The sequence below is a fragment of the Talpa occidentalis genome, unplaced genomic scaffold (genome assembly GCF_014898055.3).
Source record: "Talpa occidentalis isolate TD23 unplaced genomic scaffold, MPIMG_talOcc4v2.1 talOcc4.9, whole genome shotgun sequence".
Taxonomy (NCBI): domain Eukaryota; kingdom Metazoa; phylum Chordata; class Mammalia; order Eulipotyphla; family Talpidae; genus Talpa; species Talpa occidentalis.
In genome coordinates, this window is record NW_023605305.1 from 102,819,430 (window position 1) to 102,941,119 (window position 121,690).

Sequence of the window (121,690 nt, forward strand, 5' to 3'; positions counted from 1 at the left end):
AAATTTCATCTTAGACTACAAAAGGAGAGGCCAAATCTGAACCTGGGGAGTAAAAGGACAAACAGATAAAGATAGTATGTTTGACTTGAGAGCAATCAAATCACAAAGAAGGCTTCAAGGGCCATTGCTAGAGGCTCTCCCTGTGGCAGGTAATTGTCACAAAGAATCCGGGGTGAGGAGAAAGATGGAAACTCTAGGGTAAAGTAGAAGCATTCTAATGAATTGTTTTAGGAAATACATCAATCATGTAATTATAAATTAATATAAATATTGTCAAGTACCTATGAGGACCTACCTGACTTTGGGCTAAAGAGCATAGTTAGAATTCATTTTATATGTCATTTCCCTAAATAGGTTTCTATCGAATGACCCCAGAATATGTTTAATGATTCTTGCTGTGTATTCTCACTGTGCTCTGAATTTATATAATCATTTTTATTGTTTGTGTAACTTCCTTGTTAGATTGTAACTTTTTGAGGATTCCTTTTTTTTGTTCGTTTGTATATACATATTCAAGATCTGCAACATAATATTACCAAATTACATTTCTTGAAGTCACTCCATCATTTATATTTTCTACCTCTCATTTGTTTTTTGTTTGTGGCCTAAAATGATCTCTTCAACTTGACCATTACAGTACCTCTTCTTTACTGACCCTTTGCAATTATCCTTGAGTACAATTCTGTTCTTGATGGGCATTTCATTCTGCTTTCTTTCCTGCTCCATGTGATTTCAAGTGTCCTCAGGAGCTCAGCCCAGGATAAAGCAACTTGCTTGGTTCTATCTTCTAACAGATGTACACTGGATCTGGCATGAAAGATAAAAAAATAGGCAGGGAGAAAAAATAAATAATCTGAATTAGAGTCAAATAATTTACTCTTAAAAGTGAAAGTTTGGAAGGTGGAATTCAGATATATACAGTTGAACAGCAAGTAGAGAGATGTCAAAAGATAAGTGGTTTTCTATAATATATATATAGATGAAGAACCTAATTATTACTTCTATTAGCATTTATTGGTCAACTACAATAATCCACAGCTTTCCTGAAAAGAAAAAAGTTCAATAAGGAAATCAAATTTCAGATCAAAGTAGAAACTTCAGGTCTAGATCTTGAACGTTTAAAACTAATTTTACAAAATGTGTTCAGTTTAGCATAACACTTATTGACCTTAAAAAATGTTTGCTATTATTTGTATTTTAAAGAATCTATATCTGGTATGGTTTGTGTGTTTATTTATTTTATATTATGAGTACAAGAATGCATGTATACTAGTTCTGCAGTGATCACAGAATCACTCATTTTAATAAGATTTGTCTAGTTCTTTGTTATATGTCAGGAATTCTGTTAAATGATTTAACACTTTTGACTTATTAAATCATATGGCAAGTACTTTCTTTTTCCTGGGAACTTATGTGAGAATCCAAAACAATAGCTCTCTTGGAACTTCCTGTAATAACTTGATTTAAACCAAACATGCTAGGAATAAAATATTTAACTGGTATGAAATGCTACCATTGTAGACATAACGATATCTATCCATATTAGCTGTCTCTTTGAATCTCTTTTTTTGGCATATAAAGGACACACACATAAATAGATTCACCTATTAACTTATTTACCTATGCTTGTATACTGTCATTTATTAAAAAAAAAAACTTTATTCAGTATTTATTTTGTAAAAGCAACACGTTCAGTGATATTTTTAAAATATGAAGGATAACTTCATATTCAATGAGTTTATAATCTGGGAAGGTATGGTTGGGCAAAGATTTCAGATAAGACAAGTAAGCAACTAATGATATATAATTTATAGAAGATTGAAAAAATTAGTCCTACAATAAACGTAAAAACAATGTCCAGGGTAGATTGTGCAACACTGCAGAAAAAGGAGCATTTAATGTGCTGAATATGTGCCATCTTGGTGATGGCAGTGCTTACAATCACACAGCCCAAGAAGGTGTAGAACTGTGGATGGACTTCAGCTGGATCAAGATTTCCCTGGGTTAAAGTGATGTGTTAACAATTGTTAGGGGAAAATCACTTGTTAAACCACCGAGAAAATATAGTCTCTCCAGTAAAGGAAACTGGTTTGCTAGTTTCCAGCAGCTAAATAGTCTACCAGGCCTATATTTTTTATTTGTTTTACTGTTTCTGAACTTTGATTGCTAAAGAACTAGAAATATCTTTCATCTCCAACTGGCAATAAAACTCTACCCCTTTTTCCAAGTTGGATTTCTATAATCTCCCTAATGAGTCTACCATAACTCACTTTCTAGAGCCTCTAACTGGATCAGAAAATAACCCATAGCCAACAGAGTAGCAGGAACAACTTGTTTTCTCTCTCCTGATGCTATACTTTTTTCAATAGCTACTTGCTGATTTCTGTTCTGAGTAAGAGGTGTTTTAAAAGATTAAATTAAAAATGAGCTTTGAAAACACATGAATCTTGTTTTATTCTCTCTCCATTATCATAAATCATACCATAATAAAAATACTAAGAATTCTCACATTGGGGGAGAAGAGTGGAAGTCCCACATTTTGGCCTTAGGTATTCAGAAAACAGCAATTGTATTTTAATAGATAATATTGTGTAGCATCCTTTCAGACAATGGCAATTTTTATTGATCTAAAATATTCAACAGCGATAATGAATTTTTGAATGAGAAAGTAGTAAGTGATTAGCTTACTAATGCTAGTGCTGGAGATTCTAACATCTGCTGCTCTTATAATAATGCTGCTTTTATAACAACATATGAATGACAAGTTTCTTCTATGCTTTCAGGAATGTTGTTAATCTTGCATTCCATACAAGTAGGTCTGGTATTAACAACATTCCAAAATATACTGAAAATGTCATCTAAATAGATGTCTCATGAAAAGCTAGTTAAAATAGATAACTATATCCTCATTTTAAGAAAAACACAAGTGTTTGGATTAAAATGTATTTACCATAATTGAGTGCATATTTTCCATGTAATTTCCACATAATTAATGACAGTAGAGGAAGTGAATTCATAATTCACTGTGCATAGTTGTATTTATTTTTTCCTTATTCATACAAAGTAAACAGCTGTTGTTGTATTACACCATTTGTAGCACTGATGGCAGCTAAATGGGCAGAGAGAGCAGAACCACTAGATATCCCCAACGGGCTTCTAGGTGGTGTAGGTGCCTGTTGTCTTCGGAGACAGAGGTCCGTCATATGATGACGGGACTTTGCCTTCATACTGGAGGGTGGGGTTTATCTTCTTTATCAGGTCATGGTACCAGTTAATCCTGTAATAGGAGTCTTCTGGAAGGAGGCAACCAGCGCTTTTGGCTCTTTAAATGGTCGACCCATACCCACCATTAATTTTTTGGCGGCAGAGAGAACAGACCTGGTAGAAAAGGAAATGAAATGTTTGGACAGGTACAAGGGAAAAACAGGAAAAGAAAAAGACACGACTCATGATAGCGAGGGAACACAACACTTACCGTTTTGTCGCAGACTCAAAGGTCTATAGGGCTACTGGATAGCTGATTGGGATGTCCTATGTCTTCCACCGGCTCAAGGAACAGCCAAGTGCCCCTGGCCCTGATAAGTCCCTTTACCAGGATGTCCCAGTTTGGGCACCAACTCTGGTGGTTGAGGACATGCCAGCACGCTCTGGAGGCACTCTTGAGAGAGAGTCATGGAGCAGGCTTGCAAGGCAAGATTCTGCTACTGAGTGAGCAGAGATCTTGCTGTTTATTTAGTAAAAGTGAACAAGCATGATTGATTATGTGACAATGGTAGCAGAAGCAGGGTCCAGGGGAGACAAAGGGTGATCACCTTTATGGAAGCAGGAAGGGCCATGCTGGCCACATATACAGGGAGAACTTTCACACAGGGGCTTGGTATAATTTCCAAGCTACTCCCAGACCATCTCAAACCCTAACCACACAATCAGTCAACGGCTACGTAGGTGTTCCCGGTCACTTTGTGATATGGGGCCATTGTCTCAGGGCAGTCATGCAGGTGCCTCATCCAAATCTTTCACACACACACAGGTGCACAGAGAGGCCATACACACACAGGTGCAGAGGCCTTATGTAGAAAGGAGGCCACATATAAGCTCACCATGGATATTGGATATGGACATGACATCTTGTCTTGAAATAGTACATTGTGGGGCCTCCCTGGTGGTGCAAGGGAGCACTATGAAGCAATCTGCAGCCTCTGCAGCATGAGCTCGAACCCCAGCCGGCCAGGGAGCAAAGCAGACCTCTCCTGTCTCAACTGCTGCTCCCCTTAGCAGTGTATTTCATATCTGCCTGTTCTGTTCCCCACTCTGTCTCTGGTGAATCCTCTCACCCCTCGCATCTCTGGCCTGTACCCCAGCTCTTGTATGCATAAATAAATAAATCTTTAAAAAAAAGAAAATATCTTTATTAAAAAAAGAAATAGTACATTGTGTGGTTTGTATTATCTCAAGGACTTTCTATGTGTTTTTCTACCACAGAAGACAGGAATTATGTAAAAACTGGGTATTTGTGGTGACTTGAAATAATAAAGAGGTAAGTTATAAAGGGAATGATTTTACATATTATTACTTCTCATACCCAATGTAGAAGAAAAAATGTTCTAATATTCACCTCACCAAAATTATAGACTCTTGCAATCTGATTCTGTAAGCCAAGCCTGGCAAAGCTGAAGTTATTTATTAAAAATAAACACAAAACAAGCAAAAATAAAAACAAAACCCAACTCAGGAAATTCACAGAACTAAGGTAACACTAACAAATTTAACTGACTGAATGGTCAATTGGTAAAAACACCTTTCAGTGGATACATGTTGCAGTTTCAGTTCATACCCTCCACAACTTAATGTTTCAGAGTTACTTATACAGATAAATCATAGTAGCTATAGCCAAAATGGAGAAAAGCTTTTGAGCATTTTAAATCAATATTTAAAACAATTTCTAATTTTTTGTTACGAGGTATGAAAATTTATCTATGCACATAGCTAAAAAATTTCTCCTGGTTGGTTCTATTTTGTTTGGTTTAATTGAAGCATTTCATTTCCTTCAGATTTATTATCAGCGATTACTTGCTGGCCAATCAAATATATAAGATTCATATCAAGTGAAATTTGCAAGGTTTTGTACCTACTAATTGACTGAATGAAATATTAGGTCTCACACACCTATCTACTAAAGAAACAGCGGGCTGAGGAAGAATTTAAAGAGAGAGAGAAAATGGGAGAGAGAGAAAAACAGGAGTGCCAGAATTTCAAGATCTGGATAGACAAGTATTAAATTAATCCAAGTGTTGCCAAAGAGTCTGGTAATGATTTGTCAGGGCCCACATACATGATAAACAGTAAACTAGGGACAGAATTGAGTCTCAGAAGGAATACACATTTATTATCAGATGTTGTATTATTTTGGTAGTGCTTTACAAATGTTAGTGGGATTCAAAGATCACGTCTCTTTAGAAAAGCTGAGCATTCTGGGGCCTTCCTGGTGGCGCAAGGGATTAAGTCTCAGCACTATCAAGCTATTGCCAGCCTCTGCAGCAATGAGTTCCATCCCTGGCCATGGCACTGACCCACATGGCACAGCAGACCTCTCCTGTCTTGCCTGCTGCTCCCCTCAGCAGTGCATTTAGTAGATCTGCCTGTTCTGGTCCCTACTCTGGTGAATCCTCTCATGCCACACACCTCTGCTCTACATCCTAGTTCTTGTATGCATAAATAAATAAAAAATAATCCTTAAAAAAAAAAAAAGAAGAAGAGCTGAGCATTCTGCCTTTCCCAACTAGGCCATAGTCATGTGACTCAACCCCTCACCCAGCTCCACAAACCACTTAGTTTTGGACTACGTCTCTGTCTCTGTCTCTCTGTGTCTGTCTCTCTCTCCCTGCTTCTCTCTCTCTCTCTCTCTCTCTCTCAGCTGTGGTAGCAATTTCTACAAGGCCAACTTCTTGGGCAGAAGGTTTTGTGATTTATTTTTTAGCTGGAAGCTTACATTCCTTGGATCTTTGTGGGAATAGTTTGAGGCCCGGGTAAGGGATGTGTTCCTGAGAGGTTACAACACAGACTGTTTTCACAGGCACAACCTTGGTCATGATACTGTGGGAACTGCTGAGAAATCAGCTTGACTAGTCTGTTAAATAGAGCCTTAAATGGGCTTGTATTTAAAGGGCCATGAGCATGTCCTTTTTGGCATGTATGGTGATCCTTACTAAATATCTAGGATTAAGCTTTTTTAATATTAGTCAGAAGTGGGAATGAAAAATAGTAGGCAAGGGGGAACTATAATTGCCAACATGCACTTTCAGATTTTTCATGGTATTTGATGCCTAACCAAAGCCTATTTTATATCTGTTAAACTTAATAGGACTTTTCTCCTTCAGTGTGACTTTTCAATTGGAATTAAATGTAAATTCTAATTGAAGACATTTGCACATGGATTGCGTATCAGAAATCACAATTTTATGTTTCATCCTCTTTTTAGAAGCACATTTTTGGTACTTAGATATAGGTAAATGAAGACAGTCTGGTCACCAGTGTGCAGCCGATATCATCAATTACCTTGTCAATTTCAATTGTCAGAGGTGCTGCTGAAAATCACATCATCAATTTACTTGAACATTGATGAGCCAGGTTTTATCAGTACTATATTTTTACCACACAGTTTTTCCTCATAGATTTGTAAATTATAGGACAAATCTCTTTTAAGGAAATCTACTCCATCCTGCCTTCCCACATTGCCCGTCGTAGATCTATAGCATGTTGTAATCTCTTGTATCAGTTGGAAAAGTTTCATTAAACTGGGGTGGGGTGAATGTTTCAGTTATATGCAGTGTTTCGACGAATTTAAAATTCCAGTGATTTGGAAATAGGATAATCTGAAAATTTCCTTTCACTCTTTGTTACAGAAAATACACTGCCTGTTGATTATAAGTTTGTGAACATTTATATTCCAGGTGAAATCTTCTCCAACATATAAAAGTGGGTGAAAATGGACTAAAGTTTTTATGCTTCTGAATAGCAAAAGTCTCAGTGGATTGGCAATGTCAGCAGGCATCCAAATATTCAGTAAACATTTTATTATTTAGTGTTTACATTTAGAATTATAACAATATGAAAGCGATTTCAAATGGAGAATTATTTCGTATGCTCATTAATTTGTTCCAGTTGTTTTAAAATAAAAAAGGAACTATAAAGACATTTAGGATTTAGGGAAATAGTGTTTTGTAATTACAAGGTTTTAATCTTTACATCAATGATGTACAGATCTGATCATATTAAAGAGCCACTTAATCACCTGTATAACACTTGACATTGCATATCTGGACCACATTAAGAGCCTTACACATATTATTTTTCTGAGTTTTTAATCAATAAATATAGGTATATAAATTTTTATCTTATATTCAAAAAAATAATCCAAAACTAATCATAGTCGGAATTCAAACCAAGGTTTCTCTTAACCTAAAACTGATTCATATTTCACTTTATTACATCCTGTAGAATGGAGATTAGATTCTAAACCAAGAAGTTAAATTCTGATGTTGAAAGTGGGCCATAAAGCATGAGCTATACAAAATATTTCTTCACTATTGCTATTAACTTATTAATTTATTGGTATTAGTTACTCTGAATATGATATTTCTTTTTTTTTTTTTTTTTGCTATAACACATTCAACCCTCTACCTGACTATTTAAATAAGTAAGGTTATGGTTGAAATTTTCTATCAATGTGATCACTGTAATGTAGTTAGCCAAAAATATGAGACCTGGTCATTGATGGCTCACTACTCTGATGACTGTGCAAACTTTGCCACAAAATTGCAATTGGGGCAATAGAACAGGATATGATGCACAGACAGTGAAATGCTTTCAACCAGACTTTAAAAAAATCCTTGTGAAGTAGTCATAGAAGGAACATCCTAGGGATTTCTTTAAAAGTTTCTGTTGTCATCAAATTAGCCATTGAAAGTGTACCGTATAATTAGAATAATAAGTCTCAGTGACAGATTTCTGCAATTGAATTTACAAAGAAAAATATTTTTGGAAAAATTTTTCCTTGTATTTAATACAAATTAGAAAAATATGTTTCCCTTTCAGAAGGGTAAAATACCAGAAGGAAAAGCATAACTGAAGGCACTTAATGCTTTAAGGTACTTTAAATGACTCCATAAAATAGATAACCAGCATTGATTTGAATAAACTAACTTAAAAGAAAATTCAATCAGTATTATACAATGCATAGAACTGTTTTATCATTCATTAATATATTAGGTATTACATATTTTATTTTTTTCTCTAAACTACCTTAAATATGATTTTCACTCATGTACAATTCAATAAAACCTACTCATGGAAGCAAGATTACTAATACTTTATTTACTCCAAAGTGGAACATTTTTATATCGTACAAAATATATTTGTAATGCAAAATGTTCGCCTTCCTTTTCAAAAACAACGTCCATCATCTACCTACTTAGTTACTTACTAGCATAATTTCCAATTATTCTAAGGCATTACATAAAGCTAGCAGCATTCAAATCTGGACTGTTGAAGTGTGAATGGGTTAAGGTCTTATTGTTCTTTTACTAACTTAGCTTACTGTTTACTCAACTTATTTTCAACATTTTTCTAAATATCAGACAAGCTTCATAAATTATACCTAGTTGCTGAACCAACACAGATCTTGACTATTGATAAAGAGCAGTGTTTGTTCAGTCTGAGTCAACTTTGGATAGTCATGCTAATGTTGTGAAGAGAAAATAGAAATTAGCATAGAAACACCACTTTATTGGAATTGGGAAGTCTCTTAAGACAGGGAGAGCCTGAAGATTCATCCCTGCACTAGGAAAAAAATGTGTATCTGGAAACTCTGAGCAGAATGGTCCAGAAAAGTAAACATAAGAAAAAAAAATATTAAAATGAACAAAAAGAGAATCAGGAAAAAGAATAAATTAATAAAGACTCTGTGTCTAACTAAAATACCCCATAATTTACTGTCAAATTAGTCTCTGTAATAATGGGAATAAAACTTTTTGATGAAAGAAATTATTTTTATGTTATCAAATTTTTTGATTTTTTAAAAATATATATTTGAGAAGAAATGATTATATGATGATTTAATAAAAAATAAATTAACTTAAATGTCATTAAAATATACTAGCATCATTCCCTTTGCATTTTTAATTAATTTTTTTTTTACTGAAATAATGGTTTACAAAATTGCCTATGTTTTAGGGATATAGGTTTGTACTTCTTCAGACCATACTTTTAAATGAGTAACTATAAAAAGTAGCTAGCTTCAAAAAGGAATGAAGTACTTTCTTTTATATACTTTCCTATTATATATTTCAGGCCACCACCAAAACACCACTGACCCTCTACAGTCCATTGGGCCTTTCATGTCTGGGAAAAAAACAAACAAGCGAACAAACAAACAGACAAAATAACAAAAACAAGAATTAAAAACAGGCAATAAACACACACAGTGTGATCTCCAGACTACTCCAGTTAGGCCACAGCACAATCTATTCATTACTACAATCATTACTACTCTGTTCATTACTTCAGTTTTTTCACTACTTCCCCACCAAAGAAAGTGCATACTCTTTAGCACACACTCCCCTGCTCCTCTACTTCTCTTAGCTCAAGGTGACCAGTAACATACCATATATCTATCTATATGGATTTGCCAATTCTGAACATTTCAAATAAATGAAATCCTACAACATTTAGTATTTTGTGACTGGCTTCCTTGGCTTAACATTGTTTTTAGGGTTCATATGTATTATAGCATTTATCATTTTTTTTTCTTTTGAAGCTATCTACTTTTTTTTAAAGATTTATTTATTTATGCAAGCAAGAACTGGGTGCAGGCCAGAGGTGCAGGGGAGGGGTGAGAGGATTCACCAGAGACAGAGTGGGGAACAGAACAGGCAGACTGGCCAAAGTACACTGCTGAGGGGAGCAGCGGGCGAGTCAGGAGAGGTCTGCCACGCCATGTGGGTCAGCTCCCTGGCCTTCGGGGACAAAACTCCTGCTGCAGAGGCTGCGGATAGCTTCATAGTGCTGTGTTTAACCCCTTGTGCCACCAGGGAGGCCCCTAAAGTGACCTATTTTTATAGTTACTCATTTAAAATTATGCCTGTCTCCTGGGCCTCCCTGGTGATGCAAAGGGTTAAGACGCAACCTATGAAACTATCCGCAGCCACTGCAGCAAGAGTTCCATCCCCGGCCAGGGAGCTACCCACATGGCACAAAAGACCTCTCCAGACTCACCTGCTGCTCCCCTCAGCAGTGTATTTCAGTCAATCTGCATGTTCTGTTCCCCTCTGACTCTGGTGAATCCTCTCACTCCCCCCACCTCTGGCCTGTACCCCACCCAGTTCTTGTATGCATAAATAAATAAATAAATCTTAAAAAAAAATTAAACCTCTCCTAGTTTATACCCTTTGGAGATCTCGCCATACTCCACACTATATTCAGTTGTAATTTAGGGTAAGTTTTGAATGAGATGGTTTTATTTTAAAACTAAAAAAAAAAAAAAAAAATTGGAGCATATTCAATCAACACATAGATGAATAGATAGAGAAATGAAAGAAGAAATGGTTTATTGAATCCCTTAGAGCAAGATTAGACTGAAATCTATCCCCTCACACTCCAGGCTTGGTTCTGTATCACAAGGCTTACTTGGCCTGGATTCTGATCGCTTTTCTTTATCAGGATTCTATAATCACTTTAAATGAAAGAAAATAATGTTTGTTTCTTTCAGTTTATAGACAATAAGACTTTCTTATTAGACTAGATTTTCTTTTGTGTCTGTTCTGCAATATGAGGAAAGAAACTATATTAATCAAGCTGAAAAGATTCCCCTTGTTCATTACATAACGACCCGTTTTATAAGTCGTGTAAAAAAATTACCCAGAAAATTGTACAAGCTATAAATTCCATTAACAACTTTTCTAGTTCTCAATTTAATGGGACATCCATTGGATAAGTTTGTTAAAGGACACAGACAGTAAAATAATTCTATCGCCTATACCTAGCTATCCATCTATTTTTCTAAATTGCATGAAATGATTTAGACTATTTTTTATAAAGATTTATTTATTTATGCATACAAGAGCTGGAGTACAGGCAGATCTACTGAAATGCACTGCTGAGGGGAGCAGCAGGTGAGACAGGTGAGGTCTGCTCTGCCATGTGGGTTGCTCCCTGGCCTGCCGGGGATCGAACTCATGCTGCAGAGGCTGCAGACAGCTTCATAGGTTGTGTCTTAACCCTTTGCGCCACGAGGCAGGCCCTAGACTATGTCTTTTAAGAAATCATAAGAAGTAGTGTTTGACAGGGTACAATGTTGATAAACAAGATTAAAGTGTTTCAAACTTTTCAGAATCTACAACTAAACTCAGTTTCCACATAAAATGAATATAGCAGAGAACAAATAATCAGCACTCATAATCTTTTCAAAAGTATTCAACTTCCACGTAGGCCACATTCCAAAGTAAAAGAGCTATCTGAACCACTATATCAAGTTTCTCAGGTGTTTCTGAAGAATTGTCTTCAAATTATTTTGAACTTTACTCTTATCCTGACGTCCTCTTATAGTCCTGATAATATTTTTTAATATTTTACTTCTTATATGACTTATGATGCTGCAGCATTTTACTTTCATTTTATTTCTTCCTGCTGAAACCTCTCTTCTTCTTTACCCAACAAAAACCATTAGCATCCTTCATGTTTTATACGCTGTTCAGATTTTCCTACTTCTGATTACTGTAATATAGCGCAGTATCATGTCTCTCAGGAACACTAGCAGCGACCGGCGTCAAGAGTACTGTATTTCTGTATCAGTAGTATTCATTTTAACTGACTTCCTATTGCCCTCCTGAAGGGAGAACTTGAGTGCACATTCAAAGAGTTAACTGTCTTGGTTGCAGCAATGATGCCCTGTCTCTGTGACCTCCATTTCACTTTTTTCTACTCTATCAGAGGCACAAGTTCCTGCACAACTTCTCAGTCCCAAGGTATAAAGGAGAAGAAACCAAGGGGCCTAAGTCAACTCAGCTTTCTAGTACTGAAAGCTCAAAAGGGATCTGATTCGTGGAAAATGTTCGTTTTCTGACACAAACCTATTCATGTTGACGCCAACGAAAAGCAGCGCAAAACAATAAAGTCTGTTTTGGTTGGCAAACTGGTAATGAATACAGCATTATTTCCTCAAAGGTTAGAATTATCTTTTCTTCTTTTCTAGAAGGTCTCTTCCCTGCTGCCTCCAGGTAAGAAAAGTGATCACTTGGATCACTTTCTCAGTTTAGCAATGTTCTGAGTGTTCTCTATATAGTTCTCAAATCTCAGCCCTGACTCAGCCTTTTTAGAAGTTCCTGTAAAGTCTGTAGGCTCCAGATTCTTGAAACTAGAGGTTTTGTTTTTCTAAATAAACAGATTGAATTTCTATGGTTGCTAAATTTTCTTTTTTTCAATCACAGTCAAATTACATTATTTCATTTACATTTCTTTAAAAGTTTTTTTTTTTTGGTATTACTATTTTAGGCACATTAAATTTTGTGAAAATTTATGGGGGAACATATATGAAGGAACATATGTATAATATATGAAGGAACACATGTATAAGAATATATAGAAATGGGGGGGGCGGAGCAACATGGCGGCGAGGAGACGCTGCCAGTAAGATCTCCCATTAAAAAAAGTGAATAGGGAGGAAAAGCGGCAGGTCCCAGTGAGAACTGGGACACGGAAGATAAACGGGTGACGCCAGCGAACTGCCCGAAGAAGAAAGTGGCCATAAAAGAGGACTAGAAGGGAGGGAAGCGCAGAACCCTGCTCCCCTCCCCCGCCCACAGAGGCGGCACTCTCCGCCCGGCAGAGAGGAGGAAAACAACACACTAAAATGACCAACAAGAACAAATGACGCAGCAAGCGGGACTGGGAGTGGAAAGGAACTATTGCAGCCACCACACCCCGTGAACGGGAGCTGTGGAGAACCCTGCAGGATCCGCCGCAGACGGGTGCCATTAAAGAGAGGCCCCGCCCCCGGGGAGGAGACCAGCACCAGCACACAGCCCCGGGCTGCCCAGTAAGCCTGCTCAGAAAGCGGCGCGCTGGAAAAACAGGCGCGGATCGCGGTCAGGATTGCGCGGAACAGCGGCGCGCTGGAAAACCAAGTGCGGATCGGAATCCGGATCGCGCGCGGAAAAGCAGTGCAGTTGAAAAGCAAACGCGGATCCAGATCGCAGCTGCCCAGGTCCCTGCGCCTGCGACCTAGGCTTGCGGGGAGACGCGCGGAGGCCCTCACTGAGTGAGCAGGCCCAGGAGCCCAGGCACGGGAGCGGGATTCAAAAGGCGCCATTCCCGCGCCACTGAACTGGGCTACAGCCTGAGTCCTGGAACTGAGGGCTTTGGAACTGACACCCGGGGCACGAAACTAGGGGCGTGGGTTCCCCACGATGGTGGGGCACAAGGCAGACACAGCACCCCAAAGCCGTTGAGGTTTACCCTACCATTCCCGCTCTATTCCCTGTCCCACGGGGTGGAAAATCAGCTCCCCAAGGGCTCCAGGAGAGATCTCTGGCGCCACCTAGCGACTTGAAGCCAGCAGAGGCACCTAGAGGAGCCAGTGGCCAGCTGGGGAGTTAGCCCACGCCGGGCCCCTTCCGACCAGTAGTCTGGCCCACAGGGGGAGCGAGCACCCACAACCGGGGCAGACCAGGCGCGCAGAAGAGTGTGCCTGAGACCGGACGCACAGGGAGTGTGTCCCACATCACCATCTTAGAACAGGGACATTTCTTCAGTAAAGACTACCTGCAGAAGGCTTCCTCAGGAGCCAGAGGTGAGCGGGGGAAGTTCGCCCACGTCAGACCCCCTCTGGCCTGCAGTCCAAGCCCAGAGGGGGAGCAGGAACCCACCGCCGGGGCAGACCAGGCGCACAGGGGAGTGTGTCCCCACATCGGCATTTTAGAACAGGGACCTTTCTCCAGTAGAGACTGCTTGAAACTGACAGATGACTCCTGGAGGAAACAGAGGAGAGCAGAGAAGCCCACCCAAGATGCCGGCCAGTCCCAACTACACAGTGTCCCAACGCATACGACAAATTAGAAAACAGACAGTAGGGAGGAGAAGAACCACACGCAACCTAGCAACTCCCCAGGGAAAAAGCACACCACAAAAAGAAAAGCAGCCCCCAGATTGCAACGACAGTAACTTGGAAGAACTTCTGAGCCTTCCAGAAAGAGAATTTAAAATTGCCGTGATTAAAAAACTGACAGAAGTCATAAAGGAAAACAATGATAAGGGAAAAATAATCAACGATCAGAAGAATGCAATTGAGTCCCTAGAGAGGGAAAACAATGGTCAGAAGAATGAAATTGAGTCCCTAAAGAGGGAAGTAAAAGAAATGCAGGAGATCAAAGAATTAATGGAAGAACTAAAGAATTCTGGGAAAAGCAATGAAAGCAGAATAGATGAAATGGAAGAACGAATAAGTAATCTTGAAGACACAGAAATAAAAAGAACCAAAACAGAAAAGGAAAGAAGTACGAAGGAAAAAGAACGAAGAAAGACTTCGGGAACTATCTGACTCCATGAGGAAAGGAAATATAAGAGTTATAGGAATACCAGAAGGAGAGGAGAGAGATGTAGGAACAGAGAAAATATTCAAAGAGATAATTGAAGAGAACTTCCCAAATGTGAAGAAGGAGATGAAAATTGATATACAAGAAGCAAGAAGAACACCAAACTTCCACGACGAAAGGAAAAATACAGCAAGACACATAATAGTAAAGCTCCCAAGAATCCAGGACAAGGAAAAAATAATGAAGCTGGCAAGAGGGAAGAAACAGATAACATTCAAAGGAAAGCCAATCAGGCTGACATCAGACTTCTCCGAAGAAACACTACGGGCAAGGAGAGAATGGAGGGACATAGTCAACAGACTCCAAGAAAACAGATGCCAACCAAGAATTCTCTATCCCGCAAAGCTCTCCTTTCTCTTTGAAGAAAGAATATGGACCTTCCCAGACAAACAGAAACTCCGGAATTTCATTGCAACTAAACCCCCACTCCAAAAAATACTACAAGGAGTCCTAAAGCCAGAACCTCAGAGGGACGAATAACAATGAAAGAAGGCCAAAAAAAAAAAAAAGTTATTAAAAGAATAAATAAATAAAATCAAAGGAAAGACAAACACAATGGCAAATACAGATGCTAACATATCAATATTAACTCTAAATGTAAATGGACTAAACTCTTCAATAAAAAGACACAGAGTTGCAGCCTGGATTAAGAAACAAAACCCAACCTTTTGCTGTCTCCAGGAAACACATTTAGCTACAAAAGATAAAAATAGGCTCAAAGTCAAGGGATGGAAAACAATCCTACAAGCAAATGGACCAAAAAAGAAAGCAGGAACAGCTATACTTATCAGATAAAACAGATTTCAAACCCAAAAAGATAAAAAGAGACCCCAATGGTCACTACATTATGATCAAGGGGACAATACTTCAAGAAGAAATAACACTCATTAACATATACTCACCAAACAAAGGAGCACCAAAATATATCAGACAACTGTTGTCCTCTCTGAAAACAGACATCAGAGAAAACACATACGTAGTGGGAGACTTCAACACACCACTATCAACAATGGATAGATCAACAAGACAAAAAATAAGTAAAGAAACCAAAGCTCTAAATAAGGATCTAGAGCAATTGGGCTTAACAGACATCTATAGAACACTAAACCCCAAAAAAACGGAGTACACATTTTTCTCAAGCGCACACGGATCATTCTCCAGGATCGATCACATACTGGGGCACAAGACAAACATCAACAGATACACCAAGATTGAAATCATATCAACCATCTTTTCTGACCATGAAGGCATCAAACTAGAAATAAACCATAAAAAGAAGGCAAGGAACTTTCCTACCTCATGGAGATTAAAAACCACACTACTGGAAGACCACTGGACTAATGAGGAGATCAAAGAAGAAATTAAAAAATTCTTTGAATTGAACAACAAGGAGGACACCAATATCCTAAATGTATGGGATGCAGCAAAAGCAGTAATAAGAGGAAAATATATAGCAATAGAAGCTCACATCAAGAAACAAGAAAGAACTCAAAGAAACAACCTAATCTCGAAGCTCAAAGATCTAGAAAAAGAACAACAAAAAAACCCCAAAACCAGTAGAAGAAAAGAAATAATAAAAACAAAGCAGAAATAAATGAAATTGAAACTAAAAAAACAATCCAAAAGATCAATGAAACCAAGAGCTGGTTCTTTGAAAAAATCAATAAAATAGACAAACCCCTAGCCAGGCTCACAAAGGAAAAAAGGGAGAAAGCACAAATAAACAGGATCATCAATGAAAGAGGAGAAATCACAACGGACACAGCAGAAATCAAAAGAATAATCAGTAACTACTATGAACAGTTATATGGAAACAAGTTTAACAATCTAGAGGAGATGGACAAATTCCTACAACTCTACAATCACCCAAAGCTAGATAAAGAAGAAATAGAACACCTAAACAGACCAATTACAAGCAGCGAAATTGAAATGGTAATCAAAAACCTCCCCAAAAACAAAAGCCCAGGACCTGATGGATTTACAAATGAATTCTACCAAACATTCAGAGACGAATTAGTGCCTATCCTTCACAAACTCTTCCAAAAAATTGAGAAGGAAGGGACAATACCAAACACGTTCTATGAAGCCAAAATTACACTAATACCAAAACCAAACAAGGACAACACAAAAAAGGAAAACTACAGGCCAATCTCCCTAATGAACACTGATGCAAAAATCCTCAATAAAATTTTAGCTATCAGAATCCAACAATGCATCCATAAGATAATTCACCACGACCAAGTAGGATTCATTCCAGGGACACAAGGATGGTTTAACATCCGAAAATCAATCAACGTTATCCAACACATCAACAAAAAGAAATATAAAAACCATATGATAATATCAATAGATGCTGAGAAAGCTTTCGACAAAGTGCAACACCCATTCATGATAAAAGCCCTTGAAATTCTTGGGATACAAGGAACATACCTCAACATCATAAAGGCCATCTATGACAAGCCAACAGCCAGTATCATTCTCAATGGTGAAAAGCTGAAAGCAATTCCATTAACATCTGGAACAAGACAAGGATGTCCACTCTCACCACTGCTTTTCAATATAATACTGGAAGTCCTAGCCAGAGCAATAAGACAAGAGAAAGACATCCAAGGAATCCAAATAGGAAAAGAAGAAGTCAAACTATCACTATTTGCAGATGATATGATAATATACATAGAGAACCCCAAAAAGTCCACAGAAAAACTAATTCAACTCATCAATCAGTTCAGTAAAGTGGCAGGATACAAAATCAACACGCAAAAGTCAGTAGCCTTCCTATATACAAACAATAAATCTGAAGAAGAAGAAATCAAAAAAACCATCCCTTTTTTTATTGAAACAAAAAAAATCAAATATTTGGGAATAAATCTAACAAAAGAGGTAAAGGACCTATACAAAGAAAACTATAAAACACTGTTAAAAGAAATAGAAGAAGACACAAAGAAATGGAAAGACATCCCCTGCTCATGGATTGGAAGAATAAACATTATTAAAATGGCCATCCTTCCAAAGCAATATACAGATTCAATGCTATTCCAATCAAAATTTCAATGTCATTCTTCAAAGAAATAGAACAATTATTGATGAAATTCATATGGAATCACAAAAAACCCCGAATAGCCAAAGCTCTCCTGAAAAAAAAAGAAGGGAATGGAGGCATCGCACTCCCAGACTTCAAACTCTACTACAAAGCCATAATCATCAAAACTGCATGGTATTGGAACAAGAACAGACATACAGACCAATGGAATCGAATAGAAAATCCAGAAATAAACCCACAGATTTATGGTCAACTAATCTTTGACAAAGGAGCAAAGACTATGCATTGGAGCAAAGAAAGTTTGTTCAATAAATGGTGCTGGGAAAACTGGGTCGCTACATGCAAAAGAATGAAGCTTGACCACTACCTCACACCATACACAAAAATCAACTCAAAATGGATTAAAGAACTAGACATAAGACCTGAAACCATAAAATATATAGAAGGAAATATAGGCGAAACACTACGTGATTTGCACATCAAAGACATCTTTACAGACACATCACCCAAAGCAGTGATAGTGAAGGCGAAGATAAACAGCTGGGACTACATCAAATTAAAGAGCTTCTGCACAGCAAAAGAGACAATAACAAAAACAAAGAGAAACCCCACCAACTGGGAGAACATTTTTGCACCCAACACTAATGATAAAGGACTGATCACAAAAATCTGCAAAGAGCTGATGAGACTTAACAACAACAAAGAAAAGAATCCAGTCAAAAAATGGGCAGAAGAGCTAAAAAGAAACTTCTCTGAAGAGGAAATGCAAATGGCCAACAGGCATATGAAAAAATGTTCAACATCACTTGTCATCAGGGAAATGCAAATCAAAACTACCATGAGATACCATCTTACACCAGTGAGAATGGCACATATTAAAAAAACTAGCAACAACAAATGTTGGCGAGGGTGTGGAGAAAAAGGAACTCTTCTGCACTGTTGGTGGGAGTGCAAACTGGTCCAACCACTGTGGAAAGCTGTGTGGAGATTTCTGGACCTACTAAACATAGAGCTTCCATATGATCCAGCAATTCCACTCCTAGGTATTTACCCAAAGGACACAGAAACATCAATTCCAAAGAACACCTGCACCCCTGTGTTTATAGCAGCACTGTTTACAATAGCTAAGCTTTGGAAACAACCCAAATGCCCAAAAATAGATGACTGGATCAAGAAGATGTGGTACATATATACCATGGAATATTACTCAGCATTCAAAAAAGATAAACACATGCAATTTGCAGCAACATGGATGGCGCTGGAAGGGATCATGCTCAGCGAAATAAGCCAAAAAGAAAAAGAAAAATACCAGATGGTCTCACTCATAGCAGGAATCTAGAAAACTTAAATAAGGGACCAGGAAAACGAATAACTATAAGAAAGTGAAAATCAAAATCAACAAAAAACTACGAACCAGAGACACTTTTAGGGGGCGGGGTGGGAGGGGAAGGATTGGGTCAGAATGGGGGGGCTGCAATTGTATGGGGAATATAAAAATAAAATCTATTATTAAAAAAAAAAAGAATATATAGAAATGGAAAATACAGAGCTAAGAGAGACAATATTGAAACATCAGATTTTAAATTATACAAGGCCGTCTGTGAAGTCTCAAGCGCAAATCACTGACTACATGAACTTACTAGATTTTTGAAAGCAAGTCAGATTATGTAAAATCTGTCTTTTAGGACCTCCCCAGTGGCGCAGCAGTTGAGCGCTGGGTTGCGAAGCTGCCCGCAGCCTCAGCAGCACCGGTTCGATCCCCAGCTGCTCCCCGTCCACGGGAGGAGGGTCCCACATGGCGCGCAGAACTCTCCTGCCGCCCACTGCTCCCCTCAGCAGTGTACTTCGGTCCTTCTGCCTGCTCTGCTCCCCGCTCTGGCTCTGGTGAATTCTCTCACTCTCCCGCGCTTCTGACTGTACCCAGTGCTTGTATAAATAAATAAAAATAAATCTTAAAAAAATATTAAAAAAAATTAAAAAATAATATCTGTCTTTTAAAACATCTAGTGACTGTCCTCTCAGTATAAAATCAAAATATCTTATCATTGCCTATAAAATTCTGTATCAGGAATTGGAAATTGTTTCTGTAAAAAGCCAGATTAAGGATTTTCTGAAGCAACCACCAAATTTTGGCCTTGGATCAAAAAACAAACAAAAAAACCCACAACAGTCATCGATATTATAAAAACCAAAGTGTGACTGTAGTCCAATATAACATTATTTATGGATACTAAGATAGAATTTCACACAATTTTCATGTGTCATAAAATGCTTACTTTTGACATTTCAAATATTTAAAATTACAAAAATCATTTACAGTGATTCGCAAGCCACAGGGAGACAGTTGGCATGTCATATCTGCGCTGCATGCTAGTTTGGTCACTCTGCCCTGTACGTCTACACCTGCCCTCCCAGGGTTCATTTGCTTCTCCACGACACCACTGTTCCTGAACCTCCAGCTATCCTGGGCTCCTTGTTCTTCCTTGAAGACACCAAGCACATTCTTATCTCAGTGTCTTTGCACAAACTGTTCCCTTTACTTAGACTACATAGTCCCCTAATGTTTGAATACCTGGCTCCTTTTAATTTTCAAGACTGGTTACTTGCTTATCAAATCCAATCCAAAACATCCTTTCTACACCATTACTGCCTATTCTCGTGCAATGCTGATTTTTTTCTTTAGCACTTATCATCAGTTGAACTACATTATGTTTCATTTTTTCTTATGAGCACCCCCTTAGTAAATCAAGTGTATTTGGCTCTTCTTTAACAATGTACCTACTTTAGTAAGTCCATGAAGTCATCAACAGTGCCCGCTAAATAGGCCTACTAAAATTAATTCTTAACAAACTTAAAAACACACAAAATTATTGGATATAGAGTGCTTTACATTTAGGGCATAAAATGTGACACCTTAAAACTGCTGGTAACCTTTCACTAGAATGTGGCTTCATCAAGGTAGATTAATTTATCATATAAAATTAATGAAATCTATTGCATTTATCAATATGCCACCTAATTCCCATTATTTGATTTTGCTACTGAAATACACTGCTGAGGGGCGAGAAAGGAGAGGTCTGCAGATAGGCAAACATTACCCATTTGCTGATTCAGTGGATAAGCCTGTTCTACGACCATTTTGTAATTTCACATTCCCTAGTGAGAGTAAATAGATAGTGAGGGAGAGTGAAAGTAAGTTGCTTTTCAAACTTATCCAAATATAAAATAAGAGTAGACCATAGACTACTTTTTTCTTTTTGACTCAGTCATTTTCTGTAAATGTTCTATTATGTAGTTTTATATTATAATTTTATATCATATCATATCATCATATTATGTTATGTCATATTGAATTTTATCTTAGGAAACTTTTTTTTTTTAATTTGCATGTACTCCTACCAACTTCAAATCTTTCTCTTTCACTGTCCTCTGGACACATTACAAAAGAACATAAACATTTTCTGAACTATAATCTAGTGCCAACGTGGCGTGGGTTCTTCTGACCACTACATTGTTATAAACAAAACTCACACCGTAATTTTCTTTCAAATGACATCATAAGATTTTCTATCCAAGGCATGAAATATCTTTGGATGAGGGAGGCAACCAGAAGTGAAAAATAGATGTAGGAAAATTATATATTATACTTTGTAAGGTTTGTATTCAGCAAATTTTGAGCCAACATCTGCCCCTTAGACCTAGTCGCACAATCTCTATGGATCTTTAGGGGTTGGGTCTTCAAACATAAAACACTTTGAGACAATGATTTACAATTAAAATCTTTTGAAATTCCATGAAAATGAGCAAGTATGATTTGAGATGAGAACAAGCAATTATAATTTTACTCTCAAAGTGCAATGAAAATATATCCGAACTACCATTTAGGTGATTTATACTAACTCTGAAAACATTTTTCTCCAAAGTCAGTATGAAAATCTTCTTATAATTAAGGCCACTCATAATTGCCAGATATGGACATTCTTTAGCAGAAAAGAGTCACTCATGAGTATTAACCACGATCTTAAAAATATCAGGAAAATCATGAAGGGGGTTGTCAAGCAAACAGCATGCCTTCCTAGGTTGTCTTCTTGATTACAACTTAAAACATGGTTCTCAAACAAGGAGTATCAGTATTTCCCATTTAACCAGCATTTTTTCACACGTGTATGTGTTTATGATTCTACAGTAATTCAGAAGTTCTGGGATGAGCTAAAATTATGCATTTCTAATAAGCTCCCAAATTATACTCAGACTGATGGCTTCTGAGTCACACTTTGAGGGCCAGAACTTCCAGGAAATCAAGGTAACCACTGTGAATATTGTACATTAACAGCCTATGTACAATGATGTTATTTCATAATGTCCCATCCTCCAATATATATATATATTTGTGTAATTTATAAATAGCAAATATTTATTAAATACACATTATATGAGATACAATTTAAAAGTAAAACTTAAGATAGCAGGGGGAGGAGGGAGCACAAGGTATGATGGTGGAGGCCTAAGGCTGCTTGGGTGGGAGTGCTCCCGTGACTACAGCTGAGAGGGGAAATCCTGTACTTCTGAAAACTAACAAGCCTGTACTTCAATAGAAAAAGAAAGTTAAATACTTGAGATCTGAAACATGAAAATTACCATGAGAAAAAAATCAGAAGAATTTCATCAGACTACTACAGAGGAAATGTATATACTCATTAAAAAATGGTACAGATTATGTTGAGATGAGGTCATGATTTATTCATTTTACTTTTTTGAAAGATTTATTTTTATTTATTTATGCATACAAGAACTGGGGTGTAGGCCAGAGGTGCGGATGTGTGTGTGTGTTCACAAGAGACAGAGACAGAGACAGAGTGGGGAGCAGAACAGGCAGATCTACTAAATTCACTCCTGAGGGGAGCAGCAGTCAAGCCAGGAGAGGTCTGCTGCGCCATGTGGGTTAGCTTCCTGGCTGGGGCTCGTATGCCGCAGTCGCTGGTGATAGCTTGATAGCACTTGAGACTTTAATCCCTGCGCCACCAGTGAGGGCCCTGACGTCATGATTTAATTTAACTTTTTACTTGGTAGCTACATCCTGCTGATGAGGGAAAAAAAAAAAAAAAAGGTATGATTTTGTGGAGAGTTTGCCTGCTCCAAACAGCTATGGTCAGGATTCTGATAGCATGGTTCAGAGCATGGCCACTGCCAATAAAACAATTTGGAAATTTTCCATCAGGAAGGATATGTGGTTAGTGCATTTTCAGTTAGAAGAGACAAGAGAGAGCAGTTACTTAGTGTTATACGGATATAGCAATACTTAATGACATTTAAGCTTATAAAATGAGATTTTTATATATAAAATATAAGTACAAGTATACAGCTCCATTCAAATACACACACCTACACAAACACACAGTAAAACACTTCTGAATAAGCTTTAGACTTTATTCACCCTCTTCATTTGTTTAGATTTCATGATTAGAGAACTATAGGGAATGGTAGCAATTATTGAAGGAAAATAATCTGTGTGTTATTAAATGGAAATTAGCAGCAGATTTTAATAAGAACTAAGCAGTTGCTAACAATGACATACTCTCAGATGAGAGCTAGATATACTGCCAAGATAAAGGATTCTAGTTTGGGCTTGAGGGAAATGTGGTTTTAAATACCACTTTTAACAAAGATGAACAATATGTAGACCAGTTGTAGAGAACGTACTTATTATAGGGAAGTTTTGAAAACTTAATAAAGAATTATGTATAGCACATTTATTCATTATGGGAGCTTCTTTAGAAAGTTTACAAACTAACTTTTAAAGAAAACATTTTTTGTGTGAGCTTAAACAATGCAACAAGAGTGAATAAAAATATATTTTTTATTGATGTGTTACTAGAATTGGTAGAGCTCCTTTACTTGAAACTTCTTCATGAAAACACTGAGAGGAAGGCAAGGCAAAGCAAGGGGTCTCTGTGTGTTTATTTTTAAATCCACTATTCTTGGGGTGGGGGGAAATGAATCCACTACTCTCGACAGCAAGAAAGTGGTATATAAATGTTCGGCAAACTGCTAAGTAAAGGAATCTGGGCAAAGGAGAAAGAAATCAACAAAATTATGAAAGTGGTGAAACCAGAAATGAAGCTTACGTTTTTAAATGTGCTCTTCCTATTCTACCATCTTCTATTTTGAATACAGTAATAATCTATAATTATAATTCTTAATGGGTATTAAGGTGCAACATTAGGATAGTTTAAGTAAATATTCTATCATTGTACTAGAAAATCAGAAATGTCTTACCTGAGTTTATGAATATATTTGAATTTACCTAAATGATGTCTGTGTAAGTAGTAAAATATAATGTGAGAATAAAGTGACAGATGCAGATGCTAGCTTTTTTTTTTTAATGTGCCAAAATCCCATTACATTTTACATGAGCCTCCAAATTTGAAAGAAGTTCTCTGGTGAAAAAAAATGCTGTCATTTTCCAAAAGACCTAAAGGTACAAATAAAATGTGGGTTCTAAAATTAACATTTCTCAAGTAAAAGAAACATTTAAAATACTATTACATAAGATAATATTTCTAAAAATAAAAAAATGTGTTTTCAATACAAATGAAGAAACCATGCTTATATTTTTCACTACTGTATATATTTTAAAAATGATAAATTTTTTTCCATGATAAAAATTGTAAAGGTCTCACGAAAGCCCATAGGTAGTTTAGGTCCAAATCTCAAAGCAATGTTTCTAAAAGTATGGTCCAGAAACTTCTATACTGGAATGAGTGCAAGACTTTGCTCTAATGAATATCTTGGAACTGTCACAAACCTTACGTTTAGAATTTCTGAAGACAGGGCAGAATCTGCATTTTTTAACAAGTGATTTAAGTGCTTCTTATATAGACTCTATAAATTTGAGACCCATTGACCTAAGGGATTACTGCTTTATTTGTCCATGCTGATTTACATACATTTGATGTGTGAGGGCCAGCCACTTGGAAAAGACTAGGGAGAGTTTTGCAATATGACTTGAAAACTATATTTATATGGTACCATTAAAATTGCTACTAATTGTCCTGACCAATGTGTCCTAAGTATTAAAAATAATTCCTTGTTGATACCAGTTGGGACTATCTCAGCATTTAGTAAGATATTTCTGAAGAAACCATCTTTAGAAGAACCAAATTCTTTTTTTTAAGAATATATGAAACAGGGCCTCCCCGGTGGCGCAGCGGTTGAGCGCTGGGTTGAGAAGCTGCCCGCGGCCTCTGTGGCGTCGGTTCGATCCCCGGCTGCTCCCCGGCCACCGGAGGAGGGTCCCACATGGCGTGCAGACCTCTCCTGCCGCCCGCTGCTCCCCTCAGCAGTGTACTTTGGTCCTTCTGCCTGCTCTGCTCCCCGCTCTGGCTCTGGTGAATTCTCTCACCCTCCCGCGCTTCTGACTGTACCCAGTGCATGTATAAACAAAACAAACAAACAAACCAGCAAACAAATAAATAAAGCATGCCTCTATAAAAAAAAAAAAAAAAGAATATATGAAACAGAGTTTGAACATCTCAAAAACATTTTAAAACAGTATATCTCTCTGAAGTGTTCACTACTTGTAAGTCTGTATCAAAAAAAGCAGACATCAGTATTGCTGATTCTAAAACAAAGAAACCGAAGTGCATTATATTATATTATACATTATATGATACAATTACACTATATATTATATTATATATTACACATATTATAAAATAACTGAATACATTCATACAGATATTAAAAAGTAATTTCAAGAACAATGTCTAATTTTCTAAATTGTTTAAAATAAATTAGATGATAGATTTTTAAAAATTGCTATTATTGCTATGTGATGTGGTTAGGGGTAAATATAACTTTAAGCATTATACCTGGATTTACCAAATTTTCCATATAAACAACATTACCTTTGAAATAAAGTAAAATAACATCTTAAAAGATCATTTACATTTGATGTGTATGTATCAGTAATAAAAGTCCATTTCCTTAAGTAATTACATGTTGTGTGTCCATTCAATCAATATAAAGATGTACTGAATTCCAGGATTTATACTTGGTAATTGGATGGGATAGTGAGTTGCACAGCCATATTTAACAGAGTTTACCTCTGGTGGAAGAGTGGACAATGAAACCAAGCAACTACCATTTATTATGAAAGGGAAAAAAGGTTAGTTGTCCAGGAAGATAGTCCAAAACCGCCAAATCCAGACAGAAGGAATTAAAGAATCCTGCAGGAAATGGAGGCCAGCTAACCGAAAGTGTAAAATATTAGGTAAAAATAGCTATGGTGGCATCAGTATGGTGCTTTAGAAACCTAAAAGTGATTTAATATGACTAGTACTTACAATGAATACATATGTCCACGTATATATAAGAGGGACTGACTATATATATATATATATATATATATATGCATAAATATGAAGAGGCATAAATATGTATATGAATAAATAGGAAGAGGCAAGATATGTAATCAGGGTCTAGATAATGAAGGGCATACAATCATGCTTTTATAGTGGAATGCTGTTCTAAGTACAACAGGAATCAATGAATAAGTTTTAATTTCAAAAATGACATGATCAGATTTTTATTTTGAAAGTGTGGTGCAACTCTGTGGTAAAAATTAATTGGAGGAGACAATACAGGAGTTAATGAGATGTTAAGAAATTGTCAGAATATCCAGGCAAGAGGTGATGATAATTGGACTATCATAGTTGCAATGAAAATGAGGAATGAGAATGGCAAGATTTGCTAATTATTTGGATTTGAGAGTGAAAGAAAATGAGCGGTCAAAAGTATCCTTTTATTTCTTTGGAAACTGAATACATGTTAATGTTATTTGCAGAGGGAGAGAACATAGAAGTCATTTGGGTGGGTGGAGGAGTGAGAAGGTGAAAAGTTCAGTTTGGAGCAAGTTAAGCTGAGGTAAGACATTTAAGCAGAAATGGCCAGAGGCATTTGGATATTAGTGTTTGGGTTAGAGCAGGAAAATGGGAGGCACTATGACAAAGAGTGATTGACATCATGTAAAATTATTTCTTCTTCCAGGTAAGTGCAATGAGGAGATTGAGAGGGGACTGAAAATACAACTCTGAGATGCCCTAAAGAAACCCAAAGGAAATGTCACTGAAACTAATACAATAGATAGGTGATAACCATAAACTAGGAGATAAATTAGATAAGCCTGCTGAAGCAGAATAAATTAGTTTAAAAAAGAAATGGCTATATTGGTAAATACTACTATATATAAAGTGAGTAAAAATGGGGAAGAAAAAAAAATCCATTGGTTTTCATAACAACAAAGCCATCATTTACTTTTATGAGAACAATTTTACTCTCATGATAGACACGAAAGCCTGTTGTTTTCAATATACAGCAGAGTGGAAAGTTAGAGTGTAGAAAGGGTGCAAATTGCACTTTTAAGAAGTAGGACTATGAGGAAGAAGCCTATAAGGCAACAAAGGGTGTGTGTGTACTTGAGTGGTTTAAAAAAGAAAAGCAGGGCTTCCCTGGTGGTGCAGGCAGTTGAGTGCAGTGCTGTGAAGCTGTCCGCAGCCTCTGCAGCGCCGGTTCGATCCCCGCCTGCCAGGGAGCAACCCACATGCCACTGCAGACCTCTCCTGTCCCGCCCTGCTGCTCCCCTCAGCAGTGTATCTCGGTCATTCTGACTGTTCTGTTCCTTGCTCTGTCTCTGGTGAATCCTCTCACCCTTCCACACATCTGGCCTGTACCCCGGTTCTTGTATAAAATAAAATAATAATAATAAAAGTATAAATAAAAACACATAAAAAAAATAAAAGCAACTAGGAGTTTCTTCAACTGTTTGAAAGCTTAGGGAATGCATCTAAGCATGAAGGTAGAATTTTAAGAAATGAGAAAGAATAACTAAATTAGATATTATTTGTCTGAAATGTTGAAACAATGATTGAAGTTCTTAGGAAAAGGAATTTTTATTACAGTTTATAACATGAAACTACAGTCAGAGTGGTGATTTTTGTCCCTTTAGATGGGGAAAACTGTCGTTAGAATTACTGTGTATGAAACATTAGTTGTATCTGTCATAGCAACCTTGAAAAGATAGTACCTGCCTAAGGAAAGGAAATCAAGTCCTCCCATACAGAAACTCAAGAAAAAACTTACTCATCCACCTAGAGGGCATACACTTGATTTCCAAACAATGACTAATTTAGAGAAATTGTAAAGATTGTACCATTATTTGCATGAGTTTTCAGAGCCTTTTTCTCCTTTATTTTTGCAGCACATTGTAATTACAACTAATGTTAAAGTAAAATATGTGTCCTTAACTTCATTTCATTTATTTTCTCCAGATAAAACCTCCTTGGCTAGAGTCCCATAGGATTTTTCATATTTCCTTTAGGCTTGTTTATTCTGTGGTTTTGCTAATAAATAGTACATTCAGCAACCTACGACACAGCAACCAATTCAAAATAATTTGTATTACTTCTTGAAAATAAAAAAATATGCATATGGAACTTTTACCATGAGGTGAGTAATAAAAGTACTTGGCAAGCCAGTTAATTCTAAAACTGTGATTGTAAATATGAAAAACAAATGTCAATCAACTGTAACCCCCGGAATTTTTATTTGGTTTATTAATTAGAATGCATACATGAATAATTGTATCTAATGCTAAGGTGTGTTTATATAATTATAAGAAGATAAAAACAGCTAACATTTATTATTGAATGTATAAATAAAAATCAGTGACTAGAATATGACTAATATATATTTTTCTACACTAATCTCAAACTCTGAAATGAGACCTGGAAAAAGGAGGAAAATAAGGAAATCTCACTTTAAACAAACTCTCCCAACACTACAGGAAATAAAAGCGATCAGTCTTTTGGGTTTGGAGCCATATTTTCCAGAAGTAATCTCTTACAAGCAATGGGTACACAAAAAACTACCAAAATAATGCTAAGGAGTCAATTATTTTCATAAATTTTTAAAAATTACATAATTTATTTTGTCTTTTCTCATTGCTTCTTTAATTTTTTAAATAAAATTAGTGAAACCTATGCATATTTTTAAAAGATTTATTTATTTATTTATTTATACAAGAACCGGGTACAGGCCAGATATGTGGGAGGGCGAGGATTCACCAGAGAAAGAGTGGGGAACAGAACAGGCATACTGATGAAATACACTGCTGAGGGGAGCAGCGGGTGAGACAGGAGAGGTCTGCTGTATGCATAAATAAATAAAAGTAAATGTTGAAAAAAATAAAATAGACAAGTTGTCTTTTGGGTCCACTGTTTCATCCCAAATAATTTTTTTTTAAATGAATGAAATAACTTCATTAATCAATCCTCATAAAAAGTTAACCTAACTTTAATCTTATGCACTAAGATATTAAAGGTCATGAACTGAAAAAGACTCAAATTGAATAATTGACCCAGTTGATAGTCAAGTTTAGGTCTTGTGAAACTAACTTGTGACCTTTTACTTTGTAAAATAGACATTTTAGCTACTAAAGTACCATCTACATATTAGCTTATTTAGCTCTAAAAATACTCTGATAATAAAGTATGCTTTATTATTACTATTTTTAAGATGAAAAAATTAATACCCAGAAATGACATAATGATATTTCTTATGTCTCTTGTTCAATTGTGGAAACTGCATTGAACTAAAAGAAGACCCAAAACAGACATTTTGTTGTTCACTGCTGTCAGAATTGTGACACTGGGTTCACAGCTGTTATTTCCTGACCTCCTAAATTTTGGTGTTTTTTCAGCTTTATTTTCTCCCAGGAATATATTTTAAAAAAATGGATAAAGCAGAAAACAGACTTTAAAAGAGAGTGTACTTAAAACGTACTATGAAAATAATGTTTACATTTGAGCAGAAGCCCAAAAATTAGATGCATGCTCCATTGCTCATTCCCTGCCCACAAGGTTCAGTGCTTGCAAGCCAGACTGGAGGAGCGTATGTGGGTGTGGGGGTGGACCTAAAAAATGGCTCATATTCTCCTGTTCCTTTCTCCAAATGAGGGCCCTGGAGGTGGGGATGCCTTTGTTCAGGACAATCACTATAATCTGAACAGAGTTCTTGGCACCATCTTGCCACATTCACTACCTTGATTTTCTCAATGATGGCAGCCTTACAAGAGAGAGAAAAGCATTACCCCCCCACCCCAAAAAAAAGAAAAAGAAAAATACCAAAAAAACTAATAATTAAGCCTACTGAATTTAATGTTGAACTGTCAGGATTAATTAGATCATTAAAGGAAAGATATATTTCAACCTAGAGTTGTTGACATAGAATGCATTTTCCCCTCTTTGATAGAATGGCTTGTAAGTTTGATTGCATTTACCTGCAGAAAATTTTCCCAGGCTTTCAGGTTAAGGCCTGTAAAAAGCTTTGGGAGGTCTTTGTGCCTCTGAAATGTATGCTTTTGGTTTCTGATTTTCAGGGAGATGTGGAATTTTGAGAATGCTTAAGGGTTTTGAGTACTGCCTACTTTCATTCTTCTTCTGATTTAATGTTGACCTTTTAAAAATAGAAGTTGCCGGGTTTTTTTTAAGAAATTATTTGAACTTTTCCTGTAGCCTGTGTCCTGGTAAGCCAATACAGGCAGAAGTAGAAAGCTAATACAGGAAGTCAAAAAAAAAAAAAAAAAAAAAAGCAAAAAAAGCTTCAATAATTCTATTAGTCTAGTATCCTGAAATAGTTTATGTGTATCCATACTAGAAATTACGCACAAACTGTAAGCTCTTAAAAGCCTCCTGATTTAAATCTTATCATTTCAAGACCAAGATGGTAGGCTGAGCATACCTATTATTCCTTCCTCCCCAAAAACCCATTAAAATGCTAAGAAATCTATATTGAGATAACAATTATCAGCAGATTGTTCATCTTACTTATTTCTTAAAGCATTGCCAGTAAATATTAATTAATTATTCATTTTGATATTCATCTTATTTATTTCTCACCAGCAGCTTTGCCTCTGATGGAGGCCCAGGGTAACTCCACAGAGCTACCTGCTCTGGAGGGAGTGTTGTTTAGGGTAATTGGATGAAGGAATGTTTATAAAATGAATAAAAAACCCTTTATCTATCTCATGTGTATTAGCAAACTATTGATAGTTGCAGCATCTGCTTCCAATACAGTCTTTAAAAATGCTTTCTAAATGAAGGAAGAGATTTTCTTGTCTTGGGAGGGAGAAGGGGCAGATTAAAGGAAAATATGGCTCTGAAACAATTCTGGACTATCATAAAAGGAGCAAAAGAAATGGATAGGTGAGCTCTAACAATGCCCTCCTTACTTTTATAATAAATAAGGTCCTGAGTCTGCATGCTCTCCAACCAAGGGCCAAGAACAAAAAAGCCTGCCTCTTTATGAGACCCATCTACTTATGAAGCCCCAAGCTTGGTTTTCTCATTTCAAGTGTGGTAGGAGCATGCATGTATTTTTAATTTATTCAAAAAATTGATATTTTGGGCCTCCCTGGTGGCACAGGGGTTAAAGTCTCAGTGCTATTAAGCTATCACCAGCCACTGCAGCATGAGTTCAATCCCTGGCCAGGGAGCTAACTTACATGGTGCAGCAGACCTCTCCTGTCTTGCCCGCTGCTCCCCTCAGCAGTGTATTTCAGTCATTCCTCCTGTTCTGTTCCCCACTCTGTCTCTGGTGAATCCTCTCACTCCCCACACCTCTGGCCTATACCCCAGTTCTTGTAGGCATAAATAAAATAAACCTTTTGAAAAATTGGTATTTAATGAGTGTCTTATGTGTTGGTGTTCTAAACACTTAGAATTTTGCAGTGAATAATGACATGGTAGGGAGTGTGATCTAGAGGGGTCTCTGGTGAAAGTGCTAGTGAACAAAACCTAAAAGAATCAAAAGGAAGAACTACGCAAAGGAAGAACATCCTAATCAAAGGAAACTTTGAGCGTGAATACTCTGAAATAGTGTGGGATCAGAGTGTAAGAGGTGAGTGACATGCACAACTTCACTGGAAACTGGCACAGCCTTCCTATTCTGATCAACATCATTCCTTACATATAAACATGAAAATCACATGAGGATCAAGAAAAAATGAGAAATAAAATGACCAGGATGAAGGAACATCTAAACCATGATGGAAAAAAGGGTGGCATAAGAACAAGAAGGGAAAATGAAATAAATTCTTAAAAGTTGAAGATGTAAACTGATAGTCATAAGATAGGAATGGGCAGCTATTTAAAAAATAGAGCAAGGTGGAGATCTTAGAAATGAAACCATTAAAATATTGCATTTACCATTTAAATGTGTAACTGTAGTATCTATGAAATTATAAATGTCCTTTTTAATGAAGTAAAACCAGTCAAGCATTTCCAGGAGTTAATCAGAGTTCACTGATCTGATCCAAAAACAAAGGGAATGGGGTTGAAGAAAGATCAAGGCTTCAGGAATTCTTTTTTTCTTGTTTGCTGAGCTGATAGGTTTTCAGGCACACACCACTCACACACTCATTCAATTAGGACCATGATTAGGAATTAGTTTTCCGTATTTAAAAGCCAAGTCAAGTTCTTAACTTTATCCCAATGAATTAAACACTGTATTTGGAAACAAAAGTGACAGTGTTCAAATGTAAGTATTCAGATGCACTTTGAACATTGAACAGATTTAAACCAAGTTACAAGAAACATTCTCCTTTTTATCTGAAGACTAATGACCATTCAAAGCGAGGTTGGATGCAGGCAAGCAAATAGGGCAATTAAAAGATACTGTTTTAAAATCAGTATTTTTATTAACATTATTTTTGAAAACCACCCTTAGATTTGTCTTGTTCATTCATTCTTGGATTCTTTTGCCTTCATTTCCTTTTTCTTTGATTACCTATATTTTGTGCGACCTTCAAAAACTAGAGCAAATTTTGTCTTGTATAAAGTACTCTTAGATTACATGTTTTTTTTTTTTTTTTCCCTCAAATCATGCCAAAGTTTGTGATTGAGGTTATGAGGTTGTCCATTCTGTAATATAACATTAGGTTAGCACTTAGAGATGGGCAGAAACTATTTGTGTTCTACAAATGATTGACCACAAACCTGATTTAAAAAAAAAAATGTGTAGAAGAACTGGGGCACAGGTCAAAGGTGCAGGGGGTGTTGAGAGGATTCACCAGAGACAGAATGGGGAGCAGAACAGGCCAGGCAGATCTACTGAAATACCTGGCAAGGGGAGCAGCAGGTGAGACAGGAGAGGTCTGCTGCGCCATGTGTGAGTTAGCTCCTTGGCCCGGGACAGAAATCAGGCTATGGCAATGATAGCGTTGAGACTTATTCCTGAGGCCACCAGGAAGCCCTGAAATTTTGCCAATAGAAATATATTCCATTGGAATAAACATTATTTACTCTAATCTGTTCAATTAAAATTCAAATGCTACTGGATGATATAATATGTTAAATCAGTTACAAACTCCTGCCATTGTCTAATCAGATTGCGCTCCTAAATATCAGAAAGAACAATCAAGTAACCACACAATTGTAAGGTATTTGTTAGCCTGGGAATAATTAGTGATGAATAGAAAGGAAAAACTTGGGCCAAGTGGATTAAAAAGGGATTTACATATACCTCTGACAGACCGCATCCACAAGTTTTCCGAGTAAGTGCTAATTTTAATTTCTTACAATGGTCAATAAGACTATATATGCAATTTCTCCTCCTAATAAAACTAGGAGTTCAAGGGAAAAACTACTGTGAAACAAATATTGTTTCTTGGATAGCATTTATGCATGTAGGAATTCCGAATTCATGCTGTTTTTAAAAACTTTTTGCTATTTTTTCTACAAAATAACTAATAAAATTCTGTAAACAATAGCATATATATTTATATTCAAAATTGCATGAATCTCATAATAAATTGATATTACTGTGCTACTCAGTCCACTCAGGCTGCCATAAAAGAATATCACATACTGAATACCTTAAAAATGGAATTCACTTCTCAGAGTTGTGGAGGTTAGAAAGTCAAAGATAATGGTGCAGACCAATGCAGTTACTTGGGACAGCTCTTTTCCCAGACCACCTTTTCACTACTTCCTCTCATGGCCTTTCCTCTGTACTTGTGAAACAAGGCAAGTGCATAGCCAAGGGGAGCAAAACCATTTAGTCCATAACATTATGTGTTGGACAAGACTCAATGTTACCCTAATGTTCGCTAAATAATAGGCATTGAACACTGCATCCTGATGTTGCAGAAATAAACTGCTAAAATCAAATGTCTTCTTAAATTATTAAATCTTTAACACATTTTTAAAGTTGCCAAGTCTCACAGTTATGAAAAAAGTTAGTAGCTTATGTGATAAATTTTGAGAATACAATGACTCCTCCTGAAAGAAAGAATCCCAGATGGATGCTAAACTAAATGTAATAATTTATTCAATATTAGTTATATTTTAAATTAATTTTTATCCATTTTGATGATATCAACATATGCTTTGAAAGATTTCTTCTATATGAAAGGTATTAAAAAGTCATCAGTTTTACTGATTCCTTACAGAAATCTCAGTGGGATTTTCAGATTTAAATAAACTCTCCTGTTATGTTGCTGGAGAAAAATATAAGTAAGCTTGTTTTTCATGATTTTTTTTTCAATAATTATCAAGTTACCAGTAATTTGTTACTAACAAGTTTCCTCAAATGATATAGAAATCTAAATGTATCAATTCACTATTAATGCTTTAATGAAGCATTGTCAACTGCTGTGGCATTTTATACATGCCCCACTAGGGGCATTCTGAATAGCTTGGCATTTTTGTGCAAGTATAGATACTTTAGCTATGTTTGTTCTTTATGTTTCAGATTTGCAGAACTTAAAGTCAAGTCAGGAAGATGAGTTTTCAGGAATACTTTGACTAAAGCTTTAGGTCAAATAAAAACCTCTAAAGCTAAGCTATTATAGACACACAAAAGTTTTTGAGAAATTAAAAAAGCATTGTTTGGAATCAAGGTAGGAAAGAATAACCACATTCACATTGCCAAGTATTAAACAGTGTAATTAGTTTCTGTTCAAAGAAGATACTTAATGACACTAAATGGAAATATCTGATCGTATCCAAGAAAACTTAAGAAATTTAGGTAGAAAAAGAAAAAAAAAAGTACAACTTAAGCAGAATACAAAGAGGAGCAATACTAAACTAATAGAATCAACTTCAAAGAGAAAGTTTTTTCCTATTTCAAATATAATGTCAAATAAAGGTTTAGCAAAGATTAAGGGATAGCATGACTTCTACTATTTCAGATTAATAGTTGACTTATCATTGCACATGAGATGTTAGAGTTGAAATGTTCTTTTTAAATACATGAACAAATTGAAGTCTTAATATATCAACAGTATTCAAAACACCAGCTTTAGAATTGTAGATGGAATGTTTCATTCAGTGATCATTTGTTGGAATTTGTTCCAGCAGAAACTATATTCTAACTATGGGAACAGACACTAAATAATTAGGACAGAATAACAAAAGTTTTTAACGAGGTATCTTTTTATCACAAGGATTTTCCAAAGATGTTATTTAGCTGAGTCTTGAAGGATAAAAAAGTACATCTCTGCCTTTAAAAGATACGGAAGGGTAAACATGAGTAAAAAATATAAAAATGTGAAAAATATGGCCTTTCAAGATTCACTGTAGATTATCTGGTTGTCAAAGCCTTTCTGATAACATTGGACAACAAAAATGGAGGTTTTTGATATTGTAAATATAACAGGATACACCAGAATGTTTTTCAATGCACCACTAATATATAGCCAACAGATAAATTCAAATTTTTAGTTTTATTGACTCGTGACAAGAATAAGATAGTCCTATCTCAACATAAGTATCAAATAACCAATTATACAGAAAATGTGTCCTTGTACATACATGGTTCCTCTCAATCTTTGGAGGTGAACTAGCTCACACATGGAGCAAACAACCAAAACCTTCAAGTCTTAAGTAAATCTAGGGCTTACACATATTCCTTAGACTGTATGACCGAATTCTGGTAGTGATTCTCCAAATTTTCTTCTAGGTAGGCAAATGTTCTACTTACCTATCATCCTGTTTAACTGCTAATCTCCTTCCTTATCAGTCTATATCCTTATCAGGATTTGTAGTTCTTTTAAAGGTAGCAGGAAAGGTACTCAGGAAAGAACCAACCTCTCCACTGTACAAAGGCAGCAGGCTTCCAGGTAAATGCACAGAGTATTTCAAAATTTGAAAATTTGAAAAGACTCATTAACAGAGTCCTACATAATTTCTTAAATTTGGGAACAATTTATTTAAATGACACTTTTACTTATGTTATTCTCCTTTACTCATACAAAACCCTAAATTTGCAACATTATATTTAGGTCATTAGTGTAGACATCCTTTAGACAATACTAAGGACAGCAAAGGTCAAAAGTCCAGAGTTAAATGTCTGAAATGGCCATTTGGAATAGGGATGGCCATTTGGAATAGGGAGTGACTTCTTTCATATAGAGTCAACAGATAATTTATTGAACACCTTTCTACTAGGAATTTTTCAAGGTTCTCAAAAGACATTCTTGCCATCATGGTGTTTACATTTTATTAGTAGATGTTAAAATTAGGATAAAGTCCAAAATAAATGGTCCAACAGTATCATAAATGGATTCCAGAGCTTTTGAATACATGCCTAACAGTCCAACCTCGCTTTTCTACAAAGCTCTTTTTGAAGGAATTCCTCAAAATTTTGAATACTGCACATGGTGGATAGATGTCCAAGAATATATTGATCTCTTCCTGACATCACTGAAAAAGTAGGGTTTGTCACCAGAAAAAAACTTGTCCTGTAATGAGTGAAATCTAAGATGTGACGTGAGCCCTGATAAAACTGTTCTACAAAGGTGGCTCTAATGGCACAGGAGTCTCAGCTTCTTGGCATCATTGATGCCTTAGCTCAAAAGATTAGATAAACAAACACTCTGTTAATTTTACAGTCTTCTCCTCTGGGCTGTAATCTTGTGAAGGCAGGTATCATGTCTTAACACCTCTGTGGTTAGCACAAAATAGCTGTGCAGTAAGTTTTTTGTTTACCTAAATTAAGGGCAGTATTATAAATACTCTGCCACTATTATAAAACCCCATCATTATTCATGATAGTGAAATATTTTAATGCTTTTTTATTTATTACATCACTCTTCATATTTGTACAATGTATGATTTTCCTGTGAAATTCCTACCACCAATTCACCCGTGAACCATCACCATAGTCTCTTGTGCTCTTCCCATCCCGTCCTGATCCTTTTCCCTCCTCCTCCCTTACAGAACGTCTTTGATCTATAATTGGCTATTGATTTTGATTTTTACTTTATTATAGTTACTTTGTTTATCCTGATCCCTTGTTTGGTTTCTCTACATTCCTCCTATAACTGAAACCATCCAATATTTTTTTTTTCTTTCTGGCTTATTTCACGGAGCATAATCCCTTTCAGCACCATCTATGTTGCTGTGAATGGCATGAGTTTATCCTTTTTGATTGCTGAGTAATAATCCATTGTGTATATATATCACATCTTCTTGATCCAGTCACGTGATAGTGAAATTAATCTAAATGTTCACTCAACAGTCATCACACAGTCACAAAAAAGAGCTCTCTTTGTGTATCTTTATGTGATTTTTATTAAAATACCCTGATACAGATTATGTAAAACATGTGATTTCAAATATTTAATATTTTAAAGTCTAGTCACAAAGTTAAAAATTGAAAAAAGTCATATTAATAATAGGTTATCTTCGGGTAGTAAGATGATAAAAGCTACTGCTTTATTTATTACATTATCCTCATGCTTGCAATTTGTCTTTCATAGTTGTCATTTTTATAAAAGGAAATGTGAAAGGATTTTAATCTAAAATGTAACTGGAGGTATGAAATCGAGAATCTCACATATGTGGTCTCAGAAGGCTGGAACTTAAGAACTGAGAGACTATTTTCTCAAAAATGCCTGACATACAGAAAGAAGAAACTTATCTCCTGATTCTGGACAATCTGCCAAGAAATCCCTCCATCCTTGAGCCAATTAACTTACTGTTTAGACTTCCCCCTCCTTGAGCTACTTGACCAACATAGCCTGCCTCCAAAGCCCCACAGACTTGGCTATAGCTGGCTATAAAGTATGCTTCCCAAATTACTAATCCACAATAAACTCAGTTTCTCACCATTCACGCTTGCCTCAATTTACCTCTTTATTTAGACTGACGCAAATATAACATACTTTTTTTTTGTTTTAATACTAGCATGTATCATACAAATGTTTTTATTTATTAATTTTCAACCTGGTGTCCTTGACTTATTAATGACAATTTATTTCATATTCTAATTACTTCAGCTAAAAAAAGAAATTCAAGGGGGAAAGGAAGAAAAGAAGTAGTTGCAAAGGCATTTGAGATGTATTAAATACCAGTGCCTCACTTATAACAAAATCAAATATTTTTCAAGTATTTAGCTAATTAGTATATATGAAGTGTTTTCAAATGCAAACAAAAAATGCAATATTTAATTTCTTCTATCATATATTCTGTATTATATTTTATATTACTTCCTTAGACTCAAAATGTTAAAAATGTTCTCACTTTCTCTCATTGCTTTTGTAGATTTGGTATCATGCCAAGAAGAACATCTTTCAGCTGAACAAATAGAATTCTTCTTGGTTCATTGGAACATTGAAAAGTATACTGAAAATAATTTGAAAATAATTTACAGTTTTGGCTTGAATGCCAAATAAGATTTTTTTGAGCATTTCCCAAATTCTCTGTAGCTGCTTTATCACATTTTGAAAGATGTACAACTTAACTAAGGGCTCCCATTGTGTTCAGAATTTTGGGGCCTGTATAGAAAGAATGAAGTTATGGGTGGGATCATTATTTTTCTTGCACTCCCTATCATTCTGGAATGGAAAATCACTTAAATATGAAAATCTCCTCTTTCAACCTTCGGTGTCAAAAATGGTTCTATCCTGTATATATAATCAATCATTCTCACAGTTTAAGAAACAGGGCTAAGTAAAAAATTAAAAGTTTGCCAAAAGTACATCTGGAACCAATGATTAAGGCATTGATTTCTATGTGCAGAATATAGAAGAATTATATTTCTAAATTTAAAAAAAAGCATGCATTCAATATTTTTGTCCATTCAAGAATCAATACTAATTTTTCAATGTTCAGGAACAGATTACTATCTATGGTGACTTTGGAAGGAGGTGAAATGCTGCCATTATATACTCAAAATAATTACATGATGGATGTTGGATTTCATTTCTTGCTATCATCAGTTGAAAAAGAGCTAAATACGGAATGTCAGTTTATGGAAATTATGTACATAACAGAATGAGGTTTCTTGGTATGGTCTTACCGTAGCCAGTTGAAATGCTTCCATTCCTCCCCTGAGTGTAATGAGAAAATGCTTATTTGGGCTTTGAGGCTGCAAACGCAAACTTCTTCAGTCGTATCTTTAAAAACAATGATCAAATATCTCTTTGGTATGCTTCATTTTTTTTTTCTCTTTTACTCAGAATTTGTCCTTTTCTTATATCTTTTATTTAGTTTGGCCTTCAGCCCAATATATCTTTCCTCAGCTGGTACCACTTTGACTTCTGGGTTCTATAGAAAAGAATGTGATTCAATAAGCCAACTGGCCACAAGAAATCTGATTTTGACAATTTACAGACACAATCAGCTGCTGCCTGTCTCATTTCAAACATACAGGATCTCCCCAACCTGGATATTTATATATTGATGATGATCTGTTTTTTTCTAGAGGGCTTTCTTTTCTGAAGAATGAAAGAGAAATCCCTAGTAATCTCAATTAATGATGATCCAAAATATAAAATTCTGTTCTGGCTGCTAAGCAAAATAAAAGCATTAAACAAGGATTTGTGAAGGAAATCTAGTAAAAGCAATGAATTCTACCTACCAGTCAAACCTTATACTAATCTTACCTGCGCCCCTGCTATTAGAGAAAAAAAAATGTATTCTTCCTCCAAAGGTTTTTCCTATTCAATCAACTACACACATTGTAATCTCTTGCCTTAAATTTCTCTCTCACTTGTTTTTTTTTTTTTCCTCTGTAAAGTTAGTATTTATACATTTTAAGTCTCCATTAAAAAACAAACAAACAAACAAAAAACTTTCCTAATGCCACATCTCCATTTAAATAATAGCATCTTGGGCCTCCCTGGTGGTGCAGAGGGTTAAGCACAGCAGTGAGATTGTCCCAAGCCTTTGCAGCAAGGGTTCATTCTAGCTGCCAGGGAAATACTCACATGGCACACAACAGACCTCTCCTGTCTGCCCGCTGTTCCCCTCAGCAGTGTTTTTGGTCGGTCTGCCTGTTCTGCTCCACACTCCATCTCTGGTGAATCCTCTCACCCTCCCGTGCATCTGGCCTATACCCCAGCTCTTGTATAAACACATAACTCTTTAAAAACAAATAACTAGATAGATAGATAGATAGATAGATAGATAGATAGATAGATAGATAGATAGACAGATAGATAGATATAAGAGCATTTCTCCCTTCTTCACAATTCTTTTTTTTTTTTTTTCTAATACTCATTCTCCTGCAAATACTCACTCCACTGAATTCCTTCTGGTTCTACCTCTCAATACTTACTTTGGAATGCTTTCAGATGTAACTAACACAGTTTCTCCACCAAGTGTTTTTATTAACTCATCTTAAATGAATTCTTAACTGGATGGGTCTAGAGTTTGTTAATCCAAGAATTTATAAGATCAGGGCTCTAGGTCCATTTCTTTGTGATTTTCATTGCTTCTCTTTCATGGTCAAAAGAATCTTTGTGCAACTCTAAGTATCAGGTCCCTGTAAATCAATGCTCAGATGGGAAAGAAGGGGCAAGACTTCTCCACAGGAATCCCTTTCCTTTTTGTTTTTAATCCAGAAAGGAAATCCTTCCCTGAAGACTTAAGTACATATACCATTACATTTAAAAGATAAGAACTTCATTACACATTATAATTTAACCAATCACCCATATGGAGAACAAGGTAATTTCAATATCCCCTGCAAAACTAACTACTTACCTGTAATTTTCATTCAAATGAACCAAAGTCCTTCAAATTTGACATATGCAAAAGCTCAAATTACTTTAGACTTTGTTTTCTTTATAGGTTCCCTATTTTGATGAGGGATGTTAATTTCCTGGGATAAAAATTTGTATCTCTCCACCCATATTCAACTAGATGCAAAATTGTGAATCTGTTCTTAACACTTATCTAGTTCTGATTCATCCTTTTTTTCTTTTTTTTGCATCCTAGCACTATTAATTTGGTTTGGACAAGTATCATGTTTTAGAATACAGACCCTTGCTAAATTGATCTATGGCTCTCATCTTGCCTCTTCTCATACATTTGCCACATCTCCAGAGGGAATATTTTCAGAAGTAAAGTAGATCATATCCTGTCCATCTGCATAAAGATTGCATCCTGGCAACTTTTAAAATAAAGTTCAGATCTCAGCATTTAAATGAGGTGATTTATAATTTGGCAACTGCCAATGTCTCCAGTCTTATTTTTCTCTTAATATGACTCCAGTCTTATTAAATAATTTCTGATTCTCTTAGCTAACTCTTTCAAAACTCACTTCAAAAGACATTCTAAGCTCTCTCAACTTTTTCACAATATTGGTTAGGTTTCCAATCTCTGTGTTTTTACCTTCATAACACTTCACATTTTTTACTGTCATTATCTACTTTCTTATAATTTTGACTTACTGACTATAAGCTTCTTGAAGCAAAGACTAAGTATCCTTTGAATCAAGACAGTGCCTAGAACATAATGGCTACTATTTTTTGGTGTATCTGCCAACATTTTAAATGCGAAATTGAAATATTTCTCCAATAAAGGAAATTCTTCTTATGTATATTGATTTTTATAAAAAATCTCACACAAAAAATAAATTGCATTCCATTATATAAAATATTGAAAAATAATAAAATCAGGGGCTTTTAGAAAAGTCTGAAATATGTAAACAACATAGTTATGCTATAATAAATTATATTGGAATTACTTCTACCATAATCCTAACTTTTCCATTCTGAAATTAAATTGGCACACTATTTAATTAATAGTTTTTAGCTTTGTTTCACTTTCACTTTTTATTTCTTTACTATTACTTCTACTTTTGGCTTCTATTCTTCAAATTACTCTCATTTATCGAGTACCTTTACTAAAAATTTGACATTCTGCTTCGCATACTTACTTAGTCCTGGGTCTTATGCTGGGAGTCGATATAAATGATTCTACACACTGAAAAAGTGATACTTGAAGAGTCAGTATACAAGGACCCTAGAAAGACAAACAGATAACAATCATCAGCCTACATCACTGTAAAATTCTACAATCATGATTCAGAGATTAAGAACATCATTTTTACTAAGATAATATTGCATTTTAACATATAAGTTTTAGGGGTTCATCATTGAGAATCAATATGTGTGCAAATATACTTTATTTAGGTAACCACTGAAAATTCAAATCTACCTTTCATGATTACCTTTTCCCTAATTTTTCCATCTTCCATCCCCATTCTTTTTTGGCAATCACTAAGTGGTCTTATAATACAACAGTTATTTTGCTTATTTAGTTCATCTATTTGCTCTCTCTAATACCACATATGAGTGAATTCATATGTGTTTGTCTTTCTCTTTCTGGCTTATTTCACAAAGTATAATACCCTTTGAGAGCATCTATGTTGTTGTAAATGGAAGAATTTCACCTTTTTTATAGCTGAGTAGTATTTCATTACCTATATATACCACATCTTGACAAATGTTTATCCATTTGTCAGCTGATGCACACATAGCTTGTTTATTGTCTATGGTAAACACAGTGCTGAAATTAACATGGGTGTGCACATATCTATTCAAGGTAGTGTTTTCATATTGGGGGGTATATACCAACATGCACAATAACTAGAATGTACAGAATTTTATTTTTAATCTTTAAAACAATCACAACACTGCTTTCTATAATTAGTGCGCTTACTTACATTCCCACCAGAATGCATATAAATGGGTTCTTTTATATTCTTGTATATAAAAACACATAATAAGGACATCTTTCATAGGAAAGCTTATTGAATAATTTAAGTGAGCATTCATATTGAAAAAATATTACTTTAATTGTTTAGATTTATGTTCCAAATATTGTTTTGATGGTTGCAAAAGAAGAGGACTTTGATCAATAATTATTTCAATAATTAATTTCATTAATTCTTTGTCAACTTTTACAAAAATATAATCAACAGACAAATTAGCATTCTATGACAACCCAATAGCATGTTAAGAATTGATAGTGCAAAGATAGTCTAGCTGGGAAACAAATAAATGTAAACAAATATTTTCAATTCAATATAATAGTGACATTCACTCTGGAATCACATGTTACTACAACTACTACAGAACATTTTAGCTTCATTAATAATCCATTATGGGTCTATTATAGTTTGAAATTTACTTACTGTCATTACTATCTCTTAAAATAATAAATTCTACAAGTTTGCTATTCACTATAAATTATTACATATTAAATTATCTTAAAATGTATTTTCTGGAACTTTGAACTATCCACATTAATAACATTTGTTGCATTACCAAGTCTCAACTGTGTGCCCAGCACTATACTAGAGCCTTCATTTTGTGATGGTCTAATTTAACCCTTAAATTCATCCTGAACAAAAGTTATTGCCATTCCTATTTTAGATACAAGGATCTCTGAGACTAAATTTAACAGTTAAGGACACTTCAAATAGCAAATACCAGAAACCCTGACCAAGAATGAATAAAACAAAAAGCCTCCCCAGTTCATCTTCAGTCTCAGACTTCACTGAGCAGCCTGCTGCTGTGTTAGCTCTAGAATTTACATCTTCTCATTCAAGCTCAATGGGTAATTTGAAAGCCTGGGCAGACAAAACTCTATATAATCATCTCTATTCTGGCCACATTTCTGTAGAAACAATTGTCCCTTGTGGTGCAGGAAGTACATAACACGAGATTCTTGATTATTACCTGCCACCTTGCCTCTGATTGTTACTTTGGGGAGCATTTCCATCAGGTAAGCCTCAGATTTCTAAGTCCTCAAAACATCATAAATAGCAAGCCCTAAGAAAAAGTGGCTTTTTAAAGTAAAATATGTTTTCTTTTTTTTCCTGCTTCCAGATAGGTCAGTTTTAACTTAGTTTTTCTGTTTCTCCTATGTCCTTACTAAGTGCAAAATGTAACCAACCTACTTTAGCCCTCTAGATCTTTTCTATCAAATGCCTTTTCCAGCAGTTTTAATAAGCTCCTTGTCTGAATCCATAATCCAAAAGACAACGTTCTAATTAGCTGTTTCACCATCAAGAATTGCCAGTCTCCCAGCCCAGGACCCAGGGCACCTTACCACTGTATAAAGATATTTCTACTCATCCAGCTCAAAAATTTTAGAAACCATTACTTCTAACATTCCCACATTCTGATATCCAAATCTGAGTCAGTGAGAATTATTTAGTGGAAGTTAAACTTGTAAAAGCATAAGTAAAAAGTTCAACCCCAAAGAGCTTAAGCAAAAACAAACATGCAATTTATTGGTTTTTATAGACAAGAGTAAAGACATAGGGCTTAGCTCCGGCACAGGCAAACACAGGCCACAAACAATTTCATCAGGACTCACTCTCACAGCTTCTCTCAACAATATCCCCACTGAGTGAATTTCTGTTTCAGACTATATGTGGCAGTGAGGTGGCTGCTGAAGTCCCTAGCCTGGCATCTCTCAGGTAACACCTGGAGTTGGAACAACACCTCTGCTCTTGCATTTCCGAGATAAGCCTCCCTGCCACTTACAAGCCCTGATCATGCCTCATGTCCAGTCCTGTGCCAAGCATTGGAACCTGAAGCAACGTGATGCACCAGTTAACTTTGAGCAAGTTCATTTATTCCAACTCTGAGTCAAGGATGGGGCCAAATCCAAATAGGTGGGAGGAGGGTGGAGGAGAGACGAAAGACCAAAGTAAAGTTAGGAGCTTTGACAGGAAAAGGGAGGTAAGGTAGAAGTCCAGTTAACAGGGTCATTACACTGAGGCTGAATAGCAAGCATGTGATTGAGAGAGAATTTAAAACTGCACAAGTGTCTAAGTATACATCACTCTGCGTGCCTAAATCAAATAATGAAGGTTTTCTGAACCAAGTCAATTATCTAATTCCCTATATAATTTATATTTTATGTCTGTCCCTTTTAGAAAATTAGTCAAAACCACTTTTTTTTTTAAAGATTTATTTATTTATTTATACAAGCACTGGGTACAGTCAGAAGCGCGGGAGGGTGAGAGAATTCACCAGAGCCAGAGCAGGGAGCAGAACAGACAGACTGACTGATGAAACACACTGCTGAGGGGAGCTGCGGGTGGCAGGAGAGGTCTGCGCACCATGTGGGACCCTCCTCCAGTGGCTGGGGAGCAGCCGGGGATCGAACCAGCGCTGCAGAGGCTGTGGGCAGCTTTGCAACCCAGCGCTCAACTGCTGCACTGCCGGGGAGGCCCCAAAACCACTTTTAAATGCATCATGTTATTTTGCATTGTGTGGTTACTAATAACAAAACAAAGCATGGTTTCAGTTCATCTGTAAGCTTGTTAACTTCCAATAAACAGAATCGTGTTTTCTTTTTTTAATATTTTTTTAAAAATTATTTATTTAAATATATTTTACATTATTGTTCATTTTTAAACAATGTTTGCTTTCTTTTCTCAGGTGTAGGCCTAGAGAATGCTCTTTTCTTAATAGAAAGAAAATGTAAATGAAGTTGTCATGCCCACACAGTTCCAAAGGGGGAGGGGAGGAATTATCAAGTAGAAAAACATCTTGATCCTGGCATAAAGTTCCCCTCAGGGGACCAATGAGATGAGTAATAAAAAGGAAGCAGTGAATGATGGTGATAGTAAGAGGACAGGGTGGAAGTAACACTACCCTTAGCGAGAGAGTGTAAGCACAGATAGAAAAATTGTCCAATGGGATACTAGCATGTGTCCCAGAGAACACAGACAGTTTCTCATAATCTAAAACACTTTTTACATATTTATTATAATAGTTGTGATATTGTCTTACCAAAAGAAAAGGTTGCATAATCAAAGTAAATACTCCTTCAACTAATGAATATCTGCATTGTTTGGTGCATTAAAATTACTTTTCCAATAGATAGTTCAGTACTATTAATTTTACTTTAAACACCCATATTTCATTTTTTGAGTACTGGGTAAAATTCTAAAATTTATGTATCAACTTACACATGTAATTGGGAAATTGGCATGCAGATTAATATTTTCTTATATTTTGCTGCAAGTAATCCAAGAAATGTATGGCAAATAAGGTTGTAATTACTTAAAAGGGTGACAGAAGTTTGGGTGACAGAAATTGTGTTTAACAATTACCCAAACTGTTTTCTTTAATCTTGTACAGTCACTTTAAACCTCAGAACTTCACCTTCTCAGCTACAAGATAAAGAAAATACACTTGCACTCTGTATTAGGTGATTCAACCCTAAGTTAAAAAGTATGTTTGAATATATAACTTTATAAAAGATATCTAAAATTTTATATAAATGATGGGTATTATTTGTGGCTTTTTATGGTTTATATCATTTCAGATTTACTTATTATGTTCAGTTGCTTATTACATTTATATAATACCTTTCCATGGAAAATCAACTAACCTTTCAAAAAATGAAGTGTAAGTAGCAATGATTTTTTTAGTTACCAAAAAGTTTATAAAAAGGAGTAGGTCACATTTTGAAAAGTTACTGTGTCACATTTTTTGTGTTGAACACAGTATGCTCCATAGACAGAAAAAAGAAAAACACACACACACTTTTTTCTGTGTGCTTCCCTCTAAGATATATTACTACTACTCTTAGGGAGGAGACAAGTCCAACATTGAGAAGTCAACATCTTAGAACCCACTGTCCTAACTGGACATTTTCTTCTCCTGGGAGTATTATGGCTGTATGAAAAAGACGAACTATTTAGAACTTTCTGCACATAGGCTGTTTATTCATGCACTCCACAAATATTTGTTGAGCATCTTCTATATGCCCACATTCTAGCCAGGGAATACAAAGATGAATAAGTCATGGTTCCTATCATTAATGAGCTCACAGTCTAACAGAAAAAAAGGTTATGAAACTTTAATTTTTGAGGTGTTTTCTGACGCTGTCTAGCATACTTGATGAGGAGAACACCACTCTAGGGACTGAGAGGACAGAGAGTCAACTCTTTTAGAATAAGGGGTATGGAAATTTGATGAAGAGAACAATAAGAACTAGCAATGCACATGCACACACACGCACACACACAAAGACACACCACCACGAGCCAATATTCACTATGAAAATAAATTTGGGAAACAGGAAATACATGGAGGAGACAAAAGTTTATGTTCATTTTATTTAGAATATCTGAATGGTATAGATCTATAAGATATGTGGTTTTATGGAAATAAATTATACACACATAATTAAAGAGTAATGAACAAGTATTTCTTGGTCTAATGAATTTTGAAAATGTACTGGAAAAATATTTCATTCAGAAATATTTTGAAAGCCAATGGATCACTGAAATACCTAAATAACTGAATCAAATGTTACTTCCCTTAACTCCATTTTGCTGGTTTATATCTTAGAATTCTGTTAACTTATGGCAGTAACTTATGCATATTTTTACACTCTATTTAATTGAATAAGGTGCTAGTGATCAGGTTGGGGAGGTGTTGACTAGTGAATGCAGAAAAGGTTTTTGTCTCTTGTATTTTGTTTTGAGGAGAAGAGATTAAATATTCTCAGAGAGTCAACAAACCAGCTTCTTGGTAATTTTAATCCTGAACTCTTGGAAAGGATCTTAATGTTTTTATAATGGTTTCAGTAAAGATTTCTTCTTCTAAGATTCTGGCCAACAATATTCTTTAGTCAGGTATGCTGGACATCACTGTGAATACTGGGAAATAAACCAAGAAGAATAAATTATAACCTTAAATTGTAAGCCAAAGTACACATAAGTGCAAAATACTGGTCTGTAATGTTTGGCTCACATAAAGATGGTGTACCCTTTTAATTCATTGGAGATATAGCAGAATTACATCTTTAGGTCACTTTCAGATTAATTTCTATTTCCAGGTAAGGAATAAATACAATTATATTGTTTCATCTTAGTACCTCCCTTTTCATGTAAGTCTTTTGTAATTATTACTCCAAAACAATTTTCTTCTACCAGATTTTGCTATCTCTCACCTTGGTTCTTAACCTGATGCCTGTCATTCTTAATGCTTGAATTCCTGTGTTGCAGTGTTTAGCTTAGGACAAGACAGTCCACTGTCTTAGGCTGGGTTCCCTAGAAGTATGCCCTGATAAGATTCCATGTGTATATGCAACAGAGAATGGGAGGTGGGGGTGAGCGGACAAGAAACAAAACAAAACAAAAATCTGCTCCAGGAATGAGAAGGGAAGGTGTCCATGTGAAGGCGCAATATCAAACAGGTCCCATGGACTGCATCTTTGTTTCAGTTCTTCAGGGGATCTTTGGAAACAACAGAGACCATCACAGCTAGAGTCATCCTTAGCAGAAGAGAGAACTTTTTTTGGTAATTAAGGTAACATTGGTACAACATTGTACTTGATTTAGAGGTATAGGACCATTCCTTTCAGGTGTTGTTACCACACCCACCCACCAAAACAGTTGTAGTCCTCTGCCATAGTCCACTGCACCAGCTGCCCACTTTGCTCCTCCCTCCCTCTTCTCCTTAACTATGGAATTGATGCCAACCCTTTTGAGGATGTCCTCAGAGAGTGCTAATTCCCAGGCATTTGTGGTTCTCAAGCAGTACCTTTTGAGCTGGTCCAAACATTCTGAGGACAGAGGCCTCCCTCGTGTTGCAGGCATTAAAGACAGTGTTATCAAGCTATCACCAGCCATGCAGCATGAGTTTGATTCCCCAGCTGGCCAGGGAGCTACCCACATGGCACAGCAGACCTCTCCTGACTCGCCTGCTGCTGCCCTCAGCAGTGTAATTCAGTTGATATGCCTGTTCTGTTCCCCACTCTCTCTCTGGTGAATCCTCTCAACGCCCACACCTCTGGCCTGTGCCCTGGTCCTTTCATGCATAAATAAATACTTAAAAAAAAAACACTAATTCTAAAGGAACCCAAGGACATTTGGGTGGCATATTGATGGTGTTACCTCATAAAAGTAATCTGTTGAGTTTTTAAAAATATACTTCAGCCTATAAAAAAATCTGGATCTACTCAGGTATTTGTACTGATTAAGTTATGCTGTACATTAAATTCATAGTCTCAGTTGTATTAGAACTCTCCTGATTGAAGCCAACAAGACAGAAAACAGAAATGAATCAAACAAACCAAATAAAGGAGAATTTATTGGTTCATACAGCTATATCAGCTAATAGAGTTTTGTCTTCTAAACCAGAAGAATTAGGTTCTGATTTTAATCAGTACTGCCTTTCTCTCTCATCTCTATTTTTTGTATGTGTCCAAATTTATCTCCTTATATCCAGTAGATGGCATTGTCTCTGCCAGTTCTTGACTCCCTTGCTCTCTTATTTCACCCTCTTTTTCTCATGGTTGTAATTTTAAATTGCAAGGAAGAAAGGTCTCTAACTGGCCAGATATGATAAAAGAATTTACTGTTTCTAGAATCACTGTGGCTATAGAGTGAGTTATTTACATTCGTCTACTAGAGACAGATAGCCATCTTAGAGATTGTGACCAGTAAAATAAGGTCATGTAAAATAACAGCACTTTTGATTTGGACAACATGGATAGAGAAGATAAAGAATAATTACCCAGAAGTAAAAAGATAAAGTCCCTGAAAAAATAAAGTAAATTGAACAAAGCAAATAATACATTTTATATCATCTTAACTTTAGTTTATTCAATAATATGCAATTCAAATTATGTGTTAGATTTCTAACAAAATTATTTCAAATATTAAATAGGATAGAATGTTGGCAAAAGTACTTTACAAATTGGGAAGTTTTGTTAGTGACCATGACACGTCAGTCATCTAGAATGCCAAGCCTTCTCATATACCTTCTCCTCGATAATAAGCTTTCAGATAAACAATCAATGCAAGAAGATGAACTAAGAATCAGGCAAGAGTCTAGCGTCTTTTCACCTAGATTTTGTTAAGTAAAACTCAGGTTTGGGGGCCTCCCCTGGTGGTGCAGGTGGTTGAGCACAGTGCTGTGAAGCTGTCCCAGCCTCTGCAGCGCTGGTTTGATCCTGGCCTGCCAGCTGGCGAGAATCCCACATGGCACAGCAGACCATTCCTGTCTCGCCCACTGCTCCCCTCAGCAGGGTATTTCATCATTCTGCCTGTTCTGTTCCCCGCTCTGTCTTTGGTGAATCCTCTCACCCTCCCGTGCACCTGGCCTGTACTCTGGGTCTTGTATAAATAAATAAATAAACAAACAAACAAACAAATAAATAAATAAACCGTTAAAAACAAAACAAAGCAAAAAAACCCCTCAGGTTTGGCTTCCCTGAATAATTGATACCCATAAATCTCTGTAAAATCCAGTGTTCTTTCAAGATAAGTGGTCTGTCAACGTGGGAACAGGAAGGAACAGCTAGTCTCCTCACCATTATTTTTACAAATGCTATTATACATATAATTGCAATGGGGCATTGACTCAACAGATGACATAGTGCTTTCCTTGCAATTAAAAAAAAAAAAAAAACCTTCAGGAAAGAGAGAGAGAAAGAAAAAGGAGAGGAGAGGAGATGATGGGAGGGGAGGGGAGAGGAGCAGAGGGGATGTGAAAAGATATAATTCATATAAGTAATGTGATATGTGTGGCTGAGATACCTTGTCCACAATCTGGTCTGAAGCCTGTCATAACCCTGATCTGGGGCTAAGCTTTTCTTGGAGATTCAGCACTAACACTGCTTATTTTTTCCTGGGTGTGGAGCTTTATTGGTAGAACATGAGACTCTGAATCCCAAGATTGTGGGTTTGAGCCCCATGTTTGTTGGACATTTTATTCCTGGTAGAGGCACACAAGTATACACACACACACACACACACACACCCCAAGGTGATATGAAGACAAAGGCAGAGAATGGAGTGATGTGATTACAAGGCAAGGAATACCAGCAATCACCAGAAACTAAAAGAATCAGGAAATTATTTTTCTCCCCTAAAACCCCTGGAGGAAGTTCCCTGATTATACTTTCACTTTGGCCTAGCCAAAAAGATTTTGCACATCTGACCTCCAGAACTAGGAGTGTAAATTTTTGTGGTTTTAACCACCAAGTCTGTGTTAATTTGTTACATGGCCATAAAAAGTATACAGCAGGTATTAAGTAAACATCAATGAAATGAGTAGAGGAGCTCCATGCAGATATTATGTCCACTTTACCAATATGTAGGTTGAGAGCTTGATGTATGTTGACTGAGAGACCCACGTCTGTCATCAACCTAAACTTTCTTTGCAATAGTCCAGTGGTTTTCACTTCAAATGCATATTAGAACAATTTTAATGGGACAATTTTTGTGGGGACTATGCATTATCATTTTTCAAAAAGTTCTTCAGGTGACTATAATGTACAGCTAGGGTTAAGCTGCACGGAACAGGGTATTCATAGACACCAGCCATTCCTCATGATGGCCTCCAATGTGTGAGTGGCTTCAGTGCAAAAAACAGTTGAGACTTGAACAATATGGGGGAAAAGCATGTTGACTCTCACCCCCAAGGATACTGAAGTCCCTGGGTTCTTAAAGTTAACCTTCTTTCAATTGAAACGTCTGACTCTGGACATGAGGAAGCCACAGAGATGGAGACTCAATTCTATTTATTGAATAAAATCCACTTATAAGTGGATTTGTGAAATTAAAATTGTGTTATTCAAGGGTCAACAATAACCCTATCTAACTATTGACCTCCTACAGTGGGTAGTTACCATCCTCTTTTTCTAGATGAGTAGCAAGGTCTAGAAGAAGTTAGACTTGAGTGATAAGCATTCCAAAACTTGTTTAGTGTTCACTAGCACAGATGTTAATACATGAAAGCTTTCCATTGGCAATAACTAGATGGGCAATACCATTTTGCTTGTAGGAGAATCAGGGCAGTTACTCTTCATTTAATCAACGGAATAAATGGTTGAGCACATACTTCAGTTGCTTTGGTTCTGTGGTTTCTACTGTGTCAAGAATATACCCATCCCCCTTCAAAGTTTAGGTGAACATGCAGCCATAACTTAATATATGTGACCACTGAAGATTAGATGAAGGCACCAGGCATGGAAGCCAAAGGCTCTGCTGTGGGTGTTCCTGGCTAGCTCACTTGGAAGCATATGGGGCCCTAATCCCAGGGTTATGGCTTTGAGTTCTGTTACGTGGACATTTTATTGCCAAAAGAAGACCACGAAGGGGAAGAGAGAAAAGTAATAGTGTTCTGTATTCCTCATTTCCATACTTTTCTTAATTACTCAGATTAAAACCTCTTCCATATACCATCTGTCACAAATTATGTTTAATGCACAGAGAAAGATGAAGACACAGTTCTAATTCATCATAAGAGCTTTAGTTAAACTGAAAGGTAAATGTAATAATATTACTTTCAATCTGCCTTCCACTTTATTTTCATTTCCTACTCCCTTACTCCAGAATTTAGCACATCATGCTTACATTATTGCAATAGCCTTCTAATCAGTATTTTCTGCCCACAATATTTTCCTCAATCTAATAATAACCAGTCAGACAAAAATTTCTTAAATAATTTTTGTACCACATTGTTTTTCTTGAGAAAAATATATTCTATGGCTCCAAAATTTCAATTATGTTGACATGTTCATTTATTGCTAGAATTTTATGTCAAGCTTAAGTAGGGAAGCTTAAAGAGTCTGAATGAAAGAATGTTTTGAATAACTTTTACTCACAAATAAGATTAACAGTAACACAAAAATTGTTAAAAAAAAAATTCCTGGATGTTAGATAGAAATATTGGAGAGGGATCAGTCTTCATGCAGTAGCACCAAGGAACCAAATTAACATTTTGTGCAATTAAAGAAACATACATGAGAAACAAATGAAATACATTTGGTGTATATGAGTAGAAAGTTGGAAAACTGAAAGCTGGAAGATCAATTAGGAGGTTAAAGCAACTATCTAGGCAAGAATAAATAATGGCCAAAATTTCTATGGTGGCAGTAAAAGTGGAAAGAAAACTGCAGATGCAAAAGACATTATGAAAGATAAATTGACAGGACTTGATGATTGAGCCAAGGGAGGGGATATGCAAAAAATATTTTGAGGTTTTGACTCTGGGAGGATGGTAATCCATATTTGAGCAGAAGAAGGGAACCAGAAAGAGGAGTAAATGTGTTGAAGTTACATGAGAAGGAATGACACATTCCATTTCAACACATTAAATGTTCTTGAAACAGCATCTGTTGTTCTGCATTCTTCACAATTTACCTGGTAACATGGTAACAACACATGCCTTTGTGTTAAACAAACCACTGGTTTTTATCCTCAGCTGACTCCTCCCCCAGTTGCAGATGGGCCGCCAGTCTTCCAATGAAAGCAGCGTTGTTTTTTTTTTTTTTTTTTTTTTCCCTGGATTCAGTGATTATTCAAAGGCACACATGACCCAGTTGGAGACATTATGACAAAATGGGATTTTGCATTAACAGTTGGGAGAGAAACAAATGCTTTTTCCACTGGCTTCCTAGCAGTTAGCATGTGTGGCAGGTGAGAATAAAAGCAAGCCAGCAAAATGCAAAGCCAAAAATGGATGAAGGCTGGTTACTGATGAGCTGAATTCTTTTTTTTTAAGATTTATTTATTTATTTTATACAAGAACCGGGGTATAGGCCAGATGCGCAGGAAGGTGAGAGGATTCACCAGAGACAGAGCAGGGAACAGAACAGGCAGACCGACGAAATACACTGCTGAGGAGAGCAGGGGCACAACAGGAGAGGTCTGCCACGCCATGTGGGACCCTCACTGACCAGCCGGGATCGAACCGGCGCTGCAGAGGCTGTGGACAGCTTTCCAGCGCAGCTCTCAACTGCCTGCGCCACCAGGGGAGGACCTGAAGAACTGAATTCTTAATTCAATTCTCTTTCTATATTTTCATATATGAGACAAATTTTTAGGTTTAAACAAGTTGAGTAGAGAGTCACACAACTTTTATATGAAAACAATATACTGAATCAATCTTTTTAAGAACATATCAGGAAAAGAAAAAGGATAAAAAGAAAGAGTATAAAGTTTTCTTGGAAATTTAAAATCTCATCATTTTTTGGAAAGCAAAATACATAATTGTGCTTTTTTTAAAGGTGAACATCTGTTGAGACTTTTTAAAATCTTTTCTTCATCTCTCTTAAGTACATGTCAGAGTTCCGTGGGCATGTGATAAACTGTATCATTACATTTATTTCATATTGTAATCTCCCTCTGAATTCGTAAGCAAGTTCTTCTTTGACATGTGCTTTCATAAACCCACAAATTACTAGTGGAAGGTAATAGTATATTCCCTGTTTGAAGTTTTGCATTTTGAAAGAGTGTCATGTCTTCATTTGTGCCCTGTCTTTTCCATTAGAATTCCAGGGAATGAAACCCCAGAATCAGGAACAGGAAGATGAATGGTTGAGTAACTAGCATCATCAGCACATATGGTATACATCTTTTGATACTTTTTTTAAAAAGCAAAACCGGTCTCACTCATAGCAGGAATTTAGAAAACTTAAATAAGGGACCAGGAAAAAGACTAATTAATACAAAGTAAAAAATCAAAATCAACAAGCAACTATAAACCAGAGACACACAAATGGGGTGGGGGAGGAGAGGAGGGATTAGGGCCAAAATAAGGGGGGTGGGAATTGTATGGGGAATATAACCAAAATGAAAATGCATACATTGTGCAAAAATGAAAAATGATGTAAGAATTATATAAAATAAAATATTAAAAAATAATAAAATAAAAAGCAAAAACAATGTCTGTATTTTTACTAAAATGACTATTTCTTCTATTTTTTGTCCTGTTCTTTCATTTTTATAAAATGATGCAATTCATTTAATTAATTAATTTCCCTGTTTAGTAAATTATTTACTTGCAATCAAATATAGATTACAATTACGTATATATATGTATATATGTATATACATATTTAGCACTATCAGAACAAAAACATTAAGCTTCAACTTTTCAGCATTACAAGAGATTCAGAACAAATAAATCCTAAAGTCTCTTTATTATGCAGTTCAATGGTAGAATTAAGCAGAAATTGCTAAGTTGAAAGAGAGGCACTGGCATATATACAGGCTGAAACAGTCAAGATAAAGATCGGTGACTTTTCTAACCATCCCTACTGGTATCTCAGACTTATCATGTGCAAAAGAGTTTCCTGACCTTTTCTACAATGCCCCCTCTCAAAAAAAATCTGCCTTTATTGCCTTCGCCATGCCTAATAATGACTACTCATCCAAAATTTGTAGAATCTTCATTCAACCCCATTCTTTTTCTCATATACTCAACTAATCTGAAAGGAAATCATGTAGGCACCACCTTCAAATTAGCTCTAGACATTGATCACTTCTCACAATGCCATTGCTCATCCTAATCTGAGTAACTCCATCTTTCATATGTGATACTAAAGTCACCTCTTCAGTGGTGAGTGGTTATTTTTCTTCTGCTCTCATTCCCTTCTGGACTTTGGACTTTTCTCAATGCACTAGGCTGTTACCCTTTCAAAACACATCAGAAAATTTCACTTCTCTACATGCAGAGACATCTCAAGCAAGTTCTATTTTATACTGAGGATTATCACATATTTTTGAAAGACATATGAAAATGAGATAAAGGCTCAATGTAAAGGACCAAGAAATTTTCTTATCCAATTTATTTTTTTTTTACTCTTTAGTCTCTGTTTATTCCATTATTATGTGTTTACATATCTTGAGAACATAAAGTGTTTATATGTTACTTCTATGTCATCCAAATATTGCTCAGATCCACATCAAAAAAGACATTTCAAAAAGACAGTTTTCAAGAAAACTTAAAATATTTAAAGAAAACTATTCAATTACACTGTTAGGATCTGTCAAAATTTTTGCTGCTGTCTAATTTTATTATTTTTTAAAAAAATTATACTTTTTTACATTGTTGTTCATTTTTGTACGCTGTTTGATTTCTCCTCTCAGGTATAATCCCCATAAAGTTACCACCACCAAGACACACATGAACTGTCACCATAGTCTTGTGTGCTCTTCCCTCCGCTGTTTTGCTCCCTCTCCCTTCCCTTCCTCTGCTGAACAGCTCTGATTTGTTGTTTGCCTGATAGTTTTGTATTTATTTTTCTGATCCCTTGTATAGTTTCCCTTTTCTTTTTACTTCCAACTTATTTCACTGGCATAATCTCTTCCAGCTTCATCCATATTGCTGCAAATGGCATGAGTTTGTCTTTTTGATTGCTGAGTAGTATTCCATTGTGTATATATACCACATAACTGCTTATCCAATTTAATGTAACTGTTAGGAGAAAATGTCAAATGCATTCCTCAGTGATCGGATAAGAAAGCTCTAACCTAATAATGAGAATGGCCCATTTTACAAAGTGCTCTTTTGCCTATTTCCTCAGCTGGGCAGTCACAGTAAAGGGACATTGGAACAAATTCAATAATTAATAGAACTCTATCACAAACCCCGAAAGAGACTTAGAAGTTCGAGTCTCCATTCCACTTTGTCACTTAACCATCAGGTACCCTTGAGTACGTAACTTTTCTGTGCATTATAGATAATAAATAAAACTCATATATGTAGGGCCTCTCTGGTGGCACAGCGGTTGAGCGCTGGGTTGCGAAGCTGCCTGCAGCCTCTGGAGCGCCAGTTCGATCCCCGGCCGCCGGCGAGGGCCCTACATGGTGCACAAACCTCTCCTGCCGCCCGCTGCTCCCCTCAGCAGTGTGCTTCGTCAGTCTGCCTGTTCTGCTCTCCGCTCTCTGGCTCTGGTGAATTCTCTCACCCCCCTGCGCTTCTGAATGTACCCAGTGCTTGCATAAATAAATAAATAAATCTTAAAAGAAAACCCTCATATATGTAATGTTTACCTAGTGTTGACTTTTTGCCAGACACTCTTCTTGTATATATTATCTTCTTCTATCCTCCAAACAATTTTCCAACTAGGAAAAAGAGAGATAACTGAAGATTGAAATCAATAGAAGTGATGAGAAGAAATTGCTGATTTCGAAGGACAGAACATTTTGAGAAATAGAGAGGCAAGATAAAAGCCTTCTGAGAAGAATAACAATGTTGACTGCAAGTTAGTAAACATGCATTGATTATTGAGTGGCAGGCATCTGCTAATGAATATTATGTGTATAAACATATTTCAAATATGTAAGTAAAGCATGATTCTTAATGGAAAGGCATTTATAGATTTTAGGGCTTAGATGGAAAAAATAGAAAAGGAGACATTGAATAATTACAAAAGGCTAAATAGTAAAAGAAAATCAACAAATTGTGGAAAGCATAGAGAGATTCATTTTTTTTTTAGTGGGTCATGAAAAAATATTTTACAAAGTCGATGAGAGACAATAAGGATTTTGAATAATCGAGAAAAATCTAAGGATATTTCACCAAAGAAACAATCTGAATGCAGGCATGGCTCCGTGAAAGCCAAAACGGCCCAGAAGCAGAAATGCATGCAGTGTACACAGGGCAAAAATGAGGAATGTGTATAAAAACATATAGTTTTAATATTTATTATAATTTCAGTTAATTTACTGAGAAATCTTAGAGAAAAATAAATGAGTAAAATAAATGGTGGGGGGTGAGAAGTACTCCAAACACTTCAGGCAAATCAACCCCTTTTACAAATGTGTACATGTGTATGCATGTGTGATAGTGAGTATGTGTGTATATGTTTGTGATACACAAACCCAGTAGTTATTGTACACCTGGAAGCATCCCGAAGGGAAATCAAAAGCTTGCTGACATTTTCTCTCTCTCATCTCTCTCTAAATTGCCACATCATAAGTACTTGACTTTTCAAGGAAATACAGTTAGACTCATTGAGCTCACAGTAAAGCAAATTTATTCTTAAAGGACCAAAGTAAATGCCATGGTTTTAGTCAGCTTTAAGAAAACAGGAGAGTCTGTACTCTCCTTATCCCCCTGCTTAAAGAGCATTTAAGGCAGTGCAAAAATCTAAGTTTGAACAAAGGGATTTCAGTGCGAGTAATTATAAGCTGCAACATAATTTCCTTAAAATGACACACATACTAGATAAATGCTTATTTGTGGTTATAGAGTGGGTAAAGTTACTATAAAAATAGTAGCACACCTTATAATAGTGTTGTATGCCATAATTTACCTTTTCTATATCTGAAGTGTCATATCTTGTTCCAGACTTAATATTTAGTAACTAACAATTTAATGTACAAATCTCCAGCCTAAATAGCAGAATAATTATAAAAGTCAAGTTCCCCCACCCCTTCAGGTAGAAAAAAATATAGTGGAACATGCAAAATGCTTGAGGATTATATAGAAGAGAGAAGTGGTTTTAAGTTCTGAAAAAGTAGGGCACATTCAAATAACTCTTATAAAGCATGCCGTAAACTCAAGGCAGATAGGCAACAGGATAATAATGGCTCATAAATGACAACAGACTTCTATTATGAAAATGATAAAAGGTAGGCGGGAGGACAAAGGACAAAATAAAATTTTCTATTAGACTAGAGAATTATTTAGTGTGGGAACAGGAGAGAGAAATTTGAGGCATTCCTCCAAGAATTACAAAATTAGGAAAATAAAACTGGCTATGGAAGAAAATGCCAAAAGCATACCCTTAAAGTACTGTACACATGCCTCTAGTAATAGGATTAATGCCTATTTTCTCAAAAAATGTAGTAGAATCCATCACTACTTTTCATCCAAAACAAGTGAATGTGATGATAAAATCTGGTCAATCCTTTGTGACTTGTGTTTTGTAGGGAAAAAAAAAAAAAGAGAATTGGGCCAATTATTCTCTCATTTAAAATCTCATTAAACAACTACAATAATAAAAAAAATCATCACAAAACATTTCCTGTGTTAAAGAATTTTTGGTATTATTGGGTCAATTAATTATGGGTGATTAAACCAGAGTGCCTAAGGAATTCAATTCTTTTTAAAAATAACTTACCGGGAGTGTTATATCTACTTGAGCACTTTATTTGAATTCTCTGGGCACCAGATTACTCACAGAGAAAATGATAAAGTCCAGAATCCATCTCACTCAATCTGTGAGAGCTCATAAGTCTCTCTCTAGTTATATTATAAAGCCATAATAATTAAAATAGCCCGATACTGGAACAAAAACAGACACACAGACCAGTGGAATACGTTGAGAGCCCAGAGGTAAACCCACATCTATAAGGACAGTTAATTTATGACAAAGGAGCCAAGACCATACACTGGAACAAGGAAAGCCTCTTCAATAAATGATGCTGGGAAAATTGGAGAGCTGCATGCCAAAGAATGAAGCTATAACACTATCTCACACCATACACAAAAATCAATTCAAAATGGATAAAAGACTTGGATGTAAAACCTGAAGCCATAAACTATGTAGAAGAAAACATAGGCAAAACATTTTCTGATATAAGCTTTAGTGATGCCTGTAGGAATTCATTCCCAACAGCAAGGAAAACAAAGAGAACATAACTGGGACCATATCAAGCTATAAAGCTTCTGTACAGCAAAAGAAACCATAATTAAAATGAAAAGACACCCTATAAAATGGGAGAAAATATTTGCACACCATACATCTGACAGAGGACTGAGATCAAAGATATATAAAGAACTCATAAAACTCTACAAAAACAACACAAAAGCCAAACAAGAAATGGACAAAATTAAACAGATACTACTGCAGAGAAGACATTCAGACATGAAAAAATGAAAAACATGAAAAAGTGAACATGAAAAAATGTTCACCATCACTTATTACTAGAAAAATGCAAATGAAGACCACAATGAAATATTACCTCACACCTGTGAAAATGGCCTATATTCAAAAGACCAGAAACAAGTGGTGGTGAGGATAGGGAGAAAAGGGAACCCACCTACACTGCTGGTGGGAATGCAAACTGGTCCAGCCCTTATGGAGAGCAGTATGGAAGTATCTTAAAAGATTAAAAGTCAATCTGCTAGTCTTCTAGGTACCTATTTCCAAAATTCAAAACATTAATTTAAAAGGAAACTTGCAAGCCCATGTTCATTGCATCTCTATTTACTTAGCTAAATTATAGAAATGACTTAAGTGCCCCAAACAGGTAGCTGGATCAAGAAAATGCAGTATATACACATAATGAAATATTAGTCAGAGATAAAAAAATGATAAACTCATGCCATTTGCAGTAACATAGATCATATGGAGGATCCAGTTGAAGACATAATGCATACAGCACCCAAGTGGAAGAAGAAAGAAAAGTACAAATAATAAGTGAAGAAACCCTCTGGGAACTATCCAGTTCCATTAGGAAAGGCAACAGAAGGAAAATGGGTATCCCAGAAGAGGAAGAGAGAAAGAAGAGAATAGAGAATTAGAAAAGAATAGAGAAACCACAGTGAAATACCATCTCACACCTGTAAGAATGGCCCATATCAAAAAAAGTCCAGAAAGAAGTTTTGGAGAGAATGTTGAGAAAAAAGAACCATCATACATTGTGCAAATGCAGACTGATCCAGCTTGTATGAAAAACAGTGTAGGGTTTCAAGATATTGAAAATAGATTCACCAGATGATTCAGCATTCCCACTCCTAGATATTAAACTGAAGAATGCAAAAACACTAGTATGAAGGGAAATATGCGCTCCTCCTATGTCCATTGTAGCACTAATTACAATAGCTGAACCATGGAAACAATCTAACTTTCCACAGCCAGGAGGTGCACTAAAGTTATTAGCATAAAGTCGTTTTCTTTTGTTTTGAAATTGTAAATAAAAACAGGAAATGGCCATGAAAAATGGCATATAATAAGCCATGAATTTGATCACATGTCTTTAGTTATAGGTTTCTTTTTGACTAGAATCTTTTTAAGAAACAATAAAGAGAAGATTGGTCATTACTAAAATGAAGAATGTCATTTATAGAAGCAATAATAAAAGTCATTTAAATGAAATAATTATTTGTGTTAATCAACAATGATAAAATTATTAATACATTATTACATATGTTTGCTTCTAATTTCAAAAATAAGTATTAATTATTTGGCACTATAATATTCCAGGCTGACTATATATATTATAAATTATCACAGTAACAACAGCAGTAGATAGACAACAACAGTAATATACATATCAGTAATATACATAATATACATACATCAGTAATATACATAACAGTAATATAATATACAGCTACTATATTCTAAACCTTCTAAGAGCTTCATTAACCCTCACAAATCTATGAAGTTAGTACTAGTACTATTATTGTTTTGATTTACGGTTGGGAAACCTAGCACAAATAGGTTGAGTGACTCCCCTATGATCTCAGTTAACTCCCCTAGGAGCTTAGTGTAACAGGATTGGAATCCAGTATACAGAAATCCATTTTTTGCTTTATTAAATAGCTGTCTGATAGCATTTATTATTCTCATTATTTGGTTATGCAACCAGAATTTAGAGATAGTAGGTAGATAGTGAAAAAAGAATATAAACTCAAATCTCCTATTTTGTAAATTGTAGACCAGAGATCTAACATTTAAAATAATCTTAAAATATTTAACAAAGTAAAGCAAAAGGTCATATTCTATTCTAAATTCTGATATTTTATAATACTTTGTATGATTCATTCCATGTTCATACATGTCTATATCAATCATCAGAAGATTTGAGGAACTTAAATCCATTGAACTTTTTTTTTTTTTTTTTTTTTTTTTTTTTATAGAGGCATGCTTTATTTATTTGTTTGCTGGTTTGTTTGTTTGTTTTGTTTATACATGCACTGGGTACAGTCAGAAGCGCGGGAGGGTGAGAGAATTCACCAGAGCCAGAGCGGGGAGCAGAGCAGGCAGAAGGACCGAAGTACACTGCTGAGGGGAGCAGCGGGCGGCAGGAGAGGTCTGCACGCCATGTGGGACCCTCCTCTGGTGGCCGGGGAGCAGCCGGGGATCGAACCGGCGCCGCAGAGGCCGCGGGCAGCTTCGCAACCCAGCGCTCAACCGCTGCGCCACCGGGGAGGCCCAAATCCATTGAACTTTTCATCATTTTTTGATGTTAATTAGGTTCAACATGTTCTCAAATACTGACTTAATTATTCTTCAAACAATATTTTTGTATTTGGATAAAGCATACTTTTATTAAAATACCCACAATTCCTTTTTAAAGAAATCTGTGATTTTTAAGCTAAATTTTATTTGCTATTCTGTTCTACACTACATGTTCTGCTGCCCAAGCAGGCAGTTGCCATGTGTAACCTCAATGGATTCTTTCTGATGTCCCAAAATAAATCAAATTATACAGCAAGCAAGGATATCACTAAAGTCTATGTAAATAAAGATATATAAAAAATTAAATATAACCTGTCATTTGCCTTGTGACTATTGAAAGTCAAACCATTCATGTTGTTCCAAATAAAACTCCTGAGGGTCACAATTTTTTCTAAGAGGGTGGTAACTAAGAATGAACACTTCTTAACAGGGAGAGAAAAAGTCTTTTGAAGACCTGGTCTGGCTTATTCCCTAAGATTCCTCTTTCCTTTACCATATCCCAGAGCTGCTCAGAAAGATTACAGGACTTTCTTTCATCAACCCATACACCACTGAGAGTGACTTCAAAGGGAATTGTCACAACACTGAGCAGTAGTCTGTAAATATATAAAGCATAACATGGAAGCTGCTCAGTGTGTGGTTTAAATAAGGATTTTCAAAAAGAGAAGGCTAAAGTCAGCATCTCAAAGCTCTTTTGTTCTTTCTTTTTTTACAAATCAAACCATAACTTCTCAAGGAACCAGTTTCTAGAATTTTGGAAGTCCCTGCGGGAACATAACACTTCTTGATATGTTCAATGATTTTTTTTAGCATGATATCATTTTTATGGAGAAGACATTGGTTTAAAACAATGTATATGATTGGGGCCTCCCCTGGTGGCGCAGGCTATTGAGCGTCTCACTGTGAAGCTGTCTGTAGCCTCTGCAGCAGTGGTTCGATCCCGGCTGGCGGATGAGAATCCCACATGGCAAGGCAGACCTCTCCTGTCTCACCCGCTGTTCCTCTCAGCAGTGCATTTCGTCAGTCTGCCTGTTCTGTTCTCTGCTCTGTCTCTGGTGAATCCTCTCACCCTCCCGAGAATCTGGCCTGAACCCCGGTTCTTGTATAAATAAATAAATAAATCTTTTAAAAAAATAAACAAAAAAACAATGTCTATGATTGAGTAGTTATAGGGTCATGCTGTATCAGACAGGAGTTAAATTATCATATATGAATATGATATTGGTCTTTCTCCTTCTGTCTTATTTCAGTTAGCATTTCCCTTGTGGTTTCATACATGTTGTCATAAAATGCAAAATATCACCTCTGATTTCAATATCTGAGTGGAATTCCATTGTGTATATATACCATATCCTTTTAATCCAGTTATCTCTTGTTGGGCACTTAGGTTGTTTCCATAACTTGTCTATTGTAAACAGTGCTGGCATGAACAGACGAGTACATAAAATCTCTTGCAATTAGTGTTTTTGTATTCTTCAGATATATAGCTAGGAGTGGAATTTCTGGATGCTATGACAGATCTATTTTATTTTCTAACATAAGGGTAATAGTAACATTACTTCTGTGACTTTTTAGGACTGAAAAAAATCACAATGATGCTGTTTCAAGTCTTATATGCTTGAAATAATTTCTATAATTGCAAAACACTAGGATAATACATGTTGTAATATCTTATATTTAATTATATTGTCTTAATGTGAATGGATATTTAACCATAAAAAGTTGAGATATTACTGTATAATAATCAGTTTTTCTTCCTGTATTTTCCTTCTATTTTTATATGTCTGATCAAATCATTATCTATTTCTCTTATCTGTTTTTCTGGCAACAAAAATATTGTGCACACCTATTTCTCATACACACACAAGTACAGATATATTACACTCATGTAAATTATAATCCCGCAGCTAATCATTAATTATATCTCTAGAATACTGTCTAAAAATTAGGATTAATCAATACCATGATGGGAGAAAAAGAGTCAACATGGATATTATTTTAATGTCAGATAAGAAAGTTTAGTATAGCTGCAACTAAAGCACATTAAAAAGGATTAGGTGAGATGAAATCATTGTAACAATTAAATTTCATGACTGGGGTGTATACAAAGAGTATCATTTTCTACGACCTGATGTAAGAATAACATTATATAATAAACCCCATTTTGATCATATAATAAACCCCATTTTTTATTATCAATGATGTTGAAAAGATCATGAAGATATGGAGATCACGAAAGTTTGTTGGATAATTAATGTGTTGAAGAGGCCTGGTTTTACTTTAACTTTCTTGGAGTGATGAAATTAATCCTCTCAGGAATGAACTAATAGGATCTAATAACAGTTGTTACATATTGAGATGTACAATTAACTGCCTGAAATTAACATGCAAATATGCTGCCCAAATCATCATGTTGCATTTATTGTCTAGTGTTCAAAAAAATTGTCCTCTAAAGTTTCTTTCTGTGTGTTTATGTTGATTTTTAACAAAGATGATCATCTCTTATAAGCTATCAGAAGTATATGCCCTGGCAGTCTAGTAGGAGATAAACATATATGTATAGTTATATACATAGTTACATACATGCATACATAGAGAGGCGGAGGGAGTGGGGAGGAAAAAGAGAAAGGGTAAGATATAAAGGTAGAAGGATGGAATTTTTAAAAACATTATTTCTAGGGTTGTTGTCATGATATCCATCTGAAGGATGTGATCCTATACCTATAAATCACATACATATATGTAAACCAATACTGCCTCAATAAAAAATAAATTAAAACACATACATAATATTATTTTATTAATTCAGTGAAGAACTAGTATAAGACAAAAGTTTTCAGCTTTTTTGAGACAAAATTGGGGGAAAATAATGTATGTATACCTTATCAAATGAAGATGATTTAATATATGTATATATTGTGAAAGGATTTCCTGCCCTGAGTTAATCAATACATCCATCATCTCACATATTTACCTTTTTATTTTTTTGGTAAGAATATTTAAGTTCTCTTTTATTAGCTACTTTCAATTATACAATACAGTGTTAGAGACTGAGTTATTAATAGATAAGTAGAATTCTATCTTAACGTGGATTTCACTGCATATCTATTGAAGAGCTACTATATTCTTGACTTTTTCTAGGAACTAAGAATGTTAAAATTGACAAGGTATGTGTTTTCTAGTAAACTATAATCCCATTGGGGAGACAAATTTTATACCTATGCCATAAAAACTTTATCCATAGCTTTGTTTGGGAATTATGGTATAGTAGAGATTCCATTTCGATCCTGTAAACATGCATGTTTTGGCATTTTTATATAACTGTTCCAAAGGTCAATAGGAATAAAACTCCCAGAGGATTTTGAGGATTTTGAGAATCCAAGAGGATTCTAAGGAATAGAGAATGGATTTCATCTGTTTCTTTGAAATTTTATTTTATCCAATTTTTAAGTGCTTTGTTGGAAAGAGGAAAGAAGAGGTTAATACAGAATTTCTAAATTTCTAAGCCCATGATAAATCCATGGACTCTTCTCTGGAGACAAAGGTGGCAAGAGGTACTTACTACATGCATTGATTTTATGTTGTTCCACAGTCATAGGGACAGAAACAATAAACAGAAAAACCTAACATAACGTGGGAGGGAAGAATAATCTTCCCATGCTTTTGTGTTGAAAAATGTTAGGTTTGGTACATCAAGACTTTAGATCATAATGCTGCTTTGGCATTTTAATAGGCTGTTCCCTTCAAAGCCTCTCAAGGCAGCATTTGGCATTTCCAGAGGTGTGATTAGGTGTCAATAGCAGCATGGATGAGGTTTCATTTTCATGTGGTTTTGAGAGCAGCAGACATCATTGATGGATCAGAATGAAAGATTATGAGGGGACTGAATTACAATCACTTATGTACCCCCAAAGAGAATTAAAATTTTCATGGAGTCAGTCAGAAAATTCTGCATTTTGCAATGGGAGTTGTGTTGACAGTTAATTTTGATGATTTTCATGAAGACTGCCTTCTTTTAACCCAAACAGTAAAGATCTAGAGAAACATAGCTGATGTACATGTTGATATCAATGTTTGGGAAATTATTGAAAACTTAAAGATAGCTTTACTGAGGTATAATTAATAAAAAATTTTATATATTTAAGGTCTACAACTTGATGTTTTGAAACTTGTATACATTGTGAAATGATAACCACAATCAAACTAATGAATATTTCCATGGTAGTAGAATATCATGACATCATAAATTATATATATGTATGTATATATAACATCAATAAATAGTCCATGATCAAGAAGTTCTCCTTGTCTCAAACTACATAAGAAGGTAAGCTATATATGTTTCTCTGTGTGTGTGTTCTCTGTTTGTGTGCTGAGAAATACTGTTTGTAAAGCCAATCTATAAATCTTGCTTAGTAGAATTATGTGGACAGTTCAATATTTATAATATGGAATTCTTGAGAGAAATAAATGTTGTATTACAGCTTATTCAGTCTCACATGAATGGACACAGACAAGTCTGTTCTACAAGCTGATGATATCCTTTGCTGAAGATTTCCTTACTGTGACTTTAGCACCTACAAAAAAAATCAAATAAAAACACCAACTTCATGTTTCAGGAGAAACTGTTAAAAAATATAATTCGCAGCTGGAAATGGTGGATAATACACAATTAATAAAAAATATTGGCTTGGTAAAAAATTACATTTTAATGTTCTCTTTAGTGTAAACAAAGTTTTTCTTGACTTATCAAGAAAAACATTGGATTAAGCTATTACAGTGAACGAACCAGAAACATTAGTCTTATAAAGTACAAAATACAGTCAGTAGCAAGTGCTTGTATGATTTGTATAGTTTGTGCTTGAAGACTTTCCTGTGATAAGCATCTGTCAAATTAAAGCTTTGTAGCATTTTATGTGAACCCTGATTGACAGAATCAGAGGTTTTTGTTTTTTTTTTGTTAGACAGATTTGTCATTTGTGCTTTGCATATATAAAAAAAAGAAAAAGCATGGGCCTTGAAGGTCATTATCAAAATCATAACAGAGTCAAAGAGAGAAAGGGTCCACCTAAAATACTTATTTACTGCATAAAACATTACTTTTGAAAAATATTGATTTAATATCTGAGGATTTATTAAAAAAAACAATAAAAAAGGTTAGTGATGATCCTGCTAAGCTCAGAAATACTGTATGTTGCATTTTTATGTGCTTTTTTAATCACACAGTAAGTTTACAAAACACTAAAATCTAATAGTCCACAATTGAGCTATTATTTTACACAATAAAAAAGCATTCTTTTAAGATTCTGTAACAAATGCTAAGAAACTCTACTTCCTTGAAATATCATAGCTGTTTTTCATCTCAAATGAATTAAAAAAAGTTTTACTTCTGTTAGAAACCCTTTAAAAATACTCCAATCATAAACCCCTACCAGAGAGATCCGTGTCTTATCTGTCCACTACATTGCAGGCAACAACCTACTACTCCAAATGTATGGAACGCCATCACTGAAGTCATAACACTGTACTGAATCTTTCTTTTTACTTTTGTATTTTTTCTCTTATCCTGAAAACTACTAAGAAGTCAGGGCTAACACACTTTATCTGAATCTTTCATACCAAGAGCAGTAGAGTTCCAGTCATTTCGGTAGGATTTCCCTAAAAATTCATTAAACTTCAGTTGTCTTGGAAAGATTGTTTGGTATGCTAAATAACTGAGGAATCATTTTTGCAAACTATGTCAAAGATCAGGAAACCAAGTGTCAGTAAGATGATGTTTATAAAGATATAAAATGTTCTGGGAACCTTACCCCTCATCTAGCAGGGATGAGAGTAAGGCCATCTTCACAGGCGCTATCCTGCATGCAGAAATCTGCTTCCTAAAGATAAAGGCAGTATTTTCACACCCATTTAGGTCCAAGGAGTCAGATCTTGAAAAAATTAACAATGTCTTTTTTGCAGGTTACTCTTTAAGAAGGGGGAAAAATAGAGCCTCCCTGGTGGTGCAAGGGGTTAAGCACAACACTGTAAAGCTATCCACAACCTCTGCAGTATGAGTTCAATCCCCCTGCTGGCCAGGGAGCTACCCACATGGTGCAGCAGACCTCTCCTGTCTCACCCGGTGCTCCCTCAGCAGTGTGCTTCAGTCGGTCTGACTGTTCTGCTCTCTACTCTGTTTTGGGTAAGTCTTCTTACCCCCTCATAACTCTGGACTGTACCCCAGCTCTTATATGCATAAATAAATAAATATTTAAAAAAAAAAGAAGGGGGAAAAATAATCTATATTGCCTTCCTCCAGCATCAGCATATCTTTAGGTCAGGACAATCCAGAAGCTCCACCTATCACAAATAATTATATTTTTAATGTAAATAACAATGTTCCTACCTAGAAAAATTAAATTCAAACTTGTATTTATAGGAACAGCTCTCACAGAGTGAAATCCATTCAACTGCTTCCCACGTTCTAATCCTCAGTTTGACTATCTAATAAATTCTTTGTCTATCATTGAGATTTTATTTTCAGTTAACATGTTTTAAAGTGTAACAATATTTCTTTTTTAAAAAGTAGATTTTTCTATGTGAAATTTGCCAAGGTGTTAATCTTTACCAGTTGTTCCTATTCCATTCCCCTTTATGTGGTTCAACTAGATCTGACCAGAACTCCTGACTCAAGTATTGAGTACAAAATCCAGTTCTTTCCAAGCAGGGCACTTCATTCCCTCCCCCAAATGCAGTCTCTATTACTCACTTATTCACAAATGGACAGTAACTCAAGGTTGTTCAATCAAACTCCCTGAGATCTCAGCTGGCAGTATGAGAAAAAAGACTTTCTTTCACTAGTACTGCTAGCTGTGAGTTCTGTCAGGTTATGAGGATCATATTAAATCAGAATTTACAGGGAATAGTTCTGCTGCTATGTGCATGCGATAGGATGTAAGTGAAACGGAGGAAATCTCAAACAAGGATAGAGACAGAATATTCTGTATCACACCACCCATACAGTTCCCAGGTGATTAGGCTGGATGGAAATTTGCTCAAAGGACGCACAGACTTTGACCAAACATCTTAGCCAGTATCTGTCTCTTTTCAGGAATTCAAATTGCAAAATATAAATGAATAAGCATAAATGACTATAGCAGTGAGGGCTGCAAGGATGAACGCAAATAGTTCTGGAGGAAAAAGAAGTGATGGCAGGTCAGGGAAGAATTATGAGTAGATGGAAGCTAAGGAACAAATAGAAGGTATTCAGGGGACTGCATGAAGAGGTGCCATTTGCAAAGAAAAAAAGGAAGGATGATATTACTAACATTTATAAAGTATTTATGCTATGTCCCAGACACTCTCATTTCGTATAGTAGCTTTATTACAAACATCCTTCCACACTTCTTGCATTAGCTTATTTATTTCATCCTTTAGTCATTTAATAAATGAAACTTGATACCACATGGTTCTAAGAACAGTGGAAGGCTCATGTTTAACCCTTTTGTAACAAACATGGGATTGGAGATTCAAATGGTAATAACTGTGAGTGCTCACTGTGATCACACACTGTTATAAATCATTTATTTACCATGTTCATTGAATTCTTATAGCAATGCTGTGAAGTGGGTGTAATTATATAATTTATTCTGCTCATTTCCTGTAGACCCATATCTTAACACATGGCACAACTGCTTGCAAGTGAAGGTCAAGATTTACCTAAATTTTGCTAATATGCTTTATCCACCCCGCTCGGTGTTCCTGCTTTCACAAATGAGCTCGTAAGTTAAGCATGAAGCAGGACTCCTATTAAATACTTTGGAATATATGGAAGAACAGAATTATCACTCAGATTTTGTAAAAAAGTTATCTGGCTAAAAATAACTTATACATAATTCAAATGAATTAATTTGCAACTTTGACCATTTCTTTGGAATCTATTTTTTAGAAAGTTTTGTGCATTTTCTTTATAATGATTAGAAATTAATCATGGCATGTAAAATAGCAAACAGACTTGACATAGCATGGTCCAGTAGCTTCCATTTGTAATGTAAAGTTGAATCCCAAACAGAAGTGTTTCACTGAAGACCACCATAGCAACATGTAACTGTTATGAATGGAACTTTGGGGACCTAACTCCTAGTTCTGTACAGTTAAGCTCAAAATTCTAACAATTTAAAAAATTCTGACTTACAGAGTTAGTTTTTAAGTTTAGTTTTTCAGTTTAGTTTTACTGCCATGTAAGCCTATTAAAATAACAAAATTTTAAAATTTTAAATTGTTAAAATGTAATAGTTAAAATGTTACTTCTACTAAACCACAATTTATTTAATCTACCTTATTTTTGTTAACCTTATGGTTTTCTCTTTTTTATATAACTATAAAATTAAAGGCAATTTTAAACTTAAAATGGTGATTAATACATCACAGTGTAAGAAGAAACAAGTTAAGTTATTTAAATCTGAGTCTCACAATAACTGAGCTAAGAAATACATGGTTTAACTGTTCACTTACCAGTAGGTCTCTGTTGTCTGAACTATTAGTGTGAAACTTTATATTTTTATTAAAATGGAAATGAAATTAATTCTAATGTGCCATTTTGTATTATTTTGTATCTTACTTTGAGCAGAATTTCTATCAAGATGTACTTGTTCTTTTTTTTCCCCCCTATTCCTGTTTGCACACATTGGACTGTATTATTTCATTACAAAATACTGAATGGAATTACACAAATTTAGACATCTCCAAACACTAGCTACATGCAGCTGGACTTGGGTAGAACAAGCTAGCTTTCCAGAACTCACACACACATGCACACATACAAACAGGTCATGCTGAAATGAATGGACCTATTCACGGAGGAGAGGGAGGAATCTGTGCAAACTTTGAAAGAGCTGTTGTTCCATATATACATATTCTACCACATTTACCATCTTTATTTGTGGAGTGCAAATGTTTCTGTCCTACAGTTTACTGCATTTAGACCCTTATTCATTATTCACCATTTCATATTCATTTTTTTCCTTGTGAAATGATAGTAGTTTGAATATTCAGCTGGCACTTCATATGAAAATAAACAGTTATCAACTTCCAGACAAGTTAAAAGCAGCAATTGAGAGAGTTGAACTGACAGTAGAATTCATAATTCATTCATCTGAAAATGTGTTATTAAGACTCTTAAAACTGGGCCAGGTTTTTCTTTTTTTGTGAAAATTCATTTGCTGGCATTACTGTGAATATTTTTTTTCCACAATGGAGAGGAAAGCATATGCTATGATACAATAATTCCACAAAAATATAAACAATTTTCTTTCTAAAAGGATGGCTAAATTCAGTATGTGCTATCAAATCATTTTAATGCCTGAGGTAACATTTTAAAAGGTGTTCTTAAATATATTGTTACTTGAGTAATTCATTTATAACTACTTATTTTATGAAAAAGGAAAAGGAAGCTTTCTGCTGGGTATTTTCCCCTAAGTTTACCTTTATTTTATTTATCATTCTGTTTTCCTTTTCCCATTCTTACTGAGTAAATAAGGTAAATAAATAATGCAGGTGTGCTGGTATTTAAAATTTAGAGCTTATTACTTCTGATGGACACATGGCCTCTCCACTCTATTAAGGCCATTTTATTTACTTTTCAAAAGATCCTGTGTTAATGACCATCTACAATTTTATCTCAATAATGCAATTGATGAAAACCTGTTCATTTACCAAATATTGTTCTCAGTATTTAGAGTTGTGTTTTGAAGCAAATTTCTCTGAGACAACAAAAGGAAAATATACAATGTACAAAGAATAAAAATGAATAGGGTGTTTTGAAGTCACAAGCTTTTTTGTAGGATTATAGACTGTAATATTGATATATGTGAAAATGGAACCAGTTTCACAAACTATTTCATATTATACACAGCAAAGAGATGATCTATGCTCTTCTTTTTCTAGAATATAATCAATTCTTCAGAAAAGGTTCCTTGTTTAAATAAATTGATTCCTACCCTAGATTATTTCTCTCTTTTCTAGAGCTGTCCTCTATTTTTTTGTTCTTTACAAACTTTACTTTGAAATTTTTAATGCATTATCTTGTCACTGCTTTGTTTTTTTACAAAGTCCAACATGCTTTATTTATTTTTTAGCAAATTCTGTCAATTCCATCATTTTATTTAGCAGAGCAAATTCTAAAACTTTCTTAATTCTAAAATCCAATATTAGTATATAATCTTACCACCTCTCTGCTACCACCTTCACTAATGTAATACAATTTCTCACCTAATTTTTATAATTTCTCACCCTCCTAAAAATAATTTTTTTTAAATAAATTTTTATCGCTTTACCATTGGCTTACAATACTATAGAAATTTGGGGAGCACAGCTTCCATCTCAACATGTATTTGTCTCATTGCATCCACCACCAAAGTTCTAGTGCCACTGATACTATCAAATTGAGGCCCCCTCTTCTTTCCTCCCAATCTTTGTCCTTCCCCTTTGACAACCACCGTATCTTCTAGTCATCCAAGTCTTTTATCCATTTTGGTTAATTTTTGTGTATGGTGTGAGATAGTGTGGTCTTGTTTCCTAAAACCACTTATTGAAGAGGATTTATTTGTTCCAGAGTATATTGTTGGCTCCCTTATCATAGATGTGGGTAAACAATTCAACTTTAATAACCAACATTACATTATGTTGTCATGATGCTATTGTTTTTCACACTGAATTTTAGGTACTGTATTATAACTAACTATTGTGTCAATATTCTTTTTCACTAGTATTTAAAAAAATCTATAAAACTGTAATCAAATGCATTTCATTTTTAACATAATCATCTTAGCTATAGAGTACAGAAAGCCTACTCTAATGAAATCTGTTTCCACTCATAGACCAACTTTCATTTTGCAAAGCCTTGTGGGAATACTTTATCCTGGTCTGCATTCCAGTAGCCTTTTTATTTCCTGTAGTAGTGTCAAAAGCAATAACAACAACTTAAAAGAATGGAGCAGGTTACCTTACAATATATATACCATATGGTTTCATAGACGTATCTCTTCATTTAGTTAGACTTATCATTGTGATAATAATAAATTGACTTACTGATCACTACCCTTTGTATGCTACTATGTAAGACAATGGATATTAAATAATAATATGAACTTTATTTCGAATTTTGTCTTTTAATTTTTTCTGTGTTTTTGATCTCTTACTTTGTATAATCTTTTGTGACAGAACATTAACATTCTTTCCCTAGGTTTCTAGGAATAGATTTAGCCAGAACAAGATAGAGAAAGTCAAGGAAGCTGTTTCAGAAAGAATGAAATAAAAAGTAGATTGAATATGAGGTAAGGGAGAATGACAACTTACACATTGTTGGCTTATGCCTCTGACATTTACTCAAATAAGAAGGAGTGGGGGAAATGTATTAACATCAAAAAATCTGTGTTAGGGTCTCCCTGGTGGTGCAAGGGGTTGAGCACAGTACTGTGAAGCTGTTTGCAGCCTCTACAGCATGAGTTCAATCCCCATCTGACCAGGGAGCTACCCATATTGTGCAGCAGACCTCTCTTGTCTCGCCCACTGCTCCCCTTGGCAGTATATCTCAATCTGCCTGTTCTGTTCCTTACTCTGTCTCTGGTGAACTCTCTCTGGCCAGTACCCCAGTTCTTGTATATAAATAAATAAAATAAATCTTTAAAAAAAAAACCCTACATTAGTTGCATTCTTTTTTTTTTTTTTTAATAGAGGCATGTTTTTATTTATTTATTTGTTTGTTTGTTCGTTAGTTTTGTTCATACATGCACTGGGTACAGTCAGAAGCGTGGGAGGGTGAGAGAATTCACCAGAGCCAGAGCGGGGAGCAGAGCAGGCAGAAGGACCGAAGTACACTGCTGAGGGGAGCAGCGGGCGGCAGGAGAGGTCTGCGCACCATGTGGGACCCTCCTCCGGTGGCTGGGGAGCAGCCGGGGATCGAACCGGCGCCGCAGAGGTCGCCGGCAGCTTTGCAACCCAGCGCTCAACCTCTGCACCACCGGGGAGGCCCTAGTTGCATTCTTTATCCATGGCACATATATGAAGAATTTCTATTCCATTTGAAGTTATAACATAAGAAACACTGCATTATCTTTACACTGACAACTGTAAGACATTGATGAAAGCAATTGAAGAAGATAGAAACAAATGGAAATATATCTCATGTTCATGGACTAGATATGTTAATATAGTTAAAATGTTAATACTACTCATAGATAACAATAGATTCAATGTCATTCCTATCAAAATTCCAAGGGCATTTTTCATAGAAACAGAACAAACAATCCTATTATTTGTATGAACCACAAAAGGCCCTAACTGGCTAATGCAATTCTGAGTAAGAAGAACAAAGCTGGAGGAATCACAGTTCCTGATTTCAAACTCTTACAAGGCTTTAGTAATCATAACAGGAAGTCATTGGCATAAAGACTGACACATAGATCTGTGGAACAGAACAAAGAGCCCAGAACTAAACTCATACACATATAGTCAACTATTGATTAAAACTCTAAGTATACACAATAGGGAAAGACTTTTCAAAAAGCAGTGTTGGAGGGGCCTCCCTGGTGTCGCAGCGGTTGAGCGCTGGGTTGCGAAGCTGCCCGCAGCCTCTGCAGCGCCAGTTCGATCCCCAGCTGCTCCCCGGCCACCAGAGGAGGGTCCCACATGGCGCGCAGACCTCTCCTGCCGCCCGCTGCTCCCCTCAGCAGTGTACTTCGGTCCTTCTGCCTGCTCTGCTCCCCGCTCTGGCTCTGGTGAATTCTCTCACCCTCCCGCGCTTCTGGCTGTACCCAGTGCTTGCATAAATAAATAAATAAATAAATAAATCTAAAAAAAAAAAAAAAATTAAAAAAAAAAAAAGCAGTGTTGGAAAACCTAGGTATATATATGCAAAAGATGAAATTAGACTTTTATACCATACACAAAAATCAGTTCAAAATGGATAAAAGGTTTAAACATAAGACCTGAAACCACAAAATTCTTAAAAGAATACATAGATGGCAAACTCCTTAACTGAATCATTCTTTTTCAAGATAGCACTAAAAATATAGGCAACAAAATATATTTAAAAACAAACAAACAAAAAAAAAAAAAACAAATAAGGGGCCTCCCGGTGGCGCAGTGGTTGAGCACTGGGTTGCAAAGCTGCCTGTAGCCTCTGTGGTGCTGCTTCCATCCCCGGCTGCTCCCCGGCCACAGGAGGAGGGTCCCACATGGCGCACAGACCTCCCCTGCTGCCCGCTGCTCCCCTCAGCAGTGTATTTCGGTCCTCCTGCCTGCTCTGCTCCCTGCTCTGGCTCTGGTGAATTCTCTCACCCTCCCGTGCTTCTGACTGTACCCAGTGCTTGTATAAATAAATAAATAAATAAACAAACAAACAAATAAATAAATAAATCTTAAAAAAAAAAAAAACAACAAATAGGACTATATCAAACTAAAATTTTTCTGCATAGCAAAGGAGACAAAATGAAAAGGAAACTTGTGGAACAGGGAAAATATTTGCAAACTATATGTCCAGAAATAATATTAATGTATATAAATAGATGCTTACTGTCACTAATCCTCATGAAAATGCAAATTAAAAGAACTTTCAGATATCACCTTGTACCTTTTAGGATGTCTGTTATCAAAAAGATAAGATAAGAAATAATATATGTTGGCATGGACATGATGAAAAGGAGTCCTTGTGCATTATTATTAGAAATGTAAACTGATACAACCATTATGGAAACAGTATGGAGATTTCTAAAATATTAAAATGAAAATTGAATCACCATATGATCGAGTAATCCCACTTTTGGCATATATCCAAAGAAGGCAGAATCACTCTCTTGAGGAGATAGTTGTACTCCTCTGTTCATTGCAACATTAGTCACAATGGCCACAATACAGAAATAACCTGTCTACTGGTATATAAAACAGATAAAATGAGGTACGCATGTATGTATGCACACACACACAAACACACACACATTGTTTTACCATAAAAAGAAGGAAATCCTATCGTTTGCTAAATGAAATAATCCAGACAGAAAAATAAATATTACATGATTTTTTTATGTTGGACACTAAAAAAAATCAGGTTCATATAAATGAGAGGGTGGTTGCCAGGTGCTGGGAGGTAGATGGAGTAAAAATGGGGAGTAACTGGTCAGAGGGTACATACTTTTATTTCAGAACTTAAAATGTGTAAGTTTTGAGGATCTAATGTACAGAATGGTGACTATAGTCAATAATTCTGTAATATACATGTGAAGCCTGCTAAACTTAAGTGTACTCACAAAAAATATCTATTCCTCTGAACTGAAATATTATTTAAGTCTATGAATCAAAAAGACTAACTTCATTAACCCAAGAAAGGCAATGAAAAAATGACCCAAGTGAATTATTAGCAACACTCAGGAAAAAACAGTTTACCTATGAAACAAGAAAATTTGGTCTGTCCTCAAATTTCTCTTCTGCAAAACTGAATGCCAGAGAACAACATGGAATTTTAAAGGAAAAAAATTTGTGAATTGAAAATTCCACATCAACCAATTTATTGTTCTAATATGTGAGAGACAGAAGACATTCCTGGGTTATAAGGACTTGGAAAATATTGCAGCCAAGTGCTCTTCTTGGAATAAAAAAAGAATCAATGATGCTATTCAAGTGATAGAAATATAAATCAAAATAAAGGTTCTGGTGCTGCGCACTGAAACTAGTTAAAGATGTTCTATTAACACAGCTGAATACAAACTCAAATACCTCAAAAAATAATTGCTAAGGATCTGCTCTGTAGATCCTTCTGCAGGCACTCCTCTAAGGATAGCAGAAATAAAAGTTAGCAAGGTAGACTGTACCCTGACTTGCTGGAACTATATTCTAATGGATGAGCAGGTATTAAAAGACAAGAGTTTCAGACAGTGATCAGCATGCTGAGAAAAATAGAAGAGGAACTTAAACAAGACTGCAATTTCTACTGCAGACCTCTAAAACAGACTTTTCTAAGGAGCAGTGACATAACAGAGAAAGGACATTAAAAATAATTTAAAAAAATATGAAAATCTTAAAGAAGAATGTTGCAAGTACCAGAGGTAAGAGAGAGCTTGCCATGCTCCAGCATCAGCAGGGAGGGAACAATGAGAAAAATTCAGTGAGCAGGGGGAGCTGCAGAAGTCTGTAGTGGTAAAATGCTCAGGGACCACAAAGCATTTGGCAATTTAGACTTTGGATTTTATCCTATGGCAGCTGGAAAACCAATGCAGATTTAAGTAGGGCACTGATAATCATTTAACAGCTTTGAAAAGGTTAGGAAAGAGCAAGGTGGTGGCCAGACACTGGCCGAGGAGGGTAAGGGTGGGGAGAGGGGAAGAAATTTTTGTCAAAGGTTACAAACTTCCAGCTATAATATGAGTAAGTCTGGGTATCTAATGTGCTAGTGACCAGAGTTAACAATAATTTAAAGTTGTTACTAAAGTAGATCTTAATGGTTCTTACACAAAAAGAAATGGTGATTATATGAGGTGATGAAGGTTTACTTAGCTCTGTTGTGGTAATCATTTTGCAGTATGTGTTATCGAATTATTATCTTGTCCACCTTCAATGTCCACAACGTTGTATGTCAATTATCGCTCAATAAAGCTGGGAGAAAAGAAGTCACTTTGCAGTTGTATAGGAAATAGATTGTAGGTGTCAGGAAGATCAATTGAAAAGCTGTAACAGTAACTGTCTTTATGTTTTCATATTAATATAGCAAAACTCAAGCATCATGCAAGGAAATTCAGAAATAAGGATTTAGAATTTTGTATTGATTCTGAAGAAGGCTAAATTTACTGTATTTTGATGACTAAAGAAATATGTGTTCAAGTACTACTTTGATCAGCTTAAAAGATAGGTACTAGTAAAATTTAAAATAGACTGCTTGAATTCCAAATAACACAGATAAAATAGAGAAAACATAAGTTCTACTTTAAGTGCCAACAGGAGCAAAGGTAAACGCAACATGTTTAAATCAGGCCAAACTGGGGAACTCAGAACTGCAAGGTGGCCCTGTACCTACAAAGCAACAGCAATTACTCAGCTTCACACATGCTTTGCCAGATTTCTCTGTTCAATACAAGTAGATGGAACACTAAAGATTTTATGTAAAACTTACAAATTTGTAAAGTCCAATGCAAATCAAAAATCCCATCAACCTTCCCTAGTTGATATTAAAAAGGAATAGATTTAATTTGTTGGCATATTTTGGCAAAATCACTCCACCATAATGAATAATTGAAAACCCCAAAACACCAAAGAAATAGAAAAATCAGAATATATCAAACAAAGCTAAAGAAGTAAGTCTTATTTTTCTATTTAACATACTCATCAAAATTCTCTAATGATTTTTAAAATAAAAAATACTGAGTTTAAAAAGATTAGTTTTATTTATATCCACTTATTTTGACATTAAAAAATAACTGAATTCAATGATTTTATACTGGTGTAAGATTCACTGAAAACCAAAGCCAAAATATTGAAAATTAAAATATGGGTAAAGTTAATAAGTTCAGTGCTGCCAGGGTTCAAGTATCCCACCATAAGATTTAAGATTTGGCCATGTCAGTAAATATCAAGTCAGATTGTGAATTTGTCAATGAACTATTGGATGAGATGATCCTACACTTCAGTTACCACAGAAGTCAGAAAAAAAGGGCTCTAAAACATTACAAACAACAAATACTCTAATCACAGACAACCAGTCAAATGAATGGCAAATGGTCTGGTAAACTAAGTGGTGCTATCAAGGTAAGCTTCCTTGGAAGGTCATGAGAAGTACTTTTGTGCACAAAAGGAAAGTGCACTTAACTGAGTTATGAAAATTAAGATTTAATTTATTGAAATTATGGCTTAAAAAACTCTATCCCCTTTACATGTGGAAGGTTGAATAAATCTGTCAAAGATATTCACATCTCAATCCCCAGAACCTATAGCTTTATTACATAGCAAAAGGGATTTTGCAAATGTGATTAAATTAAGGAGCTTAAAAAGATTACCCGGTATTATCTAGTGGGTTCAATGTAATCACAGGTCCTTATAAGAGGGAGGCGGGAGATTCAAAGCCAGAGAAGGAGATTTAAAGACAGAAGCAAGGATTACAGTCAAAGGGGAATGGGAAGATGCTGTGCTGCTGTCTGGAAAATGGAGACAGGTGCCAACAGCCCAGGCATGCAGGTGGAACGCTAAGAAGTAGCCTTTATCTAGGGCTTCCGGAAAGAATGTAGCCTCTAAATGTGTTTAATGTCTAAAACACCTTTTGGACTTCCAGCCTCCAGAACTGAAAGATAATAAACCTGTATTCTTTTTTTTTTTATGTTTAATATATTTTATTTTATATAATTATTATATCATTTTTTCATATTTGCGCAATGTATGCATTTTCGTTTTGGTTATATTCCCCATACAATTGCACCCCCCCCCTTTATTTTGACTCTAATCCTTCCTCTCCTCCTCCCAATACCCGTCCCCCACCTGTTGTGTGTCTCTGGTTTACAGTAGCTTGCTGATTTTGATTTTTCCTTTATTATAATTAGTCTTTTTCCTGGTTCCTTATTTGGGTTTTCTAAATTCCTGCTATGAGTGAGACCTTAAAGAATACAGGTTAAAGAAAAATACCGGATGGTCTCACTCATAAACCTGTATTCTTTAAGCCACTGAGTCTGTACTAATTCATTCCCCTAGCAACAGAAAGATGTGGTACATATATACCATGGAATATTACTCAGCATTCAAAAAAGATAAACACATGCAATTTGCAGCAACATGGATGGCACTGGAAGGGATCATGCTCAGCGAAATAAGCCAGAAAGAAAAAAGAAAAATACCGGATGGTCTCACTCATAGCAGGAATCTAGAAAACTTAAATAAGGGACCAGGAAAACGAATAACTATAAGAAAGTGAAAATCAAAATCAACAAAAAACTACGAACCAGAGACACTTTTAAGGGGGCGGGGGTGGGAGGGGAGAAATTGGGGTCAGAATGGGGGGGCTGCAATTGTATAGGGAATATAAAAATAAAATTTATTATTAAAAAAAAAAGAATCTTAATCTGGCAAATTTTAAGTATCATTTTCAAAAGAACAATTAATTTACCCAATGGTAACTTTGAAATCACCCATTAAAAAAAACCCAGTCAATGAAACTATCATAAATAAGTGCAACCCCATTTATAAATCCAAAATATTCTATTTTTTAGCCATTTTGATTTTGTCATTTGAAACCACAGGTTTGGATGGGAAGGAAATTTCTTACTTTGATCTCCACCACAGGCATGTGGAGATTCTCTTTTTAATTAAGACATTTTAATGGACTTGGGTAGCATAACAGTTTTTTAAAACTTATTTCCTGCTGTGTGGGAATGCCGATGCATGTGACTTCCAATCCCACAAGGTCAAAAATTCTGGATTTTCTTCATTCTCATTCATTTCTCCTTACACAAGTTATTATCTTCCTGAGCTCATTCTTTCTAATACCTTAATCCAACAGCAAATAATCAGTATGTGATAAGTCTTGGTCTTCTTTTTTATTATAATTTTTTACTGATGTAACATTACAAAACAACATTATGTAAGTTTTGGTGTGTATTATCCCCTGGATTTTTCTAACCTCTTCCTTTAGAGTTACAGTTTCCCTAGGTAGTTTGTTTTGGTAGACAGAATAGCAGAGAATTTGCCAAAGGTTTTGATTTCATATAACTCTGTCTTCATATTTTCAGTCCCCAACATCTGTTTTTTTTTTCTCTGCTTAACACTTTGTGTTAAATGAGTTTTGAATATTTAGTTTTTTGTTACAACAGTCTGACTTCAAGGTAATAATTTCTGCATTATTTATTATTATTATTATTATTATTATTATTATTATTATTATTATTAGTGTTAGGGCAACACTAACCACTGTAACAAATAAATGCTAAAATTTCAACAACTTAATCCAATAGAAAATTCTCTCTCTCATGTGACTGAGCCAAGTGTGCCTGATGTGTGGAGGCTTTCCTCCTTAGAGTAAGTCATTAATCTAGGCTCCCTCCACCTGGTAACTCCATAGCCAAGGTTTCAGTAGAAGAAAAAGAATATGGAAAAACACACTGACTTTTAAAAAAATATGTCCCCAAAGTAAAACACATCATTTTTGTTTGCTTTCCATTGGTGAGAATTCAACCATGCCTGATGTAAAAGGGACTAGGAAATGCAGTCTCTGGCAGACACCATGATAATTTTATATAACAGTAAGAGAAAAATAAATTGTGTTGGTCAGGAACATATCTTTGTTAGGGGTGACTGTAGTTTTAAAAAATTAATATTTTTATTTGGAAGTTCGTTAAAGGAGAAGGCTGTGTCTTATTCATCTTTTCATTACCCTTGGGTTATTTGCCTTTTAAAAAGCCACAGCAGAAATGTTGAATAAATAATACTGATTCACTTTTTATTTACTTGATATCATCAGATAGTAAGCCATGAATACTTATAGACATATATGAACATGTGATTTTTACTCTTGGCAAAATTGCAGTTTTAGATACATAAAGTGATATACTCCATCACAAAGAAAGTCTGATAGCAGAGAAAGGGATTTGGAATGAGACAGACTCCGTCTGCAGCCTAACTTGAACACTAAGTGACAATGAAAATCTGAACACTTAATATCTCTGTGTTGGTGTCATCATTTTTAAGGTGGGGAAACAATACCCACATTGGAATAAACTGTGGATTATGGTTCCTAAAAGTGTTTGACATATAATATATATTCAATAAGCGGTAGCGACTCTTGTTTTAGCATAAGATTTAAATCAGGAACATGGGAATTAAAACTAGAATGAACCACAAATGCTTTCTTATTAAATTGTGTGGCCTAAGTGGATCTGTTTCAAGAGCTTACTGTGGCATTTTTAAAAATTAAACCCTGTGATAAATGGCCTGTTTCCTGAATAACCTAGAAACCATAAAGATTCCATCTGCTATTTCTAAGTATATATATAAGAGAATTCTTCATTTGCCAAGTCTAAATGTCAAAGTTTAAAGATCCTAGCCAAGTGTAACTAGAGAGATGGAAAGGAACTTTCTGCAGTTAACAGAGATAAGGTAATACATAGGTAAAATAAATAGGTCTACATTTTTTTCCCCACAACAAATGGATAAAAAAGAAAAAGGAAAAGAAAATTATTGGAAGAGTAAAGCTACTGAGTAGAAATGACCTTCTAATTAAGTAGTTTGTCACCACATAACCTCAGTCATTATTATTTAGTCATTAATACAGTTAAAAATGATGAAATTAATTACTTATCAAGTTTTTTTTTTTTTATCTTTCTCCAACATTTTCATTTTGCACAATCTGAAACCTATGGAAAAGTTGAAAAACACAATATAATGAACACATATATACCCTGCACTAGATGCATCTTTTTTGAACCATTGATAAAATACACACATCATAAACTCCATCTGTGCATATTTCAGCACGTCTGTTAAGCATGAGAACATTTTTTCTACTTATGCATATTGTCATCATAAGCCCCATATATTTAGCGTTGATTTCAAAAATATTGTCGTATATACAGTTAACATTCAGACTTCCCCTTTAGCCTAAATAAAGTCTTATGGTCATGTCAGTTTCAATCTAAGATCCAATCAAATTTCAATTTGCATTAAAGTTCTGTCTAGGTCCTCCCCGGTGGCGCAGCAGTTGAACACTGGGTTCCGAAGCTGCCTGCAGCTTCTGCAGCGCCTGTTCGATTCCCGGCTGCGGGGTGAGGGTCCCACATGGCGTGCAGACCTCTCCTGCTGTCTGCTGCTCCCCTTGGCAGTGTACTTCGTCAGTCTGCCTGTTCTGTTCCCTGCTCTGGCTCTGGTGAATTCTCTTACCCTTCCACGCTTCTGACTGTACCCAGTGCTTGTCTAAATAAATAAATAAATAAATCTTTAAAAAAAATTAAAAAAATAAAGTTATGCCTATACAAACCTAGAATTTTTGGCCAACTCTTTTTCATTGCTTTTTCTTCTGTCTTTCCCCTCTTCCTTCATCCCCTCAACTCCCTCTTCCTCACCTTACTTCTTTTTGTCATTCATGACATTGATGTCTTTATAGTCTGGCAAACCTGTTTCATAGAACACCCCACTATCTAGAGTTGTCTAATTATTTTTTCTTAATTATACACACCTTAAAAATTTTGTGCCAAAAAAAGTTATAAATGATACTGTATACTTCCCTATGCCATATCAGGAAATGCAAATTGTTATATTTTCTCACTATTAGGTTAAGGTCATATGCATGAAAGTATTCCATTACAAAGGATCTTTTTCTCTCTTTATAATTAACAAGTAATCTCTGGAGTAATTCTCTGACCATGTATGAATAGCCTGTTCCTGAGATATTTTACCCAATCATTGCAGTATTCACGGATAATGCAAGCCTTCATCAATCATTACAGACAAAGATGCTTGAAAATAGTGATTCTTCGATTTCTATTATCTAATTGACATTATCTGGCATTCTTCTACGAGTAAGAGGTTTCCTTCCTCCTCTTCCTATTTTTTTCTTTAAGTTGGAGTTATAATTCTTAATGTTGACAGTATCCAACATTTCTTTTTATTTTCTTTTTTTTTTAACCAAATCAATTCTTTGATTGAATATGCAATTCATTTTTTTTTAAAATAATAAATTTTATTTTTATATTCCCCCATACAATTGCAAACGCCCCATTCTGACCCAATCTTCCCCTCCCGCCCCCACCCCCCAAAAGTGTCTCTGGTTCATAGTTTTTTGTTGATTTTGATTTTCACTTTCTTATATTCATTTTCTTGGTCCCTTATTTAAGTTTTCTAGATTCCTGCTATGAGTGAGACCATCTGGTATTTTTCTTTTTCTTTTTGCTTATTTCGCTCAGCATGATCCCTTCCAGCGCCATCCATGTTGCTGCAAATTGCATGTGTTTATCTTTTTTGAATGCTGAGTATATTCATGGTATATATGTACCACATCCTCTTGATCCAGTCATCTATTTTTGGGCATTTGGGTTGTTTCCAAAGCTTAGTTATTGTATACAGTGCTGCTATAAACATAGGGGTGCAGGTGTTCTTTGGAATTGATGTTTCTGTGTCTTTTGGGTAAATACCTAGGAGTGGAATTGCTGGATCATATGGAAGCTCTGTGTTTAGTAGGTCCAGAAATCTCCACACAGCTCTCCATAGTGGTTGGACCAGTTTGCACTCCCACCAACAGTGCAGAAGAGTTCCTTTTTCTCCACACCCTCGCCAACATTTGTTGTTGCTAGTTTTTTTAATATGTGCCATTCTCACTGGTGTGAGATGGTATCTCATGGTAGTTTTGATTTGCATTTCCTGATTACAAGTGATGTTGAACATTTTTTCATATGTCTGTTGGCCATTTGCATTTCCTCTTCAGAGTAGTTTCTTTTTAGCTCTTCTGCCCATTTTTTGACTGGATTATCTTGTTGTTGTGCTGAGTCTCATCAGCTCTTTGCAGATTTTTGTGATCAGTCCTTTATCATTAGTGTTGGGTGCAAAAATGTTCTCCCAGTTGGTGGGGTTTCTCTTTGTTTTTGTTATTGTCTCTTTTGCTGTGCAGAAGCTCTTTAATTTGATGTAGTCCCAGCTGTTTATCTTTGCCTTCACTATCACTGCTTTGGGTGATGTGTCTGTAAAGATGTCTTTGATGTGCAAATCCCGTAGTGTTTCGCCTATATTTCCTTCTATGTATTTTATGGTTTCAGGTCTTATGTCTAGTTCTTTAATCCATTTTGAGTTGATTTTTGCGTATGGTGTGAGGTAGTGGTCAAGCTTCATTCTTTTGCATGTAGCGAACCAGTTTTCCCAGCACCATTTATTGAACAATCTTTCTTTGCTCCAATGCATAGTCTTTGCTCCTTTGTCAAAGATTAGTTGACCATAAATCTGTGGGTTTATTTCTGGATTTTCTATTCGATTCCATTGGTATGTATGTCTGTTCTTGTTCCAATACCATGCAGTTTTGATGATTATGGCTTTGTAGTATAGTTTGAAGTCTGGGAGTGTGATGCCTCCATTTCCTTCTTTTTTTTTCAGTAGAGCTTTGGCTATTCGGAGTTTTTGGTGATTCCATATGAATTTCATCAATAATTGTTCTATTTCTTTGAAGAATGACATTGAAATTTTGATTGGAATAGCATTGAATCTGTATATTGCTTTTGGTAGGATGGCCATTTTAATAATGTTTATTCTTCCAATCCATGAGCAGGGGATGTCTTTCCATTTCTTTGTGTCTTCTTCTATTTCTTTTAACAGTGTTTTATAGTTTTCTTTGTATAGGTCCTTTACCTCTTTTGTTAGATTTATTCCCAGATATTTGATTTTTTTTGTTTCGATAATAAAAGGGATGTTTTTTTTGATTTCTTCTTCTTCAGATTTGTTGTTTGTGTATAGGAAGGCTACTGACTTTTGCGTGTTGATTTTGTATCCTGCCACTTTACTGAACTGATTGATGAGTTGAATTAGTTTTTCTGTTGACTTTTTGGGGTTCTGTATGTATATTATCATATCATCTGCAAATAGTGATAGTTGACTTCTTCTTTTCCTTATTTGGATTCCTTGGATGTCTTTCTCTTGTCTTATTGCCCTGGCTAGGACTTCCAGTATTATATTGAAAAGCAGTGGTGAGAGTGGACATCCTTGTCTTATTCCAGATCTTAATGGAATTGCTTTCAGCTTTTCACCATTGAGAATGATACTGGCTGTTGGCTTGTCATAGATGGCCTTTATGATGTTGAGGTATGTTCCTTGTATCCAAGAATTTCAAGGGCTTTCATGAATGGGTGTTGCACTTTGTCGAAAGCTTTCTCAGCATCTATTGATATTATCATATGGTTTTTATATTTCTTTTTGTTGATGTATTGGATAACGTTGATTGATTTTCGGATGTTGAACCATCCTTGTGTCCCTGGAATGAATCCAACTTGGTCGTGGTGAATTATCTTATGGATACATTGTTGGATTCTGATAGCTAAAATTTTATTGAGGATTTTTGCATCAGTGTTCATTAGGGAGATTGGCCTATAGTTTTCCTTTTTTTGTTGTCCTTATTCGGTTTTGGTATTAGTGTAATATTGGCTTCATAGAACGTGTTTGGTATTGTCCCTTCCTTCTCAAATTTTTGGAAGAGTTTGTGAAGGATAGGCACTAATTCGTCTCTGAATCTTTGGTAGAATTCATTTGTAAATCCATCAGGTCCTGGGCTTTTGTTTTTGGGAGGTTTTTGATTACCATTTCAATTTCGCTCATTGTAATTGGTCTGTTTAGGTGTTTTATTTCTTCTTTATCTAGCTTTGAGTGATTGTAGAGTTGTAGGAATTTGTCCATCTCCTCTAGATTGTTGAACTTGTTTCCATATAGCTGTTCATAGTAGTTACTGATTATTCTTTTGATTTCTGCTGTGTCCGTTGTGATTTCTCTCTTTCATTGATGATCCTGTGTATTTGTGCTTTCCCTTTTTTCCTTTGTGAGCCTGGCTAGGGGTTGTCTATTTTATTTATTTTTTCAAAGAACCAGCTCTTGGTTTCATTGATCTTTTGGATTGTTTTTTTAGTTTCAATTTCATTTATTTCTGCTTTGGTTTTTATTATTTCTTTTATTCTACTGGTTTTGGGGTTTTTTTGTTGTTCTTTTTCTAGATCTTAAAGCTTCGAGATTAGGTTGTTTCTTTGAGTTCTTTCTTGTTTTTTGATGTGAGCTTCTATTGCTATATATTTTCCTCTTATTACTGCTTTTGTTGCATCCCATAACATTTAGGATATTGGTGTCCTCCTTGTCATTCAATTCAAAGAATTTTTTAATTTCTTCTTTGATCTCCTCGTTAGTCCAGTGGTCTTCCAGTAGTGTGGTTTTTAATCTCCATGAGGTAGGATAGTTCCTTGCCTTCTTTTTATGGTTTATTTCTAGTTTGATGCCTTCGTGGTCAGAAAAGATGGTTGATATGATTTCAATCTTGGTGTATCTGTTGATGTTTGTCTTGTGCCCCAGTATGTGATTGATCCTGGAGAATGATCCATGTGCGCTTGAGAAAAATGTGTACTCCGTTTTTTTTGGGTTTAGTGTTCTATAGATGTCTGTTAAGCCCAAATGGTCTAGGTCCTTATTTAGAGCTTTAGTTTCTTTACTTATTTTTTGTCTTATTGATCTATCCATTGTTGATAGTGGTGTGTTGAAGTCTCCCACTACGTATGTGTTTTCTCTGATGTCTTTTTTCAGAGAGGACAACAGTTGTCTGATATATTTTGGTGCTCTTTCGTTTGGTGAGTATATGTTAATGAGTGTTATTTCTTCTTGAAGTATTGTCCCCTTGATCATAATGTAGTGACCATTGGGGTCTCTTTTTATTTTTTTGAGTTTGAAGTCTGTTTTATCTGATATAAGTATAGCTGTTCCTGCTTTCTTTTTTGGCCCATTTGCTTGTAGGATTGTTTTCCGTCCTTTGACTTTGAGCCTATTTTTATCTTTTGTAGCTAAATGTGTTTCCTGGAGACAGCAAAAGGTTGGGTTTTGTTTCTTAATCCAGGCTGCAACTCTGTGTCTTTTTATTGAAGAGTTTAGTCCATTTACATTTAGAGTTAATATTGATATGTTAGCATCTGTATTTGCCATTGTGTTTGTCTTTCCTTTGATTTTATTTATTTATTCTTTTAATAACTTTTTTTTTTTTTTGGTCTTTTTTCGTTGTTATTCGTCCCTCTGAGGTTCTGGCTTTAGGATTCCTTGTAGTATTTTTTGGAGTGGGGGTTTAGTCGTAATGAAATTCCAGAGTTTCTCTTTGTCTGGGAAGGTCCATATTCTTTCTTCATGGAGGAAAGAGCTTTGCGGGATAGAGTATTCTTGGTTGGCATCTGTTTTTCTTGGAGTCTGTTGACTATGTCGCTCCACTCTCTCCTTGCCCGTAGTGTTTCTTCAGAGAAGTCTGATGTCAGCCTGATTGGTTTTCCTTTGAATGTTATCTGTTTCTTCCCTCTTGTCAGCTTCATTATTTTTTCCTTGTCCTGGATTCTTGGGAGCTTTACTATTATGTGTCTTGCTGTGTTTTTCCTTTCGTCGTGGAAGTTTGGTGTTCTTCTTGCTTCTTGTATATCAATTTTCAGCTCCTTCTTCGCATTTGGGAAGTTCTCTTCAATTATCTCCTGGAATATTTTCTCTGTTCCTACATCTCTCTCCTCTCCTTCTGGAATTCCTATAACTCTTATATTTCCTTTCCTCATGGAGTCAGATAGTACCCAAAGTCTTTCTTCATTCTTTTTCCTTCGTACTTCTCTTTCCTTTTCTGTTTTGGTTCTTTTTATTTCTGTGTCTTCAAGAGTACTTATTCGTTCTTCCATTTCATCTATTCTGGTTTCATTGCTTTTCCCAGAGTTCTTTAGTTCCTCCATTAATTCTTTGATCTCCTGCATTTCTTTTACTTCCCTCTTTAGGGACTCAATTTCATTCTTCTGACCATTGTTTTCCCTCTTTACGGACTCAATTTCCTTCTTCTGATCTATCACTTTTTTAATCATGGCAATTTTAAATTCTCTTTCTGAAAGGCTCAGAAGTTCTTCCAATTTGCTGTCGTTGCAATCTGGGGAGTGGTTTTCTTTTTGTGGTGTGCTTCTTTCCTGAGGAGTTGTTAGGTTGCGTGTGGTTCTTCTACTCCCTACTGTCTGTTTTCTAATTTGTCGTATGCATTGGGAAACTGTGTTGCTCGGACTGGCTGGCATCTTGGGTGAACTTCTCTGCTCCCCTCTGGCTCCTCCAGGAGCCATCTCTGGCTTCTGGGGGAGCTTTCTGCTGGTTTTAGGCAGTTTTTACTGAAGAAATGTCCCTGTTCTAAAATGGCGAAGTGGGATGCAGTCCCTGCTCCTCCGGTTTCAGGCACACTCTTCTGCGCACCCAGTCTGCCCCGGACGTGGGTGCCTGCTCCCTCTGTGGGCTCAGACTGCTGGTCGGAAGGGGCCTGGCGTGGGCTAACTTCCCGGCTGGCCACTGGGTCCTCCAGAAGCCTTCTGCCCTTTTCAAGCAGTCTTAAGAAATTTCCTGTTCTATGGGGTGTTAGTGACTTTTTTTTCTGGTTGCTAGGTGGCGCCAGAGATCTCTCCTATTGTCCTTGGGGGGCTGTTTTTCGCCTCCCCCACCCCGTGGGACAGGGAATAGAGCGGGAATGGTAGGGTAAACCTCAACAGCTTTGGGGTGCTGTGTCTGCCTTGTGCCCCACCGTCGTGGAGAACCCACACCCCGAATTTTCGTGCCCTGGGTCTCAGTTCAAAGCCCTCAGTTCCAGGACACGGGCTGTAGCCCAGTTCAGTGGCGCGGGAATGGCGCCTTTTGCACCCCGCTCCCATGCCTGGGCGCCTGGTTCCTGCTCACTCAGGGAGGGACTTTCACCCCCGTGAGGGCCTCCGCGCGTCTCCCTGCAAGCCTAGGTTGCAGGCGCGGGGACCTGAGTATCCCACATTTCTTTAGTGACAGCCCCTTTAAGCTAAATCCTGAATGTTTGTTTTACATCTTTCCATCAATTTTGGAGAACTACTTACTTTTTAAAGTTTTGTTTTTTAATATGGACTAATTATTTGATGATAAACATTTCATATCACCAGTTTTGCTCTTTCATCTAACCTGAATATATTAAATTATTGAGACACATAATAATGATTATGCTCAAGCAAATCTGAGTTAAATAAATGCTGAATCTATAACCTCAAACTGGGTACACTCATGGGTAAGTAACATCCTCTTTAAATCTCAGTGTTCTCATTTATAAAATTGAGGTAAATATCACTGGATTGTTTGGAAGATTAAGTAAGATGATACATAAGCAGCATTAGCACATCAATTGATATTTTAACTAATAAATGCTAGTTATTCTAAGATTACATAACATTGTTAGTTGCCATGGTCAGCAGAAAATTGCAACTCACACATATTCCTTTTTATTTTCTTAAATAATTGGTGTCATCTAACTTTTATACTAGATTTATCACAGTAATTCTGTACCGAATAATTGTATCATTAATTTAAAGAAAACTAAACTAAACTAAAATAACAAAACACCAACTCAAATCACAGGTGATCTTTAAATATTGACTGCAAAATATTCCATTTTATACTCCATATTATTTCACTAAACTTCATATTCAATAGAAAAGCAGCACCAACTATTTTCACCACTTGATGAATGTCTCCACAGGAAAACTGGGTCAGTTAAAGCAATAATAAATTGACTCATTGTCACAGTGGTTTACTTTCCTAAGAGCTAAACCTTGTGGGAATTTAGGAATGTCTCCAACAAATCCCCAAATATTTTGTTCAAAATCAATTTATATTTTATTCCCCTTGCTACAAATAGAATGAAACTGTTTTTGATTGAGGTAACATTGGTTTACAGAGTTGTTTGTGTTCTAGAGATAGAGAAAACAATGTTCAGAAGCTTTTTAGTTTGATACAGTCCCGACTGCTTATATTTTCCTTTGTTTTCCTTGTTGTTGGAGATGAACCCACAAAGACATCTCTGAACTTTATGTTGTGGGGTGTTTGCCTATGTTTTCTTCTATACGTTTTATGGTTTCTGGTCTTACATACAAGTCTTTTATTAGTTAATTTGTGTGTATGGTGTGAGATTGTGTTCTAGTGTCATAGAAACAAACAAGTGCCTATCCTTCATAAACTCTTTCAAAAAATTAAGAAGGAAGGGATAATATCAAACACATTCTAGGAAGCCAACATTACACTAATACCAAAACTAAACAAGGCCAACACACAAAAAAGAAAACTACAGGCCAATCTCTCTAATGAACACTGATGCAAACATTCTCAATAAAATTTTAGCTATCAGAATCCAACAATGTATCCATAAGATAATTCACCAGGACCAAGTAGGATTTATTGCAGGCACACAAGGATGGTTCAACATATGAAAATCAATCAATGTAATCCAACACATCAACAACAAGAAATATATTAAAGAACTAGGCATAAGACCTGAAACCATATAATAGATAGAAGGAAATATAGGTGAAACACTACGTGACATACATCTCAGTAACATCTTTAAAGACACATCACCCAAAGCAGTGATAGTGAAGGCAAAGATAAACAGCTGGGACTACATCAAATTAAAAAGCTTCTGTACAGCAAATGAGACAGTAACCAAAACAAAGAGACACGCCACCGATTGGGAGAAAATTTTTGCACACAACACTAATGATAAAGGACCGATCACAAAAACCTACAAAGAGCTGACAGACTCAATAAAAACAAAGTAAATAACCCAGTCAAAAAATGGGCAGAAGAGCTAATAAGAAACTTCTCCAAAGAGGAAATGCAAATGTCCAACAGGTATATGAAAAAATGTTCAACATCACTTGTAATCAGGGAAATGCAAATCAAAACTACAATGAGATACCATCTACACCAGTGAGAATGGCACATATTAAAAACACTAGCAACAACAAATGTTGGTGAGGTTGTGGAGAAAAAGAAACTCTCCTGCACTGCTGGTGGGAGTGCAAACTAGTCCAACCACTATGGAGAGCTGTGTGGAGATTCTTCAACCTGCTAAAGATGGAGCTTCCATATGATCTAGCAATTCCACTCCTGGGTATTTACCCAAAGGACACAGAATCACTAATTCAAAAGGGCACCTGCACCCCTATGTTTATAGCAGCACTATTTATAATAGCTAAGCTATGGAAATAACACAAATGCCCAAAAATAGATGACTGGATCAAGAAGATGCGGTATATATACACAATGGAATATTACTCAGCAATCAAAAAAGATAAACACATGCAGTTTGTAGCAACAGGGATGGAGCTGGAAGGGATCATGCTCAGCGAAATAAGTCAGAAAGAAAAAGAAAAATACCGGATGGTCTCACTCATAGCAGGAATTTAGAAAACCTAAATAAGGGACCAGGAAAAAGACTAATTAATACAAAGTAAAAATCAAAATCAACAGGCAACTATAAACCAGAGACACACTACAGGGGGCGGGGGTAGGGAATAGGATCAAAACAAGGGGGGTGGGAATTGTATGGGGACTATAACTAGGATGAAAATGCATACATTGTGCAAAAATGAAAAATGATGCAAAAAATGTATAAAATAAAAAAAAATGTGTATTAGCTTTAATTGAAAATTCCATTTCAAGGTACACTAGAGAAACTTTCATGCATTTCTACAGTGACAGGTACAAAAAAGCTAATTTAACAGCATATAATAGTAAAAACTTAGAAGCATCCTAACCATTTTCAATATGATAATGAATATATATATTTTAGCATAATAATTAAATACTCTATAGCAATTAAAAGAGTTATCCATATAAGCAGATGTATATCCCACCAACATAATTATGGTAGGGGATAAAACAAGCTAATACAACTCAAGTGATAACATCACACTATAAAATCTGAACTCATATAAAGCAATATTAATAATATATGTGGAGAAAGCCATTTGTCCTTATGCATATAAATTCATGGGAATTCCACAAATACAGGATAGTAAATAACCAAGGTTGTGGTTAGAGAGAAGTAGGATCAGTAGAAAAATACAAGGATTTTCTATTGCATCTGTAACTTTTTAATTTTTTAACAATAACGGTAAAATTTTCAGAATTTGACAGAATTTACTGTAGCTATTAGGCATTTTTTACTGTAGCTATTAGGCATATAAAACCTAATAACAATTAGGTTTATATAACCTAATAACAATTAGGTTTATATAACCTAATATTAGGTTATATAAACCTAATAAATAATATAACCTAATAAATAATATAAACCTAATATTAGGTTTATATAACCTAATAACAATTAGGTATAATTGTTTTATGCTAACTTTTAAGATCAAAGCAAGTATAAAAGTATATCTTTATGTTTGTCCTTTTAGATGTAATTGGAATATTATGGTAATTTTTAAGATTAAGGCAAGTACAAAAGTAAAGCTTCATGTCTAACCCAAATCTATGATTCTTAATAAAATTATCTTGTTTTTTATAGGAAGTATAAAAATTTAAACAAAAAGTAATTATTTACTATATCACTATAAGTTTTCTTGACATATAATCCTTAGTTCCAACAACAACTTACTTATTATACAGAATCCATATGCCAAGCACTGTTCTGGGTGTGGAGATACAGCAATGAACAGAAAACAAATCACATTTCCCGGTGGAGCTTTCATGACAGTGGAAAGAAACATATTATAAACAAATTAGAAGTCTGGTAGAAATAAATGTAGAGAAAATTCAGGTAGGATAAGGAATCCCAGAGTTGCAAAGTTATATAATGAGCTCAAAGGAGAGCTTATTGAAGCAGTTAACAGGGTAAACAGCTAAAGAAACTGAGGGATAAAGTCATTTCTACACCTGGGGAAAGGATGTTCCTGGCTAGAGCAGTAAATGCAAATATTCTTAAGTGGGAGGGTGTGTCTGAAATGCTCAAAAATTATCAAGAATGCCAGTGTCCCTAGAGTAAAACAAGCTAGAGGAAAAGTTAAGAGATAATGACAGGTCCTCTGACCACCCACAAGTCATGTAACGATTTAGACATTTTCTCTGATTTAGACGAAAATTCTTTTGAGAATTTTGAGACATAATCTGACTTTTAAAACCTTATTCTGGCTATTTCAAGCAACAGCAGAGAAAGAATGAGAGCTAGGAGACAAATGTTAATGCTGTTAGCATAATCCAGTGAGACATGATGGTGGTCTACAGTTCTTTAACTATTTCAAAATGAGGATTTTAAAATACTTCTGTAAATCTCCCATATGATCCAACAATTCCACTCCGAGGTATCTATCTGAAAAATATAAAAACACTAATTCAAAGGGAGAGATGCACTCTTACATTCATTGCAGCACTGTTGACAATAGTCAAGGTGCGGAAACAACCTAAGTGCCCAACAACAGGTGAGTGGATTAAGCATATGTGGTATACACACAATGGAGTACTGCTCATCTTTCTAAAAATATGAACTCCTAGCACTGGCTACAACATGGATACAACTGGAGGGAATTATGTTAAGTGAAATAAATCAAAGAGAGAAAGGCAAATACTGGATGATTTCACTCATATATGGAATATAAAGAAACAAAATAAAGGTACAGCTGAAACTAAACCAAAACAAACCCTAGCAGTAGGACTGTAGAATGAAGACTACCTGAGGGAGAGAGTAGGGATTAGCAGGGTAGGGGCCAGATGGACTATTGGTGCTTTGGTGGTGGTTGTGATACAGTTAACATACATCTGAGAGGTGTGAACCTGTACCCCTAAATCATATATAACATTGTAAGCCAACATTACGTCAATAAAAAATACAACTCAATAAAAATACAATAAAGAAAACCTACTCCTGTAAATCTTCCTTAAAGTCTTTGGAATCATGAAGTCTATTACATTTTTGGACCAACCTATGGAATATGATATTCCAGTGGGTCACAGTAAGATACACGATGGCTGGTGCCTGCACAGTGTAAGGCAGCGTGTTATTAATATTTGATCAGAAAGGCGAAATGAAAAATGGGGAAGAGAGGCCTCCCTGGTGGCACAAGGGGTTAAGTCTCATCAAAATAATGCTATCGGCAGCCACCGCAGCATGAGTTCGATCCCCTATCAGGGAGATAACCCACATGGTCCACATGGCATGGCAGACCTTTCCTGTCTTGCCTGTTGCTCCCTTCAGCAGTGCATTTCAGTCAATCTGCCTGTTCTGCTCCCAACTCTGTCTCTGGTGAATTCTCTCACACACTGCCCCCTGCACCTCTAGTCTGGCCTGCACCCCAGCACTTGTATGCATACATAAATAAATCTTTTTAAAAAAGGAAAAATGAGAAAGAATCTACATAAATAAATCTTTTTAAAAAAGGAAAAATGAGAAAGAATCTTTTCTTTTATTCTTAATCTAAAATAGTTTCAGAGAGTTTGGAAAGTTGCAAGAATGTGCCATGAAATGATGCACTAAATGGTTCTTTCTTCCCATTTTTTTTTTCCTTTTGGATATGTTCATTTGTTTCTGACAAGATAATTAGCATTTGTTTGTGGACTTTTATGAGATGGATTATACTGCTGGGAAAAATTCCTTGTGTCTCTATAAAATGTAGAAAATGATCCTTGTTGGCTAAATGCTCACTGTACTGACCAAGTATTCTCACCCTCTCTGAAAAGGCTTAAGGAAAATTTTGTGTTTGGGGGTTGGTGATTTTGAGGTAAATATCAAATCACTTTGTCCTTGCTCCATGTTTTTTTTGTTTTCCATTGTGGCAGTAAAGAACATAATGTCCACAAGATGAGGTGGCTCCTAAGAGCTCAGAAAATGCCTGTTTACATGAAAACTAAACCAACTGATCCCTAGACCCAAAAAAAGTGTATCCATTTTGAAGTCTGTAAACATGAATCTGTCAATTTGAGGGCATATATCTCTCAGTAGTATTAAATAATTATTGCCTTTTACTTTTTAGTTTATGTAGTAAATCTATAACATATAAATTATTACAAATGCCAATATTAATCTACTTTATGCCACTGACTGCTTAGTCAAAAAATAATTTCCAAATGAATAATTTGATCATTACTATGGCTTATTTATTTCATTCTAGAAGTCTTAAAAATTAATGTTCCAATTATTAATTTAATGTTGTAATTATGGTGTTTCAAGAAGAATGCAAATGACTAAGATTATAGTAATTGACGATCATATTCAGATGATGGTCTCTATTTTGATGCCTGTGGAGCCACAATTCATTGAGACTCCCTGCAGCAGACAAGAAGAGGTCAAACCTTCAGATGTGCTAATGAAGCACATGCTGTCAGCTGGCTATGTGTCGTTTAAGGCTGACAAAGAAAATCTCTCAGCTCTGGGTTACATTTGTAATTAAAATTTTAAGTACTACCTAAAAATCACATATTAAATGCTCACAATATTTTTATTCTCTTTCAAATATTATTCTAGCATTTAAATGCAACTTTCATGTACCCAAGATTTTGAAATAACCAATATGTTTAAATTGCAAATGAAGGTTTTTGAGAAAATTTAGCGAGCCAATCTAAAGTCCCACAAAATAGTTTATAGTCTATCTAAAATGCAATTTTCTACACTGTATTTAATTATCTTCTCATTTGAAATCATTGAAATTAAGCAAAACAGTTTTGTGAAGCTGTATTTACACATGAAAGGTAATTTCAATTACTTTTATTAAAAAATGTGACTATTCTAAAACAATTTGAAAACAATCTATTATGTCCTCAGTCTCAATCATTCATGTGTGGAATGGTCATGTCTCTAGCACCTCTACGTTTGTAACATCAAAAGAAGAATCAGCAGGCACTAACATGAAGATAATTATAATTTTACTTTGGTGAAAGAGAGCTGAGTACTCTGCCCATGCTTTCAACTCATGCCCATCATTCTTGCTATTATCCGGTTGGGGTAAGTCCTCTGATTTCACACTTCTTCCTCTATTTTCATCTTTACACTGCTCTATGATTCATTTCTCCATACCTATCGTCCACTGATCCTTTAGTCCTTTATATTTTTTCCTTCTGGAATTCATTCTACTCTACACTTGATGTTAGCTGAAAGGCCAAGAAGAGATTCCATTCTACTCTAACTATTCACCCTAGATTTCCAATTCCTGCAAAGAATGCTATTTCATTTTATTCTTTTCTAGATACAAATGCAGAATGAGGACAAAATTCTTTTAAGTATTTAAAATTGTATTTTCAATTTCCCCTCAGAATAAAAATAAGGGTTCTTTTGTTCTAAGCTATCTGATGACATCATCTCTAGCAATCCTCACTACCATTTTCCATCATTCTTCTTGTTATAAATTCCTGATATTCACCGACAATTTTTGCATGTGACTCCTCTACATTCAAAATCTGATAACCCCAATGTCCAGGACCTATTTAACAATAATAGTAAGCATCACAACAAGAGCAACAACAGAATAACATAACCCAGCTCTTTCTTACTATTCTTTTCACTAAGCTTGTTATATGAGTCTTTTTTTAAGGTTTATAGTAGCTCTTTAATTATACTTATTAGGATATTATAAGTTATAGGAGTTAAATAATTTTCCTATGATAATGCAGTTTAAAAGATATGTCAGTATCTGTGATCTTTACTTCTATACCATGTGCTCTTACCTTCAACGACCATTATTTTCACTGTATTTCTATCACCTATTTGAAAAACGTTGTTATTAAACAAAGAGTCAGATAAAGCCAAAGTTTGTTCTAGTAACAAACCCTAGAGCTCTGTCTGTAGAACTGAGGCTGCCAGTGGGGGTCCGGGGAGGACAGCAAAGTGGGGAGGAAATACTATGGACTATGGGTGAGGACTCTGGATGTCTTAGTGATAACAATACACAGGGGGTAATTCCATACCTCTAAATCATATACAATGTTACCTCAGTAAATAAAGAGATAGATAGATAGGTAACTAAATAAATGAATAAAAAAACCTGTTATAAAAAAGACACTTTGTAAGAAAAAAAGCACCCTAAAATGTAAAATGTTCGACAATAGTTTTAATAGCTTTGTATTTGTTTACTTTAAATAAACACATGACACACATAAAATCCTGTTATTGTCTAGAACACTTAAGTACTGAAATCTGGAGATTAATAGGCCAATAACTCTCTCACCCACACAATACATTATCTCTCTCTCTTTCTCCCTATCTCTATTTTGTGCTTCTCTCTTACTTTCTCTAAGCCTTTTCCTCCAAATTCATGGAAATGTCTTATTCCTCAACAACAACTTATTTTTTTCCTCAACCTATGAGTCCTTTGATTTATTTTTGTTTCTATTTGGCATGGATGCATTGACAGCTTCCAAAAGTTTTCAAAAAACCTTTGTACACTTGTTTAAAAACTGCAAAGTCCCCACCAATGTACACTGCACCCAGTATATAAACATCACCACAGAAAAACTGCACATTTATATCTGTGCCACCAAAAAATATAGTCAGATTTTTCAAGTGAGCTAAAGCTCACTTTGCTCACTACCATTTTCATTATCATCCAGTTCACACTTCATTATACTCAAATACTAACACTTTCTTTCCCTCTTCAACACTCATCTACATTTCTCATTTTGTGAAATAAAATAAGACCATTTAGGCAGAATTTCATTAATTTTCATATACCAACAACAGATATAACGGTCTCCATTCCTACCACTAATTCTACTCTCAAAGGAGGCTTCCAATTTGAATTAAATGTTTACCTTTCTTCCTGTGGTCCCCATCATGATCTGATCTCTATGACATCAAATCGGTTCCTTCTGCTAACCCCCACTTACAGTCTACATTCAGTCTCCTCCACTTTAACAAAAACGTGCAAACGAAAAATTATTTATTTCTATTCTACTTTACTTTCTGCTTCATTCTCAGCAAACTCACTTTCAACTCATTAAAACTGGTTGTAATCCATAGTCTCTAGCTGGGAAATGCAATGTGTACTCTGCAGTTATCTTCTATGATATATTTGTGTTACTCATTTCTTGCAGTTCTTTTTCTTACACGGAATATGCAATATCACATATTTATTCACTCAACAAGTATTAATGGAAAAGATAATATTTGTCACTTCCATACCATGACAAAAAGCACATTTATTTTTTTTCCTATACCTAAGATCTTGTCAATTTAAATCTCATCTTTTATGTAGGATTTGCCTCAGTAAAAATCCTGTCTAATAATGCCTGATAGAATGAAGAGGAATATGGCCAACAGTTTCCAGATTTAGACAGTAGCAGTCACGTAGTGAGACAGTCCAGCATATTTATATGTGATTTAATGAGCTTATTTTATCTATTACCCAATTTTGTAAATTTGAAATGCTAGTCTGTCTCCCAGATATTTCAGATGTAGTAACAGAACTGCTCTACTTCATCCTCTCTCTTTTTTCTGGTCACGTTTTGTAAGTACCAATTTTTTTTTTTCACTATTAAAGCACATATAATTTTTTCATTTGGTTTGTCATCATGAGATCCACATTTCCATTAGTTTTGGTTCCTAATAAAATATATTAAAAGTTCACAACACTGCCATTTACTTTCTAGTTACCCCTTATTTGATTAAGGTTCACTGGCAAGCAGTTTCCTCAAAGGGTTTTGGGGAGTGATAATCCCTGAGTGATTCTGGGTCCAAAACAACTTTTCTACTGAATTTTCACTTCAAACACAATCTGGCTATACATAGAATCCTTGACTTATACATTCCCCCTTATTACATAAATGTTGTTCCACTATATTCTGGTATTTTTTTCTATCTTCTAGGCAACAATATATTGACTTAGCTTTAGAAAGGATTTTTCTTTATCCTTAAGCACCAATACTTTATCAAAACATATGTCATTATTGAAAATTTTAGTTCCAATTGTCCTGGTAAATGATATGTCCTACCAAAACTGTAGATCCAAGCCATTTTTTACTTCGGGGCTGTTTTCTTGAATTACATGTTTCTATATTCTGTTCCATTATTTTGGCTTTCTTCTTGAGGAACTCCAATTATGTATATTTGATCTCCTATGCCTTTCTTGGGAATCTAACTATTCCCTTTAATCCTTCTTCACTCCTCTGTATTTCTATTTTATTTTGGTTACTTCCCTCAATTCATACTCTAGATTCCCTCCTGTATTATCCTGGATGCTTATGTTGTCTTGTTCTCCTTTCAATTTTGTCTTTATTTCTGTGATATTTTTTGTTCTTTCTACTTTTTTTCTGAGCTCTACAAATGTGTATTTTATTGGAAGTATCATCACATTTGCCCTAAAACTTTGTGTTTTGACTTTGGGGTCTTTATAGAAATGATTATTTCATTTTTCTTTTTTTTTCTTTTTTTTACTTTTTACTTCATAATGAAGTATTTGGTCAGCACTTTGATCTGTTCTTTCTCACAGTGTGGCTCACACTGCCTTTCAATCCTTAGTTTTGTAACAACAGTAGTTGCTTTTAGCAGCTTTTACACTTAAAAAAAAATCCATGGGGATATATATATATATATATATATATTTTTTTTTTCTAATTTTAACATAATAGGAAATCACCAAACTCATTTTATCTGTTTTCTTGTTTTTATAAGACATAAGAAGTTAAAATCCCTATTTACTAGAAGTAAATGTTTTTTCTACTTCTGATAAAGTATATTCTTCCTTCTGAAATGCAACAGTTTAGAAAGATTAGATCTTTATCTTTAACAGCATGTGACAAGACTTTCTGGCATACTTTGTGTTCTTTTCATCTTCAGAATAATTTCTTTCCTAATTTGTTTTAGATACAAATTTTAGAAATCATCCTGTGATCTATTGGTTGGATTTTTTTTTTTTAAGATTTATTTATTTATGCATATAAGAGCTGGGGTACAGGCCAGAGATGCAGGGGATGAGGGGATTCACCAGAGACAGAGTGGGGAACACAACAGGCAGACTGACGAAATACACTGCTGAGGGAAGCAGCAGGTGAGACAGGAGAGGTCTGCCTCACCATGTGTGTAGCTCCCTGGCCGGCGAGGGATCAAACTTGTGATGCAGAGGCTGTAGAATGCTTCATAGTGTGGTGCTTAACCCCTTGCACCACAGGGAGGCCCCATGGTTGGATTCTTAATTCAAAGACTCTACCTATACTTTAGTGAGTAATCTCTTCTTTAACATCTTTATCATTTCTATAAAATGCATGCAGGGCATTTATATTAATCTTCATGTTAGTATTTTTAACTTTCAGTGTTAGTAATAGTGTATATTTCTGTCTTTAATTCATTCAAACAGAGCATAATAATGTTAGATTTCACCTCAATTTATTCCTTAAATATGTTATGGATGTTGTGATGCATATGTCCGATTACTTCTTCATGACAAAGGCGTTCAGTTGGCAGGAGTGTTGACAGATTATGACTCAAAACTGAATTTTTCTCTGACAACTGACCTGGGTCAAAAAGAACTTCCAAGCAAAGTTAGAGACACCAAAACATTCTAGTCTAAAAGTAATGATTTTTCTATTAATTGGCAAAAAAATTCAACTACCAGAATACAAACTTTTAAAATTACATTTCATTTTAAGCTTGACAAAATGGTTATGTTTGTAGGTACAAATACTTTCACAGCAATGACTAACCTGAAACCAGAAAACCCCTAAAAGAAATTTTCAGTGGTATCCTTAACATAGGTCTTAGTGATGATTGTTTTTGATTTGACACCACAAGCAAAGACAAAGATGTACAAGTGGGATTACCTCAAACTCAAAAGCTTCTACTCAGCAAAGGAAAACATTAACAAAAAGAAAAGGCAACCTGCTGAATGGCAAAAAAAAAAAAAAAATTGCAAATCATGTATCTGATGAGTTAATATCTGAACTACATAGAGAACTCATACAATTCTATAGAAAACAAATAACCTATTTAAAAAAAACAGGCAGAGGTTTCAATAGACATTTTTCCAAAGAAGACATAAAGAGCTCCTTATCAACCATGCCATTATTGGTCCAGCATATCACTGTGGAAAAAAATGAACAGTTTTATAAGCAATAGAAAAAAAGTCTATGGCAGGCAGATGGAGCAAGTCTTTGTCTCTCCTCTCCCCACTGTCTGTTGGTGACCTGCAGCAAGTTGCCACTAGGGTCACATATCTGGAAACAGGACCAAAATTTAAGGTGACCTGATCTCTTTGTTGGACCCTTACCACTACTTCCATCCAGCCTTGTACAGCTGGATTTAGCCTGTGTGAGCACTTCAACCATAGCTGTGGGACCCATGCTAGATTGAGGAATGATTCCTCAATAAAACACTCGTGCAGTAAAATACTGAAGGATTAAAATGTTTTCTTGCATAAAACTCAAAAACATTAAATAGCTTCTCGGGAGGATAGGTAAGATAGGAATTTAATGTTTGTCCTGAGATACAAGACAGCTGTTGGCTTATCAACCTCAACTCTATTCAACAGGGGAATATGGCTCAAGAAACTAATCACGGCTAAGTGCCTACGCTTTGCTCGACTGGTGGTGGATTTTATGGAAGAGTACAAATGGCATGTATCCATATGCTACAAAGGATATCCCCCGAGACAGAATAGTAGTAATTGTAGAATAAGATCATCTGTTAGTAGTTTGAGTCCTTATAGTCCAGTGCAGAGAACAGAGTTGCAGTGGCTCAATGCTTTCAGCTCTGTAGTCAAGTATTTTATCAAACCAGTCACTTTTATCAGAATCATAGCCTTTCCCAAGTGGACACCACATCTGTGGACAAAGCAATACCTGAAACAGAAGACCTGCAAGGAACCAGAGGTAGAGAGGCTTTTTCCTCTTTAATGCGACCCTCCATCTGAATATCAGGTATGACACAGCAGTCATCTGAAGAGCAAGACAAGTCTTCTGGAAAATTCAAAAAAAAAAAAAAAAAACAATCAAACACTGTTTTATGTGCAGGAAAAAAGTGGGACTTGATGGGTCTGAATTCTGCCGTGGAAATGTCCACTGTGGTGTAAGCCATTACTCAGACATACACGACTACTCCTACAATTACAAAGCTAATGCTGCTGAGGAAAGCAGGAAAGAAAATCCTGTAGTGATGGCAAAAATATGCAGAGTTGAACTCCTGCTGGAACACAAAATCCTTTGATTATCTTCAAACTAAAAATTGATTTGAAGTTTTCCTTTCCTTAGTCATTGGGATGCAGGGCAATGTATCTTGCACTTACCTTTTAAATATGCATGTGTTCCAAAGAAAAGGGTTTTTTTTGGGGGGAGGGGGTACTGAAAATGATTCTGAACTTTTATTTCCAATGCAGTTTCTGTGACTGAAAAGACCTAATTTAACTTTACAAATAATGCTTGCGTTAGTTGTGTTCAGATAGCATTTAACAAAAGTGGAGACCTATGATTTTTTTCATTATTATACAAGCACGTGTTTATCTTGCAATTTATTTTCCTGCTCTCTTTCTATGTATACCATGATTTCTGTTTTGATAACGTCCATTATTGCCCAATTAGCATCAGTAACTGGCAGTGTCTTAATCATTATGGCTGCTCCTATTTTTTCATTAACAACGGTTATGCACAGTAGCATATAGTTTCTTTGCACCTACTGTTTGTGTCTGAATCACTTGTCAAAGAAGTATGCGTACTGTTCAGATTCTATGTTTATATGCTTTACTTTTTTTCTGAGTGAGGGAAAGAAATATGTATGTATGTTATTGATTACTTCTGGTTTCCTTAGGTATGTTCATTGGTCTATGTGTACAATATGAATAATAATCTGATGTAATTGTGCTGTATTTAGCTTAACCATCAGTCTTTGATTACATGAAAAGGAAAATGGCAAAAAAAATAAGATACACACATTATCAGCAGATATAGGAAGAGATGCTCAACAACACTGATCATCAGGGAAATGCAAATCAAAACAGTGATATCTCGGGCCTCCCCTGGTGGCACAGTGGTTGAGCGCTGGGCTGCAAAGCTGCCTGCAGCCTCTGCAGTGCAGGTTTGATCCCCGGCTGCTGGCGAGGGTCCCACATGGCACGACAGACCCCTTCTGCCATGCCTGCTTCTCCACTCAGCAGTGTATTTCATCAGTCTGCCTGTTCTGTTCCCCATTCTGGCTCTGGTGAATCCTCTCACCCTCCCCAGCTTCTGACTGTACCCAGGGCTTATATAAATAAATAAATCTTTAAAAAAAACACACAACAGTGATATCTCATTATCACTTGTTCTAAAGGTTATTATGAAAAGACAAGATATAAGTGTTTGTCACTATGTTAAGAGGGAGGTTTTATGCACTATTGAGAACATAAATTGGTGAAGCATTACATAAAACCATATGGAGCATCCTAAAAAATTAAAACTAGAACTCTCCTATAATCCAGCATTTTCACTCTGGGTATTAATCCAAAGGAAATAAAAACATTAACTTGCAGCATTATGCTCATTGCAACATTAGTTACAACAGTTAAAACATGGAAACAAAGGGCCTCCCTAGTGGTACAAGGCATTAAGACACAACCTATCTGCAGCCACTGTAGCACCAGTTCGATGCTTGGCCAGGGAGCTACCCACATAGCACAGCAGACTTCTCCTGACTCACCCGCTGCTCCCCTCAGCAGTGTATTTCAGTCAATCTGCCTGTTCTGTTCCCCATTCTGTCTCTGGTGAATCCTCTCACCCCCCACACCACTGGCCTGTACCCCAGTTCTTGTATGCATAAATAAATAAATCTTAAGAAAAACATGGAAACAAACTAAGTGTGCATTGATGAATGAATGGATAAAGAAAATAACATACACACACCACACACTGGAGTATTATTCAGCTATAGAAAAGAACATTTTCCAGCCTGCAAAAAACACTAAAATAGGAATTGATCTTGAGGGCACTATGCTAAGTAAAATTGAGAAAAACTGTATAGTCTCAGTTATATAGAAAATCTTTAAAATAGAAAAACTCATAAATATAAAAAAAAATTGGTGGTGTCACAAGTAAAGGTTTGGGAGGTGGGTAAATTGTAGGGTCAAAAAGTACAAACTTGGAGTTATAAAATAAATGCCATGGAAATGTAATGTACAGTATATAATTAATAATCTATTGAAAATTTGAAAGATGACAAGAGCAAATTATTAAAAATTCTCATACAAGGATAAAACCGTAACTATATATGTTGATGGAAGTTAACTAGACTTACGGTGATCAATTCATAAAACATGCAAATATTGATCACAATGTTATATACCTGGAACCAACATATTTTTACATGTTAATTATGTTAATTAAAAAACCCTGAAAGGTAGTCAGAACCTTAATAAACTACCTCACATGAGTATCACTCTGCTCCCACATATACACTGACATAGATATAGTGACAGCATATTGCTCTGCTTTGTATTTCTATACTTGCAACACCCATATGAAATGATAGAAAAAATGCAGCTATTTTAATCTAAAATTAAAAAGCAGATTTCTAAAACATATTAGGTATTATTATTGGGTATTATTATTATTCCTTCCATATGACTCATTTTTGCAAAATCTAGATAAGACATTGTAAGAATTTACCATTGACAATCAGTTGTTTTCTTTATCCTTTCTTTTTTTAGAAATTAATTAGTTATCCAACTAATTAATTTAACAATTAATTGGCTAGATAATGTCTTTCAATGTTTTAATATAAAAGTGAAAACAAAGATAGGAAATGAATACTACCACTTACCAACTTAGATATAATTTGTAAAAACATCACTGTTCTTTTATACATAAGTTTGTTTTAAAAATTATGAGAAATGTACTCTAATGGATAAATCTACATTGTTAATTACTGTTACAATAATGCATTCTAATTTATGAATGCTAAAAATCTCAGTTACTCTACAGTGCTAAATAAATAATCAGAACCTCCATAAACACTGTGATAAACCTAACAGTTGACCTTTCCAGGTTGGAATTCTTAATAGGACATGGAATAATGTGTGTTTTTAGTCCGGACCAACAGGCTGCAGTAGAAGCTTTTATTAATAATAACATTTGAAGTTCTTTTCACAGAATGGAAAGAAAAATATGAGTGTTGACTCTGGCAGCTAACAGCATATGCTTAACCACTGATCTTTCAGTGAAGAGATGGACAGAGTCACAACTGAACATGCTGTATAATCAAAACCAACCCAATGTTCCTCATAGTTCTTTACATTTGGAACACTTTGCCAAGAGGATCAATTTCTACAAACTAAACAAAGTAATTGCTGCCTAGGTTTCAAGCTGCATAATGGCTCTCTTCATGTGGGACTTTACACTTCTTCAAATTATGAAACTACAAGGAAAACAGCCCCAAATTTAATGTCTCAGAAAAGATTAAATGAAAATAGCAATCCTTTAAATACTGATTGTAATACAAATAGACAATATGTTTAAATCTACTGAATGGCAGGTAAGAGCTCCGGCAGGTAAGAGCATAAATTTGATCTCTCCACTGGGGGTAACACTGCATACCACCAGAACCAATTCCTCAAAGAACCATCGACACCCATAGATTTATATGTTGTTAAGGTCCACCTAAAGAATACATTCATCTTGCTTTCAACAAAATACATGCTATAAATATCTAATAAACAAATAAAAGATGTCCTCAAATGACTCTGAGCGCTAAAAAATGGATATGGTTGGAGACATTATCGTCAACTGTGTGAAGCAGGCGCCTGATTTACTCCAAGACTAGGTCAGATAAGGTGATGCTTCCTTTGAGGAGCAGTGTTACTATGCACCCTACTGCTGTCATTTAAACAATCTTCATTTGGTGACTTTCCCTGGAGGATGCTACTGAAGGTTCAAAAGGGGATGCAGGCTTCGTGTGGTCCTCTCCCACTGTTTCCACTATTTGTATAAAATATTTGCCTTGCCAAAAGTCTCCCTCCCAAAGATTCTGATTTCCATTTATAAACAACCAAGTCCATTTTTTCAAGAATAAAATATTCACAATATTGAAAAAGTATTTTTAATCAAAATAGTGCATAGTTCAATAAAAATAAGCATTTAAAATCATACCTAGTACCATGAAATATAGTCATCAATTAGCAATAATGATGTCTTATGTCATTATTGTAAAATATTCCCCCAAAGTAAATATTACAGTAGTATAAGAAAAAAATATGAAGGCACAAAAATGTTGAATGAAAAGTTCATTCAAAATTAACCTCCACATGGGTAATGAATTCTTGGTTACATCATAAACAGAAGTGAGGCATTACTTAAGCACAATTTACTTGAAATTAGATGAAAGAGGAAGAAGGAACACCAGTCTTATAGTCTACATTTCATCATTTCAAAGAACATAGATGCTGATAAAGAATTATACACTGATAAAGAATTATACACTGTATCTTTAAATTATGTGGTGTAATCATCTAAACAATTTAATCAAAACAAAATATTACCTACTAAATAGGAGTTTTATGTAAGTGTCCTGTAATTTTTTACAACTGCATTTAATAATTCACTCTCATACCTCTCGATAATAGAGAAGAAATAACTCACAAGGCAAAACAGACATAATAAGCTTACTATGGCTAATTTAACTACCAGAAATGAATGTATCAGACTCTACAACAATATAACTAAACTGGAGATGATTCCACAAAATTAACCCTTTATTTGTTTAGCAAACTTTCATTTTAAGCCCCTTTTTTATTCAAATATGATTCAACTAAACTAACATCTACTTGTTATATTGAGATTTAAAAAAGAAACCATCAACTTTGTTCTCAATGAGTTTCTAGTGCAGTTAGGGAAAATAAAAACAGTAGGAACAGAAGAACTATGTAGTAACTCAAGTTATGCTCCTTAGAAGTATATAAATCAGAATTACAATATTTAATAATGTTTAGGCATGTCATTTACCTGAGGATAAAGCAAACATTGTATCACTAGAAAACAGCACAGTACCTCACAAGTGTCCATTCATTCATTAATGTACTTACTGAATATTTATTTTGAACCAATACTCTCCCAACAGCTGAATATACAACAGTAAAGAAAAAAACAAAAAATAAAATTTCATACTCATAGAAATTACCTTCCATACAACATAAAATTTTTCTCCCTTTTTCATATATAAATTTCAACATTTCCCTCCACCACTCCTCTCTGTATCTGGCAAAAAGCCTGCTTTGAATCACCATATTATCACATACGTTGGCAACAACAGTTGATTCAGCATTAGGTGTATGACTCAAGTAAAGATAATAAAAACCCTCCTCTGAAATTAGTATCTGTTTAATTTAGCTTCAGTTTTTGTCAATTCAATTTGAGAAGTCCTGATTTATACCATGGGTATGCCATAAATTATCATTAAGTGGATAAACTCATAGGGCTATGAAATTTTAAGGTAAAGATAAATTACAGCAGTTTGTAACTCAAGAAAGGTATAGAAAAAAAAAGTCATAAACAAGCCTTAGCAAATATAAGACTTAATTTGGTAAATGAGTCATTTTCACAGTAGAAACAACAGAATTCTTTAAAGCAAAACTGTATAGGACTATTCCTCAAGTAAGTAAAAAAAAAAAAAAGAGGGACTGATTACAAATTTCAGGAAACTAGAAGAAAGAGTAAATTTTAAGGAACTTTGGATGAGTTTCCATGGTCTATACTACTCACTATAACTCTTGGGTCAAACTAAAAACTGCTGTTTTATACAGTGCTTCCCTTTTGGAAATTAAGATGTAAACCCCATAACCACATAAACAAATTTTGATAGGCACTCAAAATAACTTTTCACAGCTGCCATTTAAGAAGCAAATTACTACAATAATAAGACATTTTCAGAGTCTATGATATGACTTTGATTAGATATTAATTTTACAAATAGTACTAATTAATATGTAAATTGTAGGCCTCAATTAACAAACAAGCTAAATCTTTCACAGCAAAGGAATTGAAAGTCATATTAAGCTCCTTATATGTGTTATATAATTTTAAAAAACCATTGTTTTTGAAGCTGTAGGTATTATCTTCAGTAAAAATTATTACATATCTATTTTGAGTACGTTCACCAAGAATCAGTGTCCAATATTAAATGAAGATTTCCAAGGTCTATTGTAATAGAAAATCCACAAGATAAAGTTGGCCTCTCTCTCAAACATCTCATATAATCACCAGAATAAATAGATAATGTAAACTGGGCATATTCTTTTTTCCTCCCTAATCCCATGTTGCATATACTGGTGTTCCTGAGTCAAATAATACAGGTCCCGATGCTCCCCATTTGTAGAGAGTATGTCTATTGAAGAGAAAACAGGGTGTGCTTTTTGGTGAACCATTGGATGTCTGAGGATTAAAATCAACATCAGCCAGAGGCAATGTTTCAAAAATCAAAAAATCAGCATAGAATGTAAGAGCAAATCTAAATTGTTATCAAACAATTTAATTTATATTAGAACTTCATTCTTCAAAAAAAAAAAGTCAAGGTTTAAAAGTTTAACATCAAAGTTAAGCAGATTGTCCTTATGGTTGCTATCTTGGACATTTGCTGTAGCAAAACAGAAATTCATTTCAACTGAGGTCTTGATGGGCTGGCTTTACCTAAAGGTGTGTGGGTATGCATGTGTATTAGGTACAGAAGGAAATACCGATATTACCAAGTCATTACCTTTTATCCTCTCTGATGACGTAGAGAATTATATACCCTTCTATACTGGGCTGTTGGAAAAGTCATGACTTATTTTCTCTCTGTTTCTCAAGAAAAAATGTGTCATAACTTTTCTGACAACCATTCCTTAGAAATTAGGATAGATTTGATTAATGATGATGTTAAGTTTTAGCTTCTCCAGGTGTATTAATTATCCCAAGAAATAGTTTCACTTTTTCTGAATACGGAACAAAAGAGATAGCCAGAAACAAATCTGTGAGATACAAAAATGTTTACAAACCAACAACTACATGGAATCTAAGTGCCCCACTGTCATCCAAGAAGTACTTGTACTTGATAAGCCAAGGAAATTTTGTATTGTCAATTCAATAGTAAGATTCACTCTTTCCAACATTAACACACAAATTAATAAAGTATCAATAAAAAGAGCAACAGCAACATATATTTCACTTTTCTCATTTTTATGCTATTTTTACCTTAAATCTAGAGTTCATTTGGAAAAATCAATCTATAAAATATCAAAAACAATTTGAACATGTGATGAAGGAAAACTCTTCCAGTAACAGTAAAATATATTCTAAAACTACACTAATTAAAACAATGCAATTCAGATCTACTGTCTGCTTTGAAGGGTCATTCTTACAGTTTGTCTTTGAGCGAGCCTTTGTTTGGTTTCTCTAGATTCCACATATAAGTGAAACCACCCTGCATTTATCTTTCCGCTTCTGACTCAATTCACTTAGAATAACCCCTCAGGAGGGCAGAGGGAGTAGGGAGAGAAAGGTGGAGTGGGGAGAGTGGTGGAGTATGTTATGTTGGAGGACTGAGGACACTTTGGTGGTAGGATAACTATGGTGACTTCATCTGAGGGGAGAAACCCTATATTGTGAAAAATAAACAAAGATGTTTAAAATAATAAATAAATTATACAGTTCAAGTACTTGTACAAAAAGATAAATGAAGTAGAATAGGTACTAGAGAACATAGTTCATATAGGGATTTAATATACAATGAAGTTGGCCCATATTAGAACATTTAGCATTACAGTGAAAGGAACCCAACTCAAAATGGTTAAAGTAAAAGGTTATTTTCTTGTTTATACCATGAAAATGGCAAGATTTGTAGCTCGGTCAATGGAAATCAGGGATTTTTTCATTTTATGGAAGTCCCTCATGAATGCCACAATGTCTGTTACAGAGAAGAGAGGTAACTGATATTTAACTGACTGCATGAACTAATAAGCCTGTGAGATTGTGTCAAAAATTGGGATGAGGTATGCAGTGGTGGATGAGATATGTAGTGGCAGATGAGGTATAAACGTGAATCTTAGTCTTAACCATAATGTTAGAAATAAGATCATTCCCCAAAATGTTAATGCCTCAGAGGAAACACAAAACTAAGACCAGAAGAGGAAAAAATATTGGGTCAGGATTGGGAAATATAATTTGGAAACCAAGGACAAGTGAGAGCAACAAGTTTATAGATGCACAGGTTGAAAATTCAGTGATGAAATAGCAGAAGCAAAATACAATTTGGAGAAAAAAATCAAATCTATAAAAAATCAATATAAAATATATTGAAAAATAACTTAAAAATGTCAAATGGGTGAGGGTTAGGGTTAAAAAATGGGGGAAAAAACATCAAATGTATGCGACCAAGAATGTCAACATTAATATTCAGCACACTATTTAAATGAAATCAGGAAACTATACTAGACAGCACACCCATAGATCAGAAAATTACATAACTCATGATATTCTGTACTTCCCCACTGTTTCCTTTTCTTGAAAAATTGAAGGTGTGGTCCCTTTGAGGTTGTATAGGTGAGGGGTCTAAGGAGACAGGTCAGAACTTATCTTGAACTACCATTTCTCCTGTTGTTTTGTTTTCAAATAAACATCTGTCTTTAGCTTTAGTAGCTGGCTGCCATTTTGAGGTCAACAGAAGAAACAGCTCATGTTTTTAAAAAGGGGAAAAAAAAACCAAAGACCTAGTATTTACTAAGTGTTGTGTTCCAGGGAACTTGCTGAGAAATTTAGCAATCAACAACCCAATCAGATTGGCAATGTTGTATTCCCCAATTTATGTGTGAGAAACTGAAACTCAGAAGAGGCAGTTTTCCAAGATTATAGTTAAGAGGTGGTAGAAAAAAGATTCAAACCCTAGGTCTCTGATCCAGAGCCCACAATGAAAACTCCACCCTGAATCTAATGTGTATCAATATTTTAAAAATGAGAACTAAATGATTTGCATTAGAAAAATAATTTTATTTTAAATTTATGTATACATGTGTTGTGTGTATATATTTATACCACATTGCTAGGATTTATAAATGTTCATATTATTCTAAATCAAATTTAATTTGCTTTGTGCTTCTACCTACCTGATGGGTAAAAAAATTGTCTATCCCAATCACTGATAAAAAATGCAATGTCCCCTCACCACAACTGTTCCATGGGATGCATATAAAATTTCCACATAAAACTTTTAGGCTTCTGTGGTAACAGAAAACCAGGAAAAATGCCCAGTTCATAATTTATAATTGTTACCATCTTTACAATTGCTCTTTTAGGCACACTGATGCTGCTAGCTTTTAATTCTGAAAACACTATCAACTCTGTAGTGGGCTCTGAGGCTGCAAACTGACTTAGCCTTCTTACACTCTCCTCTATCCATCTCAGGCTCAGCTCCAGAGGCTTTTCCTGCTACTCAATTTTTAGCAGTCATAACTGCAAGAATAGTCTGCATGAAATGTCCTAACTTTCCTAGCTCTTCTCTGTAGTTGAGCAGTAACACTTACTAGTCTTGACATGGGTTTAGACTATAAAGACTTCAATCCCATATGACAGCAGCCACTACCCCAAAACAGTGGGGGGGAAATGCCCAAAGTATTAGACTCTCAAGGGGTCCACAGAAGGTGGCTTAGTGGAAGACAAAGCAAGAATCAAATCTTCAGTTGCTCTATTAATTCCCCATATTTTCCAGCTGGTAGAATACAAAGTAGGGTCACTAAAATCATCTCTCATGCTTGACTTTCTCATCTTTCCCTCCTTTAATCAACTTTTAAAATCATTAAATGTTAGAGGGAGGGGTTCAGTTTCTACCAGGTGAAGCTTCAGTGGAGAGTTTCCTCAAAGCCGTTGCTCCCTGTGCCTGCTCATACTGGTCCTGAGTCACACTCCTTGGATCTTTGCCTCCCCTGACCAAAGCCAAGTCTCCAAGTGTCTAGCCTGGAATCAACGTAGAAACCTTTTAATCAGCACTCTGGTTGGTATTTAAAAGGCTGACCTGATCAGAAGCTTACTGTAAATTGCTTAGACATTCAGCCACAGCCATGAACACTTTTGAGACTCGAATAGCCTCAAACTCTGAGACTATAATCCTATTTCATCATTTTAGTTTTCCATGACTTCAGATAACTTCCATTCCTCTAGCAAGTGAATTATTTCCAAATGTCTTCTCAGTGAACCAAGAAAGTTTATCCCTTTCGAAAATTCTGTTTGGGATAGTTTATCACTTTCTTCATTGGAATAGGGGTCTATCCTAATTCCGGTCATAACATTTCAGCCCATGTATAAATGACATTCAAGTATGGGGAATTTGGGAGTTTCCATAGAATATAATAGAGCTCTCCAAGTCATTTAATCTGAACTTCAGTCAGAAATACAGCTTTCATTGTGATGTATTTTGCAAATATAGATCTATTTTTATATATGGCATCTTACTACAAATGACATAAGCAATGTTTCAATTTTATCCTACTGTGTCTTTTATTCGAGGTTTTAAAAAATGTTTGATGTGATTCTCTAAGTTGGTTTCATGATTTACTAATGGATCCCAAAAGTCCATTTAAAAAACACTCCTCTAGGACACTGGGATACTGGGACTCTGGCTAGGGTGTGTTCCTCTTTCAGACCGAAATGGTTAAATAATTTTTGAATTTCAGAGTCTGACAAATACCTAAGGTGCTATATAGAGAAACCAAACAAAGGGACAGATAAAGCCAACTAAGAACTAACCTTAGAAAGCCAACTACAGAACTGAGGCTACCAGAGGGTGAGGGAGTAATCAGGCAAGAGGAAGGTTTGAAGGAAGCACGGGGGACTATGGTTGTGGACTGTGGGTGTTTGTTGGTGGTGGATGTGGCGTGGTAACAATACTTGAGGAGGGGGGAATCCTATACTTGTAAATTACAAACAACACTGTGAACCCATATTGCCTCGATTTAACCAAAAGGGTTAGGGAACTTAAATATCCCCTCCTGTGACCTTTATTTCTCAGTAGTTTTTTGGGAATCACAGAGAAATTAATTTGAAAGACTAATTTCTCTTCCCTTTCTGAAAATTCTGCCAATAACTATATAGCTACTCTCAGGCCTTAAAATATTCTATAAACTCCCTTCATAATCAATTTCCTGTAATTCACGGGTATTCCTCAAATTCACAAGGCTTTATGAGATTGTCCACTATTAATTAATTCTTCAACATGATAATACTCATCATCTCAAAGTCAAGCGCCTCCAATTCTAAGCATTCTAATTACTCCTATAAATATATCTTGCATAAAGATTTTAATAATCTCCAATTTGCCCAATACATAACTGATATTAATTTTACCCCATGAATATTCAAATCTATAAATTTCCTATCCATTCATCCTTCTAGATGAAATATTCTAGATGAAATATTCTAGAATATTTGCTGGCAGTAAATTCAATACAGTCCATGTTAGAATTATTCCCCATTAAACATTAATGAAAGTCCACAAAGTTTATATGATGTCTGAAAAAACAATCCATTATTATTCTCAACTTATCCTTGCTCCATTACTTTCCCATGACAATCAAGCAGAGCTGCTGACTGGCCCTCAGATACTAGTTCTGAGCTTAACCAACCACAAAGATTCACATCCCCCTATTCTTTTCACTGGCCTCCTGACAGCACACAGCATCCGTCAGCCACATCCCTAATGTAGGTAACATATGTCATGTGGACGGAGGTCTCTCTATCAAGCAGAAATACCAAAGCCCCTTTCATAAATCTCAGCTAACTGCATTTCTTGGACCAGCCACATCTTTGTACCCATTAAAAACTCACTTTTACTGCCTACCTCTCTGGGATAATTCAGCCTTATAAAAATGCTGTTCATTTCCCTCTTGGATGTATTCCTTACTTTAACTCTCAGTTAAAAATGTAATGAGGATTTCTGACTTCTCAGATATGGGGTAGACACAGAAGAGACTATGCTTTATTATTTTATTCTTTGTTTCTATAGCAGCAAAAAAATTTAAGATAAGTGCTATACCTGTGTGTGTATGTGTGTGTGTGTGTGTGTGTGTGTGAGAGAGAGAGAGAGAGAGAGAGAGAGAAAGAGAGAGAGAGAGAGAGAGAGGAAGAGGTGAGGAAAGGGAAGTAGGAAGGAGGGAGGAAGGTTCTTGTTACAAATTGATTTTAAGCACTTAAGTCTATTTCTTTTGAATGCTAGGGGAAGCTTAAGAAAGTGGCATAGAAAAAAGTTGTAAAAACTCTGCAAAACTTTTTACTTTCCCTTTGATTCACTACAACACAAGATTAGAGACTTATTCATTACTTAATTTCTAAAATTGCATCTCCCATTAAATGAACACAAGATTGAAAACAGTGAAGCATAGAAATTAATGCCAGGAAAATTATAAAATTATACTTTATATAACCCCTTAAAGGAAAGACTGTTTATATTTTTTGAAGAAGCACAGCATCTGGGGTTTAATCAACTGAGCATCTGTGAGACTTCACAAGTGAATCTAGTCTAGATTAGAATAATCACACGGCTAATAGGATGGCAGTCAGCACATCCAGAAAAAGCACTCTCATGCTAAGTCACTGAAAAACTGATAAGAAAATAAGGGACTAGATAAGTGAAGGATTTTCTGTCCTCCATGACTAAGAAGTATCACTGGTGTCATCATATATGATAGAAAAGATGCCACATAACATCAGGGACAACTGCTGACTTCCTTCTCACACATGGCATGGAGACATAGCTGTCCTAGTTTGATTAGCTGCATTGCTAGTTTTACTACTATGTGCATAATAGTGATTAGAAGGAAGTATAATGAGTTTATGTAAACAAAATCTCTCTCATTTTACTGACTAGGAGAGAGGGAGGAAGGAAGAGAGAGAGAGAGGAACATAAAATAAAATTGAACACTCAGCAAAGTAAGGAAATTAAAGCTTCATTTTGCTTGCCATAGCAATTCCAATGATCTAATTGACTCCATGTACATTTTTTCATTTGGTTTCTTTCATTTTTTGAGGTTAACTGTGCAGTAGTGTCTCCAAGTTTCTGTTTCAGCTTAAGGGAGTTCAGTGTTTTTAAATGGTCAATTTTGAAATTATTTAAAACATATTGGACTTTACGATGGATGGTCAAAATTTTATGTATGTAAGTATGTATATACGCACAGTATGAATCAGGAGAAAAGAAAGGGAAGAAAGTGTATCAGAGTTAGAATATGTGTGAGACTCAAATATTTACTAGTGTTTTAGTTCATTTTGAATTTATATTGATTTTGCTAATAATTTTTCTAAGTTATTTTGCAAGTAATAAATGATCTGAAATCTTTGTGACTTACAAGAAAGGTTTGTTGTTCATTCATGTTATTTGCCCTTTATTGTTTATCTTCATTGTAGAACCCAAACTACTATTTCTATATATTTTTAAATAATTGTATTATTCTTTATTGAGGCAATGTTGCTATTCAACACCATATATGATTTAGAGGTACAGGTTCACATCTCTTCAGTGTGTATTACCACACCACGCCCGCAACCAAGGCACCCAGAATCCTGCACCACAGTCTATAGTTCTCCCTCCATACTATGATCTGCACCCTCCTCCTCCCCTCTGGAGGCCTTTCATAATCAGATACCTAGAATTTGTTTTTGGTTTGGTTTTGTCTGACTCCTTTTTATTCCTCTGTGTTCCATATATGAATGAAACCATCCAGTGTTTGTCTTTTTCCTTCTGGCTTATTTTGCTTAGCATAATCCCCTCCAGTTCCACCCATGTTGCAAATTTTGTTTTTATGGTAGAGGAGGAAGAGGAATGTTGGAACCAATCATTGCTCTTACAGGTTCCAGTCATTCATGTTACACTGAGTTTCTCATATGACTTAGTCATGCTGTAAATTGGAAGCTGGAGTTTAATCCTCTCACAGGGAGGGAACTTACTGGTCACATGGCAACAGACAACAGCATCTCTTCTGTAAAAGGAGCCTTGTGATTCCTGGTTCTCCACTGGTGATAGAACTTGCATGGCACCAGCATAAGTCATGGGTGAAAAGGCTGCAATGCACCAGGGCCCTCTTAGCTCAGCTCACAGACCTTGGGCCAGGCTGTGGCATTGCCAGTCCCAGTATCATAGCAGCTTTGTCTTCTGGCCACTTGAATGAGCTACTGGCTCCGCTGCATATTGGGGTGGAGAGGCTGCAGGCTGAGTCTACCAGCACTCCAGGCTCAATCAAGCCCGCCTCAGCAACCACAAGCTTGTCAGTTCCACGGAACTGACACTTGCATAAGACCATCTGATCTCAGGCCAAGTCAGGTTGGATGTAACGGTGCAGATTTGGTTTTAAACAAACTGCAACAGTTCTCGTACTGGTGCCAGTCAAGTCTTGAAATGAAGTTGGTATTGAAAACGGAATGATCAGGTTTGAAAGGTGGGTACTCTGAAGGGGATATAAGTCTGGCTTTAGATGGCTTCACACACAGACATTTAGACTCTCTTCTGCCAAGACCTTTGAGACATTTGCAGAACTGCAAGATTTAATATCCACTTCAAACAGCCACCTGACCATTGCTCCTTCCTAAGGCTCTGTGTCCACATCGCCTGATGACTGGTACTGCTGGCTGATGCCTGGCATCTCTGAAAGAGCTGTTACACAGGTCCCTGATCCAATTTGCTAACTGCTGACCTGTGAACAGCACTGCTGACCTGAGTCAGGCCGTCTCTAAGAGCTATCCATCAGTTCTGATCCTCCATTCCAACGCCTGACCAACACCTGTCTCCAGCACATCCTGGTACCACCTCCTGGTGCTGTTGAGTCCACTGCTGCCCAGGCCAGCCTTCAGATTTCTACTGCACTGCTACAGTGCTGTCTCAGCACCACCACCTGTGAATATCTCCAGCTGCCACCCTGAGTTGGATCCTGGTTCAGTGGTTACCAGTGTGCCACCAGCTCCAGGTTCTTGTGGAAGGGATGATGCCATCTTGCATGAGCAGCCTTTGGTTAGGGCTATTGGACACTGTAGAGTAGGACTGCCAGTCATTTGTGGACTAACAAATTCTTTCCTTTCCCCCAATTCCTCCTTCTTAAATAAACCCTGTTGTTACACTCCGTGGCGGTGTCTTGCAGCTGTAAGTGCACTAGTGAGAATCCATGAACCAGGACCTCCCATGAGTTCTGAACAACACAGCTAAAAATCTATCCTGATAGAAAGTTTTCCTAAGACACCTATACTCTTGTGACTATTTCTTAACATACAGGGAAGGTGGGGATACTGACAGATAAATAAGAAAATGCATATCATAGACACAGAACACTTTCACCATGAGGGTAATAATGCCCAGATCTTAAAACTTGTGGCACAGAGACCCAAGAGGGATAGAAGAATGGAGGGAGTCCTCCCTGGTCATGCAGGGGTTAAAGAAACAGTGCTATCAAGTATTGGCAGCCACTGTAGCATGAGTTCAATCCCTGGCCAGGGAACTATGCCATATGGGCATAGTTGTCTCGCCTGCTGCTCCCCTCAGCAGTGTATTTCAGTAGATCCTCCTATTCTGCTCCCCATTCTGTCTCTGGTGAATCCTCTCACCTCCAGCATCTCTAGCCTACACCCCCATTCTTGTATGCATAAATAAATAAATCTTAAAAAAAAAAGAATGGAAGGGCTGAGCAGTCAGTACCATTTCAACCTCTGTTTTCACACAAACCAACATGTTAAATCGTCATATTTTCACTTTCAAAATACCTACACCAAAGCTATTTTAATTTAAAGGAAGCATGTTAAAATATCATGGAACAAACCTTATGAAATACTGAATATATGCAGTTGTCATTATGTAAAGGATAGGAGGAAATACACCAGGAGGGACACAGACTGAGTTATAGAATTCACCGGAAATGAGAATCACTAGATAAATAGATCCAATATTATTGAAGTTCTCATAAACCAAATGAAGGAGTTTGAATTTTGTACAGTACTAGTATTTCTTAAACCATTCTGCCTAACTGCCCCTAAGAGCAGAAATGAACATAAATATATGCTCCTCTGGACTCTGAAAGTATAGTTGAAGCTACCTTCCACTAGTTAAAGTTACTATGAAGTCTCATGTGTTAAAATTCAGGAGAAATGTGTATGCTAATAATTAATGTAATATATAATTATTTATTAAAGTACCAAACTTCTGCCCAAATATTCATGTGATATTCACATTGTATAAACATGTTTTCCTGTGGCTTTTTAAGCAAACCACAAAGCACACTGCACAAAGTATACACCATAATACACATAAGTTCAGACATAAAGGACGTGCAGCATTGTTTCAAAAGCATAGCATAGTCAGTAGCTGGTTTTCTCTACATTCTTAAACAGAGGTGAAAGCACACTTTTGGGGACATTTACTTGAAAAGTAATACCACAGACTTTATTTTTGGCAAAGAACTTTCATATTTGACCCTTACATTAACCTACAGCAGTACGGCAAAGAAAGTATATTCGTGTCCATTTATAAATAGAAGAAGAAATTGAGACAGAAAATTTAAATTGCAATTAGCGAGTAGCAGAGCCAAGAAGAGAACGTATTTTCTAACCCTTAATCCAAAGCCAGTCCTATAAACCCTAGTCACCCTAGAACAGAATACTGTACAAAACAAATTTAAATTGGAATACATTCAAGGGGATTTAGTGTACCCATACTGAAATGTTGTATCCTCAAAGTCTCCTAACATGTACCCCAAGGACAGAAATACGCTTTTCTAGTATAGTAAGTTTTCCTATATTAAATTTGTTAATTGATATATCTGCCACTAACACAAATGTGTTCTTCCTAATATGAAATATTACTGATGGTATTTTAAATATAACCAACCTGCAAAATTTACTTAACAAGCAAGAAAATATCAGGCCCTCTTGCCCCCATCACCTCCACCTCCAATCTCCTTGAAAAGTTGATATATCAGAGAGACATTTTTTAATAAATTATCTGGAGATTCTCACTGCTATTTCCTTACTTTTTAGAACTTTTTTGGCCAGTTGCTCTGAAGAACCTACCAGATCCCAGTAAAGATACAATTGTATCCTTGCTCTAAGGATTACCCTCTAATTGACTATTTGCAAGATACCAACCTGCTCTAATTGCAGTCACTGAATATTATCCTCATTGCTATTAATTTCTGGCTCTTTCAGAATGTCTATGTGCCCAGAACCGTTAAGAAGGAGGTTTTTTATTTTTGTTATTGTTTTTTAAACACACTTACCCCTTTAGCTAGAGCCAGCTGCTTTGAAGTTCATTGTTGATAACGAAGCTGTACCTGATGGGCAACCTGGGGGTTTGACTGAATTTTCCTCTTGGACTACCTCAAAAGCAGTATCATAGTAGTCTCTGGTTCCAACAAGGGCAGACTTCCTGGAGTATTCTGAATAGTATTCCCTTGGCCTACTGGGCACAGAAAACCCTGTCAAACTACACCTGGATTCCAGGACTACTGATTTACAAAAAAGCACAGAGTAGCATATTTGATATCCATGTCCTTCTTTCATATTCACTGATAGCAAAAGTTGTTTGTTTCCCTCTGATCTTATTAGCAAAATTAAAAAAAAAAAAAGAGTAGAAATGATAATAAGAGAATGAGGTAAGTAGCTAACTTTGAAAGCTGTTCCCAGAAGAAATTAACAGCAGTTTTGGCTTAGAAAGACAAAACCTTTTCAAGATTTGCATTTTTGTTTTCATTTTTATTTTTCTTGATAACCAGGTTAACCAAAATTAAGAAGGAAAGATTTTAATCATTGTTCTCAAAGGGCTTCTAAATGTCAATTTATTTTTCACATGTTGCTAGCTATGTGGTTTCACTGATTAAAAACTCACTAATTACATTTAATTTTATGTTTTTATGTTTAGGGATAGCATTTCACTTCTGCAAATAAAATTCATGGCAGGAAACCACTGAGTATATATGTTAATGGTGCTATAGGAACACATTCTGAAAGATGAATGTCGGGTTAAATTATGACTAAAGTAGTTAACAGTTTCCAAACTTTGATAAATACTGAAATCATCTGTAAGTCATTAAGAGACACTGATGTCTGACTCCCACACTCACATTTTTATTTAATTTGTATGGCGCAATAAGATTATTAAAAGTTATCAGTTCAAGAGTAGTGTAGTAGAAGCTATGCTAGAAGTCTGAAATCCTGCATTTAAGTCCATTATATATATATATATATATATATATATATATATATACACACATATATATATAATGTGATAGTGCACAGAAAGATCACTTAACAAATTAAGTTAAATGTAAAATGATATACAAACATGGGTTATGTTATATTACATATATAGTATAAAGAATATGTATATAGCCCTCTCTGGTGGCGCAGGTGGTTGAGCGCAGCGCTGTGAAGCTGTCCGCAGTCTCTGCAGTGCGGGTTCGATCCCAGCTGGCAGGGGAGATACCCACATGGTGTGGCAGACCTCTCCTGTCTCACCTGCTGTTCCCCTCAGCAGTGTGTTTTAGTCAGTCTGTGTTCGCTGCTCTGTCTCTGGTGATTCCTCTCACTCTCCTACACATCTGGCCTATACCCTGGTTCTTGTATGAATGAATAAATAAATCTTTTTTAAAAAGAATATGTATATAATGTATACATATGTATGCAAAGAAATTTATTATAAAGAATTGGCTTTTAAGATTATAGAGGCTGCTAAATTCAACTTCTGCAGGGTACAAGAGCAGATTTGAGACCCAGGAAACCTGATGTGTAAGTTTGGAGGCCATCTACTGTAGAGTTCTTGCTGGGGGAGGGAAGTCTTTTTCTAGTCAAGCCTTCAAATGATTGGATGAGACCCACTCATATTATAACAATCTGTTTTACTCAAAGTCCACCAATATATTTTATTTTTTAAAGATTTATTTATTATTTATGCACACAAGAACTGGGGTACAGGCCAGAGGTGCGAAGGGTGAGAGGATTCACCACAGACAGAGTGGGGAACAGAATAGGCAGACTGACTGAAATACACTGCTGAGGGGAGCAGCAGGCAAGACAGGAGAGGTCTGCTGCACCATGTGGGTAGCTCCCTGTCCAGGGATCAAACTCATGCTACATTGGCTGTGGGAAGCTTCACAGGTTGTGTCTTAATCCTATGCACCAAGAGGGAGGCCCTAAAGTCCACCAATTTAAATGGTAATTTCATTCAGTAAGTAAATCCACCATGGAAACACCCAGAACAATGTTTAGCCAACTATCTGAGCCCTGTCAAGTTGAACCGTAAAATTACTTATCATAGTATTATTATTTCTACTTTAAAAAAAAAACAAAAACAAAGGAAG

The 121,690-nt window shown here is 35.6% G+C and overlaps 1 long non-coding RNA gene and 1 pseudogene across 1 annotated transcript; one reads left to right on the top strand and one right to left on the bottom strand.

Moving 5' to 3' along the window:
- Window positions 1-352: 352 nt before the first annotated feature.
- LOC129145093 (uncharacterized) lies at window positions 353-93,169 on the bottom strand. Its single transcript, XR_008550151.1, has 4 exons — window positions 93,064-93,169; window positions 41,911-41,996; window positions 39,046-39,293; window positions 353-807 (listed from the first exon to the last, which is right to left on the bottom strand). It is a non-coding gene; the product is annotated as an uncharacterized LOC129145093 (long non-coding RNA).
- Window positions 93,170-101,917: 8,748 nt separating this feature from the next.
- On the top strand, window positions 101,918-102,585 carry LOC119236892 (AN1-type zinc finger protein 6-like; annotated as a pseudogene).
- Window positions 102,586-121,690: the final 19,105 nt, after the last annotated feature.